At 44.4% G+C, this 144,179-nt stretch overlaps 1 protein-coding gene across 1 annotated transcript; it reads right to left on the bottom strand.

Annotated features, from left to right (window-relative positions):
* Positions 1–53,496: 53,496 nt before the first annotated feature.
* On the bottom strand, positions 53,497–132,464 carry Kcnk10 (potassium two pore domain channel subfamily K member 10). The gene is made up of 8 exons (XM_077800109.1): positions 132,438–132,464; positions 132,059–132,131; positions 125,969–126,309; positions 105,860–105,977; positions 94,582–94,742; positions 62,019–62,205; positions 55,975–56,117; positions 53,497–54,117 (listed from the first exon to the last, which is right to left on the bottom strand). The coding sequence occupies exons 1-8, from the start codon at positions 132,462–132,464 to the stop codon at positions 53,497–53,499; spliced, it is 1,671 nt and encodes a 556-aa protein (XP_077656235.1).
* Positions 132,465–144,179: the final 11,715 nt, after the last annotated feature.

Here is a 144,179-nt window from a genome sequence, read left to right as displayed (position 1 = left end):
CATGAAATGTCAGCCAAGGAAAGCTGCACAAATTGAGCAGAGATAAGCCAACAGAGAGGCCATGTGGGCTACAATTGGCAATGCCCTATTTGTAGGAAACAGACCAGTGGAGAAGCACCAAGCATCACTCGGAGAATGGGAGAACTCTCTGCCGCTGGCCCAGAGGAGCCTCTGTTCCAAATTCTGAGCACAGTTCTTTGTTCTCAGTATTTTTTTTTTTTATACAGTACAGACCCCTTGGTTTTAAGACTTTCCAGCTCAAGCAGCCCAGATCCCTCCCCCTTCCCCAGACAGCTCAAGTTCTCACCACAGCAGTTGAGCAAGCAAGATTACAGTGAGCAGGAGCTCACTAACAGAGATTTAAAAATAAATAAAATAAAAGGAGAAAGAAACATCCCAGATGGGTTCACCACTTTAGTTCTCTGTATTACCCCATACGAGGTAATATATATATATATTTCTAGTTAGGTGTTCTATTTCTATACTACAGAGTAGCAGCAATGTTACAACTGAGTTGTGGAAGGCTCACATTAATACTTTGGGCATCATGTTATCTTTCTCTGTGCTCTGAGAGATGCTCTACCACACCGTGGGGGTGGAGCTACACAAGCCCTTTGGAAAGAACATCACAATACCACGTGCCCCAGATGCTGGACATGGAGCTACAGGATTTGTTTGTGCTTAGCTGGATTTGGGGCCCATCCCTTCTTTCCATTTCCATATTTCTTCACATGGAAATATTTACTCTGTGCCTTTACATATTGGATGTATGTAACTTGCTTTCGATTTTTACAGGAGCTCACACTGAGAGCTGGCCTTGAGGGGATTTTGGACTTGGACTTCTGGCAATACCGTAAGACTATGGGGACTCTTGGAAATGAACTAAAGGTATTTTATATTGTGAGATAATCATGGGCTTTTGGGAGCCAGAGCAGATATGAGGTATCCCCCAAAAGTTTATGGGTGAGACAATGAAAGAAATTTTAGAGGTGAAATGATTGGGTTATGAGAGTTTTAACCTAATCCGTGCATTGATCCCTTGATAGGAATTAACTGTAGGCTGGTTGGGTGAGACTGGCAGGGGCGGGTCATTGGAGAATGCCTCTGAATATTTGTCTTTGGTGAGAGAAGTTTCTCTCTACTTCCTGGTGCCATGTCCTGAGCTACTTCCCTCTCCTACACCTTTCTGCCATGGTGTGCTCACCTTTGATCCAGAGCAATGGAGTTGGTGGTCTGTGGACTGAACCTCTGAAACTGAGCCCCACATGAACTTTCCTCCTCTACATTGTTCTTGTCCAGTCTTTTGGTCACAACCATGAAAGAGCTGACTAAAACAACCATCAATTTCATTAAAGATTGGGATCAAATTTGCTTTATGTAATAAAGAGTTCCACCCCAAAGCTGTGTGGTCCATCAACTTATCATCATGCTTTCAACTCTATGTTTTTGTCAAAAGATAGAAAACAACAAACATTTGATAGGGTGAAAAAGGATAAAAAATTTCAATGTATGTTTACAGTTAGGGTTATAAAGCATATTTAAACAAAGAAATCACAAGGAATGTGTCCACAGACTTTATCCAAGGTAACTTGAGAATTTGATCGATTTTTAAAATATTCCAAGTACATATTTTCAATTAACCTCCCCTAACCTAGTCTACTTGGCTGCTCAAGGGTGCTTTTCTCTTCAGCTCATTATTTTACAGACAGGTCATTGAGAACAACTAGAAAAAGTCATTTATATAAATTTTCTCGGGAGGAGAGTGCTTTCAACTTTTCTTAACGCTCTTTCCTTTAACTTAGTCTGACTTTCGAGAGCTATGCATCTCTTATGAGGGATGAAAGAATGGGTCATTAAATGAAAGTCAGGCCCATGGCCTACAATTAGTAATATCTGGGGCTTTAGCACACACTGACAGGAGCCAGAGTTGCCATCTTTAATACCATCTCTAATACCGTGCCTCATCTTTAATGAAAACATGTACGAGACAGGAAAAGGCCCTTGATTCAATCAATTAAAATGACTCTCCCTTCAAGTCAGTCTTTCAAATTATCTATGCACTGGGGGAATTTTATAGCCCAGAGCAATGAATGGGTCATAGTAAGGATTGGGAAAGATGGAGTCTTTAGCTTTCTTGGATGAAGTGGAAAAGGGAAAAATGAGAAAACTGTCTAATGCCAGGAGAGGTACCCCAGGGATCTGGGCAATCCTGATTGAAAGGACACGGGTCTATACCATACCAGTCAACTGATAACATTATTGACATCATCATCAAATACGTTTCACCTCGTGATATTTTAGGAATGTGAAGTTCAAGGCCTTCTTTTTAGGCTCCATCTCTCACCCGACTTCACATGTGATCATTGTAATACCTGCTCATGTTCACCTTGTCATTCATTAATTTGTCATGGGCCTATTATGAATCAGACCCTGGTCTGACAGTCTCATGATCATTTAATGACTTATTCTGTGACAGGCACTGTAACTGGACATGGGAGATAAAAAAATAAAATAAAACTCTTTCCTTGAGTAGTTCATCAATTCAGACCTACCGTAGATATCTATATGCTAACTTCCTGAGTCCTCTTTAAGAGAAACTTTCCCATTTCCACTCCCCACCACTTTTATACATACAAACTGAGGAGAGTCAAAGTGAGACCTTTCTCAGTTCACAAGCCACACAAAAAGATGTGTGTGGGGGGCCACATCTGGTCCATTGGCTGGATTTGCTGACCACTGATGTATCAAAGGTAGAAAGAAATCCAGGGAAAATCTTTCCAGAACAGCAGTCATTTTTATGTACTGATATATACCATGAGTAGTTTTATAGTATTTTCTTAAAAGAACCACAACTGTGATATTTGACTGATTCAAGAAGAAACTATCGTCAGGGACGTCATTCTTTAAGCCATCTGTGCAGGTTAAAGGTGCTGTATAAAAATGGGACAAAGTAATGAATCATTTGATTGCCAGGACTTCTTTATCCCTGCAACACAAGAAGCCTCATTTCTTTAAATAGGTTGGCTGAAGAATGGCCACCATCAAGGAGACCGACAGAGTTATGGAGAATGGTACTGTTTAAAGTTCTTTCTCCTTCTTTAACAAGAAAGAATGTCAGAAAGGATTCTTTACCATTTGTTCTTTTGTTTTAAGAAAATCATATCCAGGAATGACGTGATATTATTGCTATAATGTGCTATTATTGCTACATCTTCTTTCTTTGTCTTTTTTAGGCATTGATTTTTGGCTTTCTTGTATGAAAACTAGTCTCATTTCCTCTTCTGTTCTTACCAACACTTGCATTTTTCCATCCCTCTCTCCTTTTCCTGAACACAGTTATGTTAGCACTTATAAAATTAGGACTCTATATGATATTTATAAGTGAGACATATAGCACACTATCGCTTCTTTTTTCTTCTTCTTCTTCTTTTATGGAAAACATTCTGCTTTCTCCTGGAGTTAGCTATTGCTCTTCTCCCTCCCCATCCTTAGTTCTGATTTAGTCTCCAATTTTTCAACAGGACTGTAAGTCTCCTCTGAAGACAGGCTCTCGGAACATCTGTCAGAGTCTTCTGTTGAGAAGGCCTTGGCAGAGCCTTAGGATGGGTCCTAGGGTAGACAGAAGACCTGAAGTCCTTGGCATGCCCTTTTCATCTGGGGGGTTTTACACGAGTAGCTATCATTGCCTCTCCCAATTCCAATGTCTCGTGTGTCTCAGAGTAAGAGGTGCTGGCTGACCCCCACCCTCAGCCTTTCAAGGCTTTGCACAACACATTGTCATTTCTCACACTTGTCACAGTCAGCTGTGACTGTGGCCATGAGTCTTGTGCATGAATTTCCAACTGTTCACTACGCCCTCCGGACCTTGTGCCTCCACAGGGTTGTACGAGTGGAAGAGATCGCTGGGGAGCTGTGTGTGGATTGTTAAGGGCCAGCCCTAGAAATGGTTCTCATCCTTCTGCCCATTCAGTCACAAAACTGACCAGGCCAGCAAGGGGGATTGGGACACACGCTTTTCCTGCATGTTGAGAAGGGGAAATGGTATGGGACAGCGTCTAGCATCATCTCTGGCAAATCTGACTTTCTGACACCAGATTGTTTCATTATTTTTCTAGTGTGTAGACAGAAAGACAACCCAAAGCCCCGTCCTTTCACCAGGTGACAGGCAACACCCTGTCTTCATTCTGACTCTCTTGGTCCAGCAATCTATAAACTAAAACCCAAAATCTTTGGCTTCAGAAACCCAAAAGTAAAGGAGTAGCTTAAGAACAACAAATACTTCTATAGACTAAAACCCAAAATCTTTGGCTTCAGAAACCCAAAAGTAAAGGAATAGCTTAAGAACAACAAATACTTCTACTCAAAAAGCTGAAGAACAAGAGACCTCAGAGAAGCACAGCCTGTAGACCCCATTTGGTGCTGAGAATGACCCCCCAACCTGCCCTCAGGAGTGGTTCCTGAGCTGGGCTTGATTCTGCTTTCTGGAAGGAACTCCTCTGGCTCTGATGCTCTATGACTCCTTTCTCTCCTCTCTGAAAGACCATGATTTTTACTCTCCTTGGTCACACGTGACCTGAGTGCTGGCACACACCTGAGTACCCAGCCCAGGTATGCTAAGGCAGTGAGACAGATTGCCAAAAGACCGAAAAAGGTAGGTACCCAGAGTAGCATGTGAGGCACAAAGTTTATTGAAAAATGCTTACAGGGAGGGTCCAGGGGCAACTTCCCTCCTTTCTGTTGCTTCCTCGAGTAATGACTTCGCCAAGTAAAGGCTTTCCTCCAGAAAATATGCATCTCTGTGCCTCCTGATGCCTTGTCCAGGGCAACCCGCTGGAACAATGACTCTCGTCCTCTCCAGAGTACACCCTCAATCCTGCACTAATTGCCACAGGGGTTTACAAGGTAAGCTACAGAAGCAATGTGGTCCTGGATTGGTTTAGTTTGCTTTGTTCCTTGTATGACCAGCATCCCAAGGAGCAACTCTCCCAGCATGTGTACCAGAAAGCAGCTTTCTACAGATAACCCTAACTTGCCCTACCCCCCAGCATGCACGAGAGAAAGCCAGTGTCCTTCAAGACAGTATTCATCTGGACCTACTTGCCCAGACTCACTCTCACCGTTCCCCTCATTTACTAGACTAGGTTCTTGAGAAATGAGAGGGACACTTCAGGGCCATGGTGTTTTGCTACCCTCCTTTTCTCCAAGGATGAAAAGAGTGTCCCATGTTGAAGGAGACTCATGGAGCCCTGGAAACCTTGTTCCTCTTGTGGAAGTTGGGCCTTGGGTGGTGTTCTGGTTCTCAAACAGTTTGAGGTTATAAGATTCATGGTTTCTCCAGCAAACCAATTCCCTCAAAACCTAAATGTTTCTGATGCGTTTCTCAAATGGGCTCACATACAGCAACCACGCCTAAAGTCCTAGACACAGCTCAGCTTTCTCAGACCCAGACTCCTCCCATGGCCGCCACCTCCCTCTGCAACTTTCTCCCAAATTGATGATAGCCTCACTGCAGCTGTTAGGCTTGAACGGGACCATCACACTCAAATCACTTTTTCTGAGACGTTGTAGTATAGTATAGCTTACAATCTGGCCTCAGATTTTTGTGTCCTTTTTGTTTCTCCTTGCAGACCAACCGAACATCTCTTCTAACAACTTGCCAAGTGAATCCCAGACTGTGCAACACTCACAGATACCTTTTTTTGAAACAAATCTTGGCTGCTGATTCTCATATGAGAGCAAGTGACAGTTTTGTCCAGTGTTAGTCACTGTATAATTTGGTTCCTTGTTCTTCATAATTTCTGATATTAGCTCCCTCACTGCACACCACTGGGCTGCTAAGCAAATGCCACATAGTTTTTCCATTCCATCATCACCCACTGTCTATGAGCGTGAGAAAGCAACACTAGTTGTTATAAAAGACAAGCCCCAAATAATGGCTCAACTTAACGAGTGTCTATTTCTTACTCATGTCACAGTCCAAGGCAGATCAAGTGACTCTCCTCGTCGAAAGTCATCCAGAACATGAATCTTCAAAGTGACCACAGAAGGGAGAGAAAGACCAGGAAACCATTCAGGATATTTTTAAGGGCCAGACCCTGAAAGAGGTTACATCACTTCTTCCCCAAATCCATTGCCCTGGATTCAGTCCTGTGGCTCTAACATGACTAAAAGGAATGCTGGGATATGGCATCTTCCTTTGTGGCCTGGAAGAGGAAATGGTATTGTGAGCACTTAGAATGTCTCCCATGGACTATGTCTTCCTATTTTTTGGTTCTTATTTTTTTTATTTTTTTTTATGATAAACATCCTCTACTAGGTTCTTCAAAAGAGTTATATAGAAGAAAAATTTGGCAACCACACACATGTTGCCTTCAAATGTCTTTATTTTAGCTTCACATTCATGAATATCATGTCTAAGTATAATATTCTTGGGTGGAAATTTTTATTTCCTTCAGAATTTTGTAGTCATTGTTCAAGTTTCTTTTAGTTTCTGGTGTTACTATTGAGAAATGTCTCATTATTCTAAATCTCTTGCAAAAGATGTACTTTTTGAATTTTTGAGTCATGTATGTGTGTGTGTGTGTGTGTGTGTGTGTGTGTGTGTGTGTGTGTCCCTCTCACTGGAAGTTTGTGGAATTTGCTCCTTGGTGCTCTAGTAATTTTATATTTTGCATGAGTCATCTCAATTGGATCTAATTTCTAATTTCTTTCCTTTTTCTGGACACTAGTGAGCTTTTCAACATGAAAACTCTTTCCACTTGTAGAATTTTCATTGGAATTATTCAGTGGATTGCATTTTCCCATTAATATTACTGATATTGTCCATTCTAAATGCCTGATGTTCCCCATCTAGAGCACCTGACCTACTTTTATGATGTTGTTTCCTATCTTTTTTTATGTTTGCCATCTTTTTGCACTTTCTGAAGACTTTTTCTCAATATTACCTTATAAACTCTCTTTGGGATTTTATTTTTTACTATAAATTTTTCTTTAATTTCCAAGAGCTCTTTCATATTCTCAAAACATTTCTTTTTATGGAAACTGTTCTTCATTCACAGGTGATACCTTTTTTAAAAAAAATTTCTTTGAGTGTATTATTTGTTCAAACTCTTTTTCATACACAGTTGGTTTTCTCTAATTGCTTTCCTTATTGGAAGCCGTCTTCAGAATCTGGTAATTGTTGGCTGTCTGCTTTCATGGAACACTGAAAATCTGACTGGAATCTCTAACCACATAAGGGGTACTTGTTGACTAGGAAGATCTGATCATATATTTCAGATTTTCTGCCTCAGTGCTAATAATCAGAATGGGGGAAGACAGCTCCAGGTAGGTGGAGCCTCTCACTCTCCACACACCTACCTTGGTTGAACCCTCATAATTTTAGCATCCCACCTTCCATCATGCCTGGTAATTCCTAGCACACAGGCCCTTTTTTTCCCTTTCCAAATAATGTCTTTTGTTGTTATTGTTGTTGTTGTTGTTAGATAGTAGAAGAACTGTTTGCCCTATAGGTGCAGAGCAGAGGAGTAGTCCCGAGGGTCTCACCACTTCTTAAAAGGCTCTTAAATCTTCTTCATTGTTGCAGGTTCTCATTTCCCGAAGTCCCTGAACCAATCTCCGCCTCCCAATTCCAGAGCCTCTTGAGAACTTTGTGGTATAAATCAAGTTAGTTCTTTCCTTTCTCCACTCTCCGTTAAGAATTTAGCTTTCTTGTATCTGCTGAATCAGTCACTGATCATTCATTTTCCAGCTTCAGAAATTTTGTTAGTCTGGGCTTCCCTTTCATCCCATCAACATCACTTCACATCTGGCAAGGGTGGGTGTTGCACCAAGCAGCTCCCTCCTGAGGAGGCAAAGATTTCTTGAAGCAAGGGACATGCTTGTCCAGAGTCTTCACCATTCTCTTTGGAATCATGCTGTGCTTATACAGGATCCCCCCATTCCCTTTCCAAATAATCTTCAGGACATCCAGGGCCTGTAAGGATTTCTTCCTGTGTCACTCCAACCAACTGCCTTGCCAAGGTGCACACCCTCAGCCTAAGGGCATGTCAAGAAAGGCCTCTTTGCACAGGATGAGAATGAAGCTGTATGTGTGCTGGGGTTGACTGTTCATGTGTTCACCACTACCTCTTGTCAAAGCCAAGTAACAGCTTTGACAAATGTGAAATCAATTCTAAAGTTGCACTCTGCAGTTATTTGGTATCAACCGGTTTGAATATGCAACAAATATTTCCATTTTGTCAATATCCTTTGCAAGGTGAAAAAAAATACACTGCAACAGCTTGTTAGCTTGATTTGTAACTTTTAAATGTTTAAACATAGGGCATGCCTTTGCTTGAGGACTTTGCAAATGTTAGGTATGACCCATTCCTCACTTTATAAACTAATGTTACTGATTTAATGTTACCATAGTTTGGGGAAGTTTTTCAAGAGGGAGAAAAAATTAGACGTGTGTCTTGTGCATCATCATGCAACAAAAGCACACCCTTGCCTCATTCTGTACTTGAGACATTTCCATGGTGTCCTGTATCTCACATCTGCTATGGCACTGGGGTTCCTCCCTCCTTTCAGGTATTTTTTTTTTGTCACTCTCATCATCACTGTTGCTCACTATAGTGTGAACAAAGAGGGATCATGAGAATATTTATTCTTGGGTTTTTGAACAAGCATATTTCTGCAGGTTTTCCTCTTGTATCGGCTCATTTCTCTGAGAAATTCACTTTTCTGTGAAATTTTTAGATCTTCTAATTTCTTTTCTTCACCCACCTCACCCCACCCATACAGGAGATTGAACCACCAAGGGCTTTAATGTGGCTTAAAGATTGAGCCACATCCCCAGCCCACATCCCCAGCCCTTTTTTAAAAAAATTTTATTTAGAGACAATGTCTCACTGAGTTGCTTAGGGCCTTGCTAAGTTGCTGAAGCTGGCTTTGAGCTCAAAATCCTCCTGACTCAGCCTCCCAAATCACTGGGATTATAGGTGTGCGCCACCCAGTCTCTTTCCTTTCTTTATTTCTTTATTTCTTTTTATTATCTTAGCATGCTGCCTGTTCTTCCTTGGCTTCCATATAGTCTTTACCATAATTCCTTGCCCATAGTAAACCTAAGGAACAATTTGTTCAGCTGTGCCATATTGAATTGTAAGCACTTCATGTCTGTGCCAGGGGACATGATCATTTGCATGCTTCCTGAAAAAATGAGTAGTTAATTGCATTGAGTGGTTATCTCAGAACTGGGTAGGATAATCTCTAAAGTACATAATCAAAAGAATGAAATTCTGCCTGTGCAGTCTTCTTATGATTCCAGGAAGCAGGCCAGGGCCATTCTGTAAAAAAGTTCTAATGTTCTCAAAAATTTCTGTTCCCGGAATATGTTCCTTAGCACATGTCCCTTAAGTGTCACCCCTCTTACAGAGGTAATGTCCAGGAACACTGTAGGCCTTCAGCTGTGGCCTGGTGGAACTCTAAGAGCATAGAAGCAGCTGGAACAGAGAAACTGACCTGGTGTAGAGGCCAGCAAGCCCCTAATAGGAGAAGCTGCAGCCAGCTGCGAGGACACAGCCCACAGACGGACAGAATGAGTCCAGGAAAAGATTTCAGCCAGGATTACTACTCCAGCTGTCAGACACGTAGGTCAATTCTGGGCAGAAGTTCCCAGGGAACATGACAGTGGGAATTCAGAAGGCCTGTTCTGCTATGAATGCGGGTCCCTTATTACCTGAGGTATGCTACTCCATCAGGATTTGGGGACATGTGGATGCATCCATTGTCCCAGAAGAATTACCTAAAAAAAAAAAATTGTCAGCTGTCCCAGAAAGCTGCAGGCTCAGTACAAGATTCTGATCCCGGCAAGGAGAGTGGGGGAGCCCATCGTGAATGCAGGCAACTTCTGCTATCAAAAAACATTGACCTGGTCTCTGGCTGTTGAGAGGTCTCTGTTCAAAAGACTTGTTCTCTAAGTCAGTTTCCCCCCCATTCTCAACTGCATAATAATAATAATAATAATAATAATAATGTACCAACACACTGTCATTAAAATGAAAGGAGATGTAGTAAATTGGGCTATTAAAGAGACATTGCTGTAGGAATTTTTTGCATGAACAAAAGCCCAAATCTAGGTATGAGCTGGCCAAGCAGCCTGTGCAATTTGGGTTCAGGCTTCAGCAAGATGAGAGAAAAACAGACCCAAATCCTCAGTCAAGAAATTCTAGCTTTAAAAAGGGGGTGTTTGCATTCTGTGGTTCCTGCAAAACCAGGAAATGATGCCCAAGATGTCCTCATCCGCTGGTCTTTTCTGAGCAGCATTTTCTCCAGTTACTAGTTTTTTTCTATTTGTGAGAGGTACATGTTTCTCATACCATCTAAAAAAAAAAAATGGAGGTTCAACTCAAATTTATTTAAATCAATTTAAAATAAAATATTGTGTTAATAATGAGAAATCTGACCAGGGTCAGGGAAGGGAAATAAATAAAGGCCAGATTTTAGGGGTGGGGCTTGAAGTGAGGAAAAGACCAGATAGACTGAAAGTTGGGTATCAGGGGTTGACTCTTTCCTAAACAAGGATAACTTAAGCCTAACACCCAGAAAGGCTCTCTATGCCACAAAACAGCTCTCTCCAGCTTTAAATGACTCAACAACAGATTTGGTTTTGAGGGCCTGGGTTTCATTTGAAATCCCTGGCAGAGTTGAAAAGAGAACCCAGATTCTTCTCTCTGAACCCTGCTCATCTGTTTCTCTTGCCTCTGGAAAAAGAAGCAAGACTTGAGCAAAACACCATCCACAGAAGAAAGGCCTATCCCCAAAATGCAGCTCCAATAAGTCCCTGGGGACCTTATAGCAGCACCTCACTATTCTTTGGAAAATAATTTAACATGAAATAATTTAACATGAAAAATAATTTAACATGAAAAATAATTTAACATGAAACTGCCAGCAAATAACCAAGGAAAATGGTTGAGATGTGGTCAAGTAGAGCAATTTGTTGGAAAGGAAGAGAGTCATCTAAGACCACTGGCATGAATGATAAAGGACTTGTCATTCATGAAGGAACAGTTGAGTGTTGGATGTTGGACTTCTTTTTGTTTGTTTAACTCAAGTAATAAGCCTTCTAAAATGAACCCTGAGAAGAAAGAAAATGCTTTTGAAACAGATGAGACACAAACTTGCCTGCTTTTAATTCTTCGTTTAAATACATACGATGGCAGGGACTTTCTGGATTCTTCTCCAGGGCATTAAGTTCCAGATGTCAGAACAGCTTCCCAAAGGCTTGATTAACTTATGGATGACCATCTTCCTATTAAGAGCCCTATTTGATACTTTAAGGTGAGTGCTTCCTGAGGAGCAAGTAGGTTCAGTAAGCATGGGACTGGTCACCCACGGTGCAGAGGAAGGGGCTGCATGGGACTGGTCACCCACGGTGCAGAGGAAGGGGCTGCATGGGTCTTCCGAGAAGGGGTGAAGACCATCTTGGAAAAAAAACTCCAGCCAGATCCTGACTTCAAAGAAGACAAAAGAGGTCTGGAATGGGTCTTATTCCTGAAACTCTTGCCTGGAAAAACATTATATTTCTGTCTCCCTTGAGTGAATCCTTGTCTAACCTGAAACACCCAGAATTGAGACAGGCACTCAATGCCTAAAACCACCACTTTTTTGGTAGGCCTTTAGATGTAGCAAAGCCAATGTAAGCAAGTTACACTGGTACCTTTGGAAAGCAAGATTTTCATCAGGTTTATACAGGCTTTAACTAGGTGTGATATTATCAGGAAGTGCTTGTGTATTCTCCCACCAATTCCTGGGTCAGATTCTACCCCATATGAGTCCCATATCAGCCACTTTGAAAAAGTTCCATCTTTGGGAATTAAAAAAAAATCTAGTCCACACCATTCTAAATCAAAATCTTAACCTGGTACTCAGCTAGAACCTTCTCCTCCCAGCTCTGTTTTTATTTCGGGTTTGAGAATCGGTATCTGAGGAGGAGTCCTCTCTCTTGACCTCCTGCCCCAACTCCTCCACCCACTATGTCCTTCTGGATTTCCAGGTGCAGAGGGATGGGAAACAAGATTAAAGGAATGTCCACTCCAGTGGTGCTGTGGAAGGTGATCTCTTGGCTTTCGAAGAGCCTCTTGTCATGCAAATACTGGCTTTGGTGAGGGGACAGTTGTAAGTGCTGAAGACCACCTGAGGTTGGTCCTGGGCACTGTCTCTAACCCAACAATGCTTCCCCTGTTGGAGTTCTTGGGACCCCCCCAACCCCAACAGCTGCTTCCTGGTCCTATGTAAATAGTCTTCTCAAGACAGTTTAATCCTGGATCCTTTCCCACATGTGCCTGATGCCTTGGGGGAACAGTTCTGCCCCTCAAAAACCTCAAGCGCAGCCTGCTTAGCTGCCACCCCTGCTCTCCTTACCCTAATACCACAGGCTGCCTCCGACAACCTCTCGCCTTCCGACTTCCCTGGGGACACCCGTCAACCTAGTTCTAGTAACGTCTGGGCTCTTACAGCAAATTACAGCATGTCTGAACTGCCCCCAGAAGACATTTACTCAGGGGATGTGAAGTTCCCCGCTTGAAGTAGACAGCCCCAAGTTCATAGGACCTCGCTGTGGCTTCTACTGCACAGTCTGGTCTGGCTAAGGAAGGAGAGCCAAAAGAAGCCACATCCACCGCTCCATCCTTCTAGAGAGGGAGGCCTATGGCTGGCTTCACTTCTACAAACTTCCTCAAAATAATTCACCCAGTAAATTCCAATCTTGCAATTTATGAGGTGAATTTAGATGATGGGTACAGTTGTTCCAAGGACAAGTCTGTTCCACCTGGGAAGTTCTGAATCAACGTTGAGCAAAGTTTTGCTCCTTGGCTCCAGCTTTAAGGTTTTAGCTGAAGTTACCATGAGAGAGAGAGCAGTCTCATAGTGGCATATACAGATTTGGCCTCCTTGTGAATAAAGTCGATGCCAACTTTGGGAGAAAAGTCATAAGACGAGACGATGGACCTCCCCTTCTCTGCTGGGCTTCTCTTTGGTCAATGAAAGAAGCCATTAGCTCTGATCCTGTGTTCAGAGCGATGGGTCTAGTCCCACCCCACGTCTCCTGATCCTTCTATGGGAGGTCGGGTATCATGTCCCCGGAGCAACACTAACCAATTTTCAAGGGGCTTTCAGATCACCTGAGTGGGTCTGAAGCAGCACATTAGGAAAACTGGCTTCGTACATACCAGAAAATGAAGATTCTTACCCAGTAACATTCATCAGCTCATTAAACATGAAATGATTCTTCTAAGCCCCCCAAAACAGCAGCATCAGAAGCAGTCAATCTAAGGCTCACCAAAAGATAAGAGATCACGTGGAACTTTACGAATAGCCTCCACTCTCAGTCATCCCCACGGGCTTTACTGGGAGGAAAAATGTTCATCTTATCCAAGTTCAGTCTGTGCTTGTTGCGCCTGCACTGGGGTAACAGCAGGGAACAAAATACAACCGAAAATCACACCTTAGAATGAAGTAGACAGTTTGCTCAAGGAAAAAAGCTACATAGAGCATCCCGAAATCAAACACCTATCATTTCCAGAAATCCGGTCACGTGTAATTGTCTGTGAGTAGCATAGTGAATCTGATAGGAAAAACCAAAGCAATGATAGGCCTGATTTTTTTTACACATCACAGCTGTTGAAGGTTGAAGGGATGATGATATACCATAACCACAGCCCCAGGGCAAGTTTGGCTGCTGCTCTTGAGATCTTGCGACCCACAAAGGGAGGGCATATATGCATTGTCAACTCTGGTTCATTCTAAACCCTCTCACAAGTAGTGAAGGTCATGAGATGAGGTGGGGAGGAGGAGAGGGGAAGGGTTGGCCCTCAGCTGGGGCACGCTGCTGTAGGACAGCACCCCTCTGAGCCAGCCTGCTAGTGGGAGTGCCAGAGACAAACAGCTGGGAAGCCAGGGTACCCAGGTGCTATCTCCAGTGCAGTCAGCTCCCCTGGCCACAGGACTGGTGGCCAGTCCCAGCAAGAGATTCACACTCCATCTCTGTCCATCACGCTCCCTTGGGCACCTGGCTGCACTCACTCTCCAGCCCATCCTCCTTCCTGGGCTCCACACGGCAGTGTGTTTTCCATACTCGGATCTTTGAAGAAAGGCTTCTAAAGGCTCAGATTGACTGATGCCCGTTTGAGGCCCGTTTGAGGCTCTCCCACTGACCATCCTATCCCTCTGCCATTGAGTGGGACCTGTTCCCCTCTGGGAGTGTCACCTCGGCCCCCATTCACATCCTTTCAGATACTATTCCTTTTCCAATTCTGCTCCAGACTGGGTAGAGCTGATGTTCAAAATATTCAACACCTGGCCTGTGGCATCAGCACCGACCAATCAAGAGGAATTCCAAACGTCAATCATCATCACCCAAGGGCTGGCACACGTGCACCAAACTCAGACTACGAAGACAGGATGAAGAAACCAAGGCCTGTATTTGGGGGCCAATGCTTTTTCTCCTGTGGTTAGCTCTCGGTGTTCTTCCTGAGGTTTACAATTACAGTTCCTTGCCTGAGCACATAAGGCACAGAAATCCCTCCCTGTGAAAAGGCATCCTGCCTGTAATTTGGGAGTATTTTTGTTTGTTTGTTTGTTTGTTTACACTTGGGGGACATGTGTACATTGCCATATAAATGTCAGTTTCAACCAGTATTTTTCTAAACAATTGTCCTTCCAAATGACAATCCCCTTCTACACGGCCATCCTACCATGGAGTTACTAAGAAGTTCTGAGGGAATCCCAAGCTGGGGCCTCTTCAACATTCAGGGGTTCAGGGGGAACCCTGATGAGTTGTCTTCTTTGCCACCCCCAAGGGGAATCTACCAGCTGTTTTTACTCCTTCCCAAAGAACGTAGCCCGACTGGCATCTGAGGAAGAACCTCCCATTAAATATGACTAAATATAAATTCTATTTTAGGGGGCAAAGTTGGCTCCTTTACATTGTCATGATTCAGACATCAGCCATTTCCTGGAAATAAAAGCCCCTCGGAGGTGTATGGAACCCACAGTATCATCAACACCAGCTGGCAATTAATCTCCAAGGAAAGCTCTTCCCTAAGTCTCCTAGTTACGGGCTAAAAATACCCTAAATGGAACCTAAATTTAGATGTGCTATCTATTCTTCACATTCACCTGGGGGCTGCCAGCTTCAAACAGGGATCAGCCCGGCAGCAGCTAGCATTTCAGGCCTTCCCGGGGCCGGCACTGGCTTTATTAGCTCATATGCTCAACTGGCTCAGACTCTGCATATCAAAAAAGAACCTATTTCTCTTCCCTCCAAAACAATTCCATGAGTGTCTTGAATTTTCTTTTACTAGAGTATTGGTATAGCAAACTTTACATAAACACTAATATCAACTGTAAAACTGCTGTTACACATTTCCCTGTTTTTTGTTTTGTTTTTTTTGTTTTTTGTTTGCCATTATATCTTACCACTTTTGAAGCTTTGGACTGAAATAGATATACTCGGGTATGATTTAATCAAAGGACTCAGCACACAAGACCAAGAACTGCCATGGGGGAAAAAAAAAACAAGTCTCGACAGAGGAATGAGGTGACCTCATCGGAGGTTGAGGACCTTACTCATCCGACTATTTTGTAGGCCTCCCTGGTCTGAAAGGAAAGCTGCTAGATCCACTAAAGAATAAAACCACCACAAGACAAGGGTACTGGGCATGATTTTTTTGAGTCTAGAGAAACACTTAAGTGCTTAATCCGAGTATCACAAATTCTTGCCACCCATAGTGTATTTCTTTAGTGAAAGAAAAGGGGGACAGTAAAACACCATGTACCTGAATGCCTCCTTTCTGTTCCCCAAAACCTAGCCACGTCAAGGGAACAATGAGAGCAAGCCTGGGCCAGAAGGTCCAGATACATATTATCGTGAAGGACGCTGGCTTTCTCTTACGCCTACGGGGATTGAGGGTGAGTTAGTGTTATCTGTAAAAAGCTACTCTCTTGCATGTACACCAGGACCGTGCCTCCTTGGGATGCTGGTCATGTAAGCAATCTAAGAAAGCTAATGCTGATGATGTCACTGCTTCTGCAGCCTAAGGCATAAAACCCCTTCTGTGAGTGGGGACTGGTGCGAAATCGAGGGCACAGTGGGAAGGATACATGTCACTCATCCAGCCAGCCACGACTGGACAAACCCCGTGAGGAAGAGGAGGTGCTACCTGTCCGTCTGTCACCACTGAACTCTTCTTGGAGCAATCTCTGATCTCTTGTAAGCTTTCCCCAATAAACCACACATCTCCCCTGCTGCCTCCAGGCACTTTCTTTGACCTGTCTGCAACCGGCCCCACCACCCTGGCACAACGGGACTGGGAATGAGACACATGGCAAGAAACAAGAATGAAGCCACCCGCCGCCACGGGAGTCTTGGAACATAAAGAGAAACGCCACTCTTCATACCAGTTTGGATTGAACCAAAGGAACAAATTTTATGCAGATTTCAAGAACCTGATGCTGCTATTAAACAAGCCATTTTGCCCTGATTCTTAGAAAATGTATCTATGAGAAATGCTCTGGCCCTGAGTTCAAAATTTCACCCCAAAGGCAGTTATTACTCTTTAAACTCTCTCTTCCTCAGAAGTTATTCATGTAGGCCAGGTATACAATATTTTTCTCTGAATATGTGATTCTCCCCTAGCAGAGGTTTGGCTTTGAGATTTGCCATTGGCGAAGCTATGACCAAGAGCACAGTTGGGATTAGAGATGGGCGGGGCCAAGCTGGGCTCCAGGATCCAGTGTCTCCGAGGGGCAGGAATAGAGAAGCCCATTAAAGAGCAGTCAGGATTGGAAACAAGGGCAAAAATGCTCAGTTCCCTTAAGGCAAAGCTCTGGAGCCAGGCATCAGAACAGAGCCCGAAGGCAAGATACATAAAGTGCAGGTAGAAGTGGACGACCTGAATAAAGGAGGTTGGGGGACATCAAAATAAAGGGGCAGGAAATTAGGAATCAATCTAAACATTACTTGCTGGCTTCCATAGTCTCCAGGAGGCATTCTGAGTAGAGAGAGGCATGCAAGCCAGGGTCAGGGCCATTCTTGGACAGAGGGTTTGCCACTGGTCCAAGTCTGATTAAGGAAACTCCTGCTCCACTTTATGGTCAAGTTGTACCAAAAAAAAAAAAATAGGCACATATTCATACATGACTGTCCTTGTGCAGCCCAACTCTCATCCAGAAAAGCCCCAGCTTTCTAAAATGTGAGTTCAAACTGTCTCTCAGTGGACCGTACTCCCCAATCAGCTCTCTGCTCCCCTCCACCGGGTGGGCCCATCAAAGGCCAGGCCTCCTCCTGGTCTCGTTCCAAACCAAGGCTGAATTGAGGAGGGCAGTCATTAGGTTGCTTCCGCTCCTTTTCCCCTCCTGTCTCTTCTGTTCTCACTAACAGGCTTCGCTTTAGGTCCCCTGCCTGCAGCTGGACAGAGTAGTGGTGCCTGGGCTACAGCACTGTCTGGAACCACCCTGGCTGCCAGTGGGACTTCCGGGACCCAGTACTCACACTTGAGCTCCCACCTATTCCCTAGTTGACTACCTAATAGGGCAATTGGGGCTCCTGCACCACGGGAACCCCAAGCTGATTGCCTCAATGTACCTCAGGTCACAGAACTGGGTTCACGCCTTGTACACTGTTGCAAGTTTCTTTTCTGATTCTCCCTTCTCTTTCTCCAGATTGTCTGCTCTGGTTTTTCAAACACTAAAAGGACAGAAACCCTGACACCCAACCATAGCTCAGGACTGCACCACCCAGCAGTGATCACCCTCGGCTGGCAAGTCAAGTTCCATACCCTTCTGCCTGCAACCCCCAACATTCTGGGCCAGACCCAGATGCAGAGCAGCAACCCCCTCCCCCTTTAGGAACCTTCTTTCCTGGATCTCCCCACCCCAACAAGGAGGGAGCCTGAGATGGCAGTGGCTCTGTGCCTTATTTCATCTAGTATGGTGTTTTCATTCTGTTGTAACTCTGTTTTGCCTTGATGACCTTGGTCTAGAAGGCTGTGACCTCAAGGCAGGGACCAAGGTCTGACCATTTCTAAACCCTTAATACAAACACAGTGCCTAACACAGAGGGGTACAAAGTATTCCTTGATACAAGGAATTTTGGATAAATGAGATTCTTACCACTAATAGCCACTCAGCCAGGAGTTCTTAGCATCCTCTGAATCCTCAGGACCTAGGTCCAACCTCACCATGAGAGCTTCCCGGGTGTCCCAGGAAAGCTGAGCAGCTGCACCCACTTCCCCAAACCTCAACTGTCAGGAGCTGCTGCCGGACTCAGTGGCCCATAGCCTACCCAGTTCTAGAAGTAGTGCTACTGGCAGGATATACAGGGCCACCCCAGACTTTGGGAGCACTCCCTATTATGACTATCTCACAGAGTAAAAATTGGGCACACGACCAAACTCCCATGTGTAGCCCAGCACCCTTTTGAGTGTAAACTGGTACCATTTTTAGAATGGCATTGACATGTGTCCCCTTAAATAATATTCCAATAGCAACTGATTCATGTTTCAGAAACAAGAGGTTCACAGGCTATGGAGGAGAAGAAAGAAAGAGCAAAAAGCAGTGTTTTATAAACTATTCAAACAAGTGGCCCCAAACCTTTTAAATTCTTAATCACTGAACACTAGCTCCAGGTGGAGAACTTGCCTTTTAACCATGACCATACAAGGATGTTGGTGTGTTTTGGTGTCTTTGTCTCAGCACCACATGAGAGCACACAGATAATCAGGGGACTTTGTTCAGGTCCCATTCCCGTGGGGGAGATTTGAAAAGGCACAGGACCCTTCCTTCATGATGGAATTTCCAGAACAGCCCTGATTTCAAATATTTGGTCCTGTTGTGCAACAAAGTGATACTCCAACAATTCCTCATCCAGAATGCCTCTCCTGACCATCCCACCCACATGAGAGTCCCTGTGTCCCCACTTAGAGGACTGGAGAAGAATTGGTGCCCATGGATGGGGGGTTCCAGTAGAGATGCCCCTCCAGCTTAGGGCTGCACACTTGTGTAAAGCCCTTTGCTGGATAGAATCCTCAGAGTTTAGTCAATAGGAGTGGGGAAGCCTGAGAGCAGCAGGCTCTAGAAAGCACTCACACCAAGGAAGGCAGCGGCGGGGGGGGGGGGGGGGGGGAGGCTGTGTACCTGGGACAAGGCTCGTCAAAAGGGGCAGGATAACAGAAAAGATTCCGAATATTACAAACCAGCAGTCACTAACAACTTAAATGGGACTGTCTTCTAGGGCCATTTCCATTCCTCTTTTTGATCAACTGGGATCGTATTATTTCAAGTGTCCAGTACCATTAAGCTGTCCCATAGGATGTGACCACAGGGTTTTTGAATCAGCTTCCCAAACACACAGGATTCTAAGAGCACCATGCACAAGAGCACCTGGCTCTTTCTTCATTGTTCAACTCATCAAAGCCCCTGGCCTTGGCTGTGTTATTGCAGTCCATTCTTTCCAATTCGTGAACTTGGCACTTGGATCCTTCTGGCTCTGAGGACAACCTTTACTTTTACAGGTTTCCCTCTCAGCTTCATCATCCTCCCAAATTTGCATGGCAGCCAAAGGGCCAGGTAAGAGGTGTCCCTCCTTCTACTCATTTTTGTTGACGTTCACCTGCTGGTAAGGTCACACCATCCAGGGCCACCAACTTTGACCAGGAATTCTTCAATCTCCATCCACCACACTGTTAGCTCCTCTCCAACTCCCCACGGCACAACAGGAATGAAAGCATCTGTCTATCCATTGTCCTCCAGATGCAATGCAGCTGTGCTATAGGCAGGCAGCACATGTTCTAGGGAAAAAAGTCAATGAAATCTTTCTAGCTACTCTACAAAAAATAAGTCTGGTTTCAGAGTACATGGGCTTTTCACACAACTCACCACCCTCCTCCATCTAGAACATTCCTCTGACATCAGCTCAGTCACATCCCAATATTCCTCTCAGCACTTTGGCAACTGACTTATACCTTATGAGATTCCCATATACTTTCTGGTATGCAAAAAAACAAAAAACAAAAAAAAAAAGTAAAAGACAGTTGTTCAAATTAGGACCCACAAGTGAGCACCAGGGTTTCATAAACACACCAAAATTGTATGCAGTGCTTTCTCTTTTTTTTCCTGCAATAATGACCTGAGGCTTTTATGAACTGTCATGGAAATCTACGACCCAAGTGATGCTAAGCTCTAGTGCTTACGGTATATTCCTTCCAGGAAAGTACAGGAGTTATCGTCTGACTCTCCGAGGAAAATTGGAGAATACCTTTTCTTGTGTTCAAAATAGAAAACTATCACCAGGAAGCTTTTGATATAACCAAGGCCATAACCCCATAGCCTTCAAGTGTTATCAACCTTCCTTCTCAGGCATGTGCCCCCATCTCTCCATGGCTCCTCCTGTGCCTGGCTCACCAAGTTCCAGGCTCACTGCACAACAGGAATGTTTGAGTGGCCTTTTTTTTTTTCTGCTATTTCTGTGGTGCCACAGGGACAGGTCCTCCTACCTGTCCACATACCCTGGAGACCCAGCTTGGGGTCCCAGAGTTCATCACAGGGGAAGTATCTATCTCACGAACACCATGGCCAACTTCGGTACCTATTTTCACCAAGAAGAACATAAATCAGAACAATTTATGGGTGCCTCCTTTCTTGCCCCCAGCATGCTCTTTCACCAGGGGATCCAGGAGCAGTCTGTCATGATCAGTGGGTATGAGGATACCCAAAAGTTGGGGGAACCCACCTGTCCCTGACCATCAAAATACAGCCAAGTGCACCTATGTATTCCTTTACAGAGTGCATATAGAAGACCAATGCATGCAAGAGTACCACTAATAGATTCATCCAGGACTACCTTCCTACCAATATTTCACTAAATCATTTATTCCTTCTTCCTGTGGCCCTTGGTCCCAAGCAGGGACCCATTGGAATCCTCTGCTCTGGCTCAACAGCTCTCTCAGCTCTCGCTTTACATGTTCCCTCAGTTCTGGCCCCTATAACGCTTTGGTCACAGGGAGCATTCCCCACCCACCTCCCTCACTTTCACTTCCCACCACCTTAGGTCTGGCTGTGCAGGATCCGGGGAAATTGTCATAAGATTTTCAGATATGGAACTATTTAGGGGTAAAAAAAAAAAAAAAAGGCATTTCGAGCACCACTCCAGTCGGTAAATTTGCCCACATTTTGTTATGTAAAATCTGTGAAAGCAAAGAAACTAAGCATCATGTTGGAAGCATGAGAGTTTCCTTTTCCTCAGCAGAAGGCGGGGAAATGTTCTGATGTTCCCTTTGGGTCCTGAGTGATGCCATATTCAGGGAAGGCCTTGCTCTCCCCTGCTTTCTACAGTTCATCAAAAACAAACCTCAACCTGACAGTCCTCCTTTCTCAGACAGCCTGAGTGGCTCAGGTTGGCTGTCAGAACACAAACTGATAGAGCCATGGGACCTGCGTTTGGGATCTGGCTTTTTAAATCAGAGTCCCTGAAACTCATATTATCAATTTCACCTGGTGCTTAATGACAGCAATAATCAAACAAACTTCTAGGCCTATCCCAATCCCAGGGGGCCTTCAAATATGTTGAAATGCAAATTCTAAAAAAAAAAAAAAAAAAGGCATCAAAAGTTTCAGAAACACCTGGCCTGGCCATCACGCACGCACGAGTTTTTCAGCAGGGGTTTTCTCCCTAAGAGGTAAACATCTTTACTAAAGTCATGGCAGCATCTGTCCGTCAAATTAAGCAGCCCATTCACCCTGGGGAAGAGTGCAGGTAGGAGGACCTGTCCCTGTGGCAACACAGAAAAAGCAGAAAAAAAAAAAAAAAAAAAGGCCACTCAAACACAAGTCTGACAATAGCTGCAGTGGCAGGAGGTCGCAAAGAGGAGAAACAGAGCCAGAGCTTAGAAGCCACCTGCCGGGTTCCTCTTGACTCACTTAGCAAAAGTCATCATTTCCTGCACGCCCAGCACAGAGGCCCTGCCTCAGGAAACACACACTGCCTATGAGAAGGCATGCATGTTGAAAGAAACCCCCAAGTGCAGCATGGGAAGCAGGAGGCAGAGAGGGGAAAGTCATGAACTTGTGCCTTCTGAGACATTAATAATGAGCGGAGCCTCTTATAGAAAGGCTCAAAAAGGGAAGGCTACTGTGTTTGAAGGACCATTTTTCTTTTGAGTAGGTGCTCATCCAAGTTCACGTTGAGCTCCATGGAATAGCCAATTCCATGGCGAGTCCCAAGTTGCCTGTCCAGGCAGTGCCACCACCCTCAACCCACTGGCCTTCTCCTGGGGTGAAGGTAGTAAGTCCCAAAGAAATCCACACCAGGAGTTCACCGGCCCCTTGAGTACCAGCAGGTCTGGAACCTGGTGGCACACACCTGTCATCTCTATATTCTTTACACTCTCTCATATGCACTCTCAGCATCTGAGGAAATGGAAAATGCTCTTTAAAAATAACAGGGTTACAATTGCTTCTGCCTCCATGGGCACTGCAAGGCCAGTCTTCCTGTAGGTGGTTTTTTTGTTCAGATGCCAGTTTGATGGGGCTTTGGGGGATGTAAAAAGCGAGCTAGTCTAGATGGGTGTGGATTAAGCCAAAGTGAGCTGGAAATTGCTCTGCTTAATAAAGCAACCAATATTTTGGAGCTGTCTGCCAATGCAGCCAGGTGTAGGGAGGCGGGTGAAGTTGGGATCGTGGAAGAAATGGGCAGGTAGTGAAGACAGAGCCAAGAGAGGACCTAGGGAGACATGTGGCTTGTGAAAAAATCCCTATAGCCTGGAGGAATTAGTGGGTTTCCTTTCCTATTCTTTTAAGGTGCTAAAGCCTTTTCTGTTAACCCAAACTTTTTAGCTACACAAAAAGAAGCAGCTGTTTCAATCTGGGATGACAAAGGCAAAAAAAAAAAAAAAAAAAAAGTCATGAGAGCCCAGGACAGTGAAAGAGGTGACTTCAGTACCACCCAGAAAATGAAGAATGAACTAGAGAAATTTCAAAGCTCATGGAAAATTTGGGGCTGTATTTGGGAGGACAGATTTCCCAGAATCCAAGAATGGGGACAACAGGCAGGTAATTTGGTTACTAAAGAAGATTCCACCCAGAACCTCCTATCTCATCAGTCTTCCTCACGTCACCTCCTCTGCAGCTACGGAGTCGGGCATCCTCAGACTTTGTCAGCATCCTGCTACAGGAACTATTTTTCTAGCCCTGAGTCCCTTGCCTTCCCCCAACACAGGTCCTGGCCCTGTTTGCAGTCCAGACATTCTTCCTCATGGTCTCACTTTCCTGGGGCTCCCCTACTTGGTTTTCATGGTTCTCTTGGAGAAGTCCCCCTTTCTCCCCACTTTTTGAATGAGCCGAGCCTTTCCAGAGGCAGATGCACTGCCTGTCAAGCCATACAAGGCTTAGGTCACTGGTAGCCCTTTCTCTCTCTCTCTTCCTTTGTTTGAATTAGTTGCTAGGAATCCCCCTAGAAATCTACCTACTTCTACAGAATAATTTCTAACTTGCCATTGTATGCAGCAAGTATGGTCTAAACACTCCATTTTCAGTGTTTAGACCACTGCTTCATGGGAAATTCTACTTATTCTTATGGCCATTTAAAAAAAAAAAGTGCAAATCATTTCCCAATTATTTAGTGGGGAATCAGATGCTAACTATTTGCCTTTTGCAATCCTCACAGGCCTAATGAGAAGCCCGAGGAAGTCAATACCAACTTCAGTGGAAAAGCAGCACAACAAATCTTTACTCAACACTCTTTTCACAAAGACTGTGCTAAGGAGATGCCCTTGTGTTGGAAATCTTAATAATACTTTGGTATTCAAGTGCTTCTGTCTCAGAGAAAGTTTTGGTGGCTCCTGCAGCCTTCACATAAGAGCATGAAGAGCTAGAAGACCATGTTTCCCTGTATTTTCTTTTTTCCTTTTGTATTTAAGAGTTCTGATACTTGTTTTTAATTGGGTAAAAGGTGGAATTGGTTCTTTGACTTATTCCCATTAAACAAGGGTTGTAATAATCTGTGTTAAGAAAAATGAAATCTTAACAATTTTTCTAAGTCCCCCAGAGCTCTTGAATTTCAAGAGATACCCATTGGTTCACCTTATTCAAAAAAATGTGATTAAATTGATACATTTTAACTTTCTTTAAAAGCTGCATTTCAGTTATGTTTTTGAGCGTGAATCTTACTGCCTATAACTAAAGGCATAATTTGAGAAGCTTTGGCTTACTTTCTAAATGATTTTAGTCTGGCTGAGCTTTATAATGACTCTTCTAAAGTTTTCTGGCACCATGCCAATAAATGTCTTGTGAAAAATGAACTAACTGGGCTCCAAGTGATGAGAATGTTCTCAGTGGAGGTGAATATCCTGTCCTCTGCCTCCCAGCCTCCTGTCTGCTAACCAGACTGTTTCCCTTTATCCTCTGACATGAAGACCATGTTCCAACCAGGAGGAGAGAATGATTGGGAATCAGTGTTTCTCTTTTCATCCCCAAATGTGGCACTAAGTGTCGTCCTAACTTAAAGTAAGGAGGTGACCTGGGGCCTTCCAAGTACCTGACCTCCAACCAATGACCTTATCTTCTAGCAAATAGAAGATGTGTCCATCCTTCCCTAGCAGTTCTGCCTGGAGCACTTGGGTTTCCAGTTGGCCCCAATCTCCTCCGAGCACCTCAGTTTCACGTTGACCAAATCTCCCATTGTTTCCTTGAATCCTTTGACCTTGAATTGGTAGGTCTGCTCGTGGGCAGAGAAGGAATACAGTTTTAGACCTCGGTGAAGCCCTGGAAATATAAACTGGAAGAGTGAAGTTGTTGAAGAGGGTCACCCGATCAGAGAATGACAAGTTGAATGTCATGAGTTTACATAGACCCAAAGTGGAGACACTCTCTTTTAAAAAGAGAGATGGTATGACTTAATTCAACAAGTATTTATTGACTGCCTGATTTCTTTTCTTGGGCTCTGGAGATACAAAAAGTAAACATGAATCAAACGAGGCCCCTGTCCTCATGAAGTTCACGGCCTTTTAGGGGAGACAAATACTTAAGCAGATAGTGATAATGGCAGAACTAAATACAGTCAACCGAGTAGCAGGAAACAGAATGACAGATGACTTCCCGGGAGGAGAAAGTTCTGAGTTCACCCAGAAAATAGAAAAGAAAAAAAAAAAAGTTTACCAAGGGCAGAAAGTCAGGCAGGTAATTTCAGGTAAAAGGAAAAAAGTAGGAAATCCCAGTGGATAAAACAGGAGTGCCCACCTGGAATGTATAAGAACTTTAGTGCAGGTGAAGACCAGGAGCCAAGAGAGGAGAAGGACCATGAGCGGCGGGGGCATGGCTGCAGAAAGGCCACAAGGTGGACGAGCCCCTGTGTCCAGGAGCAAAGACCTGACACCACAGATGGTAGAGAGCCACCCAGGGAAGAAGTAGCAGCAGTTGTCATAAACTAGAAAAGGGTGGGGGCCAGTGCATCGGCTACGAGGTTCACACTCTAGATAAGGAAATCTGGAGAACAAATGCCTAAGGTTGCCTGCCCAGTGACCTTCGGGAAATAAGGGAGTCTGTTTGCTGACTACTCTTGAAGCTGGAAGAGTTGGGGGTGCTATATGATGTGTCCCCAACCTAAATAAAGCTTGGACAGATAGAGTTCAAAATAATTCAGTTAAACCAACACCGAGTCATTCAGATGATGCCCATATTGGCAAAATCAGCACGTTTCCCATCTACCTGTCCCCTTCAGGCCAATGTGAATCCAAAGAAATCCACCAAGGCAGCTCTTGTCTCAATGTGTTCAGGCAATAGGGAGAGAGACCTGACCTGGCCTCCTAGGCATGCCAGTATGGAGCATCCACCCAAGGAAAGTCGCTGGACACCTCTGTGATCAGAAGAATGGACCAGAGAAATAGGAGACTCTCTTCTCTTCTGACAGTGTAGTATCTATCCACATGCATGCAGAGAAGGCAGAGAGTGATTTCAAATTCACAGAAATGGTTCTCACTGAGAAGTGCTGTCTGCTAAGAAATGGGGTGAGAGGAATCTTGGAATGGGAGAGGAATCCCAGTGCTCTCCTGCCTGAAGGGAAGGCCACCAGAAAGAGGCCTATGTACTGGGAGAACCCTGAATGCCAAATGGAAATGCTTTGATATCCACTGATTTTGATGAAAGATGAAATATCAAGGCTAACGTGGAGAGGGGATTGGAGATTATCCATACCTGGGAAGCAAAAAGCAACTTCCCTCTCCCTGAACCCAAAGGAATTATCTGGGACTTTGGTTTCCACTTTTCCTATGTCATCTAGAGCCCATCTTGTGTACTAGCAAACATAATTCCTTTTGCCTCTTTTTTGGGAAAGGATGCCCCAAGGGTCCATCTGTATTTGATGGTCCTCCTTATCAAGGGCAATTCTTACCCTTCCTAGAGCAAGCACTACCCCAAGGTTGCTAAGGGGCCTTGGCCCTGGGCTCCTATACCTACAGTGGAACCTCAACTGGCAAGGGCTCTTAATGAGGCACCCTCTTCTCAAGCCCACTGTCTCCAAAGAAGGCAGAACCTCCTTATGGAAATGTGTGATTTTAGGAAAGTTGGCAGCTGGCAGGTCGTTAGGATAAGTATACCAGAACCACTGTAAGCTTACTAGAAGCAGATTTCCTCGTATCCTATTCTTCTGGATGCCTCAATCCATGTCACTGGGCAGCTAGCTACCGTGAGTAAGGACTTAGTTCCCAGGTACTACTGGGAACACAGGAAATAAACAGCATGGCCCTGTTATTAGGGTCTTACAGTTGCACCCTACGGGTGCCCCCTTGGGTCATGAAACACCCACAGGCAAATTTCCCTTTCACAACTTGTTCCCAGAAGCTCTATGGAAATTTAAGGGTCATGTAAAGTTATGCATTACCCCAGTAGACATAAAGCAGGCTTGAGCAGATGAAAACCAAGGAGAGAGGGAAGGGTGAAGGAGAGGGAGGCTGGATTTCAGCCCCATGTTTCCAAATCATCTGGATTCTTCCTTCATCAGCTCACATTATTTCTGTATCCTGTAAATTATTCCCTCTCCCCCTACCTTCAAGCACACTGTTATTGCATTTTCACTGGGATTAGATTACAGTTCAGGCCAATGGTACAAATCTCTTTTGAGGGCCTAAGAAAGAAAATACAGAGTTCCTAATTCATTCTGTGACCAGCCATGGCTGATGCAAGAAACTGAAAATGCATGTCCAGCTTTATGGTGACCAAGTGATTTGTGAGGCTTCTGAGCTTATATGCTCCCTCATCAACTTCTGGGAAATCTGAGTTGTAAATGAAAACAGTTTGCTTCAGTTAGGGACGTGTTGAGTTAGATACACGGGCACATAACCAAGTATACACACAAACACATAACCGAGTGACCAAAATGTGTGGAATACCAACTGGGAGGTGCCCATTTGTGGTAGTGAGCTTCCAGAGCTAAGAAGGATGGGAGCCCGCATGGCTACATGGAAGAGCTGAGTCTTGAGTAAGAATGGGTAGGATCAACAAGGGGAAGAAAAAAGAAAGCATCTCCTGTGGGAGGAGGAAGACTGCCAAGAGTTTCTGTAGAGCCAAAGGAGCTAGTCCCAGAGAAGTGAATGAACCTGTCTGGATGCAAAATTAATGTAGGTGAGCACCAAGAGATAAGGGTGGACAGGCAGGATGGACCCAGGATATGTAGAGCCGCATGCTCAGCAGTTTCTCCAGTGGGAAGCCAGCGGCCTCATTCAAGTGCTTATCAGGGGAGACTCACTCACGGCAGTAGCTGTGCTTCTGGAAGCTCATGAGGCATGTCAGACAGTCCCACTTGTCCCAAAGCTTCAGAAACACCTGTCAACTACTATCCGAAGTGAGCACCAAAGTTAAGAGAGGTCAACTCACTTTTTACAAACCGAAATAAGAAGGAACCAATTGTTCTGTCCTCAGCTGGTTTCTCTCCCTACTCCATAGGAGCTTACATATTTAGGCTTTGCCCAAGCACCCATCAGGTAGCTCTAGAGACAGATGGAAAGCAGAGGGTTAAGGCATCCGAAGAGTCTTGGAGCAAGAAAAAACTCCAGGAGCCACAAATCATTTTCAAAAATGAGCCGTGGAATCAACAAGAGGCAACGACAAGAGAGACCATACTAAGAATCAGGGGTGTGCAAGTTTACACATGTAGTCACAACAAGGTAAGAAACCAAGAAGCCAAATGGAGACGAAATGTGTTTCATGAATTTCAATGCTCCTGGGTTTGGGGGATTTTTTGTTTTTGTTTTTTGTTTTTTTGATTTTTTGTTTTGTTTTGTTTTCCTTTTGCTCCCCATTTTAATCAGACCCATGCCCATAGTGATTCCCATTTCTTATACCCCATTAAAAATTACACACAAAAGACTATCAATGTGAGCAATAAAATCTATTGCTTATTGCAAAAGCAGGCCAAGAGGACAGATGTACACAGCACAGCGGCATTTTTGTAAAAGCGACATCTCTAAATATTATAAGTGCTCCTATTTGTTTAATTTGGGGAAGAAGTTATATATAAACCACAATACTGTTGTTTTTTCATAGGGATGACCGCAGGTGAGTTGTTCAATGCTTTTCTCCTCCTTAATACTACTCACAATGTCACATTGTGTGTGTATGTTAAAACTAATTTAGAAATTGTTTTTTTATTGCATATGAATTGGGGACGAGACAAGACCTAGGCATTATAGTTTCTAATTGTTAAGACATTCCTGAGCCCTTTACTGTTGACCTTTATAGCAATTTAACAATATAAAGAGCTAAAGGAGGTCCCACAACTGCCAAAGTAGTCATTTTCCAGAGACTTGCTCTACAAAAATCCCATCATTTCCACAAGTGATTAAGCTCATCTAGCTAGAGCAGGGAAGTGTGATGGATGCCTAAGAGAAAAACGAGATGCTTTAAAAATAAGATGAATGATAAGAAAGTCAAAACTTTGAATCCAAGTTCTTGTATGCTCTCATGTGCCCCCCAAACAGTCACTTCCAAGCACCATCTCAGTGTACGGCTGCCAGAGGAATCTGGGTTTCATTTAAATGATGGCTCACTTTTTTCTCTTCTCCTAAATCAGAAACAGATGGAAATAAAGCATCTCACTCTGCTACTGTGCAATGCTGAGATCAAGGGCTTCTTGGAAACGGGCTGTTCTGTTACTATCCTAGGTTGTCACCTGCCTTCAGTAGGGGACCAGACACACACAAAAAAGGTCCTGCCTGCTTCAAATATTCAATGGCTTCCTCACACTGCTGCACAAAATGAACTTGCTTATATGTCATAGAAGGTATCAAAACAGGTTTATGTTTTTTCCTTAATACTCATCCTGAAAACTCATTGGTAATTACCATTATGGGGCTACATTTTGCATCTGTACATTGTAGGGTGGAAATTAGGGACAGCATTTGAGGTGTGTTTCCAGCCACATGCTTTTCCTTCCCCCAGAAGAAAGTGCCATCTGGATTCACAAGAGCCTGGCAGCAGAATGACAGACAGGCTCCCTCCCCATCAAGACAAATGAGACAAATTCCCACCATGCCAGAATCTCCAACAAGTGTTTCCCTTTGTCTTCAAAAGATTCCCTTTTGTAAAGAACCATAAAGCCTCTGAGGGTAAACCAACCCTGGCAGTCATAAACCAAATAGGGTGAAGGATAAACCCTGAATTATCTGAGCCAATGGCTTTCTTCCTGTTCCCTCCAGCTGCTCAGGTGGAGCCATTCTGTGCTCTTATCATATCATCTTATCATATCATATCATATGACTGGTGCTTTTCAATCTTTCAGTGTGCATATGAATCATCTGGGGATCTTATAAAATGCAAATCTGTGGGCTCGGGTCTATATGCCAAGGAGTTCCCTGATGGTGCTTGTGGGTAAGATAGTTGGCCTATGGTTTATTCTTTGGGTTAGCAAGACCTTAACCTTTACAGCCTAGACATTTCCTAAGTTCCATTGAGATAATTCATTAAAGCCAATTTTGCCGGATGGCGATCCAAGCATCATTTAATCCATATTTTATCTGCTGGTATAGGGTTCATCCCTGCCAGGAAATATCGTAAGGTAGTCCATGTCCTTCCCACCATGAAGACTCGGCAAAATGGGAGAAGAAAGGTGAGGAGGAGAACACAAGAGGGGCAGGAGGTGACATACAGTAGGAGAATAAATCTGCAGTCTCTCTGTAAGTTCAACAGGCTAAAAAAGGAAATGGCAAAGCACATTCTTTATTGAATCCAAAAGAAACAACCCAAGACACAGAAACAGAACAACACTGAGACGGAACTTACCAGGCTCTCCCTGCATTCAACACTAGAAAAGTAATTGTACAAACAGACAAGCTCCAGAGAAGATCAATTAAACAGGTCGCAGTAAGGAGACTCTTTTCTAATTTTCCAATACATGAAAGCACCCAGGAAGAAACACTTCCTAAATGGAGCATTTGCACTTACTTTCCCCCCATATCTCTCAAAGATGCCCATATCTTCCTGATTTTCATTTATGTAAAATGGATAAGAGTGCATGGGTGTGCTCAGATATCCCCACACCATAGGCCTGCAAGGTTGGAAGGTGTCATATACTCAGATTCTCAGATCCACAGAGGGCTCTGAGGCCCAGAGTGACTTGCCCGAATTCAACTCTCAGTTGAGTAAATACTCTACCATGCCAGAAAAGGAGAGTCCTTTAGGCACAGAGGTGCCATACAATCTGGATATGTATGGATTCAGTGTGGCCCAAATTCCAACCACACTTTTAATTCCTTTGCCTTCCCACATTGTAAGGTTCAGGGAAAGAGCAAAAGGCTTACTGAAGAAATTTTACCAAGAATGAATTCTTCCTCTGCAATGACTGCTTATAGAAAATAGCATATTCCCTGAAAGAGGCACAGAATCTGAGAATCCAGCTATCTATTTTATCCCAGGGTGTGTATGGGTGGTAGAACCGAGATCCAAACAGCACATCCCCCAGATAGCTAAAAAGCCTCATCTTCTGGCACCTGTGTGAATGACTGCTGTCACTCCAAGGGTATTTTGATGGTCCTGGATTACCACAGCCAGAAGCAAACTTTTGGACCTGCCCAGCTAGGCAGGAATCTAAAAATTGAGATAGTGGTATTGCCATATATCTAAGTCTATTAACTCCTTGTAATTGTCTGACTGACCTATTTAAAAAGTAACTCAAATACCAAAAAAGGAAGTGAAGAGAGAAAGACAAACAAAGGGATCCAGACTCAGAATCCCTAAATACTCAGGAAAGAAAGGTGTTTTGGATGCCCTCACCTATACAATCTACGCAAATGGACTCTACTTCCAAGACAAAGAGAAAAGTGCAGTTATAGTAGTGACTTGAACAATAAGCAAGTTTAACAAAGGTCTGCTGGAGAAGTCAGACCTCTCTTCCTCCAACAGCCAGACCACCCCCTAAAATGGCACCATGTTTGAGATATTAAATCCCAAGACCTATCTACCATCTCTCGTTATCTTTCCAACTCCTCTTTCTTTCCTCACACCAGCTCTCCATCCCTCATTTGCCCTATAAACCCCTCCTTTCCTCCCTCCCAGCTTGCCTCCTCTTCGTGGGCTTCCCTTCCTATTCTGAAAGGACTCCCAGTAAATGGAATCCCTTTCTCACTCCTCCCTGACATTCCTCAATGCCACAAAGCCACTTGTCTTCCAGCCCCAGCTGGCCTATGGCCAACCTTGGGTCGATCCAAACATTCTCCCCCTCTCTGCTCTCTACCCCGGTGCTGCTGAGCACTGCTTGAGCAGAGTCACCACACCCAGGGTCTCTGCACCTCTCCTAATGACCCCCTCCCACCTTCCACCACAGCCATCGCAAACCTTCCCCACTCTTACCAAACTCCCCATCCCATCCCTGACTCCCTGGGTGAGCAGGAAGTTGGCCTTGCCTTCCGCTTCACCGAGTAAAACTACTCAAGGGTCAGGTAGGATCCTTTATGCCTGTGAATGAATCTAAACTGATATCCATCTCCACCCCATCTCTTTTAGAGAATGCCATCTATTCTTGTGTTCAAGGAAATCCCCCCACCAATGCTGTGCCAACATCTCCCCCTGCCCTCCTCCTAGCCCAAGACCCTGTTACTGCCCCGGTGCCTCCTCTCTCTGCCACATTCTCAACTTCTCAGGTTCCATTTGTGCACAGCTCAGAAATGTGCCCCAGGACCTGCCATACTCTGGGAAAAAGCGAAGGTTTCCCTCGATCTTCCGTCCTCTCTAGCCACCACTCTGTCTTTCCAACCTCTTCGTCTGAAAAATCCACCTACTGGCTCCCTTTGCCGCTTTCTTCAGCTTATCCCAACCAGGGTTCTCACGTCTTCACCACTGAAAATGATCCAGCAGTGGTTACAGATTGCCTCCTAAGTCACAAAGACAGGCTCAATGGATGCCTTTCAGACTCTTCCTCCTGTGAATACGACTCTGGTACTCCTTCCTCAAAAATCCCTCTCTAACTCCGGCTTCCACTGTCTTCCATTCTTCCATTTTGCTACCTCTACCCCTGCTTCATTTACTTCCCCTAAGACTCATTGGATGGTCTCTTCTCTTCCTTCGGCATGCTCCAAGGATCTCATCTTCTCAGTTCACATGCTCATGGCCTTAGTTCATGGATAAACAAGTGACGACGTCAGAACTTTAAGTCTTTTTCTGACCATCTCCTGAAGACACCGTGGGTACCTCATTTCCTGACTGATTCTTCTTTTCCCACAACTTCCAAGTTACAAAAAAGGAATTCACTAAGTGTGGGTGCCTTAGAATAGAAAAGGATCTCAAAGTTAGAAAGGTTGAAAAATGCAAGAGACACAGGAAAGGTCTCTACAAAATCAGGAACAAATAGGATAATTGAGGACACCGACCAAGAACATAGCTTTGAACATAAAACACTTGTTCTTTTGAGGAAGAAAATTAGCATTGATTGAGTGCTCATAGGTACCAACAAACACTAAGCACTTGGCATTTTTAGTAGCTTGGTTTTTCACTCATAATACCCACATGGGGTGGGGATTATCATTCTTTGCAGGAGAAGAGATATACACCAAACAAGGTTAATTTGCCCACCCAAGGTCACAAAGCTAGTAAGTGCCAAAATTAAGACTCAAACCCAAACCACTTCTCTCCAAAGTCAATGACCCCGAGACACGAAGAGAAATAAGACCAAGATCATAAAGAGAAGAGAAAGGCTAAGATGGGAGAAGGGGAAATTGAGACCTCTGAAAAGCTGATATGTAGGGAAGAGAATGTCACAAAATTTAATAAACACAAAAGCTTAGGGTATATTTTCCTATACTCAATCTCCCTTTTAAAAAAAAAAAATAATAAAAACATAAAATTCAGTTTTCTTCTCAATAAATAGCACTTGCCTTCCAAACAGTGTTTTTGAAAATATATGTTAACTCTTCATTTCTCATCTTTATCATTGTATTGAGTTTTAAACAGAGAGAAAGAAAAATTCTTTGTGTGGCCATCTGGTGGCCTTGGATTGTTTTTCTTCTTCCCCGGTCCCCCCTCCCTTTGCCGTAACTACCTATGATGAAGGAGTCTGGGGCTCTCCCATCCTGGTGCCATCAACAACATCCAACACTCACAACAGCAGTGTACCTGGGAGTTCAGGTACATTTTCTGGACCTTTAATTGGGTTCTCATGGAAGTGGAAGTGAGAGACAGAGTAAGAACTCCATATAACTGTCTCCTTGGCTTTTTATCTAAACTTATTTTCATTTCCTATCAGCCAAGTGAGTAATCTCTTCCTCCTTTGCTTAGCTGTGGAAATAAATTGTGAAGAACAATAGGAACCACATTTGTATGGCTTAGAGGTGGTTGGCAGGTACATGTGGGCTCTGTGGGTACAGCGAGAGTTTGGAAGGTGGGCTGAAGGCTTTGTCCCTCACTGAATGCCAACAAAAAAAATCATATTTCCAGGAAAGTTATCTTCCTCTAGGAGAATCAAAAGCTAGGAGGCCCAGTATTCTCTTTAAATATTTACACTGAGAAAGAAAGTGATTCTGGTCAACAATAAAAATCCCATTGCTTTCAAGTTTACTCCTAAACATGCTATCAACTCAATGAACCCTCTACAGTGCAAGAGCAGTTCAAAAAATGTTCTACTGTTTTTCTCCTTGTCTAATATAGGTCTCCAACTAGACCTCGAGGTTTCTGGAGATACACAGGCACCAGCCCTCCCAGCCCTGCTCAACCACCAACGGTTGCCTAAAAAAATTCACATTTGTGCCCACTCCTCATCGTACGTAGCTTTCTCCTCAAGTTTGTGTTAAGAGAACAAACAGGCCACCTGTTCCTCTGGAGAAACTCTGACCCCCAAGTCATTGTGAAATTCACAGAGAAGGATGGAGCAAACCCTCTGAAAAACCACAGGTAGAGAAAAAAAGTCAAGGAGAGTTGGAGACGTCAGATCTTGACCTGGAGATTCACGGTGTTGTCAGACACACACAGAGAGAAGCTGAGGCTGTGTCTCTGAGGGAAATGCAAGTGCAAGTGGCAAGAGGATCAGCCCGTGGGACAGTTTAACTGAACGGAACCTTGGAAGAGGTAAGAAGCCACAGCAGCCCCCGTCCTGGGGGAGGGCCTCGGGGGCTCTGGAGTTTCAGACTTGGATTGCTCTCACGTTCCAAGTGAAGGCTCGACTCTTCTTCTGTAGTTGCTACTCGTTTCATTTTCTTGTTCATCTCCCACTTGATTGTAGGTCATTGAACTTAGCATCCCAGTTAAGCCTAGCCCATAGCAGAGCACCAATGAATATAGAAGGAAAGAAGGGATGGATGGATGGAAGGAAGGAGGGGAAGGGAGGGGAAGGGAGGTCACTAGAAAGCAGGTCTACCAACACAGATGAAGCACTATGTAAAATTAGCAGTAGGACTCTCAATAGATAGTGGAAAGACACAGAAAGTTTTTTAAAACTCCTGAAAAATTCAGCGAGTGCATCTCAAGTGAAGAAGTTATTTTGTGGTCAAAATAAACAGGGTAAACTGTTCTCTCTTTTGTGTTCCCATGTAATCCAGGGCCAGAAGTTCACACCTGTTAGAACCTGTCCCAGAGGGACTCCCCAAAAACATGTCAAACAGATGTGACACTCACCTCGAAGGCTGTTTCTGGGCTCTGATGGGGTGGGGCTCTGCCTTTTAATGTCTCCTATGGCAGGAGAATTTCTGCAACTCTCTTGCTTGGACTTGATAAAACAGAAAAGAATAAAACTGAACTGTTGGGGCTAGAGAGAAACAGAAGTGAAAACCTGACTTTGGGAAGCAACCTTACTGGTACAGCTTGAGAGGCTTGCTGCTATGGCTGACCAAACAGATGTTTTCAAAACACTTTAAGCCATTCTTGCAATGAATGGCAGTGATGCTCCCTTGGAAGAAGAGTCAACATCCAGCATCCGCATCCTGATTATATCCACTCGACTGGTGTTCTACATCATGGATTTCTCTTGTGGTTTCTCCACTCTGGACCCCTTCACAACCAGAGTCTACAAAGAGAAGCTGGCTCGATCCTGATTTCCAGTATGTTTTTCACTCTTTATTCTCTTCTCTTCTGCGCTCACTAACCATGGAGTTCTGCCTAGTGGGCCTCGCCGAAGGATGAATGATACAGAGAAACATCTTTGTGCCTTAACTAAGAGACACATGGGTCAGAAGATCCCAGGATGGAAAGAATAAACTAGGACTGGGTCTCAGCGCTGCTCTTTTCTTCCTGGTCAAGAAGTTCCTTTAACCCCATGATCAAAGGCCTTTTCTCCCTGACCCACCGGGAGGCACATCCCACCTCCATGGTACTGGATCTCCCTCGTGGTTCTGGGCTTCTGTTCCTAGACAGAGTTCTGATTGGACTCCTTCCTTTGGCCTCACCCTTCCTCTCATACCTCCAGTGTTGCCCCACAGCCTGGAGGATATATCGTACAAGTTCTTTAACATGGTATTTTGAGGAGACCAAGGGCCTGACTGCTCCCATGTGCCCATGTTGGTATTTCCATATGGCCCACAGCTCCTGAGCCCACCCCTACACATACTCTGTGCTTTTGCCCATGGTTCTGCTCTGCCTGGAAACTTCACCCACTCCCACCCTCAGACCAAAAGCTACCACCGGGGGTCCTGCCTCCTTCCCCTGTGTGTGACACGCCTGTCTACCCAGGACAGACCTCTTTCATTTCGGTGGCCACATTCTTTGGCATTGATCAGCTTCACGGTTTCATCCCCAGTAGACAGTGAGGTGCTGCTTTGGATGGAAACAACGCTTTAACTCTTCTCTGGAACTCCACTTTGGGGTACCATGCCTGGCACACAGTAGGCACTCAATAAATGTTTGTTGGGTAAAGCGGTGATGAAAAAAAAATAATTATCTCCTCCCTCCCTGCAATTGAAACCCAGCCATCCCTGAGAAGAAGGAGCCATAGGTTTGAAACCACTCCGTGTGTTACTGCTTCCCTCCAATCTCTTGGCAGGTGCCTATTTTGTGTTTTCTCTCCTCGTGTCTTTTCTCCTTTCTCTCTTATTCCCCTTTGTCACTTTTAGTGGCGTGCCAGCCGGCTGAGCGGCTAGGAAGGCTGGATGCCACAAGAGAGTTATCAACCTCCAGTGACGGGCACAGGTCGACTAGGGGACATGAGGAAGGAGAAACCTTTCCGAAATCTCTTCCCGGGAGCTCCAAGCATGTGCCAGAGACAGTGCTTTCTATGTTGGGTAAACCCAGGCAAACCTGGCACGCAAGGCTAGGTGCTCCATCAGGAATACTGTGTTCCATTCTGGATTCTTTCCCACTCATGTGAGGAATATGCAAACTGCAGCTGAGGAGAGGGCCATTGACCAGTATGACTGCAGAGGCCATCTGGGCTCTGTGGAGGTTAGATAGACTAAGTGACCTCAAACCTCTCCGCCTCCATGTTGGCAGGTCTCAGTCCTTGAGTTGAATTTGGAGAACCTGCAGTGTGATTGGAGCTGTGATTGGATCTGATTATCCCCTCCCCCTTTCCTTCCAACCCTGCCCAGAGTGGAAAGTGTCCTTGCATACCCCTTCTCCTAGCCCTACCCTGGGAAAGGTCTGAGACATCCCCTCTCCTGGTTTCTTGCAAGATTCAACCTACGAAGAGAAAAGTGAACATTAGTTACAGAGGCCGTGAGCAAAAGTTAAATGACAAGAAAGATCCACTCTTGGTCCCCACTGCTACACAGGCACAGGACATGTGGCAGCTCCCTGGTTACTCAGGGTGCTGTGGACAGCAGCAGCAACAGCCAAGATTGATGGCAGCGTTTTCAATGCCTTTGTCGTAAGCAAAAACCTCTGACCCCTGCCTTGGACATCTGTCCCATAGCTAAATATCAGACATGGGAGCTTCTGGCATCTTGTCTGTCCTGCCTGCCACTTTGAACATTGGCAGCATCACCCAGCTGAGCAAGTGAAGAGGATAATGATGAGTATTGCCTGAGAAAGTCATTCTCAGGGATTCCCGGGACTCCTGGAGAGAAATCTGAGGGGTTGCAGCCCTGGAGAACAGCAGAGGGGACTTTTGTTTTGTGACTGTTGCAATCATTCTAACTTTAGGAAAATGGGAGTTTCCCCACCCCCCATGGCTTTGTTGAATTCAGACCAACTGGACTGAGGTAGCTGACTCCTGAGGAAGAGTTTGGGAGTAAAGAGGAACAATGACTTGATACTTGTGAAGACACCTGGAACAGCAGAGATGCCACAGGAGCCTGCCATAGCTGAGGTTTCCATGATGGGCCCTGGCAGGCTGAAAGAGCAGAAGGAACCTGGATTTTGATTGCAGTGAGCTTCAAATGACAGCGCTGGGGGCAAGAGAATGCAAACCACATTTAAAAAAAAAAAAATATATATATATATATATATATATATATATATATATATATATATATTGTTTTATTGACGTTCCTAGATTTTAATAGAATTACCTGTTGGTCGTCTTTCTATTACTATAACAAAATACCTGAGAAAGTCAAAAGAGGAAAGGAAAGGTTTGTTTGGCTCATGGTTTCAGAGGTGTCAGTCCGTGGTGGTTTGGCTCTGTTGCTTTAGGGCCTGTGGGAGCTCAGCACGTCATGGCGGGTGTGCCCAGAGAAGGGGCCACTCACCTCACAGCAGCTGGGCAGCAGAGAAAGGAGAGAGGGTGTCCCTGGAGTACACACTTGCAGTGACCTAACCCTCCCCTCTAGGCCCCGCTTCCTGAAGGTTCTAGCACTTCTGTATTTAATAACAAACCTGGGCCTTTGTGGGAATCCATATCCAGACTTTAGGAGGCTTCCCAGTCCCTGGGCTGGGCTTCCCCAGCCTCTGAGAGACAAACCACTTCTTTATTGTCATTATCCTATGACTAGTGAGGACACAAGTTTTCCTGGCTCATGGGGACCCAAGAAAGGGCTCTCTGGGGACTTGGCTTGGCCTGGCAGGGCGGCACTGCAGGCTCTCCACGAGGCGGGGCCTTGGGATGCAATGCTGCTGCTTATCACAGCCCTGCCTAAGGAAGGGCACGCCCTTGAGTCCCGTCCCACCCGGCGTGTATTTCTGCACTAGTCATCACTGCCTCTCCCAGACACTGAAAGACTTGTGGGATGGACTTTAAAAAAAAAAAAGAAAGAAAAAAAAATGAAGGAAAAAACTAAAAGCTTTCACAGAGCAGAAACTGATTTCCAAAGCACACACAAATTCTGTTATAACCCCCAGTTTTCTCTTCCCGGCCTCCAAAGACCAAATGGAGGTGGGCTCTTCCAAGGAGAAATGATGCTCATCTTACGCCAAGAGGAATTTTTGAATAGAATCATAGGATGCTTAAAAGGGTGCCCTCGGAACAGGTGACAAAGAGAGACAACAGCCCTGACTACAGCCAGGTCCTGTCAAAGTGCAGGAGAGGAACCTCTGAGTGAGGCCCCCAGTTCCTTGGCATAGGGGACATTGATCACAGAGCTGACGCCTGGTAAGAAGGGAGAACCCGGAAGGAGGGAGAGGTGGAAGGAGAGCCTGCTGAGCCTGTTCTCTGTCTCCAGGAGGCACACTGGGTAAAAGGAACCCATGGAGGGCAGGGGAGGTTCAGTGTGGCCTAGGGATGGCATTCCACACAGGATGGTAAAGTCCCCTCCAGCACTCCTTCGTCCTTAGCTGCTTCATTTTTTTCATTCGGCACTGTGTCCCCATCCAGGGTGCTCACGTTGGTGGCTAACAGGTAGGGACAGAGCCAGCAATATTCTGATGTCCCCTGGCACCACTCTGGCATTACAGCCGTTCTTACCCTGAGAGCTGACTCACCCTCCTCTCCTCAGATGGACCGGCAGGAAGGGGGCCTGAGTCCTTGGGAGGCACCAGGCAGCTCCAGCCCTGCTGCTACTTGAGAGCTTTCCTCCTGGGAGAGCGGAGCTCGGGAGGAGGTCTCCACGGGCAGAAGATGCCCACCTGGCTTGATGCTCATCTTCCTGCTGAGGGCAAAGAACTCCTAACCCCTGAAGTGGGTGGCGGTCATCCTGGCCTTAAGAAACTCACCCAAGTGACCTTGCAGGAGAGATGAGAACGACAAAGAGGTGGCATCTCTTGGAGCCCCCATCACTTCTGTTATGGCCTGGATTGTGTGTTCGGATCAAGGGCTTCATGGCCACAAGAAGAATGTGAGAAAAATGGAGTTAAGCAAGTCTTGATTTTACACGGCAGCCAGGACACCACCTGCTAGTGGTGGCTGTGACCTCAGGCACGGGTGTGCCTAGGATCCCCTCCCCAGCAAATAGTAACGATTGTATTTTTGTTTTTACCCCCCAGACACATGGTAGAGACACATGGTTGAGCTTGAACTCCTCAACAAGCCAACAATTGTTGGTAGGCTCCTCCTTTTCTCTTAGGGTTAAATTTGAAAAAAAAAAAAAGAATTAAAAATAAAACAAGAGGCTCTTCCCTCTCTGTTTTCTCTCCCCATGTCTGGCCTCGAATCTCCAGATATCTCCAGGCACAAGCCCAATGGTTTTCTCATGTTTCCAAAAGTCTGCGGTGGCCAAATACGGAGTTACTTATTTTTTTTTCCCACTAGATCAGTTGTTTTTTTTTTTTCTGTGTAGATAATAGCAGAGGATAAAAATAATAATAGTAGAAGTAATAGCAATAACTCACATTAAATATTCAATAAATACTTGTGTTAAGTATTTAATAGCACAGTCATTAGTTTTGTGCGTGTGTGCACAGTATCTGTAGGGGTTTCTAATATAAAAATTCTAGCCTCTTTATTTTTTTAAATATTTTAAGTGGCCACCTGCTGCTTTGTTCTAATTATCTTTGGGATACCGTCTAGTTCTGGTCTGAAAAGACCGGGAAGCCTAATTTAAAGATACAGAAGCTGGGGAGCCGTGAACATAGTTTTTATTTAACAGGGAGTCCCCACTGTACTTTCTTGCCTCTCTCATCTGCCAGTTCTCTGCATCTTTGGTAAAATCCCATTTAATTGCTCTAGGTTTGTCTCCCTTTTGGTAATCACAAACAAAAATTTTTCACCTCACCTTCAACAGATGAGAGCTGTTCATGCAGAGGCACAAAATTTGAGGCTGTTCACGCAGAGGCACAAAACCTGATCTATTGCCTTGGGTTCAGCATGGAATTTCATGCTAACTCACCTGCTCTGTCCTGATGCTGGCTTGAGGTGACATGAGATGGGCCCAGTTGAAGCCGAGCACTTCTGTGTCTGGCCTCAAGTCTTCAAGTGGGCTTCCCCTCCCTGGTCCCACATAGCGGCAGGTGATTGTTCTGTCATAAATGCCTGGCCAGACCTTGGAAGGGCTCGTCTCCCAGGCTGCCTCCTCTACCTAAGGAATCTTTCTTCCTCTTGTAGAGCACAGGGCAGGGCTGGCTGCCAGAAATTCCAGCAGAAAAGAGTCTCCTGGAGCCAGTCACCAGGCCCCCAGTGCCCTAGGGCCACTCCTTCCTTGAAGACTCTCCCTCAGCCCTGTGGTCACGCTGGTCAAGTTCCCTTGGGGTCATCTTTTATGGTCATTAATCACCTCAGGTCACCTCTTCTTGCTTTAGACTGTTTCCGTAGTCTTTTTTTTCCCAACCTTCTCACCTGCTCAGAGCCTGGCCCTCCCCAAGCCCAAGGCTACCTTTTCCTTTCCAACATGCCTCCCTGTGACTGCTGGGGTGAGGTGAGCCCTGAGTTCAGGGTTCAACTCTCTGAACCCTGTTGTACAGTGGGTTCCACTTACCCTGCCATGCCCCTCTCTCTGACACACTGAAATAATGCCCTCTGACCCTTGCAGAATCCATGCCCCAAGTGTGAAGCAGAACCCTGGATTCCATCCTCCCACGTACACAACGGCAGGCCTCTCTTCTCGGGTCCTGCCCCGGCCCTCTTTGCTTCTTTTCGATTTTCTCTTCCCAGACTGGAGTAGCCCCCGCACCCAGTGCAGCTAAATTCCTTTGCCTTTTTGCTTGTACAAGGCGTTTTCTTGTGTACCTACCCCATATCTTTTCTCCTTGGACCTGTCTTACTACGCTGTCGGTGTTGATAGGAGCAGATAGTATGATCGGCAGGATCATGAAGTTAAGGGGATGATTCTGTAGACTGGGCCTATGCGCTCCCCCTCCCCCGAGACACACACACACACACACACACACGCTTGAGAAAAGCAGTTTATCTAAGGCAGTTCTGGCTCTGCCCTGGCTCAGGTCAATAGGATGCTACATTGCTTGACAAACAACTTGTTATCGTTAGGCTTCTCCTCTGGACAGAGGAAATTAATACTCTTCCTTACTGATAAGAACACCAATTATCCTAAAAGGACAGGGAGTGCTCTCATGGCCTTGACACAGACCAAAGTTTCCAACACCCAAGAAAACAAGATGATTAAAAGCAAAACCTACCAACTATGAAATCTGTGTAATAAGTTCCAGTTAGAACCAGTGAGGCCAAGAGTTGCCTTTAGATCTTTAGCACGTCATTTTAATCTCATTAGAATAGTAAAATGCTCCCCCACGGGTTTTGCTTGGGTACCTGTGAGACCATAGCAATAGGGACTTAGATATCTGATAACTCTGTCAGTCGGGAGGCAAGAAATGGGAGGTCTGTGGGATGCTCTAGAAACTTCCCTGAGACCTTAAGAAAACTTAGAAACAAAAGGGGGCAGATGTCTCTCTCCTCTCTGAGAGGATCCACCTTCTCCCTTGAGGGTGTCTTCCTTTCTTCCTCTAATAAACTTTGCTCTACTTTCACCACAGTTCGTGTCTTGCTTAAAATTTTTCTCCTGCAAGAACATAAGAGCAGAAAAACCTTCAGATTCCTGGGACCACTTTCAGTACTGGTGTCCCCCAAGGATTGAGGCTTTTGAAGAAATAAAAACCCAGGGAAGTGTTAAGCTATTTCTGCTTTTCCCCCAGTTACCTCCTTCTCTCGCTGGTGTTGGGGCCGGTGGGGTGCTCAGGGTGCGGACTGTGAGGAAAAGAAAGAAAATTCAAGAAGCAAAAATATTTGTACCTTGCAAGATTATCCAGCCCCTTTCATAATGGATGAGTTATTGTGATTGGTTTCAGCTTATGGCTCCCAAGAGCTCCTCAGAGGCCTGAGGGAGAGAAAGGGGAAGAGAGGAGACAAGGGTCTACCCCATACCTCTCCTCAACAAACCCATTTTCTGGAATAAGCCTGTCCATGTTTGGACAGGAAATTGGTCCTTCGCCCCGGCTCTCACAGTGCCAAACTGGGGAAGGGCCCCAAGAGTGGGCATCAAACCCACATCTGGCTTCCCGGAGGGCACACAACCCTGGGTGGGCCTGGGGTGGAGTCTGGGCCTGCTTGGGTCACAGGGCTGGCTGGATCCTCTCCCCCCTGAGGATTCCCCCGACTCTGCTCTGTCTTTTTTGGTCTGAAGGCAGGAGGCAGGCAATGCTCAGCACTTAGGAGGTCTCTTCCGGCCCCACCCGTACCCACCTGCCAAGGCAGGAGGGATTAGGCAGCAGAAGCTCAGCTAGGGATGTTCTTGGCCTCCAGTTACAGGAAGTTGCCTCCCTCAACCCTTCTTTGAAGAGATTCCCTGTCCCTGGCATGACATAGGCATACAGAGTGTCTCCCGGATACACGTCTTCCACATATGGCCTATGGAGGACAAAAGGGATGAAACAAGATGACCCCTGTCCAAACCAAGAAGAACCACCATTGAGCTCAGAAGAGGGACAAAAAGAGGTCAGATGTGCAAGAAGTAATAAAGCCCTTTATTTCTGTTTTCCAGAGCCTCCTCCCATGGTGGTGGAAGATTTTACTTCCCTTTAAGTTGGGGGCCAGAATCCCAGGGCCCTTCACCTGCCCGCCCTACTCACACGCAGGCTGTCAGGGCCCACCTGAGTCTCCTCTGCTCAAGTCCAGGGCTCTGTCCTTTCTCTTCAGGGGCTGTGCCCAGGCACCCTTCTATGGGGGAACCCGGACCTCTCCACACTGTCCCTGGCCTGTGCCGGAGCCTGTATTAACCAGCCACGTGTTCCAAGTCCCACTGTCAAGGGAAATCCTCCTGTGGGTCAGGGTCTTGAAACAAGGAGCCCAGAATACTCCTGCCTCTGTATTCCTCTCTGGAGGAAATGAAGTGGGAACCTGAGATCTTCTTGATGCAAGACAAGAAAAGGGGGAACTATCGGGAGAAGGGAGAAGCGTCAGTACTCGGCCTGTGCCATCACTCTTGCTTTCCAGGAGGAGTCACCATTCCTGTGGCAATCGGTGACCCATAGAGTTGATCTTCTGTGTGTCCTGGAAGTTTGGCTTAGAGTTGGTGGCTCATTTCAGTCATTTTGAGGCATTCCCCGCTTCACAGCCAATGTCTCACAGCAGCAAAGTGATCCTATATGAGAACGCATTTAGAGTATCCTCAGGACCAAAGGATCCACCTTGAAAATTATGACACAGAATTGTGCTTTGGAGCCATTCCTCTTCCTCTGCTCCCTAAAGGGCCTACGTTTGCCTGAGGATCCTCCACCACCACCACTTACAGGATCCTTGACTGCACACTGATCCTCAGGCCCTCTTAATTCCTGTCACTCTGGGGATCATTCCTTTTAGGGACTTTTGAACCTAATCATATGCTATCTTACTGACAGGTTGTTGTTGTTGTTTGTTTGTTTTTGAGCACATAGCACAGGGCTACCTACCCCTACAAGTGAGATCCTGAAGGTCAGGGAACACAGCCCCATTGTCCCTGTCACTCTCGCAGGGCCTCATGTAGAGCTCCCTAGACTTTGGGTCAGTGAAGAGGTGGCTTATACATCTTTGGCCAATTACCGTTACTCTTCCCCCTGCCCTGCCCCACCCGGGCAATAATGGAGTGGAGAGATTGTTTTGTATTCATATTCACTAGTAGAAATAATGGAATGGTCCATTACTCTTCTTCTTTCTATGGATTCAAAACAACTGAAGAACAGAATGTTCTTTAAGGCATAGATGAATGTTCCACATAAAATATTGAAATGCATAGCCATAAACTGTGCTAGCATTATATGTATTTCCATTCCCTTACATTTGCAACTGGTGCTGTGGGTTCCAGGAAAAGAATTCTCCAAGGTTCTTCATTAGAAAATAAATTCATACTTACTGAGAGGTCCTGTGGTTGTTCTTTGCCTCAGGCATTTGCAAATAGTCCAAAAGGGCCATTGATGTGAGCAGTTTACAGATAAGAACATAGATTATTATGTTGAGAAATAGTTAACATGTTATCACATGATGAGTGAAGAAAAATCCTTATGTATCCAGAATGATTTCAAATAACAAGTAATACAATAATGAAGGGTATAATAATCTTTAAAATTCATTATAATGAACAGGATTCTTCCATATAGGTTGTGTGAGAAAAGACTTTGTTTTTTTGCTTTTGAACTCTTCTAATGACGTTTTCTTTACAAGAACAGCTAGCTTCATAAAAACCTAGAAATAGGGGCTGAGGTTGTGGCTCAGCGGCAGAGCGCTTGCCTCGCACACGTGAGGCACTGGGTTCAATCCTCAGTGCTGTAAAAAAAATAAACAAAATAAAGATATGTATAATTAAAATAAATTATTTTTGAATTTGAAATATTTCACATAAAGACAGGGGCTGGATGCTGACCTGTGTGCCATCTCAAATTCATATAGTCATCTCAAAGTTGGAATTGTTTTGTTCCAAGGGTGTTTACATCATTCTGGCTCCAAGGTCGAGGCAAGTTCATGGAAGTAGCCTGGTAAAAGTGGCCATTGTGGTCAGTGTTCTGACTGCAGAAATGATCCGAGGTGCTGTTTGCTGGACAGCGCCCCTTGTCTGAGACTCCCCTCACATGCTGCATCTTTCTCACCTTCCCTCCAGCTCACCTACCCCAGATTGGAGCTCTCTTCTTTTTCTCTAACTCTCTGCAGAGCCCCTTTGCTGAAGACCAACGGTTTGGATTTGCTGTTTATTCAGCAAATATCTTTTGAGCTCCAATCATGTGCTGTGCTCTGCGCTAGGCCCATGGAAACGATGGGAGGCGCGGGGCGGGGGGGGGGGGCAAGGCAGCGGTATCTCCCTCTAGAAGTTCCCAATACGGGAAAGATGGGCAACGAGAAAAGCAGAGTGACTGTTGTTGCCAGCAGATCATTGGAAAGCCATCTTATCTGCTCTAGTCCTGGAGCACCAGAGAGGCTTCTAGAAAGTTTACCCTCATGGCACAGTGGTCAAGAAACAGAGCACATGTGAGTCCCCTTCAGGGACCCTTGGAACTCTTAGAAAGGAACTGAAGGGCCATATGGCCCATGGAGTAGCTAGGGCAGGGCCAGAGAGACACTGTTCCTGACCACATTCCTGTGGGGTTACGCAGGAAATGCTTTCTAATAAAATTGTTATATTTAGGTACTTCTGAATTCTCCAAGAAATGCAGGCACATTTACTATCATTTTGGAAAATTCTTTTGATATGCAACAAAAGGTATCAGATCACCTTGCCTGTGTCCTCTAAGTGACTAATGTTATTTGAGTCTAAAACACTGTACTCTTAGGAGAGACTGAGAGCGGAAAGGCAAGTGGTATCTTGATACTATTTTGAAAATAACTCTGACCTCATGGACCCTTGAAAGAATCTCAAGGATATATAAGGGCTTGCAGACCATGTTTTGAGAACTTCTAACTGGGAGTATGATCTTAAAAGGTATTCTAAGAATGCACCTGGATTAACGGGGAAGGAATTCTGTGATTGATGATTGAGGTCTACCTTGGGCATAGAAGTAAGAAATGGTGGCACACTTGCCATGTGTTTGACGTCCCCACGAAGCATAATCACATATGCAGTGCATCAAGATTCCAACTCACTCTGTCATAATAAGATTGGCTTGTAAATAAACATTCTATTAGCTATATATAGATGAGAGCTGCTCTTCAAAGCAGGCATCTTTCCACGGTCTAGTTGTTTCAACAACTATCAATAACGAAAATTTTAGAGTTCTTTGTAAATACAAATTAAACTCCTTATGTTGCAGACACACTTGGCTTTATTAAAATAATACTTAGATGTTGGATAAGTTACTTATGCCATCAGCCTTGGCTCCAGATGATTTCCAAGTCGTAAAAAAAAAAAAAATTAAATCTGCATTGAAAGATGCAAATATGTTATCAATGAGGGCATTAAAATTATTCACCAATAAATCAGTGGTCTATATATAGTGTCAGGAAATAGGGGCTGAGGTTGTGGTGCTGAGGATGGAAATGAAAGGCACATTCCCTGACCGGAGGAATTTATAATCTTTATAGCAGAAAGAAAAAACCAGTTTAAATCCCACCTAAATCACGCTCCAGTCAAGGGGTGCTGGGGCTGTGTTGAAGGCAACTGATTCACTCTGAAGAGATGGGAAGAGCAAGAAGCAGCTTTCCACTGTGTCCCCAAGCACTTGAATGAGCTGGGTGGTAGAATAGGAAAGGGGGGCACAAAAGTGACCAGGACTTCCAAAAGTGACAGTGGGGGGCAAAGACCTGGAGACAGAAGAAATAATGGACCAATGGAGGAGTTTGCAAGTCATTCAGAATGGTGGTAGCAGAGACGGGTGCATAATGAAACAGAAATTCATGCAGCGCCTGAGAGGTCAGTGCTCTTGGCTTTTACCCTAAAGGCCAAAGAGTTGCACTGACCTATTGGCAATTTGTAAAGATCACTTTGAGCTCCTCCCATGTGCTCCACATTGTGCCAAGACCAGGAAAACAATAAAAATGTGAGCCAAATCTGTCCCTGATCAGCTCATGACCAGCAGTCTGATTGTGTTAGCCAAGGCATTTGACCTTGCTCTAACTCACAGCCAAGAAGGTACCTTTGACATCATGGCACAATTGGAGGGGAGAGACGATGAGGACAGGTCTGAAAGAACCCCATCATCTTTGCTGGAGAAGTAATCAAAGCAAATGTCTCGTGAACTCCACGACCCAGTGAGACTGGGATTTGAAACTTGAGTTGGATAGAGGTTTCTCATTCTCTGAGTCTCAAAGTCTTTACCCACACGATGAAGGTACTCCATGTGTTCTTTCATTGGGAAGGCTAAACGAGATGTTTGTGACCTGCCTAGCAGAGTACCTCATACACAACAGGTGCTCAAAAGTGGCAGCTGTTTTATCTCTGCCCATTATTAATAAGCTTGTGGCTGACGAACAGACATAGCAATAGCAAAATCAAACACAACTAGAAAGAAAGATCAGCACACAAGCAGCTGTTCCTGTCACAATGTCCAGTTTTTCACCTAGAACATGTGATTTATCATGATGTCCACCCCCAGCAACATCCAATCAAGTTCAAGGACAAATAAGGATATTAAAGTAAATGTGCAGCGACAATACTGGGTTATTGAAGATGTCTCTTCTAGGGGAGTTGGGGCTCCTCCTCCTTCCAGTGAGTCTCTGCTGATAACTGCAGGTAAGGAGTGAGTTCAAGCTAGGACCGGGGCCTCACCTGTGCTGTCTGGCCAGCACACCTGTCCTAAGCAGAGCTCCCCGCCCAGCTATTGTGAACCACGCACAGCACCAATGAGAGAAAGGAACACAAGAGAAGCATTAGACTGGATCTTCCAGAAGGTCTTTGTTGCAATTTTCTCCATAGTTAAAAAAAAAAATACATCATCAAATAAAGACAATAGCAGCACAGCTTATTGAAATGACACAAGCCAATTTGCTTTTGTACTTTTCCTAAGAACATTATGAAATCCCCCCAACACACATTATCTGTAAAATGCCTTTTTTTTTTTTTAAGCACCATGAAATCCTACAAAGAGAAAACAGGTTAAAAACTCCACACATAGGTTTATCATCATTCATCACTGGGTCCCCTGCCTGCGACTCGAGACTGGGGTGGGAAGGGGGCTGGGGCTGGCACACTGGGTAGTTTGCATATCACTTCTAGGCACCACCGCTGCACCTCCTCCCTTGGAGCTCAGAACCCTGGAGGAGAAGGAGAGGTTTGGAAGTTATCCTCTGTAGCACAGGCCCACTGACTCCTGGGGCGGGGGGGGGGGGGCGGGAAGGAGTCCTGTGAAGGAATTTTTGTTGTTGTGGTTTTCCAATGCATGGGGAACTGTTTGAGATTTTTTTACTTAAGAACCAAGAACCCAAAGGAGATTCTAAACCTCTGGCACCTGTGAAAATGAAATCATTCTCACTAAAACCAGAAGCCTCTCTCATTTCTTCTGCATGCCCCTGCACTGATGTCTGTGACCACAGACTGTCTTGGAAGGGCCCAGGTTTACATGGAGCATGGACAGGTCTGCCAAGTCTGCCAGCTATCACACAGGGCAGGGTGCACAGGAGCCATATAACATAACCAGCATGCCATTTCAAAGTTTCCAGATTGCAGAATCAACACGCCAAATTAGGGTGACTTTTGCTTCAGAGAATTGCATTTTTCTTTTAAAGGCCGTTACTAACTAGCCCTTAAGCTTCCTCTGCTCATTCAGCCACTGGCTTTGCACCCCACAGCATCATAACAGTGAGGAAGAATACCCCCACTAGAAATTTTGGCAGAACACAAGAATCAGGGATGTGGGGTGTAATGTAGACATGTTCCTCCTTTCTTCTCTTAGAGAGCTCTGCGTGTTTGTCGTCCTGTTCCCTCCCTGTGGTCCCTGAACTGGGATACCGATGGGGTGGTTCACATTCTTCCCTGATCCCGCAAGTCCAAACCTGCCCCACCCACACCCTGGCCCTCCACATGGTCACTGATTCCCTAAACAAGCAGACAGACATGTGGCCTTCACTTAGCCAGGAAATGACATCGTCTCAGAGGGAGGCCAGGGGGCGGGTTGATAATGTTTAGCACAACGAAGACTTTCAACATGGAATAGTCCCCACAGAACTCAAAATAGCCATTTCCTGTGTGTGTGTGTGTGTGTGTGTGTGTGTGTGTGTGTGTGTGTGAGTGAGAGAGAGAGAGAGAGAGAGAGAGAGAGAGAGAGAGAGGGAGAGACACATGAAAGTACATGAAGTAATCAAAGGGATAATTTTAGTACAACTGACTGCAAATAGCAAGGCTTAAAATTCTTTAACTAGTCTTAACACCATGCAAAAAATGCCCGTGTAGCATATACCACCCCCCCCCCTGCCCCGGGGTGACAGTGTGCCACTGAGCTACAGGGGAAGGTAGAGATACTACACAGGGCATAATCTAAATTTGGACACCATTCTCTGAAATATATCTGGTCTCCATCTATCACCCAGAAAACACAATCCAAAAGGGCAGAAGACTAAGTTCTCACCTTCCCTTAGAATGGATGAGACCATTAGTCAGTATTCATAAATCCAACTCGCAACTTTCTTAATTGGCTCACAGACCGGGGGCGGGGGGGAATGTTTCGTGAGAGAACTGCAGAACAAAAAGGGCCCTTGATGACTGTCTTCGCCCCACTCCCCTGAGGTGCCAATGTGGTACAGGAACTGATGTGCCCACAGTGATAGGCTGTGACTTGTGGAGCACAGTGGTCCCAGGCACCCCACGCACTATACAACCCTACCCCAAAATTGCACCTTGCTGAAATCACTACTGGGCTAGGACCAAATATCAGGTTGCATTGGTCTCCCCGACTGTCCCTTGGCTCTCAGCAGTAAACCGCCACACTGAGTACCCAAGTGCCATGTCAGCTGAGAAACATGACCACCCATTGAAGATGCCAAACATGCTCTTCCCGTGTGCAAGGTGAAGGTGTTGATTAGAGGTTTGTGGTGGGGCAGGGGTGCAGACTGAAGGGCCCGTACAGAACACGTGGCAGTTTTGCACTATGGCGTGTGCTTCATGGGCTATCCAGCCCCATCTCAAGAAAGGTAACATTCAAATAACTTCTAGACCACTGACTCCTCAAATCTTAGCGGGAGGAATCCAATCTCTTATTCCCTCTGACCTGCTCCTTTGAGGAACACAGTTTTCCAAACATGCCCATGGGAATTTAATGGATCAATCTCCACAGAGGTGGTCTCTGATGATTTGGCAGGGCCTGGTACCCATTGTACACTGGGAAGGGGTTCTATCAAAGGTTCCCAGGCTCCCAACTCAAGGCAATTTTTGATTTTTTGTCTTTGCTGAGATTGGACTCTTTGGGGAAACATCTATGCACACGCCAACACACGCACCTGTTCCATTTGGTAGAGCATGCAGCTTGGTGCTTTGAACTGTTTTATTCCTGCTATATGCGGGGTTCCTGCAAAGTAGGCAAATAAAGTGCAAAGAGTACCTTCAAAGGGCATCTGTGACAGTACAGAAAAAGTGCCATATACAGTATTTTCAAAAACCAAACCATAACAGCGCACAGTAGGTGTCTTCAAGGGCAACCCTTTAGGCCTTTTGTGTAAAACACAAAGACCTCATGCCCTCTCAGGGGTACAGATTATTCCACCTCTCCCCCTCATCTCTGTAAACTGTGTTCATGAGACTTGAAGAATACATGTATACACAAACACACACACACACACACACACACATACTCACAAGAGTGCACAAAAGACATTGTAGCAAAGTTGAAAGCAGACTTTGGTCATACTTTTGAATACCAGCTCTACTGCCTTCTTGCTGTGTGCCCTTGGGTAAGTTACTTAGCTTTCCTGAGCCTCCATGTCCTCATGTATAATGGTTGGCAAATACTTCATGTGTGGTGTAGTGAGGTTTCAGTGAGCTAACATCCATAAAGTGCCTGATTCAGTATCTGGCCCACAGAAGACATGGGATAAATGACAGTGGGGAGCCTCTTTGCCAGATCTGGCTATAGGGCCTGAAATTTTAACACACAAAGAGGTACCGAGGTACTATGGGGTAGAAACCCAAATAAATGAGATCCATGGATAGGTTGATTGGGAAACATAAACTTGTCAGAATAAGGAAGTTCCAGTTATCTGCCAACTCCTTATAACACACTGGGCCTGGCTGGACTGAGTCCCATGGTTAAAAACCAACATCCACACCTGCACACCCACGGTTCCCCAAGCATCTGCTCAGTACCATGAGAACAGTAAAGGTCTCGCCATAGATGATCCTTATCTGGCTCTTCCTCAAAAGCAATGCCAGAACTCTAACTATAGAGCCTAAAGGTTTGGGGCTGGGCCAGGGGGATTGTGTATGCTGCAGGCAGGGAGAGCCGTGCACATGTGGGAAAGAGGCAGGGATGGGTCTTCCGTGGTGCTGACTGTCAAGACTGCCCTGGGCATAATTTTCCCCTGAAAGTCGGAAGTGCTAGATGGTTTCTGTACGTCTCCATTTGTGTCGTGTGATCATTTGGAAAGTCCACTTGGTGGAGTAGTTATATAAAATCCCATCAAAAAACCCCCAAAGGGGTGTGACTGTGCCTGGAAGGCTCACGACCAGCAACTTCCTGGAGTTTTCCAGGCCCACGTGTGGCCCAAACGACTAACTTGAACCAGTAGGACAGACAGCCAATTACGACACAGACTGAGGCACACGCAGAATAATGGCCTCATGTATATTTTTCCCTTTCTGATTTAAAAAAATCTATTGAAGATCATCCCCTCAAAACCTGTGACTAGCCATTTCTCCACTTTGCTTGGCTGAAAGTTCTAGCCTGGGGAACAATCGTTACTTTTCACACGTTGGTCATCGTTTGCCTTGAAACGATCAGTAGAGCGTTGCCATTTTAGTGAAAAAAAAAAAAAAAAAAAAAACAGACATGAGATAAAGAAACAAGCAAAGAGAAAAGAAGCCAGGCTTCCAGAACAAAGGAACAGCCAAACATAAAAATGAACAAAATACTTTAAATGTTTCCTTTAAGTATTACTTTTTAGATGACATTAATGGCACTTAACTGCAAGCAATTAAAACATTTCAATCTTACTAAGCAGGGGGTGGTTGAGGGGTTGTTTTTCCTTGTGTTTGGAAGTAGCAAGGTTGGGTCTCAAGACTATGTCTACCCTAAGACACCCAAAGGGACAAGAAGCCCTGAGATGGAAAGATGCCATGGTCCTCTTCGGTACGTCTCAGAAATGCAGGATGTCTATTTTTATAAAAGTTGAGAATCGGCTAGACAGAACAGCAAGCCACTGGCATCATGCAAGGCAATAGTTTTGGTATTTTCCCCCCTCTTATCAAAACGAGTTATCACTGAAGTCACCCCGTAGAAAAGTGAACGTCGACGTCTCAAAATCAGTTCATTTTCACCATCACACCCACTGAGGAAAGCGCACGATTCGCTGGTAACCATGCAGTGGTTGAGGCTGAGTCTCCACCCATGCAGCCAGGTGCACTCGGGTGACCCGCCCCTGTGAGAAGGACACTACTCGGTGGGCTTCTGTCAGCGGATAAGGTGATCTCCACAGTGTGATGGGTTTGTGGTTGTTGTTGTTGTTGTTTTTTTTTTCTTTTGTAATGAGAAAAAGCAATTGCACCTTTTAATATGTGTGCTCTGATCCACTTCCAACAAATTCCAGGTGCTCTCGGGTCCCACGGACATTCATTTGGAGCTCAGAAAGAGTAGGTATTACGCACGGAATGGTTTATCAAAATTCAAGCTCAGAGCACATGCCAAAACGTCAGCTCTAAACCTAGTTGCAGTTAGTTCCCAGCTCACCAGCGAACAGCCCCCGCCGCCACCGTGTGACAGATCACGGATGGTAAGTTGTGGAAACCTAAAAGACACAACTGTTCCTGTCGGAGGCTGGCCTAAGGAACAGCTGCCCTTGTCTAGGTGTTGTGCCAGGGCAGCGCTGCATGGCGGTACTGCATCCACCTTCCCACCTGAGGTGGAACCTGCCAAGTGCATCTGCTTGCTGTGTGCAGGAGCGCGCTCCCCCGGTGTGTCCTGCGGCTGCTATCTGAAATGAACCTCTTGTTCTTGGACTCATTTTGGCAGAGCAAGCTTTCAGTCGTTTATGGCACAGTGAAATATATTCTTCAATGCTATGTAATTTTGGACTAATAAGAAGTCTGTTTAAGGCACGTGTCTCAGTGTGAATATATATATATATATATATAATATTAAAAAAAAAAAAAAAAGACCACACAATGCTTAGTCCAAGTCCAACATCTTTGACGTTTAGTTTCTGTCTTCAAGTAACGAGTTGTTCTCAAGCTCCCTGTCTTTGGTGTCTGTGGGTACCATTCCGTTCTCCAGCTCAGCCTGAGGCTGGATGCACTCGGTCAGCATGGCTGTGCTGGAGTTGTCTGAGTTACACATCTTTTCTGTCTCCTCCTCCTTCTTCTCTTCATCCAGAGAGTAATTCCGGAAGGTCTTGTAGATTTTCTGCACATCCTCAGGCAAGGTCTTTTTGAGGTCTTTGTTTTTCCTCTTGGTGAGTTTGGACGTGGACCCGAACTTGTTGATGATGTTGTCCTCAGAGGCCCCTTGTCCGTGCTTATTGAGCTGCTCCGACCCCTTAAGGCGCAGGTTGTTGGGCCGGTTGTTGATGCTCTCCTGGGAGGAGGCCTTGAAGCGGCCACCGTCCAGGGCGGCGAAGACGGAGCGTTTTTCTGGAGACAGCATGTCCAGCGAGTGGGCCCGCTGGTCCAGGCCCAGGCGCCGGCGCTCCATGCTGCGGATGGTGGCTGCCCGCTGCAGCTTGTCGTGGATCTCCACACTGAGGCGCCGCCTGGTCTCCCGGAACTCGGCCGTCACATTGGCCTTCCACTCGGCTGCGTGGGCCTTGATCTCACCGACCTGGCCAAGAGACGGAAGAGCATCAACACACTGGGAAATTCCTCTCCTGGGGGGGGGGGGCAGCACCCGCAGCCCTCAGGTGTCCCCAGGGGGAGGTGGTCTGCATATGCCCAGGGAAAGGGACCAAATGCAACTTCTGCCCTAGTCCTTTTTGCCACCCAAATACCCACCACAAATTGGCTATGTAATTTTGCTATGTAGTGGCTCTAGGAGGCACATGGAGAGAATCCAAAGGACGCCTGAGACTGGGAGATGGTGGCTGAGTAAGAGGTGACAGCTTTTTGGAGGAGAGGCTGATATATGGGATTCTAGTCATGTCTCTAACTTTTAAAAAATTATATGGCCTCCTTCCTCCCACATAAGCAGAGGTGATCAGATCTAACTCAAATCTAATCTTCTCTCTTTACCCAAAATAAGGAAATGTGCCTAACTCAGTCCCGGACCTCCAAAAAAGGTGCTGAGCAAGACCTTTATCCTTCCCTGTCCTTCCAACATCTATTTCTGGGTAAGATGAGAAACTCATCCCAGTTTGCCTGGGACTGTCCTGGTTTTAAAACAGAAAGTTCCTATGTCCTAGGAACCTCCAAGGTCCTGGGGAAGATGTGATAGTGGGTTCTGTCCCTATATTTGGACAGTGCATAGGCTACCGGGCTTGCCCTGGCTGAAGAAGACCCTCCTGGGCAAATGGTGACCAAATTTCCTTGTTCAGGGTGCAGGAAAGGGGACCTGTTTTGCCAACGTCCTCAGAACCTATATTCTTAGAAAGTGAAGTTTTGCCAGAGGATCAGCACCCAAATTTCTTGGCCTTTCATCAACAGGGCAGACAGTACTTGTTGCGTCCTTCCCTATAGAGATAAGTGACTCAAATTTTTGCATTTAGGAAAGTCAATATTTATGTCATTCCCTCCTCTTTGGTTAGCTGATCAGTTAGCCGTCTGGGGAATCAGACTGCATTGACAGTGTTTATGCAGCCAGGAAAAGGAACACGTGGGTCCAGGAAGGAGGGGGAAACTTTCTCCCCCAGCAACTTTCTCCTGGGGCCCTTTATGTCGAAGGAGGACAACAGTTCCCCCTTAAAGGCACCGTCCCCTCTCTTGCTCTCTGTCTTTTCTTCTCTCTCCCTTCTTTCATTTAGCTCTTTCTTTCTCCTCCATTTGTCCTGCTTTCTTCTTTTCTTTTCCTCCGTTCCTAGAGAACGACATGATTTTTTTTAAAGCCACAAAATGCATCTTTCCTTTTCTCACTTAAGTGTGGGTTCTCACATAAATTTACAGGAGTAAAGACTGTGCCCGTGGCCATAGAGATAAATCTGTCTCTGTGGGTCCAACAACTGGGGCAGACACAAAAGACAAATGAAAGGGGACAACTGGTTCCACTTCCCCCTGGCAGGCCACTGTTGGACAACTTGGGTCTCCTAGAAAAGGGACCCAGAGACACCTGGGCTGCACTCCCACACCCACCTGAGCCCTGAAGGACAGGCCAGCTCTCCGAGGCTCCTTATGAGTCTGATTTGCTGAAAAGGGACAACTGCACATCTCCCTCTGCCTGAGTCTGCTTTAATTTACTTTTTTCCCCCCTTTTCATTTACCTTTTTTTTTAAAAAAATCAGTTGTTGTTTACAAGAATCCCTAGGGTTCATGGACTGGTAAGGAATCACTATATTTTCTCAGTTGCCAAAAGAAGGTTCTCGAAATAATGGCTCTTCGAGTCAATTTGAGGTAAAGATTCAAGACTGGAAAGCCTTATGAGACCTGCCTGGAGCCAAGGACCCTCTAGCCCCCAGAGAGAGGCAGTTGCTGATGGCAGCTAATCTGATGTCAGGAATACTTGTAGTTTGGAAGGGGTTAGGGGGCCTACCTCTTCTTTTGTCTTTTTGGATAGAACCCGCAGCCAGTCTCCGATCATACTGAGGACAGCTGCAAAGTAGGCAAGGCCGACCAGGATCCAGAACCACACTAGGGGCTTGTACCACTCCCGGTAATTGATGCCAGCGTTTCCCCCTGAAAACAACCAAGCGTTACTGTAGCCATCATCTAGCATTTGGTCTTTGCAGAACAAACGTATCCAGCCCATGCGGCAGAGATGCTCTGACACCATCATATGACACTCAGCAGTTGAGCTTGCTGTATAACCGACAGGACGGCTGGCTGTGGGTCCCTGCCCCAGGACAGCCTGACTTGGGTCTCAACTTTGATTCTTGATCACCCACCTTAATACCTGAAACAGACAAATGTCAGCGGCCAACTTGACCCTCCTCTTCTCCACCGGAGCATGGAGGAGGAATGACTTCAGCCTAAGGCACCCCAGCCCAGACGCAGTTGTCGTTCTTTTCTTTTACACTTCTCTAAATTTATTTTAATAAAAATCAAATAATCCTCAAATGATCCCAGGTGGTTTTGAACTCTTAGAACCATTTCCATCTGAAGTGCACATGAATCTACCAAGAGATGGGTGGAATTAGGCACCATGGCCTTGCAGAGGCTTTGATCTCTGAATTAGCCATTTAATGCTAAGAGATGGTGTTTACATGATGCTAATCCAAAGGGTCAATTAGGCTGAGCAATTAGAATCACCATAAACTCGAACTAAAAGGGACCTGTGAGGCCATCTAGCCCAATCCCTTTATTTTATAAATAAGGATTACAGTTAAAAATCCATCAAATCAAATTGGCCAGTTGCCTGATGGTATTGACTAGCTGTTTCATTGAAAGAACAAGTCATTTATTCCAAATAATTAGCCCATTTATTCCAGCCTTCCTGCAAGCACTGTTAGGGCGGCCCACTCTCCTAAGGAAGTGAGGAAGCTCAGTGGAATGACTGACAGCAGCCTGGTTCTCACTCTCGGCAGCACTGTTACCCAGCAAAGCAGGCAGGAGCTGTTTCCAAGGTGACAGGTACTAGCAGTATGTTAGGAATTACAGTATTAGGTGATGAGTGATTGCTAGGCTTTCCAATTGCTCCTTTGTGACCACATCTATCACCACCAAAGTCATACTGAGTACCTACAGGTGGTCAGACACTGGGCCCTGTGGTTCTTCTAAACACGCTCAGACCCACACCGCAACGCAGCCCGAAAGGGATTGACAGCCACTGCCGAAGCACATGGCAGGAGGAGGGAAGGAGTTGGGAAGCAAACCTCCAGAACAGCAAGCTTTCTTTTATTCTGCAGTGAAGTCTACCCATCAGGCACAGGAGGGCTGACTTTTCTAAGTGTGGAAATGACCCCCGGGATTACAGAAGGAGTCTGGGTTTTATAGTTTACAATGAGGTCATGAATTAATCCTTGGAGACTGCGGATGTGCCGTTTGGACAGTCAGGGACCTAGTTGTTCAGGTTAAAACTTGAACTCAGGAGGGCAGTTGTAAAAAGTTTGCAACTCCTTGTCCCTGGGAAGGACTCACGACTCAGTGTTCACTGTTTATTGTCTTCCTCTGGACCCACTAGTACCTAAAGCTTCACTATTTGCTTTTCTCCTTCCAGGACTCATCTGCAATGGGAAAGGGTGAAAGTCCAGGGCCCAGTGTTTCAGTATTCACTGGCTCCCTTTAGGAACCATTGTGGTTGGGAAGGGGTGAATGTTTGCTTTTGGTGGAGGTGCTGGGGCTGAACCTGGGAAGGGGTGAAAGGTGGCTTTTTCCCTCAGGCCCACTGTTACTGGGAAAGGATGTACTGGGAGAGGTGTAACGTTTGGCTAACTTCCTCTCCCTCCTGCCAAGCCACACTGTCCCTCCATTTTTCCCAGGGGGTGGGGGCTGTCTTGTAGGAATATTATTTTCCATAACCCTTTAACTGCCACCTCCTAAGGTGAGAAATTCACTGCCTCAGGGCTGTGTGTCCAGTCCCTGGTCAGCTCTCCTCACAGCTTTCTTTAGGATACAATCTGAGTTTCTATAACATTGAGTGATTTTTGAGCTTTCTTTTGTTTCTGTGCTAAAAAGCTATAGCTTTCTCCTTTGGGCTGAGAGTAAATATTTACCTTTCCAAGTCACTATTGCCCAACCCAGGGTGTCCCCAGAAAAATGCAGGAACCACCCTTCCCAGATCCTTTCATCAGCTCAGTGGGAACTTGAAGTTTGGCGTGTGCTCCCAGTATGTCCCTGGGCTGTCCCAGAGTGGGTCAGCTACAAAATAAACCAGCTCATTCCTGGGGTGGTGGAGGTTCTGATTACATGTGACCGTGTCAGATCACTGCAACTCTCAATGATTAGTCGTGAATATTGTTTTCATGATTGGGTTGGCTTCCCAGTCACTCTCAGAGTTAACAGCTGGCCCTCCGAATCTGTGCATTCTGTATCCATGGGTTCTACCAAAAGTGGATCAAAAATATTTGGGGAAAAAAAATTTGCATCTGACCTAAATACGCAGACCTTTTTCCTTTCATTATTCCCTAAACAATAGAGTATAACAATCATTGCATGGCTTTTACATTGTATTATGTATGGCAAGTCATTTAGAGATGATTTAAAGTCTATGGAAAGGTGTGCACAGACGGAATACAAATGCTATGCCGTTTTTAAGAAAGGGACTGAAGCATCTGCAGAGTCAGCATCTGCAGGGGTCCTGGAGCCAATTCCTGTGGATGCAGAGATGATTGTATTCATGAAAGGGTAGTGAGATGTGCGGTCTGCATATTGGTCTATGTAAGCCCTGGAAACTGGAACTTAGAAAGACCTGATTTAATGACATTCAGCACTGTGAATGATTAAGCACCTGTTCTGCAGAAACAAAGGAAATATGGCTCTGTAGTCACTGATAAGCAAGGACATTAAAACCGTGTGGATGCCCAGGACTGTGTAGGTTACACACCCACTGGGCAAGTGAAGATGTGGTGAAGTGCTGATGGGTACCATTGCTCAGTCCAAGTGGCTAGTAATTCATACCTGAAGAGCATCTGTATCAAAATCTCACCTTACTCAGGATCTGCTATTTGTGCCCCCAGGTTAACAGACTGAATTGAGCTAACTGCTTAGAGAGAAAGGTTCATCACAAGTATTTGATAATACATAGTCCTTGGGACACATTGCAAATTATGCTTGGGGATACTTAAAATACTTTTGAAATACTTCTAAATTCCATCTGTCCTTACACAAATGTACTTTAGATTGGAACCTCAGTTGAATTTTCCCATGTTCCAGCTATGGATGATGCTAAGAAATTATACTTAATACACCTACAATTGTTCCTGTTACTTTTCTCAGTTTCTCTGTGTAGTTTCTCTCCAAAGCTTAGGGCCTCTAGTCAGCAGTGCTTGAGCATTATGCACAAGGAAAGATTGCCAGGCTCCAGGCATTCTGTAATTTTTTTTTTTTTTGTACTGAGGATTGAACCCAGGGATGCTAAACCAGTGAGCCACATCCCCATTACCCCAGTTTGACCACTGACCCATATCCCCAGCCCTATTTAGTATTTTATTTAGAGATAGGGTCTTGTTGAGTTGCTTAACACTTTGCCAAATTGCTGAGGCTGGCTTTGAACTCGAGATCCTCCTGTCTCAGCCTCCCGAACTGCTAGGATTACAGGTGTGTGCAACCATGCCCAGCCCCCAGACCCTTTTTATTTTTTATTTTGAGACAGGGTCTTGCTAAATCATTTGCTGAAGCTGTTCTCAAACTTGCAATCCTCCTGCCGTGGCTTCCAGAGTCACTGGGATTACAGACGTGCACCACTGCCCCCAGCTCTGTAAATAACTTTTAATAGCTTTGACTTTGCTAATTCTTCACCTATAGCCCATAAAAAGGAAAGAGGGGAAAATACTACCATTTCTACAAAGTGGGCCTCAGTCTCCATCTGCACAGTTGGAGCTGTCAGTTATCTATGTTGTAGAATTAACATGGAGGCACCCATACTCTGTTGACCAGCCTCCAACATCTCTTATCAGATTCCCAGAGACTAGTTACCCATCCTCCTTACATTCACTACACCACATGGAGAATTCAAGGCACTGATGGGAACACACACCAGGCAAAGTACAGCCTGCCTGGGAGCTCAGCCTCCAAAATGTGAAGGCTGCTGCTGACCAGGAACTGATCAAAGAAACATGCGCGCGCGCGCGCACACACACACACACACACACACACACACACACACACACACACTCTGCCCAACCATTTCGAACTTATGATGGCATTGTTTGATTCTTGAAGTAGAAAATGATCAATTGTTGGCTGAGGTTGTGGCTCAGTGGTAGAGCGCTTGCCTAGCATGTGTGAGGCACTGGGTTCAATTCCCAGCACCACATATGAATAAATGAATGAAATAAAGAGGTCCACCAACAAATAAAAAAAATTTAAAAAGAAAAGAAAATGACCAATTGTCTGAACATCTAGAACCATGCCTACAGGGAAGGAGGAGGAGGTGGAATAGAAGCCTCCTGGTATTCCTGCCTTCCTACCACACCTTGGGAAAGCACTACGAAGCCAAATCTCGATTCATTTTTAAACTCCCCATCCCTGGGTGAAATTGATGGTGGTTTTCTTTCACTCCCTCAAACGTAGTTCATTGACTTCTATTTTTACAATGAAGATTAAGGAATAAATTGTGCTCCCTCTAGACAGTGCTCATCTCCCAACCCTAAATCTTGCACCTGAGCATACTCAGAACGACTTCTCCAGAGGCAGCGGTTCTCATGTCAGTATCAGGAAGCTCAGCCTGCAGGTCACCCAGGCCATCCTCCATGCTAACTTCTCTCAAGTTTCATACTTGCCTTGTGGAAATACAGCCTTCGTGAGTTGATTCAAGCTCCCTTAACACAACTGATAGAACCTAGATTTCTGAGAAATTCATTCTGCTCTTGCATAATTCATAAATGGGCACTAAGCATCCCAAGAAGAAGGAGGCTGACTTTCTTCTGCCGCCAAGTGTGGTGGTGCTCGCCTATAATCCCAGTGGCTCAGGAGGCTGAAGCAGGAGGATCATGAGTTCAAAGCCAGCCTCAGCAAAAGTGAGGTGCCAAACAACTCAGTGAGACCCTGTCTCTAAATAAAATACAAAATAGGGCTGGGCCTAGATGCCCTTCAATAGATGAATGGATAAAAAAATGTGGCATTTATACACTATGGAGTATTACTCTGCATTAAAAAATGACAAAATCATAGAATTTGGAGGGAAATGGATGGCATTAGAGCAGATTATGCTAAGTGAAGCTAGTCAATCTTTAAAAAACAAATACCAAATGACTCCTTTGATATAAGGGGTGTAAACAAGGACAGGGTAGGGACGAAGAGCTTGAGAAGAATATTTACAGTAAACAGGGATGAGAGGTGGGAGGGAAAGGGAGTGAGAAGGGAAATCGCATGGAAATGGAAGGCGATCCTCAGGGTTATACAAAATGACATATAAGAGGTAAGGAGGGGTAAGACAAGATAATACAAATGGAAGAAATGATTTACAGTAGAAGGGGTAGAGAGAGAAAAGGGGAGGGGAGGGGAGGGGAGGGGAGGGGGGATAGTAGACAATAGGACAGACAGCAGAATACATCAGACACTAGAAAGGCAATATGTCAATCAATGGAAGGGTAACTGATGTGATACAGCAATCTGTATACGGGGTAAAATTGGGAGTTCATAACCCACTTGAATCAAACCGTGTAATATGATGTATTAAGAACTATGTAATGTTATGAATGACCAATAAAAAAAAATAGGGCTGGGGATGTGACTCAGTGGTTGAGTGCCCCTGATTTCAATCCCTGGTACCCACCTCCCACCGCCCCACCCCAAAAAAAACCTCTGTTCTTTATATCACATAGGACAAAGTGGTTTGAAATGAACCTGTGCCCGGCAGCGGTGACATGGAATCATTTTCACTGGCTTCTCCGCAAATATCCGCTATTGTGATTTTAAAAAACAAGAGGTTTTTTTTCCCACCAGGACCCCAGTGACTCGGATGCCCAGGGTGCTTACCTGCCACAAAATCACCAAATCCCACCGTGGTCAGAGTGACCACCACAAAATAAATGGATTCCAAGGCCGTCCATCCCTCGATATATTTAAAAATGACAGCAGGGATCGTCACAAACACAACACAGCCAGCCAAGATGAACAGGATGGTTGAGATGACCCGGATCTTGGTCTGACTCACTTGCTTTTTCTAGGAAGAGCAAAGGAGAAATACCGATAGACAAGTCAGTGGCTTCACCCTGGATTCAGAAGACAGATGCACAGGTCAGTGGCTTTTAGGCTTTCTTCAATCATAGGCTGCTCTGAGGGAAGCTGGTGAAAGCTGTGGTCTCTCTCCTAGAAAAACACACACGCATACAAGTTTTCAGGTGATCCAGGAGGATCTGAGGCTCCTCAAAATTGACGCCTTTTTTGCACACCAGGTCACGCTTAGTTCACACTTTGAATTCTCCTTTCGTGATCCTACAGTTGCAGCCCCGATACTGATTCTCACTTCCCCACTAGTGCAAACACAGTTCTTTCTCAAGAAAGGCTTGCTGCCATGCCTGACGCACGGGGCATCACTGACCCCTCCCTCAGGGAGAAAGGGGGAGGGGCGTGGAGCCCTTTCCACACTGGCAGTGATGGATTACATCTAGTTTCCCTGACTCGTTTTTCAAAGAATATGCTGGGGGAAAGAAAGACCTGATTGGCTTATGAGAGGTAATGGGATGGTCGCCAACATTCTTCACAAAAAAAAAAAAAAAATGGAATCAGGCCCAAGTGTTTGCATGAAAGGGAAAACATAGCCACATCCATCCTCATTTGTGACAACTGCAGCCAAGCACTGGTGTTTTTGCAACCTCTTTCCCCACACGGAGGCTGTACATTATCACACACTTTTGTTTTAAATATAATTGTTTGAGCTGGTGCTTCGTCCTTCGAGTATGTGGGCCCAGAAGAAACAGGACAGGGCTCAGAATGACAGGGTCACTGTCTAAAGGGGCAGAAGGAGCTTCAGCTCATGGCACCTTTTGAAAGAGTCAGCAGTTTGGTGGCAAACATACTTTTAAAAATGGGAATTAGACTGATATGGGGGCAAAGGACTCATGCCAGGGGGTGAGAGGTAGACAGACAGCGTCACTGGGAAGCGCCTCCACGCGCCCAGAACACGGTGCGGCGTTTTGGTGGAATGACCCTCCCCGGGTCTTTTCTAAACTCTCAGAATTGGCGCTGAAGGTTGTCATCAGGGGTCCTTGGAACCACATGCTGTCATAAATAAATGAAATATATGTTTAACAGGTGCATAAAGAAAATGTGATGTATATATACACAATGGAGCTTTATTCAGTCATAAAAAGGAGTGAGATTATGTCATTTGCTGGAAAATGGATGGAACTTGAGAGCATCATGTTCAGCAAAACAAGCCAGACTCAAGAGAGGACTGTATGTCTGCTCTCACAGGTGGACGCTAGAGAGAAAAGAAGAAGAAAAAAAGATGAAGGGGACTGGCAAAGGAGAGGAAGAAGGAGCGGGAGGGAAAGGGAAGATACTGGGGAATGGAATTGACCAAGTTCATGTTACATGCGTATCTGAATATATCACAATGAATCCCACCATTACGTACAATTATAATGTACCAAGAAGAAATTAATTTTAAAAAGAAATGTATGTTCGATACCAGAGTGCATGGTCTGTCTATATTGCCTAAACTGATTTTAGGAAAAGCAACTGCACTTGGAGCTACCGACACAGGAAATCTTTATCAGACAGTCTGCCTATTCACGGCCTTCTGGTGAGTCAGAAGGCCAAGAACCACAGAGCAGAGAAGAGGCTTGCACATTCAGGTACTTTACTGATACAAAACGAGTGCCCACAGGGATAAGGGGACTTGCATGAAAATGCTGCTGCTACAGAGAGACAGAGCTAAGATTAGAATTCTGGTGGAGCTAACCCTCAGTCTGGTGCACAAAGATGGAAACAGTTTTCCAAGTTATTCAGCAACTCGGCAAACCAAGCCAAGCTGGGCTCCCTCGCACGGGACACCAGACTCACCCTGAACCCCTTCTGGGAAGGAAGACTGAGAGAAGAACTAGCCACTGGGTGATCCGTCCAGGAGAGTCAAAGAAATATACAAAGGAGTCATGCGCTTGGACTCGTGGCAGGGTGCTCAGTCTGCCAAATGGGATCTGTACTCTTCCACTGCCCCCTCTCCTTATCTCCTCAAAAAAGCCATTTAGAAAAAAAAAAATCACAATATTGATGTTGTTGAGACTGCATATGAAAATATCAATTTTTTTTCCACACATGAAAGAATCGTGACAAGATGAATTACCTGAGCACCACGTGGAATGTTCTGCCCTCTCATGAATTTCCATATCAGATGCGAGGGCAGGGCTTTGTGAGGGCAGCTGAGCCCCTCTGGGGACCCAGGAACTTATTAGGCTAGTTTTGTTTGTAGACATGCAGGCAAAGTTCAAAGCCCACAAGGAGGCTGCACCGTAGATCATTAAGCTCATCTAATTGCTGGCAACGGGAAACCAACGTCTCCCCTTCCACAAATCGCCCTCCTCACACGCGTAATGAAATTAAAGTGAATTAAATGTTTGTGAGACGCTTGTTAAGTCATAAATTAGGATGTGAGTGCAACTGCAAACTAAATGAGGTTGAGACTGGCAAAGAAGGGCGTGAAGCACACAGGAAGCTGACCATCTTCCCAGGCTTCCTGAGGTAGGCCAGGGAACGACAGTGACTGGCCGGAGGGGGTTTGACTGGAGGAAGACAAAGTGTCACCAAGGCTAGATGCTGGTGTCTTGACTGCAGTGTCTACTGGAGAATTGATCAGCAAGGTGAACGCTTCTCTGCTCACCACCCGAGCCAACCAGCGTGTCCCTGGGCTGCTTCTCCCAGGTACCCAAGGGCGATGCTCAGAAAATGCTTGGGGCATTTTAACTATCTGGGGTGTTTTAAATGTCTTCATGTTTGAGTCCGCTTTTTCACTGCTGGGACCCAAAGATACCCAACAAGAACAACTTAGAAGAGGAAAAGTTTATTTTGGCTCACAGTTCCAGAGGGTCAGTCCGTGGTCTCCTGACTCTTGATCTGGGCCAGAGCCAGGTGAGGCAGGGCAGAACTTCAGGGCAGAAGGAAGTGGCAGAGGAAAACAGCTCAGAACATGACAAGACAGGAGCTCACCTCACCAGGGACAAAATGTAAACCCCAAAGGCACATCCCCAGTGACCTACTTCCTCCAGTCACCCCTACCTGCCTACAGCTACCACCATAGAGTAAATCCATGCTAGTGGATGAATCCGCCGATTAGGTGACAGCTCTCATAACGTGATCATTTCACCCCTGGACATTCTTGCATGGTCTCACACGTGGGCTTTTGGGGAACACCTCATATCTAAACCATAACAAGAAATAAATATCTCACAAACCCTGTGTAGATGCATGAAAATATGTGTTTCCCCGTACTTCGTTATAAAAAGGTAATGTGTGGGCGTAGGCTTTATCTGTTATTCTGGACACTCTTGCTTTTTGCTGCCCACCTAGACATTAACAACAACAAAACTGTTGCTTCCATCAAACGTTTTAAACTGTAGCTTTCACCACAGAACCACAAACCATCTCACGTGTCACGTGTCGTGTTCAGGCCACTGATTCCCATTCGCTCCTACTGTGGAATGGTGTTTGAGAACATGGAGTCTAGGAGCAGACTGCCTGAGACAGTCCTGTCCCTGCTGCTAGAGAGCTGGGTGACTTCAAGCAAGGTGCTCAGCCTCTCTGGGCATTAGTTTCTTCCCCAATAAAATGGAGATAAAAGAACCCAACCTATCCGGGAAGTTTGGAAGATTATGTGTAAAACAAAATATGTGTAAGAAAGCTTAGCACTGGGTCTGGTAAGTGGTTGTAACAGGCATTTTTATTGTAAAAGCTGAACTCTTGCCTTAGATGTCGGCAGTTCCAGATTAAGTGTTTCTCTTTGCTGCTAAGGAATGTTCCCTCATATCTGAAGAGAATCTCTGTGTAGCTTCAGGAGGTCCATGTTGGTTGTGCCTTCCTGGATCATTATCTTCTATAAGTACCTCCTTTTGGGCAGTCCTCATTCTTCCCTGGTCTGTCAGTACCAACTCCACATTTGGCTCTCGGACACTCTCAGCTCACCATTCTGGAAGATTTTGTATTTGTCTTTCAATTTATTTCCCCCTCACTTTTTAGCATCCTTCTAAAACAGCTCAGAATTGAAGTCAATGCCTGGGACATCAGGAACCAGCTGCAGAGGACCCCTGAGAGACACGGGTCATGCGTGTCCTCTCTGCCTCCCCCAGCCCCGAGGCCCAAGCCACTTACTAACAGAGCAGGGCTCCCGCCGCACAGTTGCTAAGCAAAATCATGCTGCTTGTTTAACAGTAAGAGAGCATCCCACAGAAGTCTCAGGAGCCCAGATCTAAGAGAGCTAAGGTGTCCTCGGGGGACCATCTTTGCTGTCTGGGTTTGGTATGATATTCAGGAAGATGCGACAGGCTCCTTGTCTCCTGCTGCTCCAATCTTTGTCCTCACACTTTGTTGATTTGATTAGAGCAGATGAGGGGTTCTTTCCTGCTCCTTGCACAAATAATACCGAGCAAAACCATCTCCCATGCCTGACCTACGCTGGCTGTAGGCATTTCTGAAGAACTCAAAATCCATCTCCTGGAGAGTTTATTTAGTTGGCAAAAAATTATATATGCAATTATCCCAAGGAGCAAATAACCAGCACTCAGAGGTCCCCTTGGAGAGAGGGATGTAAACATGGACAACTCAAGCTGTGTTTATTCAGACCTCAGAGGGCTGAGCCACACGGCCAATTATCACCGAGCACAATTCCCTGCCTGTTTGTGTTGACTTACCCGTTTTATTTTAAAGGACACAAATATATCTGTTCCTTTGTGGGCTCTTTTTTTTTTCCATCTGATTTTTACTCTTCTCTAGTACTCTCCTCTCTTCGCATCTTTGTGGGATTTCTTAGAATTCTAACATTAACGCTCCAGATGGTTTTGTCTGGTTGAACACTTTGGGGGCGGTGGCTGGGGGAGGGTGTGATTTTCAGTCAGGACACTGGAGAGTTCATATTCAAAAGACACAGCAATAAAAATCCTAGGACAGGAGCTAGAGAGGCAGAGCCCTAGTTTATAGTTTGGTCTGGTCGAAATGCAAACTTGTCACCATGGTAATACAACTGAACCAAGGATAACTTCTCAAAATGGAAAGATAATAGGGACAGGGGACTGTCTCACAAAAGAATTGAGTTTGTTTTCTTACATTATTATGGTTTTTTTTCCAAAAGGTCCCTTTACAGCTAATAGTTTCAGCATCACAACCAGCAATTCTATAAACTTGAAGAGAGCTTTTAAATGTCTGCTATTCATCTCTGTGGTGGATAAACACACATCAGTGAGAACAGTGTAGTAAAATCTCCATGGAGACCGCTGGATATGTCCTACTCCAAAGCTGAGTACACAAATGCATAATATCTACATTTTTTTTAAAAAAAAAGTAGTTATATCCAGCCTCTGAGTTACACTGCAACATGCAGCAGATTGGCCAATTCATCACTGGTCTGACAATGTAGGTGCATCTGGGATGAAGTTTAAGTCCACTGAAATTAAAAACTCTTGAGCTGTTCCACTCTGGCAAGACTTTAATGAAAATCTATGAAAGTTGGTGACTGTTAACATTTGAAAATAATATGTTACTGGAACACACGATTTTGCATTCAAAACTCAACTGGTTAATTCATCCAGCACATCATTCCTAAGAACTTCATATGCCAAAGCCTGCTCCAGTTGCAAAGGATGTGGCAACGGAGAGAGAAAGAGAGAGGAAAGTTAGCATCTTTCTTCATGAACACCAATTCCAGAACCCGGGGAAGGCTAGCAACACCTGAGTCTTCAGCTGAAAATCCTGTGGCAGGTGCCCATCATGACATGCTGCCCTGGTAAATGCTGAAGGCAAAATTTAGTATCTAATAACATTCCAATGTTTGTTTGTTTGTTTTTCTCCATCACCTGGGAGAGACGAAAGAAAAGAATGATATTCTTGTATCTCTGGTGTGTGCCAACTGTAGTGGACGACCTGTGGAGCATTGTTAACCAAGCATCTAAAGCCACGTCCCAGAGGCTGGAATGGCCCATGAGCCAATCATGTTACATGTAGGAAGCATGCAGACCAGGCCTCCGTGGAAGAACAGGCCTTCTCTTTAGTTGGTGCATGAAAGGGAGGTCCATGGAAAGGAAAGAAGGTCACCTGCTATTGATCCATGTGGGCCAAGTCCTGACCGATGCCCTGCCCAGCTGCTCGCCTATCCAGACTCTTAAGCGTAGTCCACCCCGATTTCAGCAGCAAGAGGAACAATGTCCCTCCCCCGCTTTGAACACACAGCATGCAATAACACTACAGTAATAAAACCCCAGCTGTAGACAGCTGAAAGGAGGACTCACTCTTCTCTTCCATTGGCTAACAAGGCTCAAGGCCACAGCTCACTGGCTAAGCAGGGCACCACAGAGAGGGCACAAGATCCCCCACAGGATAAATGCTCAGCCCCCCCCCCCACACCTCACTGTTTCCTTCCTTGTCCAGGAAGCTCCACCCAGGGCAACACCCAGGCCACTCAGCTCTTATTTTGACCCAGGAACTGTGTACTCACCCTCTTCCTCTCCCCTTCATTTTGGGGCTGAAATTTCCCCCCCAAAGTGCCCCTTGTGATCCCCTAATTCTAGGGTTGAATTAGGAAACCCATCTGGCCACAGATATGTCATATTCTCCAGTATTGAGAGTAGAACAATATTATGCTTCCATCTGTCATCTCCTTTATCTTATTTCTAAGCAACTCAGACCTGGGGTGGGAAAGGGGGGACGCTACCTATGGAACCCTTTCAAAGTCCCAGATCATCTCAACTCTCTCTCTCTCTCTCTCTCTCTCTCTCTCTCTCACACACACACACACACACACACACACACACACATCAGTACTCCTGGTACGAAGATTTTTTTTTTTTTTTTAGCATAAAGTCTTCCATCAGCTTCTAACTCTGCAACATCTGACAGACTGACCAAGTCAGGACTCTGCTGATTTCACCATGCAAAGTTCTTGAGAGTTTGGATTATTCACTGTGAAGGAGGGAACAGTTGAGACCATCTGCTGCTCAGTAAGTTCCCCTAAAGGGAAGGCAACCTGCCTTCTGTAGACGGTGGATGTTCACCAGGAAGAAACACGTAATTAAAAGCAAAAATGTAAGAACAAGATTGAGTGAGTCTGCTGCTGAGGGTGCTCTCCTACAAGGAGGTATGGCATTTGGGAAAGCCCTTAAGGAAGCCTGAGCCCTGGGTGCAACAGTCTGGGAAGGACCAGACCCTTGCACAGGGATCTAGAATTTTCCTTAAGATATAAGAAGGCCTCTCGCCTAAGCTCGTGCTGATTGTTTCAGAGAAAGAAAGAAAATGGAGAGAAGAGAGAAAGAGCTATGCATGAGCTTTCTACTTCTACTGGGAACAGGTTAGGTAAGAAGAGAGTACCGCTTTGTAGATGGAGAGAGAGTGTAAACTGAGAATCCCTGCTTTGAGGGAAATCAACAGAAACATCCAGAGCTGAGACAATTTTTAAGCAGGATATTTTTCCAGCGATGAAGGCAGTTGAGCTCTGTGACTTTCCTTCAGTCAGTTCATGTTCATCATGCGCCATCCTCTGCCGGGTATTGTGCTGACTTCAGAATGGGCCCCAAGCTCATGGAGCTGGAGGAGGCAAGATGAGCGTTAAATGTCACAGAGGCAAATGCATAATATGTGATTTCCCATGAAATGACCTCACAAAGTGAGAGAAGAGGCCAAAAGGCACTGTTGAGCTGTTTTCCCATCACAGTGCCCGTATTCATCATCCATACCTCAAGATGCCACCACTGTGGGAAAGGGAGTAGCTACAAATGATCCAAGGTTCAAGATTAGTGTTGAAGAGAAACAGCCTTGCGAGGAGACCGAAAAGTTCCAGTGAACTCGCATTTTGTTTACACTGGCTGTTTTCTGCTCCTGAAATCTGCATTTACAGCCTCATGGCAGAATCATCCAAGATGGACACTTTGTCAACCGGAGAGATCTGTCCTCTTCGAATCTCATCCAAGTTGCTTGCAAATGCCTCAGGGAGGTTCTAGGTTCCAAGTTTGCATGGATTGTGGACAAATAAACAAACACATGATTTATCTGTTTATTAATCTTTCGTTCATCTGCAATTATTAAAGAGTATCATTGTTCTTATTTTAGAAGGGATTTGATCAGAGTGGCTAGGCAGAAACCTCCCTGAATCATTGAACACACATAACAGAAGTCCCGGTTTTTAGTTACTGAGTATATATATTTTTTTCTTTTAAAAGAATTATGTTACATACAAACCCTGTAAAAGAGTTTAATATGATTAAAGTATATTTTTACCTTCCGTGCACTTGAAAGCAAATGTGGGCATTGCAAAACTCTGGCTCCAGGATACAGACGCCATGAGATAAAGCAGTCAACAGTGGTCTACCCTTAGGTATTATCATTGCAGATATTTTCTTCAGAAAAGTATTCCCAGTTTTAGATCACTCTGTTCCGACAAAGTGTCTAACAGAGAGGTACAGGCTCTGTTCCATAGGTCACCAAGCCATACGACTACTGGGTTGTGATGGAACTGAGCTCACGAGATCACGGGGCATGACCCTTAGAGAGGATGCTGGTCATTCTTTCCATCTACCCATCATTTAAACCCCCTTCTGCAGACTGGTGAAAGACAGAGACCTCCTCCCAGCCCAAAAGCTGAAAAATAACCAGCTACTCACTTTCCCAGTCTCTCTTGCTGTGAGGACACGAGCCATGCCTTAGGCACCCCCAAAGAAAGACAAAAGTCCAACTTAGAGCCACACGGTGACACAGATGTGACAGGCTTATGTCTCAAAGTGTTCACCTGATGGTTTCTCCATCTCCCTCCCCCTCTTTTTCACTCCTGGTCCTGCGAGGACTTCTCCTCAGTGAGGGGTGATATTCACTGGGGGAGGCTTGCAGAACCACATTTTACCCCCAGGGACGAGGTGAGACTGGGCTAGGGGTGGACAGAGAGAAGGCAGAATGGCCACTCAGCCTGGACAGGAAGGACGGCAGAGAGACACAGTCTTCCGAGGCACCCGCAGAGCCTCCAATCTCGAACACGAAAGAGAAAGTGGAGGAGACTAGGTGCAGAGCTTGTGTAGTGTGGGCGCCATGCAAGCCCCTTTCTCCAGGGCCCCGGATCCTCCTAAATCGCCTGAATAGAAGACGAGAGACTTGGACTCCTGCGTGGGGTGGAGACATGGAAGGGGATCTTTGCCCATGATGGAGGTGGAGTTGAGCAGCACCAGGTAGGAGCTTCTGTGTGAGAAGGGCTGATGGCAACAGTAGACAATCCACCAGGGACACAGAAAGAAGCGGGGACCAAGTGGCATCCCTTCTGGGGCTGGTGGCAACAATGGTTGTATTCCATCCCATTTTGCAGGTGGGTCACCCCGATTTCATGGTACTGTTTGGGCCACCGTTCTTGAATGGGTACCTTCCAAATTTGACTGCCCCGTCATTCCAGGGAGATGACAGTTGTCTAATATCCTCTTTAAAATGTCTCCTTTCTGCTTAAATCATGCTGCCTGAGTATAACAGCCACTCAGATGGTTTCAGTCACTTGGAGGCAGGTCAGGGACACAGCCCAACTGAACACCTCGGTGACAGGCCTGGGATCCTGGTCTCCAAGAACAGCCAGAACTATAACAGGATGTGACCATCACTGTCGGTAATATCCCTCTGCCATTCCTAAATCTGAAGAAGTCTTGTGAAGAGGCACAGCTGGACTCATCACAGTGTGGAAGGGGTTGTACCTGCCTCCGGGATCTCATGTTATGGGGGAACAGGGTCCACAGGCCGGCAGGCAGTAACATCCCCCGTTAGCAGCACTGCCAAGAAGAGTCTGTGGTCAGAGCCAAGACCTGCGATCCACAAGCTGATGGAGTAACCTAGAGGAGGCGCAGGCTGCAGCCAGAACTGGCACTGGTGCACACGGTGAGGAGTCCTGCCATTCCCAGAGGGCAGGGAAACGGAAATGTGGAAAGGGAAGAGGGAGGGGGGCTGCTAGCAGGCAGGTAGATGCTGGGGAAATCCAGAGGCCCAATGCTCAGCACGTTCATAGTGGATCTCTTTGGAAAAAGGATAGTCATGTGATTTGATTTTCTCCTCTGTACTCCTCCCTGCAATCCCCATGCATTCTCTTTGTAATCTTTTTAATAAAAGAAAAGTAAAAGAGGAGACATGGAGAGAGCATAAGGCTAGAGAGGAGGAGGAGAAGAGGGAAAGAGAAACCAATCGCTGTGTCCATGAGCATCCCAGCGGCTCCCCCACGAACCAACAGCACCGTGCCCTTGACTATCACACAGTTTTGTGCTCCTTCTGGGAAAAAGGGTGAGAGCCGCACCCCTGAGGAGAACCTACAAAAGAAAGGGGTTAGATACTCCCTGTGGTGCCATAATAGAGATGGGCCCTGCCCGAGCCTTCAGAATCCCAGAAACATTTGCCAAAGGTGGCAGTAGAAGCCATGAGCACCTGGTCTTGTTCCATCTGAGTAATTGCATCCTGCCCACCCCTCTGTGCCACCTCCTCTTCCTAGGGAAAGCGGCAACCCCTTCCTGAGCAGAACTGTTGGGGAGCCCTGCTCTTGGCAAGCACTTGCTATCCCTCTCTCTCGTGTATAATCGCAGTTATTTTGCAGTCTGCTCTCCGGAGGGACGGGGTTGTTCACTGGAGCCCAAATACAGCACCATGACATGTTTCTATGCCCTTCATTTTTTAAAGATTTTTTTTTTTGGAGCAGTTTTAGGTTTGCAGAAAAATTGAGAGGAAAATACAGAGCTACCCCATTTACTCCCTGTACCTACACATGCATTGCCTCCTCGTTTTTTTATCAATATCCCCATCAGAGTGGTACATTTTCTGCAACTGATGAATCTACACTGACATATCCTGCCACCCAGAGGCCATAGTTTTCATTAGGGTTCTCTTTTTGTGTTGTACATTCTATGGATTTCTTAGATTTCTGCTACTGTGACAAAATACCTGAGAAAACCCACTTAAAGGAGGAAAGATTTATTTGGGCTCATGGTGTCAAAGGCTTCATTCCACAGTCATCTGGCTCCATTGTTGCTAGGCCTGTGATGAGGCAGAACCTCATGGCAACTGTGCGTGGCAGAACAAAGCTGTCCACCTCATGGCAAATTCCCTGCCCCCAAATTAATCCATCAATGGATTAATCCATTGACCATTGACAAGGTAAGAACCATCCTGACCCAATCATCTGTCAAAGTCCCCACTTCTGAACACTGCTGCCCTGGGGACCAAGCCTTCAGCACGTGTGTTTTTGGGGGACATTTCAGATCCATTTCAGATCCAGGTGTGTGTGGATAATGACATGTGTCCATCTCTACAGTATCACACACAGAGTATGTCTGCGGCCCCCCAAATCTGCTGAGCTACACCTGCCTATCCCTCCCTCCCCACTAACCCCTGCTAACCATTGATTTTTTTTTTTTTTTACCATCTTCACAATTTTGCCTTTCTCAGAATGTCAGATGATGGAAATTGCACAGTCGGCAGCTTTTCAGATGGCCTTCTGTCACTCAGAAACAGGCACTGACGTTTCCTCCGTGCCTTTTCCTGCATCAAGCTCCGGGTTATTAGCTTTGTGCCTCCTTAAAGGCAGTTTCCTTTGTTAGAACGTTGTGGGTCTTCCCTTGTTAATGCTTGTCAGACTCCTTCTCATTCCTTAAAACATAGTTCTGACATTTCTTCCCCCCACCCCCACCCCCACCCCTTCTGGTTGAAGTTAGGGTTTCTTCTCTGCCCTCTGTGTTCATGCGTGCTCCCTGTCAGCACAGCTACTCAGTCTGTGTTGCTGTCTGTCTACGAGTCTGTGTGTCTCCCTGTCACGCTGTGCACTCCTTCATCCTCGTGCCCTGGGTGGTCAGCACGGTGCATTTTTTTTATATACTTGGCCTCAAGAAAACGAGGGCATGATTATTTAAGATAAACTATTCTGTGGAGAAAGTTAAACTATGCATCCATCAAGAGATAAACTGTCAGAATTTTATAGTATCAAATGCTAGTGCAAGAATATATGATAGACACAGGCAGATGGGTGCGTACATACACACACATATGCTCAAACACACACACACACAGCCACACATAATAAATATTTGATAAACTGCATGGAATATTAATAGCACAGGAACTTCTTCCAGGAAAGAAGTATATATATATATATATATATATATATATATATATATATATATATATATATATATTCTTGAAAGTTGTGCAGGGGCTTCATGGAAGTTTTTTCTAACACTATTCAGAACACCCTACGAGGAGGTAGTTTGCAAATCCTTCAGGGTGGTTTTGGTCAACTGAAGGGGCACTGCTGAACCGAAGTGGGTGGGGGCAAGGATATTCAGACACCCTGCAGCTAAGAATCAGTGCCATGAGTCAGAATGATTCCACATTTAGTATAAGTTTTGAATATTCCATGGAGAAAAAAAAATCTAAGCCAAGAGCCTCACTCACTCCCTTGTCCATATAAATACACATAAAAAAATTTTTGTATTGCTTCAATATAGCTGAATTTTACAAGAAAATGACTAATGTAAAATATGAGGAGTCTGAATCTTGGTTAGTTGGACCTCGCTGAGAGTTTTTCTCTATTTTGGAAAACCACATCATGGGAGGAAAGTCCCTGTGGCATCTCAGTCACCAGGACAACACTCCTGAGACAGTCTGCTTTTGGTGCGAACACAGTTGGAACTCCATGTAGATTTGAAGGCTTGCTACTTCAACAGCCCTCCCAGGACTTCACAACCGAGCACCTATTACTGAAACCTGTTTTGATTATAAATCGCTTTCTTTGTATTTCTCCTTCCTATTACAGCTAGAAAAATGGTTTCCAATTTTTCAAAATTATGTGTCTGGGTAAACAGCCTTGTCTTGTTCATTTCAATGTAGTTTAAAAAAAACTAATAAATATTTGCTAGTAAAGGGGATATTGGATGTTACAGTTTTCAGAACCACTGGGCGAAAGCAGATTGTAGATTGTACTTAAGAAGGTCGTCTTGAGAAGTCTACATGGTCACACTTCAAGGTGTCATCCCATGAACTAAAAGTCCTTATGCCGATAATAAGCATGATCAGGGGGCAGCTCCCCTCCTGAACCACCTTTTCATCAAAATTACTGCACTTCAAAGGTTAATGTCTTTTTCCTCTCCGCTGACATTTAGTTCCAAATAATACTACTGTTGGTTTCAAGGTCATTTCCTATATCAAGATGTACGGGGACACGTCTGGTGATGTTCAATTCATTTATTCGCTTGGTTATGGATTAAGAGTTCCTGGCTGCCAGGCCCTGTGCTAGCACCTGGTGATACAGTGGTGGCCGTGCAGGTGAGACCCGGCAGCACACAGCTCTCAGACCGATGGGTGGCAGTTGTCAAGCAAAGAACTCCAATATTCTAGGTGTATGCAAATAGCACTGGAGGTGTGTGTGGGGGTTGCCACCCTAGGAAACCGACATTTGAGGTGACAGCAAGAGGGTAGGGACACTGAAGCATCATAAATATCACACACAAAAATCTGGAGAAAAGAGTGCAAACAGAGTTTCTGTGAACCTCCCAGAGGAAAGCAGAGATTTCTTCCCAGACATAATCGCGGAGGCTCTTGACCCCAAAAAAGAATATACACTATGAAAAAAAATTTTTTTTTATCATTACAAGCTTTTCACAACATTTTTTAGGTGGGTTCTTTCTTCTTTTGTTTCTCTAACAGGACAGAATCTGAATTCAAGACATTTCCCCAAGTATCACAAAAAAGACGTGCGATCATTTTTTTCAAAGCAAAAGGAGGCGGGAAGCAACGCATGCCCATCTCCCAGGCAGGGGACAATCCCATCAGCTCTAAAACTTCCGACAGTGGATCATGGGAGCAGGTGTCACACATTTATGTGACCATCTGGACAGGTCCTCTTCCTCCCTGGGGAGATGGTTGACAAGCCTCCACAAGGTGGGTAGGAGAAATATACCTAATACAAATGCAGAACCAAGGCTAAAGGAAACTGAGATTTTTTTTTTTTTTTCCTAAGAGCAGTGGGGACAAGAAACAAACAGCGAAGTCAGGGAAGGGATGAAAGCCAGAAGCAGCCAGTAACAACACTGTGAGAACACCATATGGTGCTCACGTGGCGTGCTCTTCATTTCAAATGTTGATATTTGCTTTCTTGTTCGTCCTGGTGCCAACTCTGAATCATACCGAAGCTCCCTGTACTCTGTGCTTAAAATCATACAAAAAAATTTTTTTTGACTGCACAATATAGATTTCCTGTTTCTAATGGCTCAAACGAATCCACAAAGCAGAGTCAGAATTAGGAGGCAAAGTGCGGATACAAGATGTCCAAAGCCATGACTTACACCTACTCAGTAGTAAGAAGGGACCCGGGGTGTGTGGGCATGGATCGGCGGACAGCCCAATATTAAAGATAATTCTGCATCCGTCCTCGCCACCATTCCCCGGGCTGATGTGGCTCACAAATTCATTTCTGCCAAAGAACGGGAAAAATGAGCAAAGGGAACATGGCTGGAGTCCGAGTGGAGAGAAAGCAGAAGTAACGGCATCTAAACAGGATGATGGCATTTGAGCTCAGCAAGACCCCTCTTCTGAGGGTCCCTTGTTGAGATGTGAAGCACCAGCCATCTTTGGGAGGAGGCGTCAGTCTCCCTTGGGTATCTTTTAGGACCACTTTGATGCTTTATGAGCATAAACGGGCAGGCGTGTCCTGGACTCGGTGAGAGCACAGCAGACGGAGAGGCAATCAGCAAGCAACTGAAATAAATGCTTTCTCATTCTTCGATTTTGTTTTCTTTTCTTACGAGAATCTCCGTAGGTGGTGGAGCATCTGTGTAAACAGTGGCAGCCAGGGAAGTGCAGCCCAGGTTGGACAGCGTGACCTTCCCTGCCGTGACAGCAGGGCAGGGGCACACTCGTAGGAGCCCCCGGAGGAGCCAACCAACCCACCATCTGTATTTTTCCTTTTTTTTATTTGACTTTGAAAAGGGCTCGCTGAGTCATGGCCAACGCAATGACTGATGGCTAGAGTTCTGTCCCAGACAGGCCCGCCCACCTGCCCCTGTGACTGTACTTCCTGTGACTCCTTCGGCTTCTCCAATGCCATCCACCTCCGCAACCCTCTCCCAGGAAGGGTAGGACAGAGGGTGGCACCAGCATGCATCTCCCGCTCCTTTGGGTCTGTCATGGGTGCCGAGTAGTCTGCATACCCTGGGTGCAGAGAAACCAATCAGGACCGTGTCTCCAACCAATTCACAATCAATTCACCTCCAGAGTGCTTAGCACCAAGCAGGTACCACAGGGGTGCAAGACAAGACAGGTACAGCCACACTTAGCTTCAAAGCCTTCCACTTTTTAATTCCTTGGAAAGATAAAACGGGTGCCCGTGTGATGTCTAATTTACAAGCTAGAATTCACAAAACCCTTCTCTGGGCTCCTAGAGATAACAGAGCTGTAGTAGTGGTGAGTGTTTCCTGAGGGTAACTCTGCAGCACTCAGCGCTCTCATGCATCAAATAAGTAGCAAAAGACACAGGTGCTATCATTACCTGCCTTTTCAAATAAGAAAATGGGGCACAGACTGAGGTCACGTGGTCGATAAGGGTGGGTCAGGGCTTATGCACTGAAGCAGTGTGAATGCAGAGCCTGTTTGTGCTAGCCCTGGGGTTAGTCTGCATGGTATTTTGGACACTGGTCTTTGTACATGTCTCTTTTCTCCCTGGGAAAGAGGACAGTCTCTTGTTTATGGCCACATGCCCCCACAGTGTTGAGAACACAGTAGGTGTTATTTGATAATTGCTTATTAAAATGACCTGAGGAGAGGTAGCAAGGAGCAGCTGCAGTAGGGAGCTGGAGAATGAGTCATTGTGAGCTGAATAAAAGGATTTCAAAGTCAAGGAAAAGCCTGGTGGAAACTGAGTGTCATCAATATGCAGAGGCCCAGGTGTGCCTGGCTTTGAGCCTCCTCCCTCCTACCAGATCTGCTGCAGACGAGGAAGCTGAGGAAGAAGAGGGTGGGAATAAGCACAGCAACACAGGTGGAGGTGAGGGCAGGTGCCCAAGCAAGATCCAGGGCATGGCCACTCTGCCCTCCATGTAACCCAAGGGCAGCTGTGGGAATGTCTTGGGGACAGTCAGATCACAATTGATCACACACTGTCTTTGTGGCTTACACAAGTTAAAGGAAAAAAGAAACAGAAAATAACAAGAGTTGACAAGGAAGTGAAGCTATAGGAGTGCTTGCACACTGCTGGCAGGAATGTAAAATGGGACAGCCACTATAGAAAACAGTATGGCAGCCCTTCAAAAAAGTAACTGTAGAATCACCACATGGCTCAGCAATTCCACTTGTATAAATATGTACAAAATAATGGGAAACAAAGACTCTGACAAACCCATGTTCACACAACATTATTCACAATAACCAAAAGGTAAGAACAACCCAAAAGTCTATCAAGAGATAAATCAAGCTGAGTGTGGTGATGCATGCCTATAATCCCAGCAGCTCAGGAGGCTGAGGCAGGAGGATCACAAGTTCAAAGCCAGCCTCAGCAACTTAGGCTCTGAGCAACTTAGTAAGAACCTGTCTCTAAATAATTTTAAAGGGGTGGGGGGGCAGGGCTGAGGATGTGGCTCAGTGGTTAAGCGCCCCTGAGTTCAATCCCAAGTACCACTAAATAAATAAATAGAGATAAATTGATAAACACAATATGGTATAGGCATACAATGGAATATCACTTAGCCTTAAACAGGAAAGAAATTTTGACGCATGCTAAAACACATATGAATGCTTAAAGAGAGCTTACTTCATAAAATAAGCCAGACACAAAAGAATCCACACTAGGAGCCTGGCACAGTGGTGCATGCCTATAGTCCCAGCAGCTCAGGAGGCGGAGGCAGGGGGAATCACAAGTTCAAAGCCAGCTTCAACAACCTACCAATGTCCTAAGCAACTCAGCAAGACCCTGTCTCTAATTAAATATTTTTAAAATGGCTGGGATGTGGCTCAGTGGTTAAGCATCCCTGGGTTCAGTCCCTGGTACCAAAAAAAAAAAAAAAAAGGATCCAGTCTGGTTCCACTTATGAGGAACCTAGAGTAGGGAGCCTGGTGGCTGCCAGGGGCTGGAGGGAAGAGCGGGGTGGAGAGTTGTTTAATTGGTACAGAGTTTCATTTGGGAAGGAAGAAAAAGCTCCAGAGAGAGGTGGTGACAATGGTGAGGGTAACTCTGCAGCACTGATGTAAATGCACTTAATGCCCCTGAACTTGTGCTTAAGAACGGGCATGACAGGGTTTTTTATGTTGTGTGTATTTTGACACAATAAAAAATAGGCATAAAGAAAACAAAATGAAGCTGGGGTCATTTTATAGGAAAAAAAAAGAACCTCTTTGTAACAGTGACTATGGCCAGATCAAAATTGCTAATTCCGTGGGGAAAAACGGAAACCCAGAATGACATGGAAGCAGAGCACTGACTGACTTGAAAACTCACGTGTTCTCCACTTCCCCTAGTATGGGAATCCCTTTTGAACATTAAAAAATTAACAATGATCCTCCTGTAACAATAGAAATTTGGGTCCCAACTGATACTGCAAAGGGAGGCATGATCCTAAAAAAAATGAATTTAAATGAATCGTTGATGATCTATCCTCCATACACTTTTGAAAAAGGGAAACACATATGTGAGGAAGACAAGCTGTAGATTCTGTCCACCAGCCAGGCTTGATGCTCAAAAGGATTCTCTGATCTTTTAAAATACCACCTCAGGCCCCTGGGGAGCCGCCACACACAGGGTGAGAAGTGCAACTCTGTAAAAGAGCCCAAATCCCAGCAGTCACCTTCCCAGACACCCAGAAAGCCAGTAAGTCCAAATATGCTGTGACGCACAAATGCAGCTCTTCCCAGAAAATAAACCGAAATGCACACAGCAGAGTGTCTCCTAGACAGGAAGGCACAGGTCCTCAACGGGGCTCACCTGGGAGACTGCAGCTCAGGGCCACCCTTCCCTACCCAAAGCCCTCAGAGCCGTCAGCTGTGTGACCACACATGTCTGTCCTGCTGGCACTTCCCAAGGGAGTTACCTCTTTGAGGTGATGGTTCAGAACATCAGCTCCCTTCTCATTAATAATGTGCATCTTTACCACTTTCCCTTCCCTAAGGCAGAAAGACCTGAAGCTATTAGGGATTTATCAGTGACTCCAGACATGATAGTCATTTAGAAATCATCCTTAGGATCAACACTCCAGCATACGGCCATAGGCAACACTCAATAGGACCCATAAAGCTCAGAAAATGCCAAGGGTTAATAAATGGGATGGCATCCAATTGAAAAACCCAGCAAAGGAAACAATTAGGTATGTGAAGAGAGAACCTATAGAAGGGGAGAAAATCTTTGCTAGCTACTCTTCTGTCAGAGAATTAATGTCCAGACTATATAAAGAACTCAAAATCTTAATATCAAAAAACTAATAACCCAATTAATAAGTGGGCAAATGAATTAAAGAGACACTCTTCAAATAAATAAATACAAATGGCCAACAACTGTATGATAAATGTTAACATGATTAGTAATTAGGGAAATACAAATCAAAACTACACTGAGATTTCATCTCACACCAGTCAGAAGAGTCGTTTTCAAGAATATGAACAATAATAAATGCTGGAGAAGATATGGAGAAAAAGGAACACTGTACACTGTGGGTGGGATGTGAATTAGTACAACCACTAAGGAAATCAGTATGGAGGTTCCTCAAAAGAGTAGGCATGGAACCACCATACGACCTAACACCTCAGTATTTATCTTACAGATTTAAAGTCATCAGAACAATAGCAGCACAATTCACAACAGCCAGACTTTAGAACCAGCCTTGGTGTCCACTAAGGGATAAATGGATAAAGAAAATGTGGTAGATAAAGAAAATGTGGAGTTTTATTCAGTCATAAAGAAAAATGAAATTATATCATTTGCAGGAAAATGGATGGGACTTGAGACTTTATGTTAAGTGAAAAAAAGCCAAACTCAGAAGATGAAGGGTCAAATGTTTTCTCTCATATGTAAACAGTTCCCCAATGGACAGACCTCACTCAATAAGAGCGTCTGTCCGTTTTCAGAAACCAAATTTGTTGGAATCTATACCAGAAGGTTATGACTTGCTTGGCTCACAGAAGTAGCATGAAACTAAATGTTTTTTAAAAAAAAATACAATGACAAATATAATTTTCAAGAGAAAAGAGTTCCATAAAAGAGAAAAGGATTATTATTCCATTAAATCAGTGCCTTCCAGAGAAACCAAACTAGCCTGTGAAAATTGGTGATAACGTGTGAACGTGGGAAATCGTACACCTATTAAACTGACTTTATGATCCTAATAAAAACGTGAGTGCTAATAAAACTCTTGCTTTAAATTCATAACTTGAAAGTACCTATTAATTTTAGATGTGGGTAATCATGTGGTGGACCTAAAGCAACACTGGACTTTCAATGGCCCTGAAAGGCAATGCTATAAAACATTTTAATTAATAAAACTCCTGGAATTCTAGGAAGCAATTGTCTCCTCAATAGACAAGATCTAGCAGATAATGAGTACTCATAAAATTTCCTGGATAGTTTCCTCTATTGGACAATACTTACAGAAAAACTTCGACAACTTGCTTTTAGGGATGGGCTAACATACAGAAAGTGAAAAGAAACAGATAAATCAGGTTACCAAATTCCTTTTGGACAATGGTTTAGACTTGGGTGAAGGCATGGAAACAAAATTGGCCTGAAAATTTGGACATGGAGCTCAAACCACTCCCTGGAGCCAACAGGACATGAGGCACAGGACTTTAGAACAAGCAGTCAGGGCATCGGGGTTAGAGTTTCCTTGTGCTCTTGAGGACAGACCATGGACATGTTACTTAACCTCTCTGTGCCTCAGTTTCTTACAGGCAGAATGGAATGACAGTATGACCACTTCATGGGGTTATTTTGGGAGCTCATAAGGGATGCTGAATATAAAGCATTGATCACAGGGCCTGATACCTAATAAGTGCTCAATAGATGCTAATTATCATCATTTTCAGCAGTTATTGGTGACTCTTCATTGTTGAAGCAAAGGACAGTCTTAATCTCTTTCTCTCACACAAATCTCTTGCCCCTCATTCCCCAGATTTTTTCAACTCTATCTCCCCTTCCAACATAATTCTCAACTGGATTAAGCAAAACTGAAAACAGTTTTTGAAAACTGTTTTAGAGAAAATGACGAAAAAAAAAAAAATGAAAGGCCCATCTTGGATCTTCCCCATCTTCTCTTTCCAAATAAGGTAAATATTCTTCAGTGCATCTTGGATTCACTTGTAAAGAATCTAAATCTCAGGGCTGGGGTTGTGGCTCAGCCGTACAGCACTCACCTGGCACAGGTAAGGCCCCGGGTTCGATCCTCAACACCACATACAAATAAATCAATTAATTAACAATATTGTATCCAACTGAAACTAAAAAAATAAATATTTAAAAAATAAAAAATAAACTAAATCTTGACACAGTAAAAGAAAGGTAATATGGAGGAGGTTGGAGGAAGGAAACTGGTAGTTATGGAGCACTTGGTGTGTTTGAAGTATTCTGCTTGGTGCTTTCACAATAATCCTGTAAGAATGGCGTTATTAACCCATTACACAGACCAAGAAATTGCAGTTCAAAGTGGGTAAGAGCCTGCCCAAGGTCACACATTGAAGCATAAGAGCATAAGAAAGCATAAGAGCAAAAGTAGAAAGGAAGCATAAGAGCAAGAGTAGAAATTCATCACTTGTGACTCAAGCCTCGTGACCTTTCAGCAGGGGATGGCAGCACACAAAACCTTGCTCTAACCCATGTACATCCGACACACATACACACACGTCCTGTGGTAGTGGATCTTTGACAGGTATGCTAGCAATCATCACAAAAGCCAGTCACCCTAAAATCTAACTCAATGAAACTTGCAGCCCTTTAGGTTCTCTCCTCATGGTGCAACAGATCTTCGGGTTGGGGGAGTTTTGTACAGTCGTCAATACCTACTGACTGTTGGAAAGGACTTTACTGCAAGGATGAGGATGGAGGCCAGGTCTCTGAGGCCTCAGGGACAAAGAGCCCTGTCACCTGCTTTCTGTTAGAAAGACTGTTGCAGCCATTTTTTTTCACCTCGTCATCTACGTACTCCATCTTTCTTCTAGAAAAGGTAAAGAAGGTCCCAGCCGCTGTTAAAGCAGAGGTTGGAGAGATTATAAGGATGTCAGAAGCCTCAGGGAAATCCAGCAAAATCTGAATGACACAATGAGATAGCCAAATGATTTTAGAAAGGAAGAGGCATGTCAGGTTATCCGCAAAGCAAGCACTGCATTGATGACTGAGTTCAATCCCCAGTGGGAATTAAAATTTTGGTGTGGACACCCTCAAAATCCACGTCCTCAAAACCAAGGAAACCAGTCACTGAGGCAAGTCATTGAGTTTAGAAATGGAGACTGTTTGGGAGGACAAGGCCAGCTGCCTCAGCTCCCCAGAAGGCTTGGCTCTGAGCTGTCTGTTTCCTTCTGCTTTCGGCACTGAGTTGCACCGAGTGATACAATGGGGCGGAGAAGCAGAGGGCGGAGAACACCCCTACTGACCACTGCTCTTGTGCAGGTAGGCCAGAGTAAGTCAGCCATGGGGGCACAGTCGGCCCCTCCTTTATAAACCCACCTCGTACTAGCTCCGTGGCAGCATTAGACATGAGCAAGGGGCGATCTAAATCCCAGATTCATCTCCAAGAATAGAAAACGCCCAGAAAGAGATGTTTGCTAATAATGAACCAGGCTTAGGAAGAGATAGTAGGTGTGTGAAGAAGAATCAGAGGTCATGATCCAGTTCGGCTCACTGACAGAATAAAGTTAAACCCTGTGAAGGCAGATAAAGACAGGGCCAATATCAACTTTCTCTCCACTGGCCATTTTTATCTGTCCCCAGGTGATCAAAATTTGCCAGAAAGAAAAAGAGAGATGCTGTTAAAACTCCCATAAAAATGTTTAAATGTTAAACACTATCCAGTCCGTATTTTAAGTCCTTATATTTTAAGCATAGTTTGATAGCTTGACTGTTTATAGATAACAGTGAAGATGCATTTTCAAGGCCATTAAAAGCTCTTTCAGTGATCTCAGTAGACAACAGGGAACACCAAGGGGACTCTGGCCAGGTACTAAAGATAAGTGGAGAAAAGGAAGAATTCTACATTAATGAGTCCCTGTGGGCCAGCTAAGGGAGTGCAGAGAATTTTGCCTGCTGAAGAATGACAGCACAATATCTAGCTCTATGTATATTCATCAGAGTCCAGACTACAAGCATTTTCTCTTCTTGGTAAAAAAAAAAAAAAATGATCTTATTCCCAGAAAATAAAATCTCCAAAACCCTCTCAAAGAACCCAGCTGAGACAGGAGAGTTCTGAGGGGCCGTGGTGCTGGCATTGGAGGAATGCGTGGAACCACCAACGGAGACACTCCAGGGCTCGAGTGGAAGATTCGCAGGTGCAGCTGAGGGCCTGTGGAGCCACTCACCCCTACATTCAGGTGAGGTCATGATTCTCACTGCCCCACTGCCTGGGGCTAGGGATTGCAACCAGGCATTGCATGGGCTAGGCAAGTGTGTACTGCTAAGTCACACCCCACACCTTTTTATTTTGAGAATGGGTTTCCCTAAATTGCCCAGGCTGACTTCAAACTTGTGATCCACCCGCCTCAGCCTCAGGAATAGCGGAATTACAGGCATGTGCCACCATGCCCAGATGAGCTGTTCCTAGCTGGGGCAATTTTACCCCCGAGAAGACATTTAGTAATGTCTGGAGACCTATTTGGCTGTCATGTCACAGATAGTGATGATACTGGCATCGAGATACTGGCTAGGGATGCTGCTAAACATCCTACAATATACATGACAAAATGTCAATCATACTAACACCAAGCTCTTTGTTAGAGGAAGGCAGAAAAGAAGGAGATATTCATGGAAAAAACTGTGTCACCATCACTCTTTAAGAGCTTTTGTGGAGTCTGCTTTAGGGATATCATTTATGCAGGTCACTCCAAATGTACATTCTGGGCCTATCATTAAAGCTAGAGAATACCCCTGAACTAATTTAGAAGAGATCTGGCTGATAAAGCTTTAAAATTATTTGCTTTTATTTTGTATTTTAAAGCAATTATCTCCCACCTCCTTCTAGTCCCTTAGGGAAAGTAAGAAAACAGTCATTTACTTTAAAACCAGGGCTCTTCTCTCTGATAAAAATAAACTCACATTATCCATGTAACATTAATCTGACTGAGTTATTTGTTGTGAATTTATAATATGCTATGCCCTAGCACAGCTGTGTTATAGGGACAGACAGACTCACATGTACACATAACCAACCCATGGGCACTCTCACCAAATTGGAAGCTGCAGTTCACCAATATTATATCTTTTCTATGCTATTGAAATGGAGCCCTTCGACTAAAAGCTCAGCCCACCACTAGCCCTCCTACCCTGCCTTTCTGGGTACAACACTGGTATGAGTAACTAATCGCCCAATGAATGTTTTCACAGCTAATAGAAATCGGAAGCTGTGGCCAAACCCACAGTGCTGAAAATAAAACCCAGTTCCAAAACAGGGATTTTCATGGGTTTGAAATAATAATAATAATAATAATAATAATAATAATAGTTTCAAGTTAACTCCACTGCTGGATGCAAGCTCAGGGACACCTTGCCCAAAACAGCCTCCTGCCAAGTGAATTCTTCCAAGTTTTCCCTTGGCTCACGCCAAGTATGTGGCAGAGGTCTCCAGGAGCCTGTCTTCCACCACCTGTCGTTCCCCACAATCCAAAGCGATGGATGAGCCCACTAACTGAACATCACTAGCAGACTGAGATTGTCATCACCCTGTCTTGAGCAATTGGCAACCTCTAAAGTCACCCAGTGATCATGGCACAACCTCGAGGGCAATGTGTTATTTGTCAGCTACACCAGATTCCTTTGGGTCCAGAGCAAATTAAACATTTCTGCCATATCCTTGGGGAGAAACACCCAAGGGGGAAAAAAGAAAAGATTGCCCCTTGGCTTTAGAGGAAATATCAGAAAGCCTGCTGCTCAGCCCAATAGAAAGAGGAAAGGCAGCAGAATACAATAGACACTAGAATGGCAATATGTCAATCAATGGAAGTGTAACTGATGTGATTCAGCAATCTGTATACGGGGTAAAAATGGGAGTTCATAACCCACTTGAATCAAAGTGTGAAACATGATATATCAAGAACTATGTAATGTTTTGAACCACCAACAATTAAAAAAGAAAAATAAATAAATAAATAAATAAATAAATAAAAGAAAAAAAGAAAGAGGTAGCAGACTCCTCCCAGAGGCCAAAGTCCAGCTTAGAGCAAGCAAGTGGGATCTGGTTCAAAATTTGGCCCGTTTTTCTGTAGGATGCTGTCAAGTAACAGTCGGTCAGGGCCCAGAGACAGAGCCAGCCCACAGCAGGGGAGAGAGAGCCCTCTCACTTCAGAACCTCCTTTGCAATCGGTGATAGCCCTGTTTTATCCCAAATAATTATCCTCCCCTGATAACTGCCCAGATTTCCCTCTAGAAGCCCGGGAAGAATTGTTTTTAACTTAATTAACACAATATGCTTAAAAAAAATGTAAAACTCCACATTGGTTTCATGATGTGGAGGAATACAGTAATATCTGACAGTAAATATTTTCAGCCCACTTGGAAGAGGTAAAGGCAGGATCACTGGTTCAAATCCAGGCCTTGCCACCAACTCACTGTGTGGCTCGAGGCAAGTGGCCTGACAAGCCATGGGCTCCATTTTCTCAGATGTGAATTGAATTTCACAATCATAGTGTTCCCCAAAGAGTGATGCACATGCCATCTGTATCTAAATTCCCAGGGTGTTTGTCACTAGGGTGGGGCCCAACAGTGCATACCCAGGAATATACATACGACATTTCTAATACTCACAAATTTCCCCATCCACTCTTGTCTTGGAGACCAAATAACCCCTCTGCAGTTGGGCAGGGCCATGTGTCTAGTTCAGGACAATGGGGTCTCTCCAGGTACCAAAATCCTTGTGAAAACCAGTTTGCAATTGCCAGCTCTCTCCCTGCCTCAGCAAGCCCTAGGGAGTTGTCTGGCCTGAAGCCGTCTTGGCAGGGAGTAGAGTAAGGTGGAGTTATTTGTTACCACAGCATGAACTAGCTTCTCCTAACTAATCCAAGGATCCCAAAGGCCACCTCGTTTATGACGGGAGGAAGAGAAGGCAACTTTTCCCCATGAGTGGTCCCTGTGGCCAGCTGCCAATCAGCCCTGTGGGGATGCTATCATTTGCCTACTCCAACTTCTTTTTGGCTAATAGAATTCTAATTTTGTTCATCAGGGCAATACGTTCAGCCCCAAGAGATGAAATATCATTCCTCTAGGCCAGGGGTTCTCAAACTTTAGCAGGCACTGGAATCACCTGGGGAGCTTGGAAAACAGATTGCTGGGCCCAACCCTTCAGAGATTTTCCACATTTAATAAGTTCCTGGGGGATGCTGATGCACATAGTTGAGGGACCAACTTTGAGAATCACTGGTCTAAGTCAGCCCAATTGCCCTTGGTCAGATATTTGCTTTCCTAACCTCCGTTGCAGGCGGGAGTGGTCATGTTATCCAATTCTGGTCTCGAGACAGAAAGAAGTCTACAAGGTAATTTCCAAGAAATTTTTCTCCCACAAAACAAGTCCCTACCAAAATAATATTGAAGAAACAGAAGTCAGAGAATTGACATTTCTTGACTTCAAAGGTTAGCTACATTAATCAAGAGAGTGCACTATTGTTGAAAGAATAAATACATCAATAGAACAGAATAGGGAGTCCAGAAATAAATACATATAAGTATAGTCTAATTATCTTTTTATTTGGTGGGGGGAGGTATAGGGTACCAGAGACTGAACCCAGGGTAACTTTACCACTGAGCTACATCCCCAGCCCTTTTTATTTTATTTTATTTTTATTTTGAGACAGGGCCTCAGTAACTCACTGAGGCTGGTCTCGAACTTGTGATCCTCTTGCTTCAGCCTCCAAGCCGCTGGGATTACAGGTGTGTACCACCATGCCCAGCTAGTCAACTTATTTTGGACAAAGAAAAGCTAAAACAAGAATAAAAGACAGTCCTTTTAACAAAAGGTGCTAGAACAACTGGACAATCACATACCAAAAGAAAAAGAAGGAGAAGAGAAGAAGGAAGAGGAAAGACACAGATCATATATTCTTCACAAAAAGGATCTCAGTCCTAAAAGTAAAATGTACGATTACTAAATTCCTAGTTAACATGGAAGAAAATATAAATGACCTTGGGATTAGAATTGACCATGAGGATAAATACCAAAAGCACAATCCATGAACTGGATTTCATTGAAATTAAAATGTTCTTCTCTGCAAAAGACACTGTCAAGAGAAGTAAAACACAAGACATAGATTGGAAGAAAATATTTTCAGAAGACTTATCTGATAAATATATTACCCCAAAATACACAAGGAACTTGTAAAACCCAATGACAAAAATAAACTCTATTATAAAGTGGGCCAAAGGCATTAATACTTTATTAAGAAGATACATACATGGCAACTAACCATATGAGAAGATATGCCACATCATCTATCATTAGGGACAGATTAAAACAACAAGGAACTGGTGTACCTCTAGACACCAGTTAGAAGGACCATTATCCAGATAATGCCAAGGGCTGGCAAAAATGCAGACCACAGGGACTCTCATTCACTTCTGGTGGGAATGAAAAATGGCATGGCCACTTTGGAAAACAGTCTGGTGGGTTCTTACAACACTAAACATGCTCATATTACAGATTCAGCAATCATATGTCTTGGTGCTTACTCAAAAGAGTTGAAAACTTATGCCCATACACAATCCTACAAATGGATATTTATAGCAACTTTACTTTTACTTGCCAAAAGTGGGAAGCTACCGAGGTATCTTTCAGTAGGTGAATGCAGCAGTTAACTGGGTACCTATGGAAAACGGAATGTTACTCAGCACGAAAAGGAAATGACCTGCAAGTCACGAGAACACTAAATGCATTTGTGACTAAGTGAAAGAAACCAATCTGAAAAGACTAGATACTGCATGATTCCAGCTATGACACTCTGGAAAAGGCAAAACTATAGAGACAGTGAAAAGACTCAGTGTCCATCAGGGGTTAAGTGAGAGGGAGAGACGACTGAGCAGACCACAGATCATGTTTAGGGCAGTGAAAATACTCTGATGCCATAATAGTGGATGCATGTTATTTCACATATGTCCAAACACAGAATGCACAACACCAAGAGTGAACCCTAACATAGACTATGCACGTCAGTAATAATGTTGTGTCTGTGTAGGTTCATCAACCATGACAAACGTATACCACTCTGATGAGGGATGTTGGTAATATGTGAGCAGGTATATGTGGGTATATGTGGGAAATCTATGTACCTTTCTCTAGGTTTTGCTGTGAGCCTAAAACTGCTCTTTTTAAAAAATGTGTCTCTTCTATCTTGCTTTAAATGTGGTTGGTTAAAACCAGGATACTTGGTCCTATGGCAACCCTCTTGCAACCATGAGGTAACAAGCAAAGGAGGACAGAGAACAAATGGGGGTACACCTGACACTGTGGGGCCAACGCACCAACCCTGAATCCACCTACCTCCAGACTTCTTGCTCGGTGAAATGAATATGTGTCCAAACCCTCAGCCCACTGTGAATTGGTACAGGAAGGCATGTGCATTGTTCTGGCTTCTTGCCCCACATGGAGGGACTTCAGCTAGTTTAACACTCTGAGCCTCTGTCCCCACTGTTCAACCACATAGGTGACTTAGAAGCTGAGCACCTGGAGGACTCAGAAGCTGAGCACCTTCAGATCTGGGACCATCTTCCTGCAAAGCAGCGCATTCTGCTTTTCTCTCCACCATGTAGCAAGATTAGAGGAAGAGCTGCCTTGTGAAGGAGGTCTGTGCTCCTATGACCATATGACTCAGTGCGTGAGAGGGGGAATGTCAAAAACGTCCCCCCAGGACAAACCACCCTAATCCCCAGAACCTGTGATATGATGAGATATCACACCCCCCCCCCACTGCATGATAAGATGTGGTACAGTTGACCCCAAGGCAGGGAGATTATCCTCCCAGGCCTGATGTGATCACCTGAGCCTTTAAGAACAGAGAACTTCCTCCAACTCAGCCTGAGGGGAGTCAGACAGAGTCAAAGCAGGAGGAGGATTTTGCATCTCAGCTCTACAACCATAGAGGCTATTTTTTTGCCAAAACCTGCATGTGCCTGGAAGCAGATTCTTCCCGGGATCGAGAGCCCAGTCTGGCTCACACCTTGATTTTGGTCCTGCAAACCTACCATCCAAGCCCACAGGACCACTGACCTACAAAGGTGAGACACAACTAATGGAAATTTGAAGCTTCTATGTCTGTGGTCGTTTGTGACACAGCAAGAGAAAACTAGTAAGTCCTTTGGCAATAGGGACAAAGTTGTATTCTCTGGTCAGCTGGTCAGCTGGTCAGCTGTAAGGCTGACATTTTTATCTCTGTCTGACTCCTCTATTTCTCAGTTCTCAACTCCAGGGAAGAAGAAAGAGTTTTTATTTATTCACTCCATTAAAAACAACAACATTCAGGCATTTGATTATTCTTCAGCCAAAAGCATTTCCTAAGTCATGCAGTACCCCTCCGCTACTCTTCAAAATGAGGCTCGGACCTACCTAAGCAACTGGCCTTTTAAATGTGGCTTACGGGAATGGCCAAGAGCTTTCAGATTTTCTGCCACAACCTCACGCACAACAAGGGAAGCACTGTGTGTTCTGCAAGTATGCAGCCCTCCTGGGATTGGGTCAGCCCTGCCAACAGCCCCCTCCAACATTGGTCGGTACCTCCGTCGCGTGCTGCCCATTCAAGAGCAGACGTCTGACTCGCCTTCCTGCAAGACACCCCATCTCCTGTAGCTCTGCCCCCAAGTCCACTGAAGGATCCATCCAGATCGTCCCTCTACGGGGCAGGACACGCTCAGTGTGTGTTCCACAGCACACTCTGCTTGTCATCTGAAATGCATTCGGGAAAACTCAGTCCCCCAATCTGGTAGCAGGTGGATTAAAATGACTGACACCTCTTCTCTCATTGAGAATAAGAAACTCATTTTCTTCATTTTATTTTATTATTTGCTCGAGGGAGATTGGAAGAGCATTTAGTCCACCCCTTTCTTCTACAACTAAGGAAACGGAGAGCTCAGGAAGCTACATAAAACTAAGCCTACCAGGTCCGTCATTGCTCCGAGTGAATCCCGCTCCTCGGAGTGTTCAATCGGCTGGATTCGTTTTTTGTTTTTTGTTTTTTTCTTTTTTTCCCTAACTCAAAGGGCCATGCGACCATGGCTAAGAGGCCACTCTGAGAAGTTCAAAATGGCTCTTGGAGAGAGGGCCGCCTTGGCTCAGGGAGCCCTAAACATCTGAGAGGCAGAGAAGGCAAGGGTGGTGGTTTCCATGGTGACCAGCGAGGAGCCCAGGTGCTTGTTCTAATGAGGTTGCTGGGCAGCCAGCACCCGGGCAGCAAAGACGGTGGGACATTCCAGAAAAACTCACACACACAGAGCTATGCAGATAAAACCTGAGCCAGTGGCTAGCCTGCCAACAAGCCCTTCTCTCAGAGCAAGCAGCATGTGTGGCCCTGTGCCAAGCTCTTTCCCACATATTATTTCATTTCATCATCACCAAAACCTTCTAAAGCAGATTTGAATTCTGTTCCCTTTAGCCAGTGGGTAAACTGAGGCAACTTTCCCAGAATCACGGGGCTTATCAATGCAACCCCAGACCAGCTACAGTGCCTCACTCAGTCTTCTCCCTCTTCTAAAACATAGCACGCTCTCGAACGGCTGGCCAGAAGCTTTCCTGCCTTCTGCTAAAGAAAAGTATAAATCATGATTTCAGAGACAGGCGTAAGGTCAAAATTTGAGAGTTCTTATCCTGTGGGGGTAAGGGGAGCACAGCTGTAGGGCTCACCATCTACTGTCTTCACCCATCATTGCCAGATTCTAAAATGGTCAACAATCGTATGATAACATGTTCAACATCTGTAGCAAGTAGAGAAATGCAAACTAAAACTACACCGAGATTCCATCTTATTCCAGTCAGAGTGGCAATTATCAAGAATACAAGTAACAATAAATGTTGGCAAGGATGTGGGGGAAAGGTGGCTAGAGGGACTGCAAATTGGTAAATTGCTCTGGAAAGCAGTAGGGAGATTCCTCAGAAAAACAGGACTGGAACCACTATTTGACCCAGTTATCCCACTCCTCAGTATACATCCAAAGGACTTTAAATCAGCATACTACAGCAATACGGCCACATCAATATTCATAGCAGCTCAATTCACAATAGCTAAGCTATGGAACCAACCTAGATACCCTTCAACAGATGAATGGATAAAGAAAATGTGGTATATATACACGATGGAATATTACTCAGCCACTAAGAAGAATAACATTTGCCAATAAATGGTTGGATCTGGAGACTATCATGCTAAGTAAAGTAAATCAGTCCCCCCCGACAAAAAAAAAAGTTTGAATGTTTTCTCTAATAGGTGGAAACTAACTCACCATAAAGTCGGGGGCATTGAAGGGAAGAGTAGAAGTACAGTAGATTAGACAATGGGGAATGAAGGGAAGAAAGGGAGACAAGCAAAGGAAAGACAATGGAATGAATCTGATATAGTTTTCCATGTACATCCATAAGAATGGGACTCTAACTAGAATCAGATATATTCCATTCTTGTATAATTATATCAAAATGGATTCTGCTTTCATATATAACTAAACAGAATCAATTTAAAAATCAAAATAAACCCCCCAAAAATGTTATTTTTAAAAATTAAGTCATCTGCCAGTGGCTCACACCTTTAATCTTGGTGACTTGGGAGGCTGAGGCAGGAGGATCACAAGTTCAAGGTCAGCCTCAGCAATTTAGCAAGAACCCCATCTCAAATTTAAAATTTAAAAAAGCTGGGATGTAGCTCAGTAATATAGTGCCCCTGGGTTCAATGCGCAGTACTGCCAATTAACAAAATAATAATAATAATAATAATAATAAGTCATCATAAGAAAGAACTTCCTGATGAAGATCTAGAATATTTGAATCAGGCCAACACTGAACAAGACAGCAGAAATGACCTTAAGCCTATGTTAAACAAGAGTCTCAGGAAAGCATATGAACAGGTGACAACTAAGGGTGTTGGGAACTCAGTCCAATCATGTCCACCCCCCATGCCTGTCACTGGTGCTAGGCACATCACCTTTAGTAAACAAATTCCATAGCTTTAGATTTCTGTCCGTCGTGTAAAGGTAAATATTTCCAAGAGGGAAAAAAAAAAACTCACTAAGTCAATACCATCCTTTACCCCTTAGCATGAAGTAGGCTCCATGTGTCATTCCTGAGGGAACACTCAGCAGGTAGGCAGAACAGGGAGGAGCCCCGAGGAGAGAGGCACAGAACAGAGTTCAGAGAAGGCTGGTCTCAAAGAAATCAGGATCCGCCTAGAGACACTGTGCACAGGAATACAAAGGAGTGGAGGAGTTCCCGTGGCAAAGTGGATGGATTTACAATTCTCTGCTTCATGGAAAAAAACACAAAGGAAACCATCTTCCATCTTTAAGGAGAGCTAAATGCTACGGTTTGAATGAGTCCCCTCTAATATTCAGGTGTTGAAACTTAATGGTCCATATGCTAGTACTAAGAGGTGAGGCCTTTAAACAGGTGATTAGCTTCTGAGGGCTCCACCTCATGGATCAGAATAAGGCCTTTATACAAGAGGTCTCATGCAGTGTTACATCCTTCTCACCTTCCATCCCCTCTCCTTTATAAGGACTCAACAATCTTCTCTTCCAGAGGATGCCACTAGAAGCCGCGCCACCTGGAAAGGTGAGAACAGGCCCCTCACCAGACAACCAAACCTGCCAGCACCTTAATCTCAGACTCCAAGCCTCCGAACTATGAGAAATAAATTTCCTTCTCTACAATCCACCCTGTCTCAGGAATTTTGTTATAGCATCATAAACAGACTAAGACACTGAGTATGCCTCACCTCTTCATAAAATCTGGGTTGGCAAATTTATACCTAACCCTCTTGTCTCTTCATCCCTGAAATACCTCTCTATAGTAGGAAGCTATTCAAACAACAGGGCATTTAGGCCCAGCTACCTATGATTGCCATTGGTCAAAATGGAAAATCCAATCTTCACATTACACACTATTTCATTAAAAATGAATGGTGCCCCTGATAAGGCCTTCTGAATCCTACTGGAGTGAAGCCAACCAGATGGCAGAGGTTAAAGTTAAATAGATGCAGTACTCACTCGAAAGACCTTCTCCACTCTTGCAATGCTTTTCCCAAAGATGGTTCCAAGTTGGTCTCCAATTCCAGCCAATAAGAAACCAAAGAGTGGAATCCCAAAGATGGCATATAAAATACAAAAGATTTTGCCTCCTTCAGTGCTTGGAGCAATATTCCCATACCCTGGTGAGAAATATCAGAAAGAGAGAGGAAGACAGGTGAAATGGAAGAGAAAGTAGACTATTGACCAAAGAATCCACAGACTTTTTTTAAAAAAAAAGATTTGTTCATCTCCCCCACTTCATGAGTCTTAGGGAATAGAATTCCATTTTGAAGGCCATATACGAAACACTGTTCCAAGTTTAAATAGTTTTAAGTTTTCATAAATCTTAAGAAATTATTTGTGTCCACCCAGAATTGCATTTCTAATAGTGCATGTTGCTCTTCAGAAACACCAAACATCATGGACATGATTGGGTTTGGGTAAACTGAACATCTGGAAAGGTTTCACCATTGCCTGTTTGGATTACACAGGGCTTCTTCTGCACAGTTACTATCTGGTGGGCATCTTCTTCACCTGAACGGACTGTGGCTGTCTTCAACATCTGCTTTTGTAGAGTAATGGGTGCTGACCATGGGAGAGGAAATCTAGTCTAGTTCAAACTCAGATGGGACCTATGATTTCTACAGTCCTACCCTGGGAAGCCGGGCAACAGTAAACAGAAACAAAGAATTTTGTGCCTCTTTCCCCCATTGACGGGGAAGTCTAGCTGTGCCTGGCTCTTTTTTTCTCTTTACTGGGAACTCCACACCATCTCTGAGTTCTGCCTCTCCACCCACCGCTTCTTGCACCAAGGGCAAGCCGTACTCAACCAATGTTTGCTGGTAAAGTGGAGGTCTGAATACAAGCGAATCCTTCTATGAATGTGAATTTTGAAAAATGCTTTGAAAACACCAAAATCTGCATGCTTAAGAGTTTTGCATTTACATAAGTAGCTAAACTGTATACTGGGCCCATTCCATATGAATGGGGCTTAAAAAAAAAAAAGTATTACTGGGAGAAAAAAGCTTATAGGGTTAGCACAATTTACATAGGACAAGAGCCTCAATTATTTGTTGTTTATTTTCATGCCAGTTAGCATCACAATTTTTTAAAAAATATTTATTCTTAAGTTTTTAGGTGGATACAACATCTTTGTTTTACATTTATGTGATGCTGAGGATCGAACCTGATGCATGCTAGGCGATGAGCACTCTACCACAGAGCCACAACCCCAGGCCCCAGCATCACAATCTTATGCTAACGAGTCTGGTCCCTGAACCACTCTTCCAAATTTGGGTAGCTCCTGTGGGGCCTGTTTCTGAATCTAAGCCATGTGTCAGTTATTGGGTCCACAGTCATGAACACACTGGGAATGAAGCGAAGCATAGCACAGAATGATGCTGAGGACTGTTTATCAGTCATTCTCCTGCAGACCCAGAGGGCTTGCTGATGACTTTGCCCTTTGCAGATGAGTCACTCGGCTATTTTCCTTCTCAATTTTCTGTCCAGAATCACTCAAACCTCTTATCACAAATTATTTAAATTTCCATTTCTTAAATGAGTGTTCAAGCAAGACTTTCTAATCTTATATTTCTTTTTTTCACCACCGTTTTGATTTAACCAGGCAAAAAAAAGGGGGGGGGGTTTGGTAACTTTTCTCAAGTGTTTTCAGGAATTTAGGAAAAATAATTTTGCCAAGCACTCTTCTCTAGAATACTCTGAATCACATTAATCGAGCCCTGTTGGAAAGGAAAAAACATTGTGCTTCTACCATGTCACTTTGTACTGGGTTCATGATGACCCTTGGAAACATTCTAGAAACTTAAGGAGACATTGAAGACTCTAGCTTGGCTGTCTCACAATTGCCCAATCTTAGGGAAAATAGATTTCCTTTTAGTCTGGTGTTACAGAAAGAAACATATTGCAGATGCAGGCAAATTGAAGCTTTGAACCTGCTGCAAATGAATTGGCATATGAGGCACAAGAGCTATGTGCTTCCTCCAGCACATAGCTCTTGGGCCTCCTGGGTAAAGGACTGTGCTCAGGGCACATCAGTGTCGCCCAAGGAGCCTCAGATAGAAGTGAAGAGATGGAGACTTATTTGACCGTATGCTATCAGGTTGTCCTCAGACCCACTCAACTTCTCCTAGTGGTGGAGAGATTGTTTTTTTTTTTTTTTTAATGCAGGGAAAAATCAGCAAACTGTAAAGTACTATGCCAATGCAAATATATATATATATATATCATTATTATTATTACAATTGCTAGTGTTTTCAGGCTAGAACACTATAACAAAATTAAAGGAAATTCTTAGACACGTGCACTCGTAATTATAAGTCTTTAAATATATTTTACAGCCTCTTTCTTTGGAGACTTGCTCCATAAGGGACAGAATGTGATCTCCATTTTTGAGCAGAGCTACATCTCAGGCACAGGTCTGTGTGCATCTGTATTCCATGCCCCTGGTGATCTATATGGAGGAACTGTTCGACCCCCCCACACTGTCTGTCACTCTGGGAAAATTCTAGAATTTGCACTTTGGAGCTTTTCTCAGAGGCAATGACAAGTCCCCATTCCTGGATTTGGGGCTCTAGCTGTACCAGGCCTGCTAAGCTGCCCTGCCCATCCTTCCAGAATGCTTGGTGAAATTCTGAAGTAAGGTTTGAACATTACATTGGGGCTCTAGAACCAGAGATGGCATGGGTTCCTGCTCTGACTTTTCCATTTACTGACCCTAGATCTGGGCAAGTTATTCAATCTCCCTGCCTCACTGCCTTCCTCTGAAAGATGGAACTATTAAATCTCCTACCTGTAAGCCTTTAAAGATTAAATGAGTTACATGTGAAGCATGAATTACACCTGAAGATTAAATACATAGTAGAAAGCAAGCACTCAGTAAGGGTTCGCAGTTATCATCTGACCCTGTGGTTTTATGTGGGTTTCTTTTATCTGAGGATATCAACTACTTCTTTTTAAAAAAGCTTTAAAAAAAAAAAAAGCAATACAGAAAAACTAAGCAGCCCCAGGGAAAAACAGATGGTTGATCCTATTTTCCTTCTGGCAACCCCGCTGTTCTCCCATGGCACCAGGACAAGGGACAAAATGTCTGTACCTTGAGCTGAGCTGACTCAATGCTTCAGGTGAGCCCACGGCTGGATCTGAGGTATGGGTGTGTCTTGAACAACTAGAGGCAATCAAGGCTGAGAAATAAGTGGGGTGACAGCTGCTAGACATGCAATTGTTCATAGAACAAGCCCAGAACACTAGAACTGGATTTAAGTAAAGCACAAGGTGTCCACGAAGTTCCTCCATCAAATGCCTTTTGGTGATTTTTAGCAAAAGACACCATCCAGCAGGGACACACCCAAAGAAGCTGTTACCAATGAGCAGGACCAGGGGGGCCTCAGCTCTGTCACCATGAGCTAGAAGATAGTCCCAAGTCTTTTGTGAAGAGAGCTGGTGTTTGAAGAGGATTCATAACCAAGACACACAACACACATAGAAGCTTCCATTTGCTATTTACACACCAAAGTTAAATCTTTACCAAGCTATGTAGTGTTCAGCCCCCGCTGTTTGGTTAAGAGTGTGCAGGCAGTCTGCCTGATGGATGTGCAAACTGTAATCACACCAGGCCTCACTCTGAGAAGGCCTGCATGCTTGGTTTAATGCTCTCCTGCCGCCAGCTTGACGTTCCTTTTAACAAGGGAATGTATTTTCATTTTGCACTGGACCCCATAAATTAAGCAGCTGGTCCTGATGAATGACCCTGGGTTCCAATGCTTACTAACTATGAGATAATGGGCAAGTTACTTAACATCTCTGGGCCTTAGTCTTCCCAAAGATAAAAGTACAGAACCTACCTCGTGTTGTTATTGCAGGATTAAATAAGATCGTGTATGTGCAGCATAGAGCCCAATACCTGGTAAGCATTTAGTAAATGTTAGGCTCAATGAGTGCTATTTCCATTGGCCCTGAATTAAAGAGCCAGTCTAAATGCTGGATAAGTACAAGCAGCTGCCTCGATTTCTTTTTAGATTTAATCCTTAACTGAGGCTGCAAGTGACCTCATCACTGTCTATCTCCTGGGACCTGACCTCTCTTTGATGCAGGTAGAGCCAGCTGACCCAATCTGAAAGTGCCTCAAAGACTAAAATCTAATTGCATTTCATAGCTGTTGGTAAGAATGCAATAATTTGTTGCCCTTCTACAAATTCTGGTTTATGGAAAAGCATCTTCACAAGGAATGAGCATCGTTGCTCAAGTTTAGAAAAGCTACTTGCTAGGAATCCAGTAGCAGAGTCAACAATCAAAGACAGATGGGACTTTCTTGCATCAGAATTAGTTATGGAGCAAAGAAAAAGGGTGCAGGATACCCTCGGCAAAGACTGAGCAGAATCTGGTCTTCCTTCTGGTGTGGCTACTGGTTGCAGAAATGTGAAAATATATTCTCTCTGCTTTACAGTTGTCCCTCAATTTTCATAGAAGATTGAGTCCAGGACCCTCTGCAGATAGCAAAATGCACAGGTGCACAAGTCCTTTCTATAAAATGGCTAAGTATTTGCACATAAACCTATGTACATCCTTCCACATACTTTATTTTTTAAAATTGCTTTAGTTGTAAATGGACATAATACCTTTGTTTTGTTTAATTATTTTTACGTGGTGCTGAGGATCAAACCCAGTGCCTTATACATGCGAGGCAAGTGCTCTGCCACTGAGCTATAAGTGCTCAGCCCCTTCCATATAATTTAAACCACCTCTAAATTACTTGTAACACCTAATGTAAATGCTCTGCAAATAATTGTTATTCTATATTGTTTAGGGAATAATGACAAGTAAAAGCCTTCTGTACACATTCAATATAGATGCATTTTTTTCTTTTGATTATATTTGATCCACCGTCGGTTGAACCCATGGATGCAAACTTGTAGATATGGAAGGTCAACTATACAAGTATAAATCTTTCCAATTATCTCAGCATGAGAAAAGCTTTTTTAAAAAGAAGTAGTTGATATCCTCAGATAAAAGGAACCTCTGATATTGAGTAGTAGTGCTGCTTTTCAGAAAAGACCTTATTATTCCTGAGATATCTCTCTCATCTCTCTCTCTCTCTCTCTCTCTCTCTCTCTCTCTCTCTCTCTCTCTCCATTCTAAATAATGAGCATTTTTTTTCTTGCATATGGAAAGTATCTAACCTCATGCTGCTCATGAGAGTCTTTCTTGAAAGCAATTTGGTGAGGCCTTAAATGGTCCATGCCCTTTGACAGGACAATCCCATGGGAATCTTTCCAAGGAAGCAACCAGAGATGAAAACCTGCCCAAAGATTTTCATTGTGGTGTTAAGAGTATTTCAAGAGTAGAAGAGCTTAGGTCTCCTACAAGAAGTCATTACAGTGGATAGTGGATCCAAAGGAAACCACCAAAGACACACTTTTCAAAGAACTCTAATGTTCCAACATCACTAACAATATGAGGAAACACAGACATTATTATGTCACAAACTATATGAACTCAGGCAAGCAGGTTGATATTTGTGTATTTCACAATTAATGAGAATACAGCTCTTCACTCCAGCTGCTCCATTTTCCTAGCTCCTAAGTAGTGGAAATTCCTTATGAAGAACTGGAAAAATTACTGGGCCCTGAGTTTTCTTATAACCCTTACTATCACATGCAATGAGTGAATTTACCACTCAGTAATTGGAAAAACAATTATTTCTGTACCCCATTATTCTTATTCATGTTGTACTAAGGTTCTCTTTGGAATTCTCTAACTATACGACTTTCTTAAGACCCTCTACTCTGGGGGTAAAATTAGCCAGTTAAGTGGCGTACAATTTGTAATAACTTTATTTTTTAAGATAAAGAGAGAGTAAGGAAAAAATAGGCTTTTTTTCCTAAGGAATAGGACAAAGACTCAATCTCCAGTGCTAACTCCGTACATGATGCTAAAGTATACTTGAGTAGGGTTTTATTTTTGTGAGCATGTTTGTTTTGTAATAGCTTCCTGTTTGTGTACAGAGCCCCTTTATTTGGAAAAGATTCCCATCCTGCACATAATTTGTGTAACACAATGTCCTTCCTCCCACAGAGTTGGAACAGCCTCCCAGGTAGCCAGGATATGGGTACAAGAACCTAGAGGCTCACCAGCTAGGATGGCTTTGCCTAAGACTTTAAATCAAGAGCATATGACCCAAAGATGGTGGAAGAATGCCAGCTCCAGTGGCCAGCAGAATCAGGCACTTGTCATGAGGTCAGAAGATACTGACTGAGCCTCTATGAGCCCTGACCCGTGAGTGTGAATTAGTTAGGACATTTTTCAGGTGGGGGGGGAAGCACAGGTAGTAGGAAATCCAATGAGAACTGTCTTCAGCAAAAATAAATAAATAAGAAAAAAAGAAGAAAGGAAAAAGAAAAAAAGGAAACACGTTAACCTTAGGAAGTAAGAGATTTAACATCTATTTATCAATATTTCATGAGCAACTCCATCCAGAACTCGAAGGAAGTGAGCAGGACCCATTTATCACTTCCCTTTTATTACTGTGTTTGGTTAGTATTAGAAAGTTCCAGCAGAACCATCTATCCAGGCAAGAAAATGAATGGCAGTTACCTAGGCTTCTGTCCAGATTTACCTCCAATAAGAAAGAGAGGAAGTCAGCGAACACATTGGATAAACCAGGTTCCCAGTTCCTAACAAGTTGACCCAATAAATACCATGAATGAAGGTCATTTCAGTGTAGCTATAATGTTTTTCAATGCATCAAAGAGACCACTAATTTTGCCATGTCATAAAACAAGAAAATTAAGAGTTTTCTTCTTCTGTCTTCTTCAATATATACTATTGTCTCATGGACCCAATATCTGAGTACTGGGTAGCATTTTTCAAAACGTACCTCTAAGAATGGCCCAGACATTCTCAATATTGATTATTTTACAACAAATCTTCCAAAATGCAAGACACATTTCCCCATCTTAATAACCAGACTGTCAAACACAACCCAACCTGACATCGGTCTTCTCCATCAACTACAGAGATGTCCTCAGGGATTGCTGGGATCTATCACACTTTATGCCCATACATCGAGTGGTGTCAGGCCATGTAATTCCTTTCTTGGGTGCTGAACAGTCATGTACTAACATGACCTAACTTGGACTGGGGCGTCAGAAAGTCCCACCAGTCCACACATCCATGGGTGTAAAGGACACCGAGGACACTGGTAATTGTCGATGTTAATGTATTTGCAGATTTGCAAATGTAAATCTAGTATGCCATATATTTAGATCAAAAGCCAGCGACAGCTAATTTTAATAGTCAACTTGACTGAACTAAGCACAATTTCTAGGTGTGTCTGTGAGGAGATTGGCATTGGTGGACTGAGTGGGAAGCTCTGTCCACAAAGTGGGTAGGTAATATTCAGTCAGCTGGTAGGGAGGGGCATAAAACAGAAAAGACAGAGAAAAAAAGGATTTCCACTCTGTCTCCCAGAGCTGGACCACACCCTTCCTCTCCTGCCCGTGGACATCAGAACTATAGGTTCTCCAGCTTTTGGATTCCTGGATTTATACCAACAGCCCCCTAGTTTCTCAGGCCTTCAGCCTTGGAGCCTTGGACTGAGACTTACACCACTGGTTTCTCTGGTTCAATTAATGTGAGCCTATTTCCCTAGAAAAATCCATAAATCCATACATACATGTATATTATACACACACACACACACACACACACCCTATTGCTTCTAACTCTCTGAAGAACCCTGACACAAAGACTTTCTAAGTGAGAATGACAGTTGTCTTTCATCCTGAACGTTCTTATTGCATGTAACTTACTCCATTTCACCAAGGGAGAAGCAGCTAGGTCCTAAAGGCCAGATTTAAAAACAAAACCAAAAACTTGTTCCTCTAAAATGTGAATGCACCAATAAGAAGTTGACACACAAAGCTGTCATCCAAGGAAAGAACTTTCTGGAAGGCATAACTGAGCTCCAGAGAGAAACAGGATGGGAAGTTCCTCCCAGAAAGTATCACAGGTTTTAATAAAGGAGTCCTCCCACCTGGAGGACAGAGGGCTCCTGGAGGGCGGGCCATCACGGACAGGGGCCAGTGGGAGCTGGGCCTCTCCCTGTCTTCTGAATGAGAGCTCCTTCACCGTGGTATGGGGCAGAAACGTCTCAAACTTGTTTTCTACAGAACTGCAAGAGGAATAGAATCCAGAGATTACAGAATGTGTGTAAGAACCACCCAAAGAAGCTGAGAATGGACGGAAGCCAAATGGGCAAAAAAAAAAATAGTAGAAGCACAAAGATCCATGAAAGGGCCCGTCCCAGGCAAACCTCAGAGAGCGCCAGCACATGCCCACGTACGAAGGTGAGGCTCGCAACCTGAACTTTAAAAGAGATGTCATTGGTTGCACCACGTGTAGAATAAAGGGTGAAGAGGGAGAGCAGAAACCACCCTGAAACTGTCCTGGTTCATAAGCAGCGGGTCTCTACAGAGAAAAACAAGGAGGGGCCACACTTGTGAGAGGCACTCTGTCTCAGAAATGAGCAGTGGAGACCAAGAAAGCTTGGGAAGTGCTATCTGGAGGCCCCGCCTCACCTGACCTCCTCACCCAGCCTCCAAAACATGGGACAAATCCCTGGTCCAGGATTGACCAGTTTGGGGGAGTTAAGTATCTTAAGAAGAAGCTGGGCCAGCATAAATATAAAGGATTTATAAGGAAAAATGTGAAAAGAGTAACAAAACTCTCCAGTGGATTAAAGACACCAGAAAAAATGTTGCCCAAACTAGAAAAAAATGGTAGCCTTCACGGAGAAACTATGGAGCAGAATGCAAGAAATCAGGGAGGGAGGGTGAGAGGACAAGTGAAGATTGAATTCAGGAACAATTTAAGAAGGGAAATATAACCCCTGATGCTCCCAGACCACATGGCAGAGCAGGCATTATGAACACACACACACACACACACACACACACACACATAGGGTAGTAGTAAAAAAAAAAAAAAAACCACATCTTCAGAATTACAAACGAAGTAGAAGAAAAATGATAGGCACAGAAGTCAGACATGAAAGACGTGTGGTTGGAGTCCCTAAAGAATAAAAAACCAAAGCACACAGCAGAGAAATTGTTTAAAAGTGACCATCAAGAAGACTTTCTTGAAATAAAAGGGACAAAACCCAGTAGTGTTATATAAGGAAATAATCTTTTAAGAAGCTCAACTTAAAATATCAAGATCAAAATAAAAGGGCAAGCCGGGCACGGTGGCACATGCCTGTAATCCCAGTGACTCGGGAGGCTGAGGCAGGAGGATCAAAAGCTCAAAGCCAGCCTCGCCGACTCAGCGAGAACCCATCTCAAAATTCAAAAGAAAAATAAGAAGATGAAAGGAGAAAAATAGGGCAGGCCAACCTCGGGTTATTCCACGGCAACACTAACATCAAAAGACAGCACAGGGACACCCACAAGACCAGTGTAAATGAAAAGGTGAGTCAGCCAGTCATCTCCCCCAGCTGTCTGTGAAGGGTAAGCCTGCCACCCTAAGCACTGCAAGATCCCAGGGAATACTGCACCCTGAGCCATTCATGAGGCAGCTACTTAGAATGACTGCCAGCCAAGCAAGTGATGCTGCACAGAGCGAGGGCCGCTGGGCTAGAGAGGAACACTGACCTTGTTAAACAAGAAATCAGGGAAGGAGTGGGAGATGATAAGAGAAGATTGAATGTGACCTAAGAAACTCAGGAACAAATTAGGAAGGGAAATATAACCCCTGATGCTCCCAGAAAGAAAAATAAATTTAGTAGGTGCACGTGACAGAGTAGGCATTATAAACACACACACACACACACACACACACACACACACACAGGAACAGAAAGGGTAGTAGTGAAAATATAAAACTTCATCTAAAGCTAATGGGAGCATCAGGGTAACAAAACAGAGTGTAAACTGTTGTATGTTGAGTGACGTGGCAGTTGGTTCAGGTGGAAAAGGGACTTGAGATGCTGAGTAAGTTCCCTTAACTGCATAATATGGAAGAGCAGAGAGCCGAGAGTTATCCCTTAAAGAGGCAAATCACATAATGGAAGCATAAGCATATCTAATCATTGGATAGCAAACATTTAATAGGTGGTGTTGATTAACATCATGTCGTGGGAAAGGGGTGGAGGAAAAGGTGCCATCTCCTATAACAGGGATCTGACCTATCCTAGCTCATGAATGGAACACTGTGATTACTGTATACCGTTATAAAGCTAGCTCCTAAGACCAAAGAACAAAACTCCTCAAGTGTCAAAACACATACACCCACTCACACACACAAATAAAATAAGACAAAAATTGGTGCAGGAAAGAAGTCATCATAGCCAGGTGTGGTGGTGCACACCTGTAATCCAAGCAACTCCAGAGACTGAGACAAAAGAGGATCACAAGTTCAAGGCCAGTCTTGGCAACTCAAATTTAAAAAAGAAAAAGGTGGGGGATACAGCTCAGCAGTAGTGTATCCCTGATTTCAATTCCCAGAACTGAAAATAAAAAGAAGGACGAGGAAGAGGAGGAGGAGGGATCATAGTTCACCACGGGACTAGTTGCAAAAAGCATTTACCTAGTCAACCCAAGGCAAAGGTTCAACTCTAATCAAACTGTATCAGGAAGACAGGAAGAAAGCCCTTCTGCAGCCACGCGGAAAGGAAGAAAGTGAACTAACTCCTTCTCCTCCTCTTCCACGACGGGAAGTCCAGAAATAACTGCTAAGCCCCAAATTCCAGAGGTCTCAATACAAATGCAGTATTTAAATTCAAGGAGATGAACGCTGACATCATCAAAAAGACACGAAAGTAGTTGTCTCTTGGAAGGTGAAAAGAAAAATGGGACAGGAACTGGGAGTGTTGTTTTTCAAAACAAACTCTGTAGAGCATTTTGGTTCTACCATATAGAACTTTAGTAAGAAGTATGATCATTAAAAAGAAATTTGAGCTCATCAGAGCAGACTGAGTTCAACTAACTCATATGTTCCACACTAGCCTTTTCCTGGGGTGCTTTCAAACTGAAACTCCCTAGCCTTTCATTCTGAAAGGAGATTCTTATTCCACTTTGCTTTTTATTGAAAGCCACCACAGTGACTCTTCATTTGGTAGTGTGTCATGAGCCTCTTTTCAGCCTGGAACTACTTGTACCCTGTACCTGTACTCAGGACAGAATGCTGACCAGCCATCACTAGGGACAGCCCACAGAGAGAAGGACAGTAGCAAATGAACGGATACCTATGGTGGTGATGACGGTTCCAGCAAAGAAAAAGGCACTTCCCAGGTCCCAGTGACTGTTGCTGTTGGAGGAGTTTCCTATGGGACTGACTCCCGCATTGTCAGCATCAAGGGCGTGCTGCAAAGGAAGGGGAAAAGCATGAGACTCAGTTGAAAATGTTTTGTTTTGTTTTCAATCTTCCAATAAATTGCTCCCCTGCTTAAGAATCCGCAGTGATGTAGCGATACTGGTTAAGTGAATGAGGGTACCGCGTCATAAAGCAAAATATCATGCATCCGTTTGTGAAAATTAGAAAATGAGTTTTAAATGGAGGGGGAAACTAGGATATAGAGCATGGTGCCATTTATATTAAATGTTCAGACACACAACGGGCTGAGTTATGCAAAACATCTACATATTGTCGTGCATACACATAGAATGCTCTAGAATGTTCACTCTGGTCATTTCTGAAAGGCAGGATTTCAATCGCCTCTCTCTCTCTCTCTCTCTCTCTCTCTCTCTCTCTCTCTCTCCCTTCCCTCTGTCCCCTTTTCCTGTCTTGTTAGAATTTTTCATACTGAATTAGTTTCAATAGCACAGGAGTTAAGTACTTAGGCTCTCAGGTCAGGTCATATTAACTTTGCAACCTTGAGCAAGTGAATTCAATCACTCTAAGTCTGTTAAACCAGGGAGGAGATCTTCCTCCAAAAATTGTTGAGAGGATTAAGTGAGATAGATGGCCCATGTAATCAATATCCTTAGCCCAATGTCTGTTTGTTAAGGTTTAACAAAGACAGTTGCGCTGTTTAATGACAGGGACAGTTCTGAGAAATACATTGTTAGGTGATTTTGTCATTGCATGAACATCATAGAGTGTACTTACATAAGCTGAAATTGTTACAGTGTCACTGGGTTTTGTAAGCCAATGGGACCACCATCATCTATGTGGCCCATGGTTGACTGAAACATGCGGAGCATGGCTATAGTATGTACATTTCCTCTCTCTCTCTCTCTCTCTCTCTCTCTCTCTCTCTCACACACACACACACACACACACACACACACACACACTTTGTTCTTTTCTAAAATAAATTCCAATGTTAGCTACTGGATTTGGAATTCCATATCTTTAAAATGTCACTAAATTGGTCCTAATGATGGCCCATTCTCATCTCTCACCATATTAAGTCTCCACCCCAGTCAGGACACCTCATGACATGTTCCCTTGTTCCTCTGTTCCTTCACTTATGCAAACTCTGCCCATTTTTTCAGGGTCTAATGCAGGTCCCACTGCTGAGAAAGATTACAGGCTCACAACTGCCCCCTTCCCCCTTCCCGGGGCTAACGTTTCTACACCAATGACATATACACCTAAAAGCCCTCCCCCAGATCCAGCAGGAGCAGTATAAGATGAAAAACTCCTCTCCAGCCCTTCTGGAGCTGGCCCTGCCACGCCCCTTCAGGCCAGCAGGGAGGAAGGAAGTGCTGTCATTCCTAGTTCAAGTCCACGCTGTCTGCATGGGTTAGCTGGGTGAGAGGGGCAGGTAGAGAGGAGGTGGCAGACATTTAAGCTACTTTCTAGAACAACAATAGAGACTCAGAGCCCAGGGCAAAGCTGGGATAACCCTAGGCAGAGAGGGCAAGATACAAATATTGAAATGTGGTTATCAGCAATAACCACTAAGCTTTGTTTAAACAGGCACACACACGGTGGCTGTCACAAACCAGATTACAACTGAAAAATCCATACCATTACATTTCGCCTTCAATAATGATATTGCATGAACCATTTCACACTCTCCAGACCAGGGAAAAGCAACCTTTTCTATAAAGGGCCAGAGGGCAGATATTTTAGCTTTGGAAAGCTATATATAATCTCTGTCATGTATTTTTCTTTTTTCATCACCCTTTAAATATTCAAAAATCATTCTTTAGCAAAGCAAGCTACAGGTGCAAAAAACAAGTGACAGGCTAGATTTGGCAGTCAATCAACTGGATGACAGGTGGGGGGGGGAATCTCTTGTGTAAGCCTTTGGACTATTCTTTCTTGCCCCTAAGAACATGAAATATTATGAATAATGTAGCCACCACTGTTTCTAACACAAGCCCTGGCACCCCAGAATTTAAAATCCAAAAGAAGTATACAAACTGCCGAGAGTTTAAATCAGCCTAATTGACAAGAATGTCAATCAGGACCACTTACTCATTCAGACCTATATTCTACTCAACTTTTGAGGAGAAGCATACGGTGAGTCCTTTCCACTGGTAAGATATCCATTCTTCACTGTGCTGTGTGAGGGCCATCAGACCAAGCCACAAAGCCTCAGCCTGGTGTTTATCTCCTCATTATCCATACAGCTCCCAATGGGCCCACTTCAAAACAATACCTCAGGGACAGTTACAGGCCTCATCAGTCACTCCGGTTGTCTCAAATCACACATCGAAACCCAATATTTCCATCACCCAGAAGGCTGCAAGTGTCACAGTGCTGAGAATCACACATCAACACCATAAGCAGACCCAGTCCAGCACATTAAAAATACAGACTTGCACAAAAGGCAAATGAGATGATTATTTTTCATCAAAAATCTAAAGATGTCTTTTCGAGTTTTGTTTTTCTTGAATTATGCAATTTATAAATATTTAATGTTCGCATAGGTAACCCTTAAGGAAAGTGTTTCTCCCTTAAAAGGAAAAGGAAACTAACATTTTTAAGTGCCTGCATTTAGCCAGGTACGTTAGAGACATTGTTCCATCTCATTCTTTTCCAAAACTTGCAAGACAGTAGTATAATTCTCACTTTAGAAAGAAGAAACAGGCACAGAAAAGTTAACTAATTTGTCCTAGGTCACACAGCCAGGAAGTAAAGCAGCCATGATTCAAATCCCATTAGCTCAAAGCAGAGAGTTTTGCCCTTTCTTCTACATATGGTACCCAGAACACACTCTGCTTCTCCCACTTCCATCCTCACCTCCAACTGGAGAAGACGGAGGAAGGTGGCCATTGTCTGAGAGTTTAGGTCAAAAGGATTTTCAAAGCATCATTTCTGATTAGACTACCCTCTTGAAGCTGCAAGTGGAGATCCCAGGCTTCACTGGGCTGTTGGAACTGGGTGTTAGAACTTTAATGCTCTGCATTAAAAACAAGATTTTTTTTAAAAAAAAAAATATATACAGTAAAATAGGGAAAGGCTGATTTCATACTCTGAAAGAGAGGGGGCAAAGAAAATAGAAAGAAAAGCCTGAAAAAGGAGGAAGAAATGGGTATCAATTGACAAGAGGGAGGTTCAAGTTCAGGAGCAGCAATTTGGAAAATTGGGAAGAACAGCTGTGTCTAGTAACCAATTCGAACTTGCTTCATATCTGCGATATAAATTCCTCTCTCCCCGCCCAAATCTTCAGTAAAGTGGACAACACACCCAAATGTCTAGAGGAAGCAGCTTTTTGGAAGTATATATAAGGGTTGCTATGGGCACGGGGGAATCACTGAAGATCTGAAGTAATTCACTGGGAGAAAAATATATAACTAGAAGCAAGGAAGACAAAAATAAGCTCTCCTAAAACTCCCCAAACTTGTAATAAGGCTTTGGATAAACCCCAACTCCAGAAGTCTAGTTCTATCTAAGATTAAAATGAATTGGTATAACTGGATAACATTTGAATTAGGAGCACTGTTTTTTAAAATTTTAACAAATATATAAAAGTTATGCATATTTATGTGAGGTACTATGTGAGATTTTGATAGATGTAATAAATTGTGCAATGTTCAAATTAGGGTAAACACTATCTCCTCAAACAATGATCATTTCTTTATAATAAAAACATTAAAAATTCTAGCATTTAAATATATATGCCTGTATAGTAGGAGAATCATTTCTAACTTCATAAGTATAATTCTAAAAGAGTTCAAAGTTCTAACTTCTATGAATTTTATAAAGTATTTTCCAATGATCTGAATATTTGAGCTCAACTAAAACATTTTAAAACTAAATGCATTTTGTTTTAATCTCTCTGTTTGGGCTGTAAAGTGAAAATAAGCCAGCTCATTAGGAACATCTGAGCATCCGTATAATGAAATGACTCAACCGAGTTGTGTATGGTGAGCTCAAGGGAGGTTATAGGGTAGAATTTCAACCAACATCAACATCAATTCAGGTCACGATCTCAGGTCCAATGAGCATCAGCTGTTCACCAACAAGTTCAACCACTGTCAAGTTCAGAGAGGTCTCATGAGCACCAAGATAGATAGATGAATGGATGGATGGCTGGGTAGATAGCTGGCTATAGGGAAGAAAGCATTACTTTACATTTTAATGCTATTCCTTCTTGAATTTCTTTTCTATTTGAAATTTTCAGCACCACCCAGTGGCCTAGCATTGAGGAGTGAATAGAATGTTTAAGGTAATAACAAATAAATGAACAAATTAAAGTAATAAATATAAGTAAATATCTTCCCAGGGGTGTGAGAAGTAAACTTTGTACCTTTCAGTAAATATCAGACAAATGCAAAAGTAACCCCCCAAATGTGTGTGTGTGTGTGTGTGTGTGTGTGTGACTTTTTTTTTTTAACAAGTGGAGAACTGACTTGGAGAAGAGCAAGATCGAAAAGAATCTGTATCTCTCTCCTCTCTGCTTCCTCCCTCCTCCCCAATACCCTGCATTAAGACCACCTTGAAAGTATAAAGGAGATAGTGCAACCTCTCCCAGAGTCAGCCGGGTCTGAGGCTGATGGGAAGCGAGAGAGGAGGGGGAAGTGACTCTCCTCCTCGAGGGACCCCTCCCAGGTTCCTCCGACAAGGCAATGCTGGCTGCATAAATCACTGCTCTAGACAGCACAAGACACCGTCATGAGTGTTCACACTGCCCTGGGATAAACGATGGCCCACATGGGACCACTAACTGTCTGGGGCTTTTCTCCTATGATCTGTGTACTCAGTGAGATCATCCATTTCTCGGTGTCCTTATGGGGCACCAGAAAGAAAGACAAACAAAAGTGAAGCGACAATCACTCAGTTTTTCTCAGATTAGCTGAGGAATACAAGGGACCCGTGCCACATGCATGGGCATCCAGGGCCAGGGGAACCGCTGGATTTGCTGTCCAAACCAGGTCACTTGCAAACTGAAAGGTAGGTCACTATCACATCTCAAGTGTAACCCAGGATGCATTTTGCTAATAACTTACACCACCAGCACAAAAAGAAAGGACCTCGTCTGACACACAGGTCCCAGCATTCTTCACCCCTGCAGGGCCTGGTCAGCAAAGGGATTTTTTTTTTTTTAAAGAGAGAGGAGAGAGAGAGAGAGAATTTTTAATATTTATTTTCTAGTTCTTGGCGGACACAACATCTTTGTTGGTATGTGGTGCTGAGGATCGAACCCGGGCCGCACGCATGCCAGGCGAGCGCGCTACCGCTTGAGCCACATCCCCAGCCCTGCCCAGCAAAGGGATTTATGAATGACAGATTGAGTCAGGACTGAGGCGGGGCAAGGGTGTGAGTGTGGAAAGTGGCTCTATAAGTGTATTTAAAGAAGCACGTCTTCAGCTCTTAAGGCACAGAAAGAAAGCCACTGATTCTTTGATAAAGGCATGGTGGACCGCATACACTATAACTCAACAGTACCCTTAATGATTCAGAACCCCAACAACAGGTGGCAACCTCTCTCCATTCCTCTTTCATCTGTGGCAGAAAAGCCTCAGGAGAAAGTGGAAGCACAATATTAATCTGTTTGCCATGACTGCTTTTTCCTTCTGCTGCTTCCCAAATACTTCACATAAAAAGATTTCACTGACACAGAAGTGACTCTGCGGGAGCTGGGGGAGGGGGAGCCTTGCATCCTAGTGAGGAGCTGCATGGGAATATCTCCAACATCAGTGGGAGAGAGAGGAAGTCGGGAACCACCCCAGTCAGCACTTCTGTGTGCTGTACAAAGACGTCTTGGCTCCAGTACAGAGGGACAGAGAGCGTCATGCCTCAGGTATTACTCTTGCCACAGAGAAAGTTCTTGGATAAAGTGACAAATGTTCAGCCTGGGCAAGTTACACAGCTTCTCTGAGCCTCAGTTTCCTCATCTATAAAATGAGGAACTAAAACCTTCCTCACGAGGCTGTCGTCAGGATATTTTTAAATTTCAAGTGAGACCTTGGGCATGGTGACTTGCCATTCTTATATGGTAATAATGATGATAGGAATCTTTTGAGGGCACCTACTAGTGCACAGGTGAACTCATACCTCATGGTGAACCTGTTGATGGGTATTGTTACTGTCCTCATGGGACACGTGGGGCTTAGAATAGTACCTGGTCCACAGCACATACCTGGTCCTGGCAGAGCTAGCAAGCAGTGCTATTAGAACGGTCAGCTGGAAGATCACCACGCTAAACTCTGGAAAGGCAGCTCCTCTTACCCCTGAGTTCTTCTTTTTCCCCATTTCAGACACTCTTGACCCGGCTCTCCACTCCTGTGTATACTCAATGGTGTATGAGAGGACAAGGGGAGGCCACACTTCCTGACCCTCCACCAAAGTAAAACGAATAATAGGGCAGACAGGTCCGTGCTGACCTAAGTGGACCTGCCATCGTCAAGTCACCATCCTAACCCCACCTCAGAGTCTTCAGCAAAGAGATGCTCACATAAAGGCAAGGAGAGAGGAAGCATTAATGCCAGGATGAATATTAGAATGGTGTTTATTTCCCTGCTGCCCCGAGTATTCAGTTATATGCAAATATTAGCCTTTCCTCGGGTCCCCCAAGGGAGCCAGGTAGGAGGCTTTCATCAGAACTTTCCAATCTAGTTATAAAGCTAAAGTGAAGGCCACCTGCAGAAGGGACAGATGAGCAGACAATCTGGAGAATAAACGGAACCCAAGAGGAGCTAGCCTGCACATCTGAAGCACATGGTCTTAGGCTGGCTGGCTTTCCTTGAGACCCCAAGTTCATCCTTTGGGTAGGGGGTGTTCTACCTTGAATGTATATTAATGCCTAATCTATCTAAACCCTGTCATGGGGATCAAGCCACATTTAGGGGAGCTTCCAAACTGTGCCTTATCATGTAAAAATTAATTATTTCTCTTTAACCATATGGAAGGATAAAATAAGAGGAATTTTAAACAACAAGGAAAGCATCAAGTCCACTAAGAGAGCAAGAGTGTATGCATCTGCTCTGATACGATCAATAACGATCAGGCTAACTAACCACCGCCCTTTCATCTCAGTTTGGACTCAAGCTCTACAGACTGAATAACAAATTTCCCAAGTGATGTTGAAAAATCACCCTGGTCCTGAAAAGAATGTTTGATGTCTCTGTGCCGCTAACTCTGCATTTGAAATTATTCCTATTGCACATGAAATCTATCCAATTTCTGTTAATAATAATAATAATAAAATAATTTAATAGACTCCAAAAGCAGGTATAGGAATGTTGATTCATTGCAATGTGAACTAAATGAAAGATTATTATTCCTTCTACTGTCGCTGCTTTGGAGAGGGCCTGAAAGTTTTCAGATCACTAGTAATGTCATAAAAAAGAGATGCTCCTTCTATCTTGGTTTTCTTGTAGCTGTTTACTTAGGACTCCTTGTAACTCTCAAGTGCTCAATATTAATCTCAGGTTAATATTTCAGAGCTGGGGCTATAGCTCAGTTGTAAAGTGCTTGCAACACATGCACAAGGCCCTGGGTTCAATCCCCAGCCCCACAAAAATAATAATAATATTATTATTAATATTATTAATAATGTCCTGTGTCTCCCCCCCCCCCGCCACCTTAGAGAATGAGTCAGCACCCACTACTAGCCTATCTCTGAAAGCACAGTTTGATAAGGGGACGAACAAGGAAGTAGAGACAATTCCAGAAACTTTGAAAAAAAAATGTTATAAAATACCCATAATAATAATCATAGCAGCCAGCACCTACAATGTGATAGAATCTTCTTATTTTACTCATTCCTCATAAAAAAGGCTGGAATAGGGGCTGGGGTTGTGGCTCAATGATAGAGTGCTCGCCAGCATGTGCAAGACCCTGGCTTCAATCCTAGTACCACATAAAAATAAACAAAATAATAGTATTGTGTCCAACTACAACTAAAAATAAATTTTTAAAAAAGGCTGGAATAATACATCTCATTACAATTTTATTTTATAAATGAGACAACAGAAAACAGAAGAAATTTATCCATGGGTATAGTAGTATAGTGGTTAGTGTCCTCTGTTTTAACCCTAGTCTTCTCCTGTCTCTCACAAACAGCCCTCTGACCAGCTCTTAAACATTTTTCTAAAGTACATCATACTCTGGTTTCTCTTCAGATCGTATAAATCTTTCGCCTTTTACTAAAGTACATCGATTATGTCACCTTCTAGGACAATAGAGAAAAATCAGAATTTTGTTCCCATTTAAAAACAAAAAGTAAAATCATCACTTATTAATCAGTTAACCTGCACAAACAAGCTTTTCATCTGTCCCCATTTCCATCAAGAAGGAAGAGAAAATAAATGTTCTCCATACAGACTGATAAGCTACCCTTAATTGCAGACTGAAAGATAACTCATGTACTTTGGTTTTAAATAGAATATATTGACTCAGCCTCCACACCTTATGGAAAGACACAAAGGCACGTCCCTCCAGGGGACAACCGGTAAACAATCCAGTAAGCAAGCCTCACTGTCTATACTCTCCTCACAGGTGGACTGTATGCAAGCCAAGTCAGTCTTCCAAACCAAGGAGTGGAGCCTCGTGAGTAAAAAGAATAGACCCAGAGCCAGACTGCCTTGTCCAGGTCTCAGTTCTACCTCTCACTTAAGCTTGGGCAAGTCATTCAATTTCTCTGTTCCTTGGTTCCTTACACCTGTTTCAAAGGAACTTGTTGTAATGATTGAAAGAGCGACTGTACATAAAGCACACATAGCAGTAAACATTGCAAAGTTAGTGACACAGTCAATGCTCTATTGCAATCTCCTGAAGGACAGGGTGATGACATCTCCCATGTTTTGCTATTTTTTGTCAACCCTAGAGTCTGATATGGCACCTGCTTCATGACAGGTATTCAGTAAATATGAGTTATCTCAATGAATACATTTGATCATAAGTAATAAGAATAGTTGTACAAGTCACCCACCCTCAAAAGCTTGTTATTTCATTGTATTTGTATAGAAATGTGGACACAGTACCATTCATTTCTGAGGTCTGGTTTTATTTTTGTGGGAGTTTTGTTGGGTTTTGCTGTTTGGAACAGTGAGTTCTCATTTGAAAATTCATTTTCCAGTGGCATGCCAATTTCCATTAGCTCTTTAATCTCTGGCTTAAAAAAGCTTTAAATCTTCTTCACTAAAGAGTTATAGAGTCAACAACCCTGGGGATAAAAACAATAATAATAATGAAGTGGAAGCCTGTAGGGGCAGGCCCAGGGCTGCAGGCCCGATCCTGCAAACACTGAACAATCTTCCACACGATCAATTCCCTGACAGACAGACAGAGCCTCTAATTTCAAGGCAACAGCCAGGAGGAGTCGCTTCAGCCCCTCAGAGCTGTGTCCTTGGGCACTAAGAACCCAGACCTGCACTCACCAGAGGTCACCTGCTGCCTGGGATCTTGCCTAAACTTCCTGCATAAAAAGCTGCTTGGAAAGAGGCCTCCTGGGACAGGAAATGGGCACTGTGGAGTCACAGCTAGGATTCCCTTGGCCCGATGCATGACCATCTCAGTGACAGACTGCTTTCCTTAGAATCCCACATTCCTAAATATGTAAAGTTTGGGGAGTTATAAATACCTCCAAAGAGAATCTGCTTATGCATAAAGAAGACAGAAACTTCTGAGGGAAGTACTGTTAACAACCAGACCAAAAAGTAAGGGCATTTCGGTTCCATAGAAACAAAAGAATTTTCAGCTTTGCTCCTGTGTAAGTTCTCAATGAAGGGCTCTTGGTCTCCAAAACAGATATAAAAAGGACCATTTCTTCATTCCTCAAAACTTAAGCCTCTTCCATTGAGTCGCCCCTGGGCCGGGCATGTGGATGTATCAATAAGACACAGAGAGCTCACAGTCATGGGAGAAGGAAGATGAAAAAAGCGAAGATCACCCAATAGAGTCTTAATAAATGTAGTGGCAAATAGTAATGTCTAGTCTGTGGGGCCAAGTGGGGCAGGCTCCACCCAACATGGAGGACCCATGAAGGGTACTCCCAGGAGTTGAGTTTCAGCTCCACTGAGGACAAACCAGTTCAGAAATCCAGAGCAAAACACTCATCAGAGTGCCAACTACAGCATCCAATAAATGTTTGGTTGTTAAACAAATGAACGACACAAATGACTTAAAACCAGCTTGTATCCACCACTGCTACGCCTTGGGTTTATATATATATGGAGATCAAAATGGTAATGTGCTCATTGACAAGATCATTTCACCCTAAGGCTTGAAACCACTGTAGCTTCTTAGGATAAAATCCAAAATCAGTCCCTACATGGTCTGCCCCCTGTCTGTTGACATTCAGATCCCCCTGCCTGGAATTCCTGTCCTACTGAGTCAGTTGTTCTGCTCAGGTGTCCCATGACTCTAGCCACCGCCCCTTTGCAGCTTTCATCCTGTTTTATTCACACATTTATATGATTATATGCACAAGGTTTGCTTCTTCCATTAGCCTACAAACAGTAGACAATAAATTCATAGAATGAATCAATTAAGGATGAGTGAGATAGTGATGTGGGTCTTGGCAGAAGAGGAGGGTAAATGCTATTTTTGAAACCAGGATGATTTTGAAAGATAATGAGGTATTATTAACAATTGCTCCAGAACCACAAAAACTGGATGTTCAGTCATCCTAGTTATAAACTCCAAAAGGGCAAGGACCACATCTGTCTTTTATTCACATTACAACCCAGAACCTGTGTCTAGAAAACAGTAGACAATAAATTCGTAGAATGAATCAATTAATGAATGAGTGAGATAGTGATGAGGGTCTTGGCAGAAGAGGATGGTAAATGCTACAGCCTTGGGAAATGTTTAAGGATCGTGCAAATTTTCCAGCATCTGCTTCTAGAAACAAAGGTTTTGGCAGTTCACAGTCTCCAGCCCTCCCTCTATCCACAGAATAGCAGCTTTGGTCACTATGTCCTCAAAGGTCCACCTCCAGGACCTCAGCATGGAACCCAACCAGTCTTCTCATGCAACTGCCCATCTCTTAAATCAAATCCTCCTGAACCCAAACATGAGGGAGTTGGAAATGAGTCAGTGTGACAGAGACTAACAATCCATGAACACACTTTCTGTGTCAGAAAGGCTACAAATCTAGCAGGAAGACCAAAAAAAAGGGCAAAAAAAGGCAAGTACAATCCCCACAGGGGAGCTTCCCCATCTATCATTTGAATGGATTTTCCCTGGTGAGGAGGAATTTGCCTTGATTCAGGACACACTCCATAGTCCCATGGTGTCTAGCCAAGGAGAGAATCTAATTAAGACAGCATGAGCCCTGGAGTCAGAGAAATCCAGGTTCAAGTTCTAATTTGACACTAGCAAGGCATGAGAACTTTACCCTCTGTAAAATGGGGCAGTAACTGTGGCCACCTCTTGTGGCAATGGGGAGAGTCACATGAGACTCAGTAATATTATACAAACTATGTACCACTCAGCCTACACACTGGGTGCTTAATTAACGATGCCAAACAGTATTCATTAAACAAGATGATAAGAGACATCTCCCCCAAAGGCCCATACTCCAGGGAAGCCCAGACCAAAAACATCTGAGAAGGCACATTCTGAAAAATGACTGCTACAGATCAACACCATGAAGGCTGCAGCATCCCTCTTTTCCCATCCCCAGCAAAGACTCTTTATGAGTTTATTCTTTGAGGATTACAGAAGATGATGAGTGCTTCATGACTCTCTCCAAGGCTAGTAGCACCAAGCTTCTCAGATGACAGCATGGAGATAAAGAAGTTGTCAGGACACAGGGACTGTCAAATCAAGTTCATGGAAACTGTAACTTCGAAAACACATTTAATACACTGTATTCACCACCAAATGAATGCGAGTTCTCCAGGGAGGCTTACCTTTGTCTATTCAATTCTATTCCTTGCAATTCACTCTGAGAAGATAGGGGAAGAAAAGAATATTCCAGAACATTCAAGGTACTCTGCTGGGCACTTTGTCACCAGCAATCCCAATGAGAAGGGCTCTCCAGTCTCTTAAATATTATGGGAACCTCAGGTTCAGTGGGCTGAGGCACTGTGGATCTGACTCTAAGGCTCATGTCCCTTTCCCTCTTTGAAAGAGCAATAGTCCACACTTGCAGAGCTAGAGCCCCAGGTCAGACAGCCCAGGTTTCCCAGGTCACTTCTCCTTCTCCCTCCAGTCTTTTTCTTTGGAGTAAAACCTTTCAAAAGAAGCATAGGGAACACTCGCCATTGCTGCAAATAAGCAATGGTTAGGTGGGTGGGCTCTGGAGCCTGACTTCTCCAGACTCAAATCCCAGTCCAGCCGCTTACTAGCTGTGTGGCCTTGGACAAGTTACTGAACTTCTTAGAATGTATTTATTCTTTGCTAAAATGGAATGATGATGAAGATAGTGACTATCTGAAGCCTAAATGTGCTAAAGGGCAGGGGTCCTGCAGACAGTGCCCAGAGGAAAGCAGGTCTCTAAGTGATAGACATTCCTTACGATTCCAGCAATTCCCTGGGAAGTCCCCCTGGTAAGATGCCACTAATGGATGGATCTTCTATGGGTGTGCTAAACACTGAGCCCCGGCTCAAGTTAAGTGGACCCCTAGGACACCAAACACAACCCAGCAGAATTGGATTAGTGTCTCCTTTTTTCAGAAGGGTTCGGGTGAAAGGGGCCTGACCCTACATAGAAGATCCTTAGGCCTCTCTTATAGTTAAATAGCTATCAGGCTCCAGTCCCAGAGACAGAGTAACTTGGTATAAGCAGTCAGGCCAGCACTGGGGGCAACTTCTGTGAAGAGAACTTTGTATTTCAATAAGACAAGCAAAATCTGTCCATTGAAAAACTTAGTATTTGAAGTCCCAAAGGGCATTTCAGGAGCCTTCTTTTTGTCCCCTTAGGAGAACTCCAGAATGCACATAATTTAGATTTCAGGTTTCTTTGTTCCCTAACAAGTGTACCTGAAGGTTACTGAACTGTTTCCTTCCATCCTCACCTCCGCACCTTAGACCACTCTCACAGGATGGTCCATTATCACCATCTCCATTTTACATTAAAAAGGGGTACCAAGGTCAGGAGTGACACTTACCCAAGTAACACAGCCATAAGTGGAAAGAATTTAACATGAAAAGGTTAGTCCCAGGATCCGGTGTTTATGGCAGGCTATGCATGGCCTACTTGGCCTCTGCCTGAACAGTCAGGGGTATGGAGCACAGAGCAGGCACTCGAGAAGTCTTTGCTGAATGCAGAATAAGTAATGCTCAAGTTTTCTTTCTCGACTATCTCACGTAGCCCTTTCTCTGCCTTTTAGCCTCTCCCACCTATGAGGTTGCAATATTCCTCTAACTGGTCTTCTTGCAATAGCTCTATCCTCCAACCTAAAAGGTTTTTTGTTTTTTTTTCCAGTAGGAATTTCCCATCCTGTCTCCACCTTGCTTAGATGCTTCCATGATTTTCCATTTTCCAAACTCCACAGCAGGCCTCTCAAGGCACCTTCCAAATCCGACCCCACCCCTTTCCCAGACTCACTTCCTCCCCCTCTTCCCATCACTCTCAGCTCAGGCCACATTGGCCACTGCAGCTCCCTCAAGGGGCCTCATGAAAACCCCCAGGATGCCCTGCAGCCATGGACTGCCCAACAAACCTCCTTCCATATCTCAGTTTCTCTTCAAGCATGCGGTGGTTCCGACCTGGACTGTAGGGTCAGACCACCTGGCAGTGAATTCTGGATCCTTCACTTACTAACCTTGAGCATTCCTCGTCTGTAAATGGGCACCAAAGACCCTCTTCATGGGCAGAGGTAGGGACTAAAGGAGATAAACAGCCACAAAAATATCCCTTGGCCTCTGATGGCCTCGCTGGGGCTCCTGTTCTTTCACATATTTCAAATAACGATTCCTGTGAATTGTAATTACTAACTGATATGCCTCTTGCTCCAGGGCTTCTCCACCTATTAACATGCTGGAGCCAATTATAGTTTGGGGGGCGGGGAGCCTGCTATGCATTATAGGAGATTTGGCAGCATCTCTGGCCTCTCTCCTCTTGAGGCCAGTAGTCACCACTCAATGTGACAACCCAAAAAAGTCCCAGAGACTGTCAGATGCCTCCTGCAGGCAACCCTCAGCCCATCGACCCAACCCTGTAAGGAATGGCTGCTTGAAACTTGGAGTTCCTCGAACAGTTTAGAACAAGAAGTGTGGCCACAGCAGTGACAGTTACCCATTTTGAGTGCTCACTGTGTACCAACGCGGTTCAAAGTCCTTCTCGTGAATGATGGATGTACCCCTCCAACACCCCAAGGGGAGGGGTTTTCACGTTTTATCAATGATAAAACTGGAGCACAGGGCTGGGGATGTGGCTCAAGCGGTAGCGCGCTCGCCTGGCATGCGTGCGGCCCGGGTTCGATCCTCAGCACCACATACCAACAAAGATGTTGTGTCCGCCAAGAACTAAAAAATAAATATTAAAAATTCTCTCTCTCTCTCTCTCTCTCTCTCTCTCTCTCTCTCTCTCTCCTCTCTCACTCTCTCTCCTAAAAAAAAAAAAAAAAAAACTGGAGCACAGATAGGTTAGTACCTAACTAACTCAAGGTGTGTCTGCCTCTCACCTTGTCTATCCCCTGCATCATGGGAATGAGCACAGGGGTGGATAAATGAATGCTGCTGTCTCCTCCAGAACAGTCATCTATCTTTTTTCACCTCTCAGGAACAGCGAGCCATCAGTCTCCTCTGGAGTCCCACGGTACCCCATAAAGTGGTTTAATTTGTCAGAAAATCACTCACCAGCTATGGCTCTTCTAAGCTATCCAGGCATTCTGTGGGGATCATGCTGCTCTGGTTACTCTGTTTTTGTTATTAATAATAGGAAGCACACTATCCAGCTTAGCTCTATGGTGGTTTCCCTCAGTGCAGACAAGAGACACGACCAAATAAATACCATCTATCTCATTTTCTACCCGACAGTCACTCCTTTCGGACTCTGCTAAGATATAGTGATATTATTTTTGCAGCTTAGACCACAGTACCCTTAAATCCTTCCAAATGGGTATAGACAAACTATTTTTAAATACCATTTCCCAGGTCACTACACACAGTGCTGCTCACTCATAAAGAGTGAGAATGTTTCCCTGGTTCATAAGTGTGAAAGCAAGGGCAAACACTAACAATTTGGTTCTTTATTGACACAGATGCAGCAAATAAACCTGTTTAACCTACATTGTGATAAAGAAAATAAGGTAAACTGTTAAATCATAATAGTGGAGATCTGAAAGTGCCCCAGGTCCAGGACGAACATTCAGTGGATAAAGGGAAATCAAGAAATGCTTCCTGTTAGGGAACAAGGAACACCAATGATTTTTTGATCAGTAAAATCTTGGAAAGTATTAAATATAAAACAAAAGCTTAAGAGAGGTTGAGCATTTTATAAAGCATCCTACATAAAGGGCTCATAGGCTGAATGGACAAGGCAGTGTAGTGTCAGACAGACCCTGCTTCCAATCCTAGCTCTGCCACTCTGGAGGTTAAAAAGTTACACAACCTCTTGTACTATCAGTTTCCTTACCTCTAAAGTGGGGATAATAATACCAACTTAAAACATCGTGGAAAGATTAAATGAGATAGTGGGTGTAAGGTGCCCCACTCACTCACCGCAGGTGCCTAATGAAGTTGCTTTCTTGGATTGTTATAAAATTATCTTAAGTGCAAACACATGTACACAGGTACACACTCATCATTTCAGAGCAATCTTTGAGGCCAAAACAGGAGACAAAAATTCAATGCAGTCCCTATCAAAACACCAACGATGTTCTTCACAAAACCTGAAAAAACAATACTACAAATCATATATATACATATTAAAAAAAAGATCCTGAATAACCAAAGCAATACTAAGAAAAGAGAATAATGCCTGATTTTAAGACATAGTTCAATCCAGACACAGTGGTGCAAACCTGTAATCCCAGTGGCTTAGGAGGCTAAGGCAGGAGGATCACAAGTTCAAAGCCAGTCTCAGCAACTTAGCAAGGCCCTGAACAACTTAGCGAGATCCTGTCTCAAAATAAAAAATAAAAAATGGGCTGGAAATGTGGCTCAGTGGTTGAGTGACCCTGGGTTTAATCCCTGGTACAAAAAAAAAAGACATACTTCAGAATAATATCAAAACAACAACATGGTACGGGCATAAAAACAGACAGGTAGACCAATGGGAAAGAGTAGAGATCCCAGAAATAAACCCACACATCTACAGCCAGCTGATTCTCGAAAGTGGCACCAAAAAACATACATTGAGAAAAGGACAGCCATTTCAATAAATGGTGCTGGGAAAACTGGATACTCACCTGCAAAAGACCCCTATCTCTCACCCTATACAAAAGTCAACTCAAGATGCATCAGATACCTAAATATAAAAGACCAGAAACTCTGATACTACTGGAAGAAAACACTTCAAGATATTTTATAGGCAATGATTTTCTGGATAGAACTCCATTAGCTCAGGAAATCAAAGTAAGAATTAACAAAAAAAGGGGATTACATCAAATTAAGAAGCTTCTGCACAGCAAAGGAAACAATCAACAGAGTGAAGAGTCAACCAACAGAATGGGAGAAAATATCTGCCAATTATTTATCTGAAAGAGGATTAATGTATAAGAACTCAAAAAAAACTTAAGAAAAATCAGTAATCCAATTTTAAAATGGGCTAATTATCTGAATAAACACTTCTCAAAAGAAAAGATACAAATAACCAACACATATATGAGAAAATGCTCAATATCATTAGCCATCAGGGAAATGCAAATCAAAACTACAATGAGATACCATCTCAATCAGTTAGAATAGTTATTATAAAAAAATGCTGGCAAGAATGTGGAAGAAAAGGGACTATTCTATACTGTTGGTGAGAATGTAAATTACTATAGCCATTATGGAAATCAGGATGGAGATTCCTCAAAAAACTAAAAACAGATCTACCATATGATCCATCTATTCCATTCTGAGCACAGATCCAATGGAATTGAAATCAGCATACCAAAGACATCCCTGTATCCCCACATAGTACTTACTTACTATTCACAATAGCTAAATACAGAATTAAAATAGAAGCCAGTCAACAGATGAATGGATATAGAAAATGTGATATATCATATATGTGATATAATATATACTCATATGTATGTGTATATGTATACATATCATATATGTACATACCTACATACATATATATCACATGTCAATATCATATATATACTTAATCACATACATATATCTGTGATATAGATATATGTATATATATGTGATAAACATAAATATATGTATGCATGTATAGATATACATGTATACATATACATTGCATGTATTATATATGTGTATGTGTATATATAATACATGCAATAGAGCATTGTATAGCCATAAAGAAGAATAATACCCTGTCACTTGTGGCACAATGCATGGAACTAGAGAAAATTATGTTAAGTGAAATAAACCAGATACAGGAAGACAAGCACCACATATTCTCTCATTATGTGGAAATTGAAAAACTCAACTCAAAAGCAGAATAGTGGAGACTAGAAAGGGAGAGATGGGGTAAGGAGGTCAGATATGATTCATGTGTGCCATATGCATGTATGGAACTATCACACTGAACCCCATTGGTGTGAACAGTTAATACATGTTAATAAAGTTTTAATCTTTCTGAGAGTATAACCATGTCTGCATTATTTGAATTATGGCAGATTTTTTTTAAACTGGGAAAGGGGCTGGGGTTATGGCTCAGTGGTAGAGTGCTTGCCTAGCATGTGTGAGGCACTGGGTTCGATTCTCAGCACCACATATAAATAAATAAACAAAATAAAGGTCCATCAACAACTAAAATATACATAAAAATAGTAAAAAAGACTGGAACAAGCCAGGCACATGGCACACACCTATGCCTTAGTGGCAGCACCATAATTAGTACATCCACACTCCCCCCACCACAACTATCCTTTGCTCTGGCCCTGAGCTCTTTCAGAAAGGATGGGGTCAAGGAACAGGTAACAAATAATTACTGAAATAATCAGTAAATGCATGAATAAGCTCAGTGACATCACTAATGTTAGATATATACTCTGATACCTCACACCAAAAGCATTTATCTAATGGGCAGCAATAAAACACAAAGCAATGTAGAGTTATGAAATCCTATTTATACCTGGGGTGGAAGGATTTATAGTTCTGATTATTAAAGAGGCAAGTCAGATTATCAAGACTAATTTAAGCCAGGCACAGTGATGCATGTCTGTAAACCCAGCTACTTGGGAGGCTGAGGCAAGAGGATCGAAAGTTCAAAGCCAGCCTCAGCAATTTAGCAAGGCCCTAAATAACTTAGTGAGACCCTGTCTCAGAATAAAATATCAAAAGGGCTGGGGATGTGACTCAGTGGTTAAGTGCCCCTGGGTTCAATCCCTGGTACCAAAAAAGAAAAATCAAATTTAAAAGAATATGAATATGATTATGAAGGTTCCAGGCCATAAGTAGCATACAAATTCCCCTGCCTCATCAGGGTCATTTGAAATAAATACATAAATCATGAGTCAGCCCAGACATGTTGACCCTACACAATACTAGGCTGTAGAATTTTTTATACCTTTATTTTATTTATTTGTTTATTTGTTTATTTATTTATTTAATGTGGTGCTGAGGGTCAAACCCAGTGCCTCACCCATGCTAGGCAAGCACTCTATCTACCTGAGCCACAGTCCCAGCCCAGCCATTAGAATTTAATGTGTGTGACTCCCAGACTCATAAAGCATGTGGAAACTTGGGCTGGGATTGTGGCTCAGCGGTAGAGCGCTCCCCTAGCACTGGCGGGACCCTCAGCACCACATAAAAATAAAGGTATTGTGTTGTGTCCATCTACACACACACACACACAAAAAAATTCTCTCTCTCTCTCTCTCTCTCTCTCTCTCTCTCTCTCTCTCTCTCTCTCTAAAAAAAAAAAAAAAAAAAATGTGGAAGCTGTCTTTTCCATCTTCCTGCCTTCCAAACCTAAGAAGCCCCAGAAGGATGAGACTGTCCCCTGCTTCCATGAAAGTCACTGCCTTCCACCACCTCCCTCTCTCGATGGTTCAGGAGGGTGTCTAAAAGAGGAAAGGTTAACCTTGACATTGGGCAGCTGACCTTCACCTCCAAGGCAGAGCCCTGCACGGAGCTCTGAGCCAGACTTTCCAAACTCTCAGGCCTCCCAGACTCCTCAAGCCTCCTGTTCCAATCCTCCCCAGCTTACCACCCTGGGTGACCCTCAGCCCTTCACCTCCACAGCCCACCCTGCCAAGCCCACCCCACCCTTATGGGTGTCCTCTTGCTTCTTCAGGTTCCACCCCAAGTTCTTTGCCTTCATGTTCTCAGGATCTCTTCTCACTAATACCCCGGGGTCCGTAAAGGCCTTAGCACCTGACACCTCAAACGTGTCCAAAAGCAGCAAGGTTGACCATTACTGTTACTGTGATCATTATTATTTCCTCGCCCAGAAACCACTGAAATGACTCTCAAGCCTACAACAGCTCCCTCACCCACACACCTGGAGGCCTTGGATAGGTTAATGCATCCCTGCTTATTTAAAATTCTCCTTTCTTTGGCTTCTAGGGCACCGTCTTATCCCAGCATCTCTCAGAGTTCAGATCCATGACATTCATCAACACCTATGGGTGGACTTGAACTGGAACATCCAAAGCCCTTTCTCCTGCTGCTGCATCTGGCCACCAGATCCAAAGTCGGGTGACATAAGGCACAGCTTGCTCCCACATCAGGGCCCTTGTACTCGTGGTCTCTCTTGTCACACATTGTCACAGGTGTCACTCTCTGGTGCCAAATGTTGCCACCCAGAGAGGACTTCCCTGACCACCAGGAGCATGGCCACCCAAGCAAAACTCAGTGACAGATCAAGACAAAATCAACACTGCCATCCCTCCCCACAGGTGGCTCCATGCTTGGATTGCGCCCTGCTTACCTGGATCAACGTCTCCAGCTCCTGGGGAGTCACGCAGACGTGATCCCGCAGGAATTCCGCCTTCTCCAGGGCGATGGTGTTCTTCTGGCTGCTCTCAAAGGGCTGCTCCAGTGCCCGGAAGACGAGACCTCCCGTGACGAGGTAGACCACCACGACCACAAAGATGGCAACCACGGTCTTCCACTTCATGACGGTCTGCAGGCCCCCCTGGGAGGCGCCTTCCATTCTGGCTACCACCGTGGCGCGGGAGGAAATGGAGAGGCGAGGAGCCGGGTGGGGTTGGTGCCCGTTAGTGGTGCTCTTGGGCTGACACACCGGCGGGGCTGCTGCAGGAACGGCCACTGAGGGTGGGGTGAGGGGGAAAGAGAGTGTTGTTTATGATCACAAAGCACAAAACTTGTCAGCAACAAAGCACAGATGTCCTCCTTAAGCCAGCTCTCAAATGTGGGGATTAAAAACTGGTTCACCGAGGCTGCAGGTAGGGAATTTGATCCCTTGCTAGGTACCCATTTTGAGTTCTTACAAAGGACCACCAGGAGTCCTAATTTTGAAGACAAAAAAAAAAAAAGAATTATTAATTGAATTTTGAAATGCTTATATTTTTCTGCAAGCATCCAAATTGGAAAACCACTTCCCTGTTATTTATGATTCATCTCCTCCCCTAGCTTCCTTGTTTAAACAATGTGTAAGAAACGCCAAAAAATAAACATCTTTGAAAAACAGGCATAGCATTCAACTGGAGAAAATTAAACAGGAGAGGGATACCCAGCTAGTCTATCCAAGTACAAGTACAGAGAGGAGATGAACATCGATGACTAATAAAAGACTGGCTCGTCACCCACGTAGGGTGATCTTGCTAGATGCAAAGAGAGTCAAAAATCAGACACAGAAAGGAAGGTTTGGGTTTATGAAGACCAGCAGTAATGAAGATAAAGAAAAAGATAGGTGGCCAGAATGACGGGTGGAAACAAAGGCAATGATTTATGTTAATTAGTGTAGCTTTGTGACAAAAATCATAAGAATAAAATCAATCCCAAAAGTATTTCCTAATAGAAAATGAAATGGCTTACTTAGATGTAACTGTCCCTGATCTGTTAGTAATAGGATTTGGCTTCTATTGTCTTCCAATAAGAAGTCACTGAAAAGGAAATTTTCCCTGGTTTTCAGAACACAAGGAATTCTCTAAGGTCCCTGGTTCTCTGTGACGGCAATTTCATTACCTTGGAAATAAATACGTTAAGCTGGTGGCTCTTCTGCAACAACAGAGAGTTCAAGGTAGTGTCCCCCACAGAGTGCTGCTGTGCATTGCGGAAATCTTGTACAGCAGTGACCCATCGTGGCACTTCCATTCGGTCGTCCCTTATTATTCTAATTGTTATCATGGCCTCTGCGGTGGTGCAACCTGGCTGTTATGTAAACAAGGTATTAGGAGACGGCAAACCTAAGTGAGGCCAATGATCCACTCCAGCGGGGCTGAACTGCCCGATCTCTGCACTGGGGAAGTCAAGGTGAATCAAAGAGCCAGAATCTCACTCCTAGTTCAAAATATCAATGATCCTACCAACACCTGGCTGTTGGCAGGACCGCTTGAAGAATCTAAATCTGCCTCTCATCCTAGACCCTCAAATTCAGTTTTTCTCTTTGGAAACTAGGCTGAACATCGATCTTTTACTGTATATGATTCTTTACAATAGAGTCATTCAATGCTAAATTTCCCTGGGGTTTAACATGAATGCAAAATTCTCTAGGATCTCAGATTGAACTATGTATAAATTAGAATCACCACCACTCTGTGGCAACTGGAAGGATAGTCTCCAAGGTACCCCCAGGCAACCCCCAGAACTCGTGATTGTTACCTTACATAGCAACAGACACTCTGCAGATGTGGGTAAATTAAAGATTTTGAGATGAGGAGATTATGGTGGATTAAGGTGAGCCCAATATAATCACAAGAAGATCACAAAGAAGGAGACGTGAAGGAAGAAACAGATATGGGAGTGATGTGACCACAAACCAAGGGATTCGGTCCCTCTGTAACTGGAAAACCCAAGGAAAAGATTCTCCCCTAACACCTCCATAAAGATTCAGCCTTATACCTTGCCCAGTAAAACTGATTTTGAACTTTTGACTTCCAGAACCATATTATTATTAATTAGTGCTTGTTTGAGGCCCTGAAGTTTGTGGCAATTTGTTACAGCAGCCACAGGAAACTAATACACCCTCCATTAGATTAGGTCCCCCTTGCCTAGAGCTCACTGCACTATGTTACTGATGGAGTCCGGTCACTTTTTCAGAAAATTCATTAGACTGAACGTTCCATGAAGACAGGCACTGTGTCCACCCCTCACCTCTGAATCCCCAGTGTTCTGCATGATACCTGGCACACAGTGGGCAGCCAATCAATGATGACTGACTAAGTGAAGGAAGGACTATTGGCGTAGCTGAACCACACATACAATGCCAATGAGAACTGTCAGATAGAAAGCAACTTGACGGTCCAGCGGCACGGAACAGCAGGCCTCAAACACAGCAGTGCTCTGTTCGCACCACCACCCCTCTTCAGAGGTTCTCACAGTCAGGAGCCTCCTCCCCACCCTCATCTGCCTGGCCAACCCCCATCCTCCTCGATGCTGGCCTCCTCCAGGTGGTCCTCCTGGACACCTCCTGGCAGATTTGGCCTGAGCGTCTCCCCCACTAGCCTATCAACCTCTTGGAGTCAGAAAGCTCATCTTTTAATCACCGATCTCCACTTCTTGGCACAGGGCCTGGCCAAGCCAATGTTAAACAGCAAATGTTTATTTTCTGTTGTTATTGATGTTGATTACTCCTTCCGACTACATGCCGCCCTGAATTGCCACTACCCTCAATAGGAAGCATTTATATGACACTGATTGAATGGAAATAAGTCACAGTTCCCCCCAGCTTTGGGGTGGTGACAGTCCATTTAGGGAACACACTCTACAGTACCAGGTAACTAAAATTGGAATAAAGTCTTATCAGGTGACCAAGGATGGCCTGACCATAAAGGCTAGTTGGAGCTGAGTCCCCTTCACTGATCTCTATCACTCATCTCCCGAGCTTCTAGTGTCCCCGAGGCTGAGCAGAATTGGGCTTGAGAAAGGTCTTTTTAGGCCAGTTCCTGGTGCCTGCTTGCTAGGAGAATGTCCCTAGGAGAGAGTTTGGACGGAATCCAGCAACTCCTTAGTTTCCAAAGCACTGGAGCAAAAACTAGAACTTCAATCCCAAACCTCTCAGTGACTGGCTGACCTTGAAATGGTCACTGGGCTCCTCTGTTTGCTTATCTGTGCGATGTGAGTAATAAATGCGGTTTTCTTGTTGTTTTTATCCTGAGGATTGTCACGAACAGCAAATAAGTTGCTGGGTTTACTGACGGGAGCATATTTGTAGAAGTCAGGAGTACTGGCAGGGACCTGAGGACACTGCAAAACCTTTTGTGCATTTGACCAAAGATGAAGTTAGCCTCTTTAGCATATAGGAGTGCACTTTTTGAGGGCTGGAAAGGAATTTGGACAAACTCCTTAAATGGGAAAAACTTAAAAAACTTCCAAAGGGTGTTTTAATCAGTCCATTTCTTCTCCTCAGGAACCATAGTTGTTCTCCCACTAACAAAATTGTCCTGTGATCTGGGATGAGCCTCTGGAGGTCTTTGTGCCTGGTGCAATTGAAGAAGCAAAATTAGACACATGACGGTGATGGTGGTGACAGTTGCTAAGGTGGCAGGAGCCCCTGCCACACAGGGAGCACTTACCTGTGCCTGTCACTCTGATAAATGCTTTGCTGATATAGCTGCCTTTGGACCTCACCATGAAGGATTATCACACTGTGTGCATCCGGGTCCTCCCAGAAGCAGATGTTGAGAAGGGATTAAATGAGCATGGGTTTTATTAGGGGAAATGTCTATGTGAGAGAAAATGAGAGGAAGTCAGCAAGGCCAGAAGGGTCATGAGACACTATGTCAGGCTGCCCCTGAGTGAAGAAAGGGGACGAGAGAGGAATGTAAGTGTCCCGCATCACCTGCACTCTAAGGAAGGTTCAGAAATGTTATCAAGGAGCCTTGAGCCACGAGCCCTGGGTCTCCTAGGACATCCTTCTTGTAACTCAGCCTATGGAGCCCTTAGGACATGACCTACCAGGCAAACCCAGCAATAGATTTACTCTGCCCCCCTTTCATGTGTAGTATTGGGGACTGGACCAAGAAGTGCTCTACCACTGAGCTATACCCCCAGCTTTTTAAATTATTTTAATTTGAAACAATATCTCATCCTCGACTGTTACTGGGATTACATAGGCATGTGCCACCACACCTAGTTCCAACAATGGATTTCACAGCAGCAGCGGTGGCTCTAGGTCACTGACACTCCTTCTCATGGAATCCTGCAGGCACCTGCTCACTGTCACCACCCAGCCCCACTGCACAGGTACAGAAACTGAGACCCAGGCAGGTTAAATGACTAAGCCAAGGTCAATACCCAGAAAGTAGTGGAACCACAGGGTTAAAATTGGAATACTCTGACTTCAAAGTCCGTTCTCCTGTGTGTCATTAGGAACAGGACAGTAGGAAGCAAGGGGGAAGGGCATTTGTTTCAGACTGGCATTATAGCATTTCCTAGTCTATGAGGTCAACTACTTCATTTCCTAGTGGTGATAGAGTTCTTTTCCAAAGAACATATCAATAATGGGTGCATCATAAAAAGTAATAGCCTAGAATACCTCACAGTTCCAACAGAAAAATATTTAGCAGAAAAATGACTGCAGAGAATTGACAAGAAAGGCAATATTGGGGCTGAGGATGTAGCTCAGTGGTAGAGTGGAAGACAATGCTCTTCAGTTATTGGTCATTTTTAAATGTTTCCTCACACGTATTAGTACATTTCCCTTTTACCTAAATATGGGTGGATATGGGGGTAGACGTGGAAATCAGCTTTTTCATGGTTCAACCAATTCTTAGTAATTCTACATTCTTCAGATTTTCCCATGCTCCCTAGACTCCACTGCATCGTTAGTTCATGTATTCAATCAGCAAACCTTTGAGTTTGCCTGTCACCGTGTTTGGCACTGGGCGGTTGTAAATGAGTGACACATCCCTGCCTTCAGAGTTAGTGGGAGAATTGACAAAGCTCTTAATGCAGGAACCCGTTCTTTTCACACACAACCATGGGTGGAAGGCAGGGACCATTATCTGCCCTCCTTCATGAGTAAAGAAATTGAGACCTTGAATCACTTTTCAGAAGTCAGTGGGCGAGCGGTGGCATGCTTGAATCTGTCTTCAGACACCTAACCCTGAGCTGCCCTAAACACATGGCATCCAAAGGATTCAGGGTCTCCTGGAAACCTGAAATGCAGCCACCTCAGAGGTGCCACTGTCACACAGCCACATGACTTTGCCTATTGACCCAGGAAAAGGACAACTGTGACTGCAGATGCAGGGGCAGGAGGCAGGGAGTACCCCGCCTGTCACCTCCTACCCAGCCCCAGCTCTGGAATCCTTCCATAGCCACCTGCGTTGATGTGTCTCAGTGCTTTCCAACAGCCCCACTTTAAGGCTTGCCTAGAGTTCCCCACCAGCCTGGGGAAGAGGGAGTCAGGAAGAGGGCAGGAGAGATGACAGCACACAGCCCCACCTCAGAGGGGACCACAGATGCCTGCAGCTGTCACCACAGCGGTCAGAGCAGAGTGTTTGCCTGCTGAGTCCAGATACCCCAACAGCCAAATCCCACTGTTCCTATCCCCCTGTGGCACCCCCCCCACCGTGCCTTCAATGATCAAGTTCGTCCCTGCAAGAAAGGCAGCAAGTCTTAGCTCCACAAACTAAATGAGCAAGCCCTATTCCCCAAGGCCCCAGGAAGGAAGGCTGTCCCGGGGGGCTGGGCATTGCTCTCTCCTCCCAGCCCTCTTGGAAACTTTGCTTCTGGATGGAAGAAACCGAGATACCGTAGGATGACCGGGACCCTCCAGGACTGAGTGAAAGGCTCCAGGCTGAACGGGAGGACAAGAAAGCTAAGAACAGGCTGCTCCTGTCTCCCATCTGTCCTTCCACCTCTCCTTGATGAGACCTTCCACTTCTCTCACCTGAATCACTGCAACAGCCTCCGGTCCTGGGCCCCCTAAATCCATGCTGCACATCCCAGCCACCTGGAGCTCTCTGGGGTGAATCGGATCGCTGGCCAGTGCCTCAGATCCTGAAGGCACCCACGATTCAGGATAAAGGTCAGGCTCCGTGGCTTGCTCCAAGAGTCTCCCTTCCAGGACCTGGCACCCTCCTATCTCCCCAGACTCACCCACTGACACACCCCCACAAGCAACCTTTGCCCCAATCAAACCCTGTGGCACCCAGGCTACAAATGCTGAGCCACTAACAACGCCGGCCTCTGGGCTGTCCTGGAGAAACAACTCTATTCCCAGATCCCTTTCTCCTCCTGACTCTCTCATTTTAGCCAAGTCTCCTCACGGTCACCACCTCCAAGAAGTCCCCCATGGCTGCCCCTCTCCAGGATGATCATATGTCCTTTTTCTCTGCCTCACGATGGAGCTTCATGGAGTACCTACAACTAGGAGGCTCCTCGTGACAGTCTGGTCCATTGCTGACTTGGTCCATTTATCCCTTCATACATGTGTCTCAGGTCAACATTTATGATATTAAGTTCACACACTTGACCCAAAGAAACTGTGGCTGCAGCTCCTCTATCAGCTAGAGTCAGCCCCAGGACTACTGTGGTTTTTTCCAGAGACAGATATCCAGAGTCAGGGTGTTCAACTTCTCAGAAAATGAACAGCCCAAGGAGAGCTCTTCATGGTGTGTACAAATGCTAGAAAGGACCCAAACACTCAGATCTGGGCTTTCTTCTTCTCTTTATGAAGGGATAGAAGGTTTTCTTTTATTTATAGGTACAAAATCCTTGTTAGATTAAAAAAAAAATCCATTGAGTGTTCCAAACCATGAATGGTGAGTCACCTCTCTGCTAGCAGACAGGGAAAATTTCCTTACTGTCTGCCATTCTTGAGTCCCTCTGACCAGGGCCAAACTGTGTCACCTTGGATTTGAGAACCTCAGAGATTAAAGGGCTTTTCTTGCCGTGTCCCATCATTGGTCCAACATGAGGAAAATAGAAAGGACCTGGGTTCATTTGGGACTCAAAGCACCAGCCACTTCCAATATCAGGAGTAGCAAGCAAATGGTTTCTTTTGATCTCCTGACACAAGAAGAGGGTGTCTTGTATTTGTAGATCAAGGGCATGGTGCAAAGTCAGGATCCTCTCCACCAGCAGATGGAGCCCAGAGAGTGACACTCTTCGGGAGTTGGGGAGTTTCAGGGGTCCTCCAGTTCACCGCAACCACAGGTTTAAGCTCCATTGTGACCCCATTCTTCCCAGGAACCATTAGGGAGAGAAGAGAGCAGAAGTCCCCTCACTGGCTTTACCTTCCCATCCTCTTGGAAAGGTACAGAAGGAGCAGCACTGGTGGGAAGATGCATGCGATGAGGAATCGTTGCTCAGGGTCTAGTTCTAAGCCCGTACTTGGTCAATGTGAGCGATCCACATCATCCGGGGGCAGCGACCACCATGAGATCCTCACAACAAATTCTACCTGTGAGCAAATGCCATGCTGGACAGAGACCTGGGGTATCGACAGACATGAATAAGGAGCGGTTGACTCTACCACAAAGAAGATCAGAAAAGGCTTCCCAGACAGGGAGCCCGTGATATAGCAGATGAGGGTTTGGTGTCTGTCAGACGGCACAGGGAGGAGGGCAGACCTGCCAAAGGGTCAACAGGTAAAGACCCAGGCGTCGGGGAGCCTGGGGAGTTTGTCAGCCTTATTAATGAGTGTGGGAACCCATTAAGGCCAACACAGAGAGAAGAGCCTGGGATCAGATTTGGGTTTGGAAAACTGACTCCAGCCACAGCCAGAAGCCGACTGGCAAAGTGAGAGGCCATCAGAAGGGAGCGTAGCCAGGAATTTACTGGAGGAGATGATGAGGGCCTCGATGTGGGTAATCACAAGGGGTACTAAGGAAGAAAAATCTACAGATCCCATGATGGATGGAGAGAAAGACGTGTTAAAGAGGGAGGGTCTGGGCTGACTCCCCTTACCTCCTCCCATCCTTCCTTCCCCTCATCCTCTTCTTCTACCCTAATGGTAGCTAACAGACCCAGCTCTCTCCCCTTCTGTCTCTTTCTGGAGCTGCCAGGAGGTCCCACCCTCTCTGTTATCCCTTCTCTCTGCTTAGAGTCCACATCCAGGTTGCTAAAGAAATGGAGCAGCCTAGGGGATTGCTGTCACCTTAAACCCACGGTTTCCTTCTTCAACTGGTCCTCAGTCTCCAGAGTAGTCCTACCCTATTTTCCTGTCCCTGTCTCCAGAGATGGCTGTCAGGATAAATGTCACGAAGGCATTAAGGTGGGACTCACTACGAACAAACCTGAAATCACATCCAGAACTCCTATTCTACGTGACAGACATTTACTTTCCAAAAGGGCTTTCTGTAGAAAGCATTTAAACATCACCACTCTGTGTGCATCTGAAACGGGCTTTGGTTTAGGTTTGCATGTTTTTAAGACTAAGCCGTTGACATAGAATGAGGTGTGCCTTCCCTGTTGTCCTCCTCCTTGGGCCACAGAGACAGAGGCTCAAGAGCCCCAGCACATTCTGCTTCGCAAGCAGACTCTCAGCCACCTCTGTTTGCCAACAAAGCTGCTCAGTGCTCCTAGCTCATTTCACAGTTGCTACAACCTCCTACCCTCCCCCCCCAAAAAAAAAATCAAATGGAAAAAAAATGTAGATGGTTCTTCTTTTACTGAGCCTACCAAGTCGCAAAAATAAACAAGATCCGTCAAAGGGAGAAGACAGTTTGTACAAAATACCCTACAAAACAGCTCTGCATTTCAGCATCGCCCTCTGGGTAATTTCCTCTAAAGTGGCTCCTCTAAATGCACATCAGTGCTGCTGACATCAGCAAGATTTCCATGATTTACTGCAAATGCAGCTATCAGAAGCTGGGAGTGAGCGGGTTGGAGGAAGAGAGCAACCTAAAAGGGAAAAGAATACCCCCGTGAGGCTGAGGAGACAGTGACGTAGGGAATGTACAAATCCATTCATTTGAAGGCTGAAAAGTGTTTTGAAATATTAACCATCTTCAAGGAGTCAACAGACTTGCTGAAATTTTGGAGAAGTGGACTCCCTTCAATAAAATGGATAGCTGGATAGCCAGCAACACCTAGGTTGGGGGTTAAAATGGGATTGAATGATCAGTCAGCTCTGCCTGGGAAAGTGCAGGGCTGAATCAGGCTCCAGGGCAATTTTCAGCTCCAAAAAGCTGCTGACCAACACTTCATTCCACTCTCAAAATGTTCGTCCTTACTAGCAATTCCTCCTGTTAGGAAACTCCTGGAGATGCCCTTTAAGTTTCACCCTTTCATCTCTTTCTGAATCCTCCACAATCCCAATCCTAGTGTACTGCATGAACTAAGTGCTCCATTAAAGTTCAAGAAAAGGAATTTGACAAATGTTTGCCAAGTAACTATTGTGCTTCAGGAACCAGGGGATACAAAAGTGATGAGCAGACCCTGCTCTCCAGGAGCCAGTCGATGAAAATGAAATGGAAGAATTGGGTGTGGGGGACAAGGGACCAGACTGTTCCCTGCCTTCCAAGGTATGCAGAAAAGGCTCTGTACACTTGATCTAGAAAAGTCATCCTGCAACTTCAGAGGGCAAACACATCCCTATGTGGACCACAGGGAGGTTTGCCAAGCTCCTATGCTGGGTCTTAAGCTGCTCCTCAAGTAGCAGTTCATAAAGCAAACAAGGGCAGGAGTTTGCTCCAGTGACATTGTCAAGGGCTCAATTCTTTGAGGGTCCCTGCTCATAGACCCTGAGACCTAAATCTCCTACCCAGGCAAAAATCTTTATGTAACAGGTAAGTCACAAGCAATTGCTGTAAACATATTTCTCTTCCAACACTCCCCAGTTATAAGGACCACAGGACCGTGTTCGAAAATCTAAGACAAATTAGATATTGAATACTGGCCCATAGCAGAGTTCCATATATCAGTGTACAATGGAAGAACCATCTCCGGCTTGCCATGTAAATGCAGTTAACTGTCGATGGATAATCCTTGTAAATAGCAAAGGCTGGGGGAAACCACAAGAGGGAAAAAATAAAAACATTTTCATAGATAGTAAAATCTAAACTTTGGGTTCTCAGGTTTCAGCCAAGGAGCAAAGTCTTCCCAGAAAATCCTAGCTGATATTTAATTCATCGTATGCTTTCAATTCAACCCATACTTAATTTCCTTGAGATTGCCTCTGAAGAGGTCATTTGAAATCGTCTTGTGGTTCCAGTTCCTCCATCTCATAGAAAGGAGGAGAGAGAGAAAGGCATGGAAATTGGTATGAACAATTAAATCAGCAAACGAGCTACTCAGCCTGGCTGTAGCGGACTTTGTGGTCATTTCCAAGAGTTCCCTACTATTTAAAGATGATTAATGGCCCCCAGGAAGCCAGTTGTGCTTAAGCTGCCATAAATGAGAGGCACTGAGCTTAGCAAAGCCATTTGCACCACGGGCACACAGAGTAAATACTTGATTCCACACATGCGGAAGTGCCTCGCCTCCCAACTCATTGAGAACATCCACACGAGGCCCATTTCACACTTCTCTAAGTTGGGCCACAGGTACGAGGGTAGTTCATTTCTCCTTTCCAATCAGAGATCAATATTCCCTGATTTTTTTTTTTTTTTACCCAGTACACAAGCAGTTTCTATCAAATTAGTATTTGACACAGATCGATTATTGTGCTCAGTGCTATGAGGTGCACTAAGAATTCAATGGAAAAATTAACTACATCACCAGAAACACCTTCCCAAAAGACTGGCTTCCCTCAATCGCCCTGGTGGCTAATCCTAGAAGTAGACCACGTGATAGCTTCTAGATGAAAGAGTTTAGTTAAGCTAGAGTTTCCCCATTTGTCTGTGTGTGTTAAAATGCACAGAACATAAAATTCACCGTTCTAATCTGTTTAAAGTGAACAGTTCGACGTATGCCATCAGATTTGGCCAGCAAAGGTACAAGAGCCTCAGTTAAATTTGAACTTCAGATAAACAACAACATCTTTTAAAGTATAAGCATTTCCCCAACATTCCATGGGGCATACTTAATCCTTAAAAGCCTTTTTTAAATGAAAATCAAATTTATTGAGGATCTAGTATTTTATCTACCAGATCTAAGTTAGGGAGAGGAAAAAAAAAAAACACAATCGTCAACCACCCAAACAACCAGCCAAAAAGTGAAGTACTAAACTGGGTGACGTGGTTTGAATGTGTCCCCCAAGCTTTATGTGTTGGAAACCTAATTCCCAACCCAACAATGTTGAGAAGTGGGGTCCATAAGAGGTGATCTGAGGTCAAGGGTTTAGTTCAATGGTGGAGGATGTGCTTGGCATGAATGAAGCCCTGGGTTCCACCCCAGCACCAAGAAACAAAAGGTACATGGGCCACAAGAGCTCTGCCCTGGAGGGTAGATTAACGTCACTATCCTAGGAGTTGGCTTCTTGCAAGAGTGGGTTTTTATAAAAGTCAGTTTGGTCTAACTCACACATTTTAATTAAAGAAATGTTATCAGACAACTGTTGTAATTGATAAGTACAAGGTACCATTATTAAGTAAATAAATTCCTCCAGAGTGAATGTGTCCCTTCCACTAATTAATGAAACAGCAACATATACCAGTTTAATTTTATTAGTAGATGATACACTGCTGCACATGCTAATTCTCTTATTCACCCTTATGTCTATTTTGTGTATATGCATGAGTTGGCTAAAATGTACCGACAATCTCTTATCAGTCCCAAGATGAGCTATAGATACTTGGTCTCTGACTGACTCATTCTCTCTCTCTCTCTTTCTCCCTTCCTCTTTCTCACCAGATGCCAGCACCTTGATCTTGGACTTTCCAGCCCCCAAAACTTTGGAAAATAAATTCTTTTCTTTATAAATTATCCAGTCTGTGGTATTCTGTTACAGTATCAGAAAATAGACTAAGACCCTGGGTGATACTAATCCCAAACATATATAAAATAACAAGGCTTCCACTCCTGTCCACTCCACCAAACTGCTCTCCTCTGGATCTCCATGACCTTTACATTGCCAAGCCAAAGGGCCATCACCACTGTGGGCACATGTGAATTGTTTGTCAACAGCATTCCACAAGAAGACCTCACACCATCTCAAAAATGCTCCCCACTCTCAGCCTCTGTGTCTTCACGCTCTAGATTTCCCTCCATCCTCTCTGGTTTGGACTTTTTGGATCTACTCTGCAAATGATTCTCCTCCCTCCCAAACACTGGGTTTCCATGAATTGATTCCTGGACTCCTTTGGCATGACACGCTCTCCCTGGGTAATTTCTTTGAGGGCCGGGATTATAAAATGTATACCACCTGAGGAGGAGTAGATAAGGGACCCGTCTCACGCCTCACCTCACCTCAATCAGCAGAGCTGATGTGAGCCTAAGAACCTCCCTTTCATCCCATCCTGTTTCTGTTAACGTCCCCAAAATGTAAACAGCAAGACCCTGTTTTTCAAGAAGATAGCTTGACCATCCTGAGGAGCACTGCAGAGACCCCCAAATCTGACCTAGAAGGAAGACTCCCCGACGTAAGACCTCATACTTATTACCTGCATGTTGTGCATCCAAATTTAAAACCTGGGAAGGAGGATCTGGCACCTGCCCAATAAGCATGACGGGCAAGACACAGGAATCTGTCCATCGCCCCTCATTTATCATAAACCACTCCTAGCAGAAAGCCCACTAAAGGCACACAAAGAACTCAGCAGAGCACATAAGCCCAGACCCTCTCTAAGTTCATGGCAGATGTCTTAGTTGGGTCCCTGCTGCTTATTTGCAGCCTATCTTCCTCCAATAAGCTCTCTATCTGCTTCTCCTTGTCTTGGATAATTCTCCACACCAGATTTTTATGCCCAGATCTAAAAGGTCCCTGGACCTCCAGCCTCACATTGAGATACCTCAATGGTATCTCAAATTATAAAGTCTAAGTTGTACTGGATGGCCTACCCCACCAAGGGCTTATCTTCCAGATGATATTAACCGCCAACCAATGTTTCATGGTTTTCATTGGTCCATATACATTATACAGAATAGGGGGTTCATTGTGCCCTACTGGCATAGGCACAAAACATACCATGATCAATTTCACTCCCACTTACCTCCTCCCATCCTTCCTCCCCGCTAATCCCCTTCTTCTACCCTAATGGTCTCCTTTCTATTTTCATGAGGTACCTTTTTGCTTTTTTTTTTTTCCTCTCTAGCTTCCACAGACAGAGAAAATAGATGATGTCCGTCTTCCTGAGTCTGGCTGATTTTGCTCAACACTTCCATGCTCTCCCAGTTCCATCCATTTTCCTGCAAATGGCATCATTTCACTCTCTTTCTTTATGGCTGAATGAAAATCCATTGTGTACATGTACCGCAGTTTCTTTATGCATCCATCTGCTGGCGGACGCCTGGGCTGGCTCCATAACTTGGCTGTTGGGAATCGCGCTATAAACATGGGTCTGCGTGTCTCTCTAGAGCCTAACAGCCACCAATGTGCTCGAGCCAAAAAGGCCAGATCCTAAGAGCCAACCTTACTGTCTGTCCCCTTCCCTCTGCCCCCCCCCCCCCGACATAGTTGTGTCATCCAGAAACAGCCCACTGCCCTCCATCTCACTACCACTACCCTCAGTCCAGGCTACCATCTCTCTGGAGGCTTAGCCACAGGTGCCTCACAGCTGTCCTCGCGTCCTTGGGACCCCTCCTCATCCATTCTCCTCCACACAGCAGTCAGAAAAGTCTTTTTAAAACACCACTCATCTCACAGCCCTCCCTGCTTCAGGGCCTCCCATAACTGCATCTAGAATAGAATGCACGCCCCTTACCATGGCTTCCAAGGTCTGACCACAGGGCCTCTGCCTGCCTCTCTAGTTCCAACCCACATACACCCCTGCCCTCTGCCTCCCAGCCTTCACTCAGCTCCCATTTAGTTCCTCTCTTTCTGGTAGTCCTTCTCAATCCTCCCAAGGCCAGCTTCTTCCTACTTTTAGGTCTCAGTTGAAATATGACCATATCAGGGAGGTCTTTTCTGGCCCATCTAAATAGCCTGGGTGATTTTATATTAACTTGACTGGGCCACAGGATGCCCAGATATTTGATCAAATGTCATCCTGGGTGTTCCCGTGAGGGTCTTTGCTTGTGGAGGAGATTTACACTTGAATCAGCAGAATGACTAAAGCAGACTTCCCTCCCTCACGGGAGTGGCCACATCCAAGCAGTTGGAGGCCTGAACAGAACAAGAAGCTGACCTTCTCCCGAGTAAGAGAGACTTCTTCCTGCCTTCCAACTGCAACTGAAGTGTTGGCTGTTCACGGATCTTAAGCCTGGTGGCCTTCCAACAGGAACCAAGTCATCAGCTCTCCTGGGTCTCCAGCTTGCTGACTCACTCTGCAGATCTTGGGAGCTGCTCACCTCCATGATGATGTGGTGAGGAGGGACAACTTCCTAGAAGACATCTCTTTCTTTCTCTCTTCCTCCCTCTTTCTCCCCCTCCTTCCTTCTGTCTCTCTCTATATACATATATATAAGATTCATATATGATGTGATATATGAGATAAATATATATATATATATTATATATATCCTATTTGTTTGATATATATAAAAATACACATATATGATATATATATCTTATTTGATATCTATATTTGTGTGTATATATATCAAATATATATGTATCACACACACACACACACATACACACATAAAATATATATGATAAATACATATCTTATTTGTTCCTTTCTCTGGAGAACCTTGACCAACACATAGGTCTTCTCCATCATCCTCTACCCCAGGCACCCTGATTGTAAGTATATTATTTCTATTTGCTCTGAGTAGCCATCATCCCAGCAGCTTCCCCAGTAGACTATCAGCTCCCTGGGGGCAGGTGCCTTACTCACTTGGTTTCCTCTTACACACTCAGTGGAACCAGGCATATGTCAGTCATTCAACAAATACTGTGAATGAATGAATCAAATGCAAAAAGAAGTTTGCTGTTAAATAATTATATCAAAAATTAATGATATGGGGGCTGGGTTGTAGCTCAGCAGTAGAGCGCTCACCTAGCACGTGTGAGGCCCTGGGTTTGATCCTCAGCACCACATAAAAATAAATAAATAAAATAAAGGCATGTGTCCAACTACACCTAAAAGATAAATATTATTGTTAAAAATTAATGACATAATTATCCACTTAAAGGGGGTTTTGGATATCAACCAGGGCAATTCCCTCAGCCACCATCTGTCCAACTCTGCAGTCTGACTTCCTGCCACCTTTGAGCTCTGTTACGTGACATTCTCTGAAAAAGCAGTTCAAGCCATGATTCCAGATTAATTTTGCAAATTTAGCTTGTGCTCATTAATTTGTTACTAAGTTCTTTAAAAATCCCAAATTTCAATCTTTGGCATTCTGGGCTGTATTTATCTCCATGGGAGCAAAAATCAGGCCACCATCCTCACCTAACAGTTCAAACACAAAAGTTGAGAAGACTTCTATATGGGGGCATAACTCAAACAAATCATTGAGCTAAGACAGTTAATGCCAGACGCGAAGGGTGCCCACATCTGTCCCCAAGCACCTCCATGTCAGCACAATTGCACTCTATCTCAAACCAAGTACTTTTTAATTCCTGGGAATCTACCTAAGATTCCAGTAGACATGCTCTAAAGTATAAGTACTAGAGGCACAGAAAGGCACTACCTTGGAAATGACAGCTGTAATACCTTGATATCCAGCCCTCCCATGCTAAGGAATCAACAAAAGCTGGAATCCATGGCTTCCTGACAGTGCTGCCACATTGCACAATTCCAAAAAGTACTGTTCACCATTGCTCAGTACACAACTTGCACGGCTATATGTGGCAACCCCTACTTTTTAAATTTGGCTTCATCTCCAGGTCAAGCTTCTTTGGGCCTGAATAAGAAACATCCTTGCATCAGAAAATTCAGATTTCTTTTTTATCCCAAGTGAAGAACACAGCAGGGGCCTATCAGACTTTTCCACCTGCTAAAGAAAAGAGTGACGATCACACTTTGAGATTATCTTCTATCACTTTCCATCAAACAAACTTGATCTGAAAAGGAAAACTGAAAACAACCATCACAATATGATCACTCATCCTGGGATGTATTTGTGTACAAAATCAGTCAGGTAGTCCTCACAGGCATATGATCTAAATCAAACCAACGTCTTAAAAATAGAGGAAACTCTTTCTCCCTTTTCTATGACATTTAATTTTATGGATTTGTGCTTGCGTGGGCACTTTGAAGGTGGCAGTGGATGGCAATGCAGATTTTGCCAGGAGAAAACACTTCAGCTAGTGACTGAGACCTTGAGCCTGAAGTTTGAGTAATGACACAGAGACACTGCTTACAGACAAAAACCTTTGAACTAAAAATACCCAAGAGCAGTGTGGAAGAGATCAAAGGTGTCCGAACTTTTAGAACAAAACCCTTCCTTGAAATGCTCTCAAAGTTTGAATTTTCAGTGGAAATTCAACTGAACAAAATTCAAACTTTAGCAATTTTAGATACAGACAAAAATTTCCATTGAAGAAAGAGTATCGTTCTTCTTGAAGTCTGAATATCTTTTGGTGTTCCATGTTTCTCTTGGTTATACAAATATATTAAGTAGATGCTTGCATTTGTTGCATATTGCATTATGTTACATATCAAATATCATCTAATCTCTCTAAAAACAAGCGAGGTAGTTGAAATTGAGAGGAGGAATCCAGCTCATATGAGCTTTACTTCCTTCTCAACCCCTACCCCAGGCCCAAAGATCTCCTTAGGCCCAGAAGATTTATAGGACACAGTTTGAAACTCCAGGGTGGAGGAAATAACACCAGAGAGAAAATCCTGGCCTTGGATTCCGGTCTCAGCTCTGTATCAATTAGCCCTGTCTCCTTGAGCCTGCCCTGTGGGACCACAAGATCTGGGTATCAATGTCACCCTCTGTGACTTAAAGTATTACTCCCTCCCTCATCTACAGAGCGGATACCATAAAGTAGCTGCCTGCGGTAGTCAGGGTTTCATTGCTGTGACCAAAATACCTAACACCAACAACTTAAAGGAGGAAAAGTTCACTTTGGCTCGTTGGTTTCAGAGATTTCAGTCAATGGTGGGCTGGTTTCTTTGCTCTGAGCCTGAGGTGAAGGTGACCATCAAGGCAGAAGGCAGGGCAGGGAGAAGCAAAGATGTTTGGCCTGTGACATGCAGGAAGCAAAGAGAGCATGAAGAAGGAGCTGGGGACAAGAAGTACACTACCAGGGTATGCCCCCAGTGACCTACCACCTACCTCCAAGAGTTTACACCAACTTCCAATAATGCCATCCTACTAGGAATCCTTCAGTGGATTGACCTCATGGATTAACACACTCATGATCGAAACACTTCCCAAAATTTGGGGGATATTCCAGGTCGAAGCCATAACTCTGCCTCACTGGATCATGCTGCAAATTCAATCTATGATATTGCTAGGGTACTTAGTATATCAAATGGCTACCACAAAGACTGAGTAATTTCTACTTGTAATAAAGATTGATTCATCGATAGAATGGGAAATGTACTCCCGAGCAATGAGTGCAGTGCTAACTGAATAAGTTTGCATTAAACCCCTTTTGTGTCTTGTTTTGACTAGTTTTCTTTTAACTGCCATCATGGATTCTCAGTAGCCTCTGTCTCTCCAGAGGCCAGTTCGCTGAAAGCCAACTGTGTTCGTCTTCACCTTTTAGCTTGTTGACTTCCAGGGCCAGCAATTAGCACAGAATCTTGCACCATCTACCCCACGCCACCTTGGGATAGTTTCAGTTCAAAATTCAGGTCTGGGAGCCCTACCTGCGCCATTATTCTCACTTCAAGTTCAAGGTCACAGTCACAAGTCAAAGCTCCATGAAATTGTTTTCTTCCTTCCTCAGCACTGACATCGTGACCTAGGTTGCCACAATGACTGAAACGAGAGATATGCCCCGCCTAAAGCCGAGTGCACACCCCTGATGTGGAATTTCACTCACCTCCGCTGTCCACCCGATAACTCCCCTTCAATGCCCACTTACGGGCTCACACTGAACGTGAGTTATAAAGAAGTCT

The sequence above is a fragment of the Urocitellus parryii genome, chromosome 6, assembly GCF_045843805.1.
Source record: "Urocitellus parryii isolate mUroPar1 chromosome 6, mUroPar1.hap1, whole genome shotgun sequence".
NCBI classification, from domain to species: domain Eukaryota; kingdom Metazoa; phylum Chordata; class Mammalia; order Rodentia; family Sciuridae; genus Urocitellus; species Urocitellus parryii.
The sequence above is the reverse complement of the archived record's forward strand: the minus strand, read 5'-3'. Positions and strand labels throughout refer to the sequence as shown.

What these genes read in the sequence shown, in the direction of transcription:
- Kcnk10 (XM_077800109.1), bottom strand. Translation starts at nt 132,464, where the DNA reads ATGGGGGACTTCTTGGAGGTGGTGACC. An exon ending in AGGCTGTTGCAGTGATTCAG is followed by an intron (nt 126,310 to 132,058) that starts GTGAGAGAAGTG and finishes CCCCACCCTCAG; the next exon opens with TGGCCGTTCCTGCAGCAGCC. An exon ending in AACCGTCATCACCACCATAG is followed by an intron (nt 94,743 to 105,859) that starts GTATCCGTTCAT and finishes ATTTCTCACCAG; the next exon opens with GGTATGGGAATATTGCTCCA.